Below are 109,842 nucleotides of genomic sequence, written 5' to 3' on the forward strand. Positions count from 1 at the left end.
GGAAAATCCAAGAGCTTAAATAACCTTTTAAAATGCAATGAGAAGTAGATTTGGCACATTCAGGAATCTAATTAGTAACTGACTTAAACAGAATGAAATCAGCGGAAGCATCATGAGGGGACTGAGTACTTTTGGGGATTGTACTCATGTATTTGGAGCACAATGCCCCTTTATTTGAAAAGGAAAATAGTTGATCAAGCCATGATGCAAATGGTGACGTATGGAAGGCAAGTGTGATTATGGAATGTGGAAAAAAAATGAGGCAGAAACCTGGAATTGTACAAAAAAGCAAGAGGTATGCTGGGAATAAACTGCAGACTAGAAAGCAAATGAACTAGAAGAAATGAACATGGATAAAAGGTGCTCACTGTCCCTTGCTAACAAATGCTTGGATTGTGCTGGACATTTTGTTCTTGTTTTTATACACAGCTATGAACATTTTTATTAATTTTTATACCATTTGAAATCTGTTACTGAGAGATTGAGAAAACTCTTCAGCCGTTTATGGAGTGAAGAAGGAGGTGTTATTGAGCATCTTTAGGTAGGAGAGGACATAGGTGTGTAGCCATGGCGATGAATAGGCCACTGCCCTATATGTTGAGCTCTGCTTTATAATGAACGCTAGCAGCTTTACAGCTAGTGTGTATTCCTAGAGAACATGCTTGGTTCCTTCTCTTTGAAGTAAACTGTAGAGTTCGTTGATAATAAAACAAACAGTGTGTTCCTAGCACATTGTCAGATAGCCAAAGAACAAAGTGGTACATATAAAAAACATAAGAATACTTTTTGAAATGCACTCCTTCACTGCTGAGGGAAGGGAAATGTTAAGTATCTCCAAAAAAAGTTTCTTATATTCTGTGGCATCTTTCTCCTTGTCTCCAGCAACTTGCCTTTGTTTTTAGTAAAATTTTCTGCTGGATAAATCAGCCGATTCCTGAGCAGAACCTTTAAATACACTGTAATAAAAAGCAATTGAGCTACCGAATTTGTGATGCTGTACATCCAGGCCAAGGTGAGAAGGCACACAATATAGTAACCTTGCTGAAACTAATCCGGTCTGGATCTGATCGGTGATTGGATATGAGATAGCTTCGGAACTCGGGAACTCCAAGTATGTCACTCCAGTCCCACGGTAAAAGAATGTAATATATATCTAATATATAAAATGTAGATGTGATCCTTCATGTTTTTTGGAAAATCTTGAATGTACTGCAGACTCTCCTGTTCATGGATATTCCTTTTTCCCTTTCCCTGTAGATGTCCCTTTCTGGATAAACTATACCAGGATTGTCTCCAAACCATAGTTTACAAACCTATTTGAAGGCAGTCTGGTTAGCTTGCACAATAGTTTCTCTGATGTGGACATCATGGCAAATTATGGTCAGGCAAACCATGAAAAAGATGGGAAAATTAGTAGGAACAGGAGGGAGGGGAATGGGGCACGACAACTTGTGGCACATTCCTAATTATAGTTCAGATGATTACTAGTGTGACTTCTGAACTGAGCCATTACTAGGATACATAAGTTGGCTGTCCCATTGAGCCATTTTATTTATTTAGACGAGGAGTGATATAAACAAAGCTCACACCACTTCTGAATATTTTCTGATGCTTTCCCCCCCTAACATTTCTGGCTGTTCCACTATTTACTGCTCAGATTCACATTTTACCTGAGAAGTACTTGATTTGGTCCAATTTTTCATTAATTCATAGAATTTCTAGACCGTCTTTCAACAAAAACACTCACACAGCAGTAAACAGGGAACAACTAGGTATTGGGCTAAACACATAGCCTGAAAAAAGCATGGTTGCTAATCATGGACAGGGTTTTATAGTATTCTTAAGGGGGAAGCTGACCTGAGTGTTCCATCTCAATTATCCATGGTCCTACAGTACTCTGCTCATTCATATCTTCCTCAGCCTACTGAGAGCCAAAGACGTCAGTTTAAAAACAGATGAGAGCGAAGTTAGCACAAAGACCAAGGGTAGTATTTAACGCTAGTCCTACTCACAGAGTACATCCCTTGAAGTTAATAGACATGACTAACTTAGGTTCATTAATTTCAATGGGTCTACGTTGAGTAGGACATAGTTGAATACAACCCTAAATCAACATTGTGGTAGCAAGAAAAAGGGTGTAAGACTTTCTCTAAGACTAGTTTTCTGTTCCTGGCCTGGGAAAGATCTAGCAATCCCATAGGAGGGATAACTTTCATATTGTTTAATAACAGTAATGGTAACCTTTGACCTTGATGAAAGACAGTGCTTCTGACCTTCCGCTTGTTAAATAATGCCAGCCACTTACTTTCAGAGTTTAGTAATTGAGGGTCAGGACAAAACTAGCAGAGAACACTTACCCACTGAGCTTTATCGAACATAGAAGAATTTGTCTTAAGCAACAGATTTCCTTTAAAAAAAAAAGGGGGGGGGAAAGCTCAGCCAAAATAGATGGGAAGTGGAGACTGAGTAGCTTATAAAATCAGTTATGGAATAATGAGCTTTCAAGTCTGACATCTGCTTTGAATCCTGCTTGTGCTCAACAGTGGAAGATTCATTAACACCTGATATTGATTAGTTGACCCTGCTCATATAGTGTCCTAGGCCAGTTCAAACTGAAGAGGTGTTCATGTAATAAAATTTGAAGTCACAATTTATTCTAATTGGCACCCTCAGGCTGACACACAAAAGGTTCTATGACAAGTCAGAGAGTACAGGGAAAGCAGTGTATGGCTGTGTTCTGCAGAGCCTTTTCCTGGGGTCAGTCTTTTGGAGACACTTCAGCATGAACCCTGTACCACTCATGACTCTCTGAGCACCTCCATTTCACTGATCCTCAAGTTCCCTTCCAGCTCTGTGACTCTGTGTCTGTTCTATGTGATTCTGTAGAACTTTGCTACACCGAAATGAAGGGCCACAAGCCTTTTCAATGAATTCAGAATAGTAAAGCTAATAAAAATATTAACAATCTCTTTAAAATAAAGGAAATCTGGCAGCCACATGTATGCATTTTTGGCAGTCTGTTGGAAATCAGAGCATGAAAGACTGGTGTATTCCATTCCAGCTGTCCCCATTTGGCTGGTGCCATAGGAAACCATGTCCTTTGTATTCATATATTAAAAATGGATTGATTTCCCTAAATAGGAGAAAACATTTGGTGCTGTTATCCACTTCCCTCTTAATATGGTGTGATATGTTCCAGAGGCAGCACTACCAGCTTTAATTTCCTTTAGTTGAGTCTCAGCACTAGACTCCTCCAGATGACCTGTTTATTCAGTATTCATACTGATTTGCTTGCACAAAGCTTACACAGTGGTTAGACTCATTTTGATCTGTTTGCGGGATGGTTATAAGACAATGAGCATTCATCCTGATTTGCTTGTGGGGGTGTTTCTTACACTTAGTCATTCCTTCATTCAACACTTTTCAATACATTTCCCAGTCACTTTCCAAATTGCTAAAAGTCCATTGTTTTTTGAAAGAGGATTTGTATGAGCTTAAATCCCTCCCACAAAATACTGAAGTCCGGAGGCACCCTTGGTATCTTTGTAATATTTGTGTTATATACAAATGCACAAGCAGAGCATAATGGAGACAATTATAATCCTAGAAAAATAAACGGAAAGCACAGGTGCTAAATCTGCATTAGATTCCCAGAGAGCTGCTCTGGTTGCCATCTCCAAAGCTCTTTGTCCATTCATACTCCAAAAATGCTGTTTCTTATACCCTCCATACCCTATGGAGTGCATCTGACCTCTACTGCTGCAGGTGAATTCCCCATGATTACAGAGTCCATCAAAGGAACAATAATATTCTTTTATCAGTGGCCCTGACTATTCATTCCATGATCAAGCCAGCCAAATCCACAGCATTACTAAATAAAGCTGTCTCCATACCCATACTATAATTGCACATTGCATGACATACTTTATATGGCTATGGCACCTATGACAAGAGGACAACTAGAATCTCCTAAAAACAGCCACGCAACATGGTTGTAAGTCAGAGAACCAAAAATTATTGGTAAAGACCAAAGACTATTAAGCAGAATTAAAGTTGTTTTTGGCAGAAATCTTTTTAAAACATAGTATATGGAAGCTTGTAAGGCTACACCAATATTGCCCTTGGAAAGGGTTAGCATGCTGGAACTATACAGTGAGTTTAAATTAAAGGGGAGACTGCTTTGATACACTGCCAAGGACTTTGTTTAAAGAAATCACTTGATCTTGGGTCAAAGATATGTGGGAACATAGATCTTGCTGCCTGTTAGGAATAGGGCTGGCAGAATCACCTGGCATCCTTGGGTACCTGCCAGGACCTCACCCTGGAATGGCTCATAGCTGATGCCAGCCCTACCCCCCCTTAATATTCTTGCCCTGGCCCAGCATACCAGATAGTGCCATTGGGCTGGATCTAACCTTTTAATTTTTCACAATGCTTCTGAACAAGTGTTGCTCTGGCATTATGGGGAATTAAAGGGATGGCTAGACTAGACCCACCTACCCAGTGCTGCTTCAAGTGCTGTCACCACAACCAGGTAAACCCACTAGGGTTAACTGACAGACCACTAGAGGACACTTTGACCAGGGTCCTCTCAACCCAAAATCCAGCCCTTTTATTAGATTTTAAATAATTTCAACAATAGGGTTCTCCCACATTTCTTACATCCACATTTCACATTCAGATTCAACACTAGTCAGTGGGTATTATACCTCTTAAATTAGGATACTCAAATATTTGGCAAAATCATGCCTGTTCTTGGATGGCAAACTTTTTGTTTTATTAACTCCAATGTTTATGTCTACAAATGAAAACAGATTTTACAAAACAAATGTGTTACTTTCAAGGGAATCTCTCTAAACCACTTCCATTAAATTATTAAACAGTTTTCTGCCTATCAGATTATTTTTGTTTAGAAACTACAAAACATCAATAATGAATTGCAGTCCATGCTTTCTCTAACTAGCTTCAGACTTCTTTCTCTGGCTCTATTTAAAACTACCCAAAACTTTTTTTTTCAAATCCCACCCCCCTGCCCAAATCCAGTAGGCTATACTGTGTGGCAACAAACCGTCAGTACTCATTTAAGTAAACATCTATCATTTTAAGACAACAAACATTTAGCAGTTAAACTAAACAAAAGCCTAAACAAAAGATTATCACATTTTGCAGTCAGACAGCATACAGTGCAGTCATACCACAATTTTTTCCTTTCAAATTCAGTATTTTGATTTTTTTTGTATTCAATAGGTGGATTGTCAGTGTTCCAAAAGTGAAACAATCCATTACTCATACATTAACCCCCCTCATGCACAACCTCATACTTTTCAATTGTTTCTCAAAGTGAAGAAACCTGATCTGTTTGTTCACACACACTGGAACCCTTGCCAAACTCCCACGTCTAAATATGGTCTGCTCAAATGCATATTTATTCAGAGGTTTCCTGTGTTCAACAGGGCTTCCTCTCAAGCAAGTGTGCATAGGCCTGTGTTTTTTCACACGTTATTCTTGGTGCCCTGGATAGTGTCGTGATCTTTAAGCAGACAATAACAGGGTAAAGCGTTTTGGCAGCACTGCATCGCCATGCCTAGGTCAGAAAATCTAAACCTATTTGTCAGCTGCGCTGCTGTTAAAGGGTAGAACGTTCAGCCAGGGAAAAGGGGAAGGGCAGCAACAACTCCAGCTGCAGATTTCATATCAAGCCCCGTTTCCATGGCAATGGATTTGTGGACTATTAAAGAGTTTTGGCCGACTGTGAGCGAGGGGAGCAGTGGAGGGGGAATTTCCGTTCACGAGAGATTGGAAACTGCGTTAGAATGCAGAGAAGGAACGAAGGTTGACCTTTGACTTCACGTCCATCGCGAGAAGGAAAAGCAACTCCGCACCTTGGAGACGGTCGCCTGGTAACGAGACGCTCCCGGCAGGGCCTATTCGTTCTGTGCTCCTAGCCCGGCTGCCATGGATGCCGAGACGCTGCCTTACGCATTGGACCTCGTGGCTAGCAGCGGCGTGTGCCTGAGCCCGGAGAGGCGAGCGGCTTTACGGACGTCGCTTCTGTTAGTGCGCCGGGACTACCGCTTCGAGCAAGTCCGCCTATGGGGCCGCATCCAAGGCATCCGTGGAGTCTACTACATTGCCGAGGGCGTGGGGCCGGACAGGGCTGGGTCCAGGAGCCGCCTCTACAGGTGGGCATCTGGATTTGTAAAAGATTTCTCCTTGTCTATGCTGAAATAGGGCAGATGATATAGCGAGGAGGGGGGAGATCTGGCACCCGCAGGTTATCCTGCTTTTTAAAAAAAAAAAACCCTTGCCAGGACTCCCGTGCCTTTAATAGCTGCCTGACAGATAGAAGTTACACAGGTGTACTGTTTATCATACTTATAATGAGAAGACAGGATTCACTAGAAAAGGCCATAATGCTGGGAAAAACAAAAGGGGATAAAAAAAGAGGAAGGCCAAACAAGAGATGGATTGATTCCATAACGGAAGCCACAGACCTGAACTTACAAGATCTGAATAGGGTGGTTCATGACAGATGCTGTTGGAGGTCGCTGATTCATAAGGTCACCATAAGTCATAATCGACTTGAAGGCACATAACAACTGTTTCCAGTAGCCACACTGAAAAAAAGAAAGAAAGAAAGAAGCCAGGCCTCTTTCAGCCAGGCAAGCCAGAGAAAGCTAGGGAATTTCAGGAAGTGCAGCTTTACCTGCTGACATTCCCTGTTCAAGGTGCTGTTCTCTTGCACCTGGCTACCATATTTCTAGCATGGTGATGAACTGGCGGGAAAAGGTTAACCTGTTGAATGTCTGACAGTGGAGCAGTACAGGAACTGTGTTAGAAAAGAAAAATCTGATACCCCTAGGTGAAAGAATCAGCAGTAACCAATGTAATTAGGAGCCCCAGATGTACCAAGGGGCTATGGGCAAATGGCAAAAGAAAAGGCTGTCATCCAACTAAAACAATCTGATATTATTAGTCAGTTAAATCTGGATGCATTTACATATGAGAGAAACAACAGATCTAAAGAAAATCAGCAATTTTTTTTTGATGATGCACATATGTTACACCAGAGGAGATTTTTCCCTTCTCCCTTACGCAGGAAGTTGTGCCACTTTTATGATGGTGCTTTCATCTGCAATATGTATAACTACTTGTATTAAAACAAATCCTAATTTAAAGCCTTGGTTAATCAGGGTCACTTTTTTTAGTCAGTCAAAATGTTTTTTAATCAGTTAATTCAATCTGAGTTAAAGTTAATGCAACAGTTCAAGTTGCAAGAAGAGGCAACAGTGGCCTCCAGACACAATATCCTCCTGATTCCTTATAAAAATGTGGGGGAGGGCCATAGCTCCAAGTGGTAGAGCTGCCTTGCATGCAGAAGGTCCCAAGTTCAGTCCCTGGCATCTCCAGGGAGGGGTGGGTGGAAGAAGCCTCTGGGAGAGCAACCTTGGAGAGCCATGGTCAGTCATTGTAGACAGTACTGAGCTAGATGGACCAATGGTCTGACTCAGTACAAAGCAGCTTCCTATGTCCTTATGTGTGCATGAGACAGTGAGATTGAGTTTAAAGAGCAACATGGGCAGAAAGGGTAAGCTAAACTCTAAATAAAACTTAACACTTGTCGGGCACTTTTGAGTGCTCAAAGCACTTCACAGGCATTACCCGGTTGTAAGATATGCCAGCATTATTCTTCCCCATATTGCAGATAGGGGGATGGAGGCTGCAAGCGTGGCTTGCCTAAGGCTATCTGGTGAGTTCATGGCATAGGCGAAATGTGAACCAGGGACTTCTTGATTCATAGCTCAGTCTGTTAACAGTACATCCCTATTCAGAAGCAAGTCTCACTGAGTTCAATGGGACTTGCTCCCAGGTAAATTGGTATGGGATTGCAGCCTTAGCTACTATGCTGTACCAGCTCTTCCTTGCTCATGCTTTTCTACATACAACTATTTTTGAAGCCATTTCTCTATTGGCAGGGGCTACATTTGGCCATGGAACCTCAACATGAGGAAGCTGTTGTTTTAAAAAAGTGCTCTTGGTGAGGGGCATGCGAAGGGAGAGACTCATCTTACCCTTCTTGCCTGTCCCTGCTTTAAATAGCATCCTAGCTTTGTAGGAATTCAAACCTGATTCTTCATGTGGGTCTGTACTTTCCCTTTAGTTTGGCTTTCAGATTTAGAAGGACACAGCAGATCCCATCCTCTCTTTAATCCAAGCCACATCAAATGCCCCCCCCTTCTACACGTTGTGGTGTCATGAGGGAGTAGTTGGTTTTCATATCTGCGTGTAACTTGTGGATTGTCTCTGTCAGATTGTCTCTGTCTTGCTTGTTTCCATGAGATCTTCAGTAGACCTCATAATGCCTGAATACATTATGTTTTTTCCTGAATAAAAATATGCTTTGGCCTTTAATTGCATTTGTGTGGATGGCAGCTTGAACTGTGTGGACTGGAGCCTTCTGCCACCTCCTAGTGAGGAAATCATTACAATGACCTCAGTACTAAAGGGACGTTTCCAAGGGGACCCATCCTATGAATATGAACACTTTGAGAAGAAAGACGAAGGTGAAAGGCCATATGAAGAGGAAGGTGGAGTAAGTACATTGTGGCACCCCTGAGATCTCGTCACCTAATGCTTGCAAGACATTTGTTCACAGTTTGCACTTGTGCTTTTTTGAAGTAAAACATTTGTTCTGATTTTCCTCTCTTTTTATTTTTTTCCTTCATGAATTCATTCACTTGTTATATGTGTATCTTGCCCTTCCTCCAAATTTCTCAGAGTACCGTATATGGGTTCCCAAGTAGTTTTCCAGACAGGTTTCGTTTGCCTCACAGACAAACTGCTTTGAATATCTTCTGTCCATTCTCTGTTTTTAGCTTGCTGTAGCTGAAAGTTTGTGATTTCTAAATGTGGGATAATGTCCACAAGTGTTTTCTGATTACTTATATTTGTAGATTTTATTCATATCGTTGTCCATATTTTTTGTTTGCTTCACTGTGATAATTCCATGAGCTGAAATCTGGGATTTCAGAGATTTTGATCTAATTGAGTGGGATGAAATTGCATACAAAGGCTGTTAGTACGCTTACAGAAATCATAAGAAGGGAATTGGTTCTGAGTTTTCTTCCATAGCTAATTATTTAAGTTTACTGAGTTTTCAGAAATGGGTGTTGGCTGTTGTTCAATAGAGTTGGGAAATTGTTACTTAGTGAGAAGAGTGTACTAGGTACTGGGCATACAAGAAGTGGTATGGTCTTTTCCTGTTGGGTTTATAATTTAAGTAACACGAAAGAACAGTATTGAAGACAGGAGGCAGGATTTGATAAATGAGGAGAAATGGGGGTTTGGAAAAGTAAGCACATAACATGGTAATTAAGGAAATACGATTAGGAAGACGTGGGTATACAGTTAGGGATCTAAGGGAGAAATGGGAATTGACTTCTTGAAGAGAGATAGGCTTTTCCTGGAATGAAGAGCAGTATAACATAATTATGGCAGAAGAATCTCTCTCCTCCACATTTGTGAAAAGTTTTGTTGCCATTTCGTTTTTCGCTATTGCATTATCTTAACATTTTTGTGTTGTTTTGTTATTTTTAATAGTGTAGGAATTTAATTTTAGGAACTTTTAAAAGAAATTTGATCTGGAAGCTCCTACAAACTTTTCTTATCAATTTAACTTCTCTGGTCCTTGGAGCCTTTTTCACCCACTGGACCTAACTTGGTGCAGTCAAAACACTAAGTTAAAAGGTTTAGCAAAATCTTTTTGACAGGGAATTATTGTTTATTGTTGCTTTTGTTATTATTCTTATTCTACAGTAACCCTAATAAAGATTACCACTAGAAACAACCAAAAAAGCTTTTTGGAAGACACACATACTGAGCTTCCCAGCCTTTGTCTTAATATTTGCATTTTTCTAAAGGTCTTGATCAAGGAAGAGCTCCGTCTTGTAGCTACAATCGATCAGATAGATAAAGCAGTGGGTATCGTTCCACGGGGTGCATATGTAAAGTCGCCACTTGGACCTGTGCATGAAAATAGGAACTTTGAAGGTAAGTCCATGTTAGTCATAGGGAATATCTGTGTCTTTAAACCAAAGAGTGATCATGCCTCTGCTGCTATCGGGAGCAGAGGGGAAAGAAGGGAAAATACAATTACAGCTGTTCTTTGTTTCATGTGGGGGCAACAAGAGCACTAAAGTAGGAAAAAACATCTTTCAGCACATTCCTCCCACTCATTCTCTTGCTTGAGTCTTGGTGGCTACGCTAGGAACTGCTACCATGCTTGTGTGGTTACAGTGCTGCACTGAGCAGCCTTTAATTTTCATATCTTTGTATCTACCTCTTGTACCATCTTGGACCTCATGTAGAGTACCTTAACTATGGTAGATGTAAGAGAAGTCTTGTACATCAGACAACGCAGACCTAGCTGGATATTCATATTTTCTGCACTTGCACAAACTTAGAAAAGGGATACATGTGTTTTACCACATGTGGCTGTTTTATAGGAATGGCTGTGATTATGGAGTTACTTTTGGACTCTTATCTCCTGATACTGCAGTGCTTTTGGTTATGGTGCTAGTTTGAAGAATGCTTCATTTGATTTCAGGGCTCAGTTAGATTGCAGCAGCTACCAAGATATTTCCCTTGACCAACTGCCAGTTCATATTGGGGTGCAGAAAGGTAATTGCATATGATTTCCCACAATACTGCAAGATCACCTGTTTCAGGAGGTCTCTGTCCACTTGTGTGAGCTCATTTAGTGTCATCAGTACATAGATTCCTCATAAATCTATTAGATAGTGAGCTTATAGTAAACTGAAAGGTGGCAATGTTTTTTTAAAAAAAGAGATTATCAGGCAGGGCTAGTATTTTTCACTCTTTATTCAACAGGTTTGTCTTTGACAGAGGCTAAAAAGTTAAGCTCCTATTTCCATTTCACTGAGCCTGTAAATTTGAAGAACAAAACTCTTCTGGAGAAAGCTGACTTGGACCCAGCAATTGACTTCCTGGATTCACTTGAACATGATATTCCTAAAGGTAGGGGAGGAAGTAGCATCCCAAATGCAAAATGGAAAGAGTGTTGTAGAGCAATTGTGCCCGCTTAAGAAGCACCATCTGTTTTTTACTGTGCAATAATAAAAATAAAAGTATTTTTACAGAACTTTTCCAGTGCTTAAAGAACTCTTGTATCAACACTTTTGAGGTAGGTCTGTTTTTTGTTGTTGTTATGTACCTTCAAGTTGACTACGACTTATGGCGACCCTATGAATCAGTGACCTCCAATAGCATCTGTCATGAACCACCCTGTTCAGATCTTGTAAGCTCAGGTCTGTGGCTTCCTTTATCAAATCAATCCATCTCTTGTTTGGCCTTCCTCTTTTTCTACTCCCTTCTGTTTTTCCCAGCATTATTGTCTTTTCTAGTGAATCCTGTCTTCTCATTATGTGTCCAAAGTATGATAACCTCAGTTTCATCATTTTAGCTTCTAGTGACAGTTCTGGTTTAATTTGTTCTGATACCCAATTATTTGTCTTTTTCTCAGTCCATGGTATGCACAAAGCTCTCCTCCAACACCACATTTCAAATAGGTCTGTATTATTAACCCCATATTGTAGACTGCGGGGAGAAGTCTGAGGATGATGGTGGTTTGCCTAAAGCCTCCTGGAATGTTCATGATTAAGCTGAACTTTTGAGAAGGGACTTTGCTCACAGTTCCCACTTTTCCATGTTTGTGTGTGTGCATTTTTTTTAAAAAAAGGATGTATGATAGTAGTTCTCAAAGTGGAGAACAATTAAAATACAACGTACAATAATAAAACAATGTTTAAAAAGCACAAACCCCTGCCAATCAGCAGCCAATAAAATGAATCCAATCAGATTAGGCACATCAATGGCATAGGCTACCCAAAAGCTAACATGCTACATCATTTTTTATAATAAAACTCTAAACATATAATTGTGTATGGTCTGGTTGTTCAGAAATACCAGACGTGGAAAAAATAATCCTTGACCAAAGACCAAATAAAGAAAAGCAAATAAAGTCAAGGTCTAATCAGACATGATATGATTCTAAAAAATATATAGAAATGAATAGTAGAAAAAATAGTCTTGGCGAATACCAGACAGAATACACAATAATGCCCAGTTTCAAATGCACATGCACTTTGGTACATGGTATGATATGAATTGTTAGCTCTATAGACAAATTGTGCCAAACATGCACTGGTTGTTGCTCAATCTTAGCAACATCTTTAATAACTTTATCTTGGAAAACCGTAATGCATGGATTGTTGGATGGAGGATTAAATTTATTTATTTTTATATTTTTTATTATTTAATTTATATCCCACCCTTCCTCCCAGCAGGAGCCCAGGGCGGCAAACAAAGCGCTAAAAACAAATCTTAAAATACATTAAAACACAACAGCGTTAAAAACGTTTTTTAAAAAAACTTTTAAAAAGGGTTAAAAACATTATTAAAAAACATATTAAGCAATTCTAATACAGATGCAGACTGGGATAGGTCTCAACCTAAAAGGCTTGTTGAAATGTGGACCTTGGCTTGAATTCAGCCTTCTCTAATGGTGAATCCAACCTATCCTTGAAGTGATCTGCTAACCTAACCTTCCAGAATAGCTGTCCGAAAGGAGTCATGTCTGGTAAATGATGTCAAATCATTTACCAATCCTAGAGACCAGAGGTTATTTCACATCAAAGATTTATTTATGTGCAATACTAAAGGGATTACATATATTGTGCAGTGTCCATGCCCACTTTTGTATGTGGGTATGACCACAAGGAAAATCAAAATATGCATTTGTGAACACAAAAGTTTTATTAGAACTAAGAAAGTACATGCCCCATTAGTAAAACACTTTCTGGAATTTAAACATGATGAGAAATCTCTTCTATTTTGGTGTGTAGAAAAAAAAAAAACTTCGGGTAAAGAATTGTGTAAACAGATATGAAAGAGGGAAATATTTCGGATATACAAGTTATACACTTTAGTGTCAAATGGGTTAAATGAAGAACTAGATTGGATGCCTATTATGTAGTATTTTTCTGTTCATAGATTTCTTTATTGGTTTTTCTTAGCTATTGTCTGTGAGACTTTTTGGCTTTGCTTAAATGATTCATGATTCTTTATACATTACATTACATGCCAAGGTCTGTAAATTTAGTTTGTTGTACTAAATATGTTAAGTACTGACAGAATGAAGCCCATTTACAGGGGTCTTAGTGTTGCATCAGCCCTGAACAACTCAACATTGCATCATCCTTATACTAGATGGTGAGTCATTATATAAAAAACATATTAACCAGCTTATTTTTGAGCTTAGACTTAGAACAGGAAGCATATGCATGCTGTATAAGAGTGAATATAAAAGTTAGAAGTTATTACAATTGGGTGAGTGTATTTTTCATGGATAATTGAGATAAATTCTGTTTTATATTCTTGCCTGAATTGGAATATAACCCTTAGTGGTTATGCTTACAGAGGCTTATATCATGCTGCTTTACCGAAGAATTGTAAAGTTATTTTCCTATCTGCAGCAGATATCTGCAGCAGCAACATAGATTATATGGTAAGCCTGATTTTTAATTTTTATTATATTTTTAGTATGAATTTGTACATTTTTAGGTTAATAAAAAGCATTTTCATATATCTTTTATATATATATTAAGCATTGATAACCTGAATCCATGCACAAAGAGAAGCTCTTCAAATAGATGCCACTGATGAAGACTTGAATCAAGTCAAAACGCTTTTGGCATATTTGGCATAGAATTTCAGATTTGTTGTGCATTTTACGTTTGCATTTTATATTTCTGTATTTGTACACCTCTGCCTTTTATTACCATGTTGCCATTGGGAGTGTATGTATATTTTGTCTATAGAGCTAACAATTCATATCACACCCTGTGTAATAAAGTGCATGTGCATTTGGAATTGGGCATTATTGTGTATTCTGTCGGCTATTAGCCAAGACTATTTTTTCTACTATTCATTTCTGTATATTTTTTAGAGTCATATCATGTCTGATTAGACCTTGAGTTTATTTGCTTTTCTTCAAAAATACCTGCCTTTCCAGTGGCAAGAGTTTTAAGATAAACAAAACCATACAGGAGCTGTCGCATCCTTTCACTGGATAGCTTTCTCTGTATCTTGTGTCAGCACCCTGCTCTGTTTGAACTCTCTGTGTTTTCTCTTCATCAGAAGGGGTTTGCAGCAGCCAGTGCCCTGGTGGGCGAGATAAGACTGCTAATGATAGAGGAATTTTTATGTGGTTTGAAGTATTTTGCATGTCCCTTTCTACCCAATATTCTCTCTTATCTAAATGGGGTCTTGTTAACTCTAACCTTATATCCTGGGCAGGTTAAGTTCAGACTTTTCTTTGATAAACTATTGTACTCAGCTAAATGGCTAGTAATCTGTTACCTTGGCAGAATAGAATGTAACAGTTTAGGGGATGGAGGAATAAATCCATCCACTTATTACGGAATGCAAAGATTTTAGTCCCTAAGTGAAAAAATGTTGCTCTTAATGTTTTCTAATTAATGCTGCTCTTATTTCTCCCTTCTTCAATACTTTTACATATATTTACTATGAAAACATAGTAAAACAAAACAATGAAATGGTGGAATATAATATGGATTGCTGTTCCGTACAAACACAACCCTTTAGATATATTTTGCAAATTGTACATGTCCTCCCTGCTGAAGTTTGCTAACCCTTCATCAGCACAAATGTGACTACTGCTCCCACTTTCACGCATTCAGATCTCATTTCCTTTGCATCCTATGTGCTGTTCTTGAGTTCTCATTCTCCTAATCTCTTCTCTAGAGTTTTTGAAAAAATGATGCCAAACCCAGGTTCAATCCAAACAGTATAATATATTGAATAAAACAATTCCATTTTATGTAAAGGTCCGTTGTCTTTTTCACCTCTAGCTACCTTTAGTGCCTGGTTAAATACTTTTGATAGACCTTGTGTATAAAAAAGATGCTATCAGGTTGGAATTGGGAGTCTGCGGAGCTCAGGTTAGGATTTAGATAGTAGCTTAGAATCTTTTTTAATAGCTGAATTTTTAAATCTTTCATGTACTCAGCAGCAAAGTTCCTCTTTGCTGAATGAAATTTGACAAGCTCATATCATTTCAGAGCCATGTAGAGCAATCTCTTCCATTCCCAATGATAACCTTTCCTGAGCTGAAATTGTAGTAGATCAGAGATAGGAACTTTAATGAACTTTTGTTACTTAAAGGAGTATTAGGGCCAAGGTTGATTGTGCAAACAGTAAGTAAAAAAAGAACAAAAATGACTTTAGTAAGTTCTTGTACTAATCTCCCCCGGCTTGTTGACTTTCTGGCCAGTGTTAGTAAACTTCTCACAGCCAACATGCTTTTCACAGTCACTAATCTGTTACCTTTACTTCATCAGCAGAGTAGCATGTGGCATTCCTCTTATCAATAACGTGCCTTCCTTCTGTTTGAAGGGCTATAGAGTACAAGTCCTGTTTAAAGATAAAGATCTATAAGAAGGGGCAGCAGTGTCCTTGAACTTGCTTATCCACAGTTAGCAGACTGAGCAGACACACAGGTCATAGAATCATAGAGTTGGAAGGGGCCTATAAAGCCACTGAGTCCAACCACCCCGTTCAATGCAGGAATCCAAATTAAAGCATCCCCAACAGGTGGCTGTCCATCTGCCTCTTGAATGCCTCCAGTGTTGGAGAGGCACCACCTCCCTAGGTAATAATAATAATAAACTTTAATTTATAGGCCGCCTGTCTGGACAATGGCCACTCTAGGTGGCGTACAATAAAGCACGATAAAATACATGGTAAAATATGATACAATAAAAACAATAATGGGTAATTGGTTCCATTGTCGTACAGCTCTAACAGTTAGGAAGTTTTTCTTGATATTCAGTTGAAATCTGACTTTCTGTAACTTGAGCCCATTTGTCTGTGTCCTGCACTCTGGGACGATCGAGAAGAGATCCTCCTGCCCTCCTTTGTGTGGCAACCTTTCAAGTACTTGGAGAGTGCTACCATATCTCCCCTCAATCTTCTCTTCTCAAGGCTAAACATGCCCAGTTCTTTCAGTCTCTCCTCAGAGGGCTTTGTTTCAAGTCCACTGATCATCCTTGTTGCCCTACTCTGAACCCATTCCAGTTTGTTTGAATCCTTCTTAAAGTATGGTGTCCAGAACTGGATGCAGTACTCAGGATGAAGCCTAACCAGTGCCGAATAGTGGGAACCAATATGCAATATCCAAATTATGCGATTTGGAAACTATACTTCTGTTAATGCAGCCTAAGATAGCATTTGCCTTTTTTGCAGCCACATCACACTGTTGGCTTATATTCAGCTTGTGATCAATGACAATTCCAAGATCCTTCTTGCATATAGTATTGCTGAGCCAAGTATCCCTCATTTTATAACTCTGCATTTGGTTTCTTTTTCTTAGGTGCAGAACTTTGCGCTTGATCCCTGTTATATTTCATTCTGTTGTTTTCAGCCCAATGCTCCTTTGAAAATTCCTTTGAATTTTGTTTCTGTCTTCCAAGATATTAGTTATCCCTCCCAATTCTGTATCATCTGCAAATTTGATAAGCATTCCTTGCACCTCCTCATCCCAGTCATTAATAAAAATGTTGAAGAGCACTGGGCCCAGGACGGAGCCCTGCAGTACCCTGCTTGTTACCTCCCCCCACTTTGAGAAGGAACCATTGATAAACACTCTTTGAGTACGATTCTGTAGCCAACAGTGGATCCACCTGATAGCTGTTCCATCCAGCCCACATTTAGCTAGCTTGCTAATCAGAATATCTTTTTTTTTTTTCAATAATTTTTATTCAGATTTTCATAAAACATACAAGACAAAATCATAAAACATTCAAAGACAAAAAACAAAATCAAAAATAGTTAAACAAAAAGAAAAAAAGAAAAGAAGAAAAAAAAAAAATAAAAAATAAAGAGTAAAATATTGACTTCCCATTTGTCAAAGATCAAATCAGTTATAAGTCTATAATATATAGCAATCCTGTCTCTTAAGTCATATTATAAAATCACTTTCCTCCTGTAGTTATCTTACTTAATCATCAAATCTCATAAACATTACTTTATTCTTTCCACAAAAAGTCAAAGAGAGGTTTCAATTCTTTAAGAAATATATCTATCAATTTTTTTTTTCCAGATAAGCATATCGATTAATCCATCTCATTACTAATTATGATAATCTTATTGTCATAACCATAGTCAAAATAAACCTTTCAATTAATCCATCACATCAGAATCTGTTAGGTTCAGTAATTTCAGTAGCCATTGTTCTATTATCTCTATTAGTTCCATTTTCCATCTTCCATCTTCAGTAGTCTTGTTAAGTCCAGTAATTTCAATATCCAATCTTCCATTATCAGTATTCCATAATAATCTTGCTGTCAAAGCCATAGTCATATAATAAGAGTCTGATGGGAATTACCTCTATCCCAAATATTTTCTTGCCATCCATTCTGAATAAGTTGCTGAAATACTGCTGTAAAATCATATCTCTGTTCTTTTTTTCAAAATACACTGGGTCATCTCTTAAAAGTTTTTCCATTGTCACATGGCTGCAGTTAATTCCATAGATTTTCTCTATATTGGGCTCCATCACATCATTCCAGTCCAGAAGATAATCCATGCCATTGATAACTTTATCTCTAGAATCTTCATTAATTTCTTCAGAGATAACATTGAGTTCCAAACAATAGATTTTATTTCTAAAGTCCATAGACTCCAAATCTTGTTCCTGTTCCACGTTTGTTCCAATCTCCGGGATCTCCTCTCTCACAGGGACCCCTATTCCAGTCTCCAGGGTCTCCTCTCTCACAGGGACCCCTATTCCAATCTCCGGGGTCTCCTCTCTCACAGGGACCCCTTCCAGGGTCACCTCTCTCACAGGGACCCTTATATCTTTAATCTCCTGCTTCATTTTACTCAATTCAATTTTCGTTATCTCAATCTCATTCATTATTCTCTGAAACATAGTTATTTCCAGATTCTCAGCCACTTTCTTAATTGCCATTTTAAAAGAAAAATATAGGAAAACCACTTCTTATTTCAGCAACAATTGGGTTAATACTCCAAACTTGGTGACATCACAGTATAAACAGAGCAGACAGCCTTATCTCTCCAATAGTTAAGTAAACAAAATGCAGTTCCCAGGATCGAAGCAATTAATGGCAATCGTCAAGAAACAGATTCGTCAAAATAAAATAGACCAAAAAGAGAGTAGTCTCAAAACAGTATAATATTTTTCAAAATAAAAATCTGGAATAGAAATCCCTCTTCTGTGTGTATCTTTAGAATGCAAATCCAGGACAGCTTTTTGCAACAAAAACAGAGATAAGCTATTAATTAGTGCGTAGCAGAGAGAAGTTACGGCTCCCCAGTGAGATGTCAAAAACCGATCAATCTGGCAAATCTCTTTTAAACAGCAACAATTTAAGTCAAGTAAAAGAAAAATATAGAAAGAAGGGTGCTTGCCTGTTAGTGCGTTCTCTCTTAGAAGATAAGATGAACGTTCGCTTTAACAGATAGAGCTTGCTGTTGAAAATCCGTCCCACCTTCGTCGGCTGGACCTCGTCCCATAAATTAATGAGATCTGGTCGTCCCAACAAAAATAGGCTTTGAGGTTAATCTCTTCGTTTCTCCCTACCCGGGAGAAATTTAATCAGTCAAAAAAAAAAGAAAAAACTGACTGATATATCTGAATAAGCTTCTTTTGAGGCAGGAGCCCGTCTCAAAAGCAGGCACAGGCTAAGTCACCCTTCCCGGAAGTCCGCTAATCAGAATATCATGGGCCACGTTGTCAAAAGCATTGCTGAAGTCAAGATATATTTTATCCACAGCATTCCCACAGTCTACCAGGGAGGTCACCCAATTAAACAATGAGATTAGTCTGGCAGGATTTGTTCTTGATAAATCCATGTTGGCTCCTAGTAATTACTGCATTGTTTTCAAGGTGCTTACAGACTGACCGCTTTGTAATTTGCTCCAGAATTTTCCCAGGGATCGATGTCAGGCTGACCTGTCTGTAGTTCCCAGGTTCCTCCTTTTTGCCCTTTTTGAAGATAGGGACAACATTAGTTGTCCTCCAGTCATCCAGCATTTCACCCATCCTCTACGATTTTACAAAGGTAATAAGACAGTGGTTCTGAGAATTCTTCAGCCAGTTCCTTTAATACTCTAAGATGCAGTTCATCGGGCCCTGGAGATTTGAACTCGTTCAAAGTGATTAGGTATTCCTTGACCTTCCGTCTATCAGTCTCAAGCTGCAATCCTGCCGCTTCAATTTCACGTTTCCCAGGAGAGTCACAGACCCTCTTTTGGGAGAAGACTGAGCCAGAATAAGAATTGAGCATTTCTGCCTTTTCTTTGTCATCTGTTATCATTTTTTGCCATCTTCATTGAGTAGCTGTACCACCACTTCTTTTCTCTCTTTTACTATGGATGTACCTCAGGAAAGCTTTTTTGTTGCTTTTGGCATCTCTTGCTAACCTCAGGTCTAAGCTGTTTTCAGGTCATCTCTAAGCTTTCTGTGAAGCCACATTGGTTTCTTCTGCTGTCTCCCCCCTTTTTCCCTGGAATGGTTTGCCATTAGAATTTCCTCTTTTAGAAACTCCCATCCATCTTGGACTCTTTTGCTCATTAGGGTCACTTGCGGCAGAACCTTACTTACCATTGTTCTGAGTTTATTAAAATCAGCTGTCCTGAAGTCCAGGGTACTCGTATGGCTACTCTCAGCTTTTGCTTCCTTTAAAATTAAGAACTCTAGTATAGCATGGTGACTTTCCCCCAGAGTTCCCGTAACTGCCACTTCATCTACCAAGTAATCTTTGTTGGTTCCTCTAGTTGCTTCCTCCACTTTCTGTAGGAGAAAGTTATCTCCAACACAAGGCAGGAATTTCTTGGAAGGGCTGTATTTGGCAGAATTTGTCTCTCAACAGATAATCAGGGCAATTGAAGTCCCCCATTACTACTACATCATGCCTCTTCAAGACACTGGCAATTTGCTTTGCAAAAGTTTCATTCTCGTTTTCTCCTTGATTGGTAGACTCCAACACCCATGTTCCTCTTATTTTTTGCCCTGTTTATTTTAATCCAGAAACTCTTGGTGGAGCTACCAAGCTCACCCTCCTGTATTTCTGTGCAGGGATATATATTTTTAACATATAGTGCGATTCTGCCTCCCTTTCTACTCCTTCTGTTCTTTTTGAATATGTTATATCCTTCAATCACTGTGTTCCAGTCATGGGAGTCATCCCACCAAGTGCCAGTTATACCTATCAAGTTGTATTCACTCTCCTGAAGAGATCACGTTTCTCCTGTTCGTTTCCCATACTCTGGGCATTAGTATACGGACATTGAAGACCATGTGATTTACAGCCTTGTTTCCTTCCTACATTTTTATGATTACTGGGCCCCATTAGAGCCGTTCCCTCAATTCCTCTCACTTACAAAACTTTGTTAGTCGTTACTGCCAAGTTTACTTCTTCCTCCCCCTTTGGATTCAGTTTCAAGCTCTTCTGATGAATTTCTCCATGTTGTGGCCAAACACATTCTTCCCAGTCCTTGTGAGGTGCAACTCATCACTTGCCAGCAGTCCATCTTCCAGGAAGCATAGCCCATGGTCCCAGAATCCAAATCTCTAACATTGGTATCACCTTTGTAGCCAGTCATTCACCCAGAGTATTTTTCTTTCCCTTTCCACCTCTCTTCTGAGTACCAAAAGGATGGACAATGAAACTATCTGGGCCCCAAAGTCTTTGGGTTTCCTTCCCAGAGCTTCAAAGTCTGACCTGATTTCTTTGTAGCTCCGCTTGGCAGTATCATTCGTTCCCACATGAATGAGAAGAAAGGGATATCTTTCAGTATACTTTATGAGTGATAGCAACCCTTCTGTCACATCTCTAATCTGTCCTTCAGGGAGGCAGCATACCTGACAAGGCCATGGATCTTCTTGGGATACTTGGGTTTCAATCCCACGTAGTAGGAAGTTTCCCACACTACTGCTCTTCTTGTTGTGGAGCGTGGTTTCATTGCCTCTGCTTGACTGAGCTTCAGCTGCTTGCTTGCTGTGGCGTGGGGTCTCCTGTAATTCTTTCCCTGCAGACTGCCCTCAAGTCTCATCCTCAAGTGCCTGGAAGCAGTTCTGTAGTTCCACCAGTGATGGGTGTCTTCTCACTCTTCTGCTCCTGGCATCCTTTTCCACGGAGTTCCCTCCACTTTGTTGTTGTTCCGCTTTAACATTCTGTTGTTCTTCCACCTCCTGTACTTCTCTTTGCTGCTGTTGTTCCAGTGTACTAAGAACTCTTCATCTTCTTTTATACTCTTCAGTGTGGCCACCCACTGTTCCAGGCCCCTCACGTTTTCTTCCAACAGTGCCACTAGCTTGCACTTGTTGCATATGTGCGCCATATTGTTCACAGGCAAGAAAATAAACATTGTACACACCTGGCAGGTCAGTACCACTGGACTGTCCTTCCTGTCCATAGTCTCTACTGCCTTTCCCCCCATCTCTGCTTGTATTAGAATCGCCTGTGCTTTGTCCTACCCTCATTCAGAGTAAATAGGAGAGTCCCACTGGTATGTGGGGAAAAACTTTTTTTAGGGACCTCCTCCACTGAACTCTTCTGCCAAACTCCTGTTAGCTCTCCCTGTTTGCTTGCTCTGTGCGCTCACTCTCTGAGAGCTGGATCGTTTGTATCCTGTCTGGACCAGCTGACACAACTCCCTCTGCTCTACTCAGTTAGGAGTTAAGAAACAGAATCAAGGTCACGGTCACAATGTTGTTCTCCACTATGATGAGATTTATAGTATTTCTATTTGAATTATTTCTAAATCTGCATCATCCTTAAAAAATAGCACAAGCAAATATGCAAATCTGTGTCCTCATTTTGGGGGGGAGTCATAAATGACCATCCTACATATCAAGCCCTATGGTTCTATGATTTGGGCCACCAACATGGAAGCTGCAGGAGAAGGACTTCTAGAAACTCAGAGATCAGGAATAGCAGCTTAAAGAACAAGGTTTGAGAATGGTGAAATGAGATTTCCAGTTTCAGTGCCAGAAAGTAGCAATAGCACTTGGAGCAGTTTGGCTTGTCACTGGATGCTATAAATTTGATATGGCTTCCAAGGGGGTTTCTAACACAAAGTGTTTGGGAATTGCTGTATTTGATGAGGAATTGTACAGACTGAGAGTGGAGAGCTGGAGTAAGAGAGAGTGAATATTTGTACTGTGATCTATGTGGCTGCATGCAGTTACTCATCCTGCTCTATGCAGACATTATTTATGAAGTTGTATCTTGCCTTTTTATAACACAACATAAGGTGACTCACGGTCAACATCCAAGTACATTAATACTATCATAAATGTTTAAATAAAATCCACATAAATGCAGAAATAATTCACAAAGCTAGTGAAAATACAAAAAATCTTGCTCCTGTTGACTTTGTAGAAGGGAGTAGAAAGTATAGGAAGGCCATTTGTTGTTATGTGCAAGTCGATTTCGACTTATGGTGGCCCTATGAATCAGGGACCTCCAATAGCATCCGTTATAAACCACCTTGTTCAGATCTTGTAAGTTCAGGTGTGTGGCTCCTGTTATGGAATCAGTCCATCTCTTGTTTGGTCCTCTTTTTCTACTCCCTTCTGTTTTTCCCAGCATTATTGTCTTTTCTAGTGAATCATGTCTTCTCATTATGTGTCCAAAGTATGATAACCTCAGTTTCATCATTTTAGCTTCTAGTGACAGTTCTGGTTTAATTTGTTCTAACACCCAATTATTTGTCTTTTTTGCAGTCCCTGGTATGCACAAAGCTCTCCTCCAACACCACATTTCAAATGAGTTGATTTTTCTCTTATCCACTTTTTTCACTGTCCAGCTTTCACATCCATACATAGAGATCGGGAATACCGATCTGAATGATCCTGACTTTAGTGTTCAGTGATACATCTTTGCATTTGACCTTTTCTAGTTCTCTCATAGCTGCCCTCCCCAGTTCTAGCCTTCTTCTAATTTTTTGACTATTGTCTCCATTTTGGTTAATGACTGTGCCAAGTTATTGATAATCCTTGACAAGTTCATTCCTCATTGTCAACTTTACAGTTACATAAATCTTCTGTTGTCATTACGTTAGTATTCTCGACATTCAGCTGTAGTCCTGCTTTTGTGCTTTCCTCTTTAATTTTCATCAGCATTTGTTTCAAACCATTACTGGTTTCTGCTAGTAGTATGATATCATCTGCATATCTTAAATTATTGATATTTCTCCAGTTTTCACACCTCCTTCATCTTGGTCCAGTCCCTCTTACCGTGTGATATGTTCTGCATAGACATTAAACAAATAGGGTGTGAGACAGGGGTGTATTTGATCACCCTTTCCAATTGGGAAACAGTCAGTTTCTCCACATTCTGTCCTTACAGTAGCCTCTTGTCCAGAGTATAGATTACACATCAGGACAATCAGATACTGTGGTATCCCCATTTCTTTTAAAGCATTCCATAGTGTTTCATGATCTACACAGTCAAAGGCTTTGCTGTAATCTATGAAGCACAGGGTGATTTCTTCTGAAATTCCTTGGTCCGTTCCATTATCCAATGTATGTTTGCCATATGACCTCTTGCACCGCTTTCCTTTCTAAGTCCAACTTGGGCATGTGGCATTTCTCACTCCGTATATTGTAAGAGCCTTTGTTGTAGAATCTTGAGCATTATTTTACTTGCAATAGTTCCCTGGGATCCCCTTTCTTTGGAATTGGGATGTATATTGAATGGCCATTGTTTTCTTTTCCATATTTGTTGACAAATTTTTGTCAAAATTTGGATAGATTCAGTCTCAGTAACTTGTAGCAACTTTGTTGTTATGCCATCTGTTCCTGGTGATTTGTTTCTTCCAAGTAGCTTTCACCTCACATTCTAAAATTTCTGGTTCTTCATCATACGGTTACTCCGTGAATGAATCTGTCATCCTTGCATCTCTTTTATAGAGTTCTTCAGTGTATTGCTTCCATCTTCCTTTTATTTTATCTCGGTCAGTCAGTGTGTTCCCCTGGTAATTATTCAACATCCCTACTCTTGGTTTAAATTTCCCTTTAATATCTCTAATCTTTTGGAATAGGGCTCTTGTTCTACCTTTTTTTTTGTCCTCTTCTATTTCTTTACAATAACTGTTCTCTTTGTCCCTACGTACTAGTCATTGTATTGTTGCATTTAGGGTTCTAACCTTGTTTCTGTCTCCTTTTGCTTTTGCTTTCCTTCTCTCTTTAACCATTTTGAGAGTTTCTTCAGTCATCCATTTAGGTTTTTTTCTCTTTTCAACTAGAGGTATTGTCTTTTTGCATTCTTCCCTGATCATGTCTCTGACTTCACTCCATAGTTCTTCTGGTTCTCTATCAACTAAGTTTAAAGCCTCAATCTGTTCCTTATTTGATCTTTATATTCTTCTAGGATGTTATTTAAATTGTATTTTGGCGTTACGATTGCTTTGTTGTTCTTCTTTACCTTTACTCTGATTTTCAATATTACAAGTTCATGATCTGTACCGTAGTTTGCTCCTGGTCTTGTTTCCACAGAAAGTATGGAACTTCTCCATCTTCTGCTACCAATTATATAATCAGTTTGATTCCTATATTGACCATTTGGTGAGGTCCACGTCTACAGTCATCTTTTTGGTTGCTCCAGAAATGTGTTTGCAAGAACACTGCAAGGCAGTTGAGTGTATGTATATAACTCTATGCTTACGGTCAAAATTGTTACATGGGTAATTTCTCATTACAAAGAATTGCTATTAAGATTAACTGGAGCTTTCAACTACAAAATAACTTCGAAGCTACACCTTGTAATAGGTATGTGAGTATTATGGTTGTTATAATTTTCCCACACCATGGCTATTGAACTGTATGATGAAAATTTACAAGAATGCATCATTGAATATATATTTGTATGTTTTAACTATTAGCCCCTGACAAAGGCCAACTTGACGTTGGCCGAAACGCGTTGGGCTCGTTTCCTTTCAATAAATGGATTTGGAATACTTTTACAAGCTGTATTTCTCGGCATCTTGGGGTTCCCCCCCCTTTTTTTCTTTCTGTGGTTATGTTGATAGTCTCCTTGATATACCTCGATCAGACCTTGCGTTATATGTCCTAATTGCTTTTGCTGCATCACTTCTTACTATTAAAGTAACCCCATTTCTTCTTAATTTATCATTTGCTGCGTAAAATATTTTGTAGTTGCCTGATTGTAGTTGTCCCATTCCCGTCCATTTTAATTCACTCAAGCCAAGTATTGTAATGTTGATGCGTTCCATTTCTTGCTTGACAATTTCTAACTTTCCCTGGTTCATGCTTCTCACATTCCATGTTCCTATTGTGTACATCATACAACTCCGGACTCTTCTTTCGCATCTGTGTGCATCAGCCTCTGAGCTTCCTTTTGACTTTGATCCAGCTGCGTCATTAGTCACAGTGCTACTCGTCCTTGTCTGTTGCTCTTCCCCAGTAGCTCGTTGAGTGCTATCTGGCCTGGGGGTCTCATCTTCCAGCACTGTCTCATGTTGCATTTTGAATACTCTGTTCATAGGGTTTTCATGGTAAGAGGTATTCAGAAGTGGTTTACCATTGCCTTCCTCTTAGTCTGGATGCATCTTAGTTTGGTTTCTCAGCTTTGACCATTCCGCCTTGCGTGACCCTCGTAGGAGTCTAGCCTCTTGGTCTAGACTCCTGATGGCATTGCTCTCAGCTTCTTTGACACTCTTAGACCCCCTCACCATGTTAAGGTGTGCATCCTAGTGGAGGAAGGCCATTAGAAGCTGTTAAAGAAAAAAGCGGTTAGAAGCAAGTGATGATGGGATAGTCACTCCTGTGTTGATGAAAATGAGTAAGGCATGCCTCACAATAGAACTCTGAAATACTAGGTTTTAATAAACAGGTTTGCTATAGATGTTACTATTTTTCGGATACAGCATATGCACGGATCACTTCACCTGAGCCTATGCATGTGCACCGGTTTTCTGTGGTACAAACTGCTGACATGCTGGTTTTGTCTGACTCTAGAACACACAGATCTGATTGTAATATTGCAGTGACTTGTGTGCCAGTAGTTTCAATCTTGCATTAATAGTAATTACTTTGAGTTGCTTGATTCTTGAATTTGTTATGCCTAATAATAATACCCAAATTGGCCCTCACACATTTATGGGTAGTTCAGATGAACAGATGTGTAAAACATATTTTGACTATAATATGCCACTTCTGCAAGATGTATATCATGAGACAGGGTCCAGCTTGTTTCAGCTCTTTTCCAAATGTGAGGGTGGTGCTCATTGTGTCTCATTTCCACAAGTTACTACTTGGTCTTATATTGGCTTCCCTTGTTGCTTCGGAGAATTATTTGTATGAGAACTGCCCAGCACTGAACTTTCTTTGTAGCGTCGAACTTTATTTGTATGTCATCTAATCGGGGCCTCTTTGTGTGAGTACTTGGAGAAAATCCACCAAGTCTTGTGGTAATGCTTTTATGGATGCTGCAAAAGCCCCAAGTGCTGGGAGGATTGAGGCTAAGAGACATGAACCTGCTTTATCTCCAAGCATTAGCACAGCTATTTTATTCCCTTTCACAGTACCCCTCACTGTGATTAATCCCCTATCAGGCTGTCTCCAGCTATTCAAGAAGCCTGACTCTGCGGGGGTATTTACAGCCCCTAGCCAGCAAGCAGACTGTAAGGCAGACTGTTATCAGTGTGGGGTGGAGGTGGTTTGAAGACAAATGGCTGTCTATCTCCCAAGTGGCCTTGCAAAACCCAACAAAGTGCTATGCTGTGCTGGCCACCTACTTTCACCCAGCCTCCCCTCTCTGCTAACGTTTCACAGATGTGACCTGAGCCCTCCTCTTTCATAGCTTAACACTAAGCAGCACCTCCACAGCCCTGTGAAAGCTGCGAGCCAGAGCACTTTACTTCTCCGCCTGCCAAGAGCCACATGGGGACCTTTCAAGCTGCTTTTCTGAAAACCAAACGAAAAAGCTTATAATGGATGAGGGGAAGTAATGGTGTTGGAGAGAAAATGATGCTATAAAGAATGGAGGGGGGCAGAGTCTGGTGGTGTTTCTCTAGTCTGTTCCTCAGTGGAGAAGGGCAGCCTTGAAAACTTGTGGGTTCAAAAGATGAAAATAGCGCAACTGCTAAAGCTTCAATCTGGTAGAACAATCCAGGAGGCAGTAATACAGTGAAATGGGTTGCTGAAGTATATTCATAACCTTTGGAGGACAAATGACTCCCCAGACTGTGTGGATAATTGATCTGGTCAAATGGCCAAGGTAGCAGATAATTGGACTCTGTTTTGCCTGTGCCTGACATCTTGCATTTAATACCATTTAACATTAGGCTGCTGTACCAAGCATCTTCCAGTAGGGGACACTGTGGGGTTAGCCTTAATCACACCACAGAAAAGACAGGAACCCTAATTAAGTAATATGAGAAAAGTTTGGACTCTTTAGTGAAGTGAGGACAGAGAAACCAGACTGTGTGTGGTATATACTGACCTCTTGAACTGTGGATATGGAGAGGAGACTGTCAGCCCTGCTAGAGTTCACACAACTTTCAGGAAATCATATTGCCCTTTCTTAGTACCATCATCCTATTGTGTGTTCAACTTAGGGTCTCCCATGATTTTCCTTATCAAAGGCCACACACTGGGTCTGTTCGTGCCAAGAATGTGTGTCTGTATTGACACTTTTGGAGTCTGATGTTGCTACTCCTACACTGATCGTAGGGTGTTCTCTCAAGGTGTGACCTTTTTATGAGACACAGTAACATGAACAGAGCCAGTTAGAATTACCTCTTTGATTTTCTGACCACCCACAATTTGCCCAAATTATTGGAGCAAAGCCTATATTTCTTGAGTTTTGCTTCTGTACATAATAAATTGTCATATTAATTCTTTTGGTTCTAACTGCCAAGCACTTTAGGGGTCCTCTTTATCAAGAGATCTTGGATATTCATTCTGAAGGAGACTCTTCATCGTTTCTGAGGTCGTGGAGTGTTTGATCCTCCCAGTTACTAACCAAAGCAAACAAGGACAAGGATGCTGAGTTATTGTAGTGTCATCTCAGGAAGTGTGTTTATAGGCTTTTCATTTCAATTTTATTTTTTTGAAGGGAGGAAGTATTTTTATCCCTTCAATATGCAACTTAGTTCCTGGTTCATATCTTTTCATTCAGTTTTGTTATAGACCTCTTGATTGATTTTGCATTAAATGAAGCTGAAGCTTCTGAGATGGAACCAGATTATATTTATTACATAAATCAGCTATGGTATAAATTTAAGAAATGACGAGCCTTAGTGTGGCAGTAAAATCCTACAGCAAGAGGCCATTTTGGGGAAACCAGAAGAAAATTTAGTACAGCCAGATTTTGTAAAGAACTATCTGCATCTGGTGGAGATTGCTGTGGGACAGGGATGGACCATGTGTCTGGGAGATGTATCCCAGCTTACCTCTGTAAATGGAGGGAAAAAGGTAAACTTATAGGTGTTCTGCAAAAACAAGCTTTATGAATGAACTGTATGCAAAATGAGCTGAAAAACATGACAGTGAAATGTTCTTGAAAACTGAGAAATAAGGATATCAAGATTTCACAGGGTTTTCATAGTTAATCCTTTTTAACGTTGGCATTTGGGATTCACAGTATCATTCCCAAACCATTCACTCACTAAACTAGGCACACTGGGACAGCTAGGAGATATTTCTCTGTAACCACTGAATGACTTCCAGAAAGTGATTTCTCTTTGGCAGTTCTTAATATTTGTGATAAAGAACTCTTATTGTTGAGTCGTAAGTGTTGAGATCTCATTGATGTTAGTCTTCCAAACTGCCAGTCCTCTTGTGTCCTCACGAACTGAACAAATTTGTTTAATCCTGGTGCAGAAAGTGTGGCAAAGTCTGACCCTTCACAATTTGTGTAAATGTTGAAGAATTCCCTACTGTCACTTGCAGAGCATTAAATTGTCCTCCCACTATGTGTTCCAGTGCAGTCGATTGTCAACAGAGGATATAGTACAGATCTTATCATGCTGCATTATTTGAAACTGCAGCAATGAAAACAAGTGCAGACTCTTGAATAATTTGTCAGTGGCTTGCAAAGGTAGTTCACTAATTTGAACTACTAAGGAAAAGAAAGTTTTGGAAGCTGTCATTGGGTTATTTTTGTCTTGCTTTATATGATCAACATGAATTGGTAACTTAATTTGTACATGTTGTTATATCTGTTTGTCATTTTCCTCTTATCTGTATTGTATGCAGTGACCTATGGCTACGAGTGCTCTTGTAGAGTGCTGTTGTGCTCAGGTCCTGCTTGTGGGCTTCCCATAGGCATCTGGCTGACCACTTTGAGAACACTTTGGCCTGAACCAGCAGGCTCTTCTTATGTTCTTACAATCAATTAACATTTATTGTATTGACAAAGCATGATCTCAGAAAGGAACGCATGTGCCTTATTCTTTGAGGTCAGCATGAGAATTCCAGTTTACATCTAGCATATTTGTAAGTTGTAAGCTACTTTTGTGGCAATTTATTATTTGTTATTGATACTTTTATGGCAGTAGTACCTGACATAGGTCACTGTTACTAGATTGGAAATCTGAGGTTTGAGAAGTACATGAAGAACTATAATGCAAAAGAGAGTTTCAGTGTGACTGCCTGGGTAATTTTTGAACATAGACATGGAAAACCTTCTTTCAAATTGCAGTTCAGCCATGGATTCCTTGGTTGGCCTTTCCACAAAGTAGGAAAAATAATCTACTTAGTAGGATGAGAATAAATGTGTTAGGAGAAAGTCATACTACAAACCTGGAATATGTTATAAAAATTGATCATGTACTCTTGCATGATGTAAAGGAAATAAGAGAAGCAGACATCTTATTTGCATAAGTCTATATTTTCTGGGAGGGGTTGCCATAACACCACTCTGCCTCTATTTTTATTCCTTATGGTGAGAAAGGAGAGGTTGGGGTCAAGTTTATGTACATGATACAACTGAATAAGCGGTAATGAAATTCCCATTAAATGGCCACCCACTTTGACCTAGGGCATCTCTTTTCCCTTGAGAAAAAAGGTTCTCAATCCACATCCTTCCTCTGCTGTGTATGTTGGATTATTAGTTGGAGGAATAATTGTCCTTGTGTAGGTTTGGCCCCTGCAGGTTTTTTGGAGTGTGGCCAATTAAGGTACTTCTGACCCATCACTCTTCTCATATTTCATCTCATTTCAGTTTTGATCCCTGTAGTTCTGGTACTAACCTTTGTTTGTTTCCCATATATGTGCCCTTACTCATCCGAGAATTGCCATTTTTTAAAAAATAATCTATTTCTTAATACATGCTGAATCTGTCCAATTCCATCCATACTCGCCCCAGTTACATTTAACATAGGCCTGATTCAGACAACAAGAAGCCAAGCCTCAGGCTGTGTGCTCCTTCCTCCTCTTACATGCCAGAAGAGGAGGAGGACAGAAGCTTCAACTTCTGATTTTAAACTAACCAGAGTTTTCTATAATGTCCAAACTTGGAGGACCTGTGATTTGTGTAAACCAGGGGTGGGGAACCTTTTTCAGCCTGGGGGCCACATTACCACATGTGAGTGGTTTCTGTAAATATTCCTACCTACCACCATCCTTTCCCAGGAAGCAAGATGCATTATCACTGTTCAAGGACAGGCACAAGCACTTGCAGAGAGATGGGGCTCGGAATGGGGCATGACCTAGGTAGGGAGAGTCCAGAAGGCTGAATAGATAGGCCTGGAGGGCCGCATTCAACCCATAGATGTGAGGAACGTAAGAAGCCATCTTAGACTGAGTCAGACCATTGATTCATCTTGCACAGCATTTTCTACACTGACTCATTGGCTCTCTAGCAGGAGATATTCCCAGCTCTGCCTGAGATGCCAGGGACTGAAACTGACTCCTTCTACATGCAAAGCATATGGTTTCCGACTGAGCTACAGCCCTTCCCCATCCATGGTTTTATCCTTGCTTGCTCTCACTAACTCAGTTCCATGAGTTTGGATGTCACGGAGAGCTCTGATTTGTTTAAAATCAGGGTCCCTCCAGATGACTGTTTATTTACCAGTCATCCTGATTTGCACACACAAAGCTTGCATTATAGCCTGTCTTTATTGAGCAGTTCTGATTTGTTTGCAGGCCAGTTATATTTATCCAGAGCATTTGTCCAGCATTCATCTTGGTTTGCTTGTGGGGTATTTATACATCTTACCATTAGTCATTTCTTCATCCCACACTTTGCAGTGCATTTCCCTGTCACTTTCCAAACTCCAAAGCCCCAGATTCTTTTTTAAAGTGGATCTATTGCACTAGGGCAACAGAGCCCTTTAATTCACTTTAACCATGCAAACCTAAAGTTCTGGTATGTGCTTGAATCCCTGCAAAAACAAAACCTATAAAAACCTGGTTGAGTAAATGTGTTTTCAGGAGGTACTGAAAACTCAACAAAGTTGGTGACTGCTCTATTTCTCTGTCTGTGGTGGGGTGGGAGGAGAGAAGTTCCACAGGTTAGGCGCATGAGCCCAGATTATTGCAGCTTGTTCATGTATTGGGGGATCATAGCAAGGTTTTTTGGTGAATGGGTGCAGTATTGCAAAATAATTGGGGGGAAAAACAAAAGGCTTCCAGTGAAGGAGAAGAGGTGGGGCAATAATTAGGAAGAGGAACAATGCGAGACTTGGATTCAGACCAATACTACAAAAGCTTACACCTCTTTAATTAGTTACAATATTTTGTACAAACCTAGGAAGTGGAGCATAGAAACTGGTTATGCAGCTGTGGTGTGGACAACTTCCTTTTCCCCTGTGAATGTTGGCAACAGATACAGTATTGGGGGCAGGGGAAGTGACTTACCACCTCATTCTACCATTAGTATCTTGCAGAGTGCTATGATAGTTCCCTTTGTTCAGCTACAGCGCTCCTTGTAGTTTTTGCTGCAAGAGCTGCTATTGTGAAAGTAAGACTGTCTAGAAACTGGAAGAGACCATAGCCAGGGAACAAAGCAGCCCACTGCTCTTTAAGACTAACATTTTGATAAATCTGAGTAGACGCTACGTGACTTCTAGCATGTTTCTAGCATGAAACTTATTTCCATAGTGACCAGCTGTGTGGTGGTGAAATGTGGTGTTGGAGGAGAGCTTTGCACATACCATGGACTGCAAAAAAGACAAATAATTGGGTGTTAGATCAAATTAAACCAGAACTCTCACTAGAAGCTAAAATGATGAAACTGAGGTTATCATACTTTGGACACATAATGAGAAGACAGGATTCACTAGAAAAGACCATAATGCTGGGAAAAACTGAAGGGAGTAGAAAAAGAGGAAGGCCAAACAAGAGATGGATTGATTCCATAAAGGAAGCTACAGACCTGAACTTACAAGATTTGAACAGGGTGGTCCACGACAGATGCTATTGGAGGTCCCTGATTCATAGGGTCGCCATAAGTCGTAGTCAGCTTGAAGGCACATAACAAACAAGACTTCTAGCATGTTTCCAGCATGAAAGTTATTTCCATAGTGACCAGCTGTGTGGTAGATATATTGTGTGTTTTAAGATCCTGGTGAAAACATAAACCCAAGAAGAAAGGTCCCATGTAACTCTAGGGCTTTTGAAACTTGCTACAAAGAATCCATGACGACTTGGGAGATCCTGGCATATCCTCCCCCTTCAGCCACAGCGTGTTCTAGCCCTCTTATTTTCTTGGCTGATTTTAAAAGTAAAGCCATTGGGTGTGAAAAGAATAACTAACACTGAGTTTTAATCTAGTTTATTAGTATGGGTTCCTCTAAGGAAGACTGAAAAAGGAGACAATTAAATCAGGCTGTTGAGGTGCTATGCAGGTATCAGGTTGCACCAAGGCCTGCTGAGAACAAGAAGCATAACAGTGGCCAAACCCCCATCTCTGGAAACTCAAGAATTGGCTGTTACCTGGTCTGTTTCCATCCATAGGCAAAACACACGGGCTCCTTGATCAGTTCAGTGATTGTTTGTCTTTAACAGGCGTTAGCAGTTTTCCCCATTCCATTTTAAGCCTGTGGCCAAATCCAGACTCCATGGCTTCGGTATCAGCCACCCTTCCTCCTTTGCCCCCTTTCCATTGTTCTGCATACCATCTAGCCTAATGAAGAGTTTTGGAGAACTCAAAAGAACGAACACTGTTTTGTGATATTTTGGTTGGCCTAATAAGGGTATTGCACTAATACGGGCTTTGGATTTTTTCTTGTGGGCCAGCACAGTTTCTTATTACTTTTATAATAACAGAATTACAATTCCCAGGGATCATTATGTGTAAGCCATGGCACTTAAAACAGTTTAGGTTTGTAGAACAGACATAATTAGATTTGACTTACTGGCTAGCAATTAACAAGATGAGATGGAGACACCACTCGGAACCAAACTTCAAAGTTGATAAGTTGAAGGAATGTGTGGGAAGAATACAAATGTATTGTTTGGGCTACAGACATGTTACCTGTAGAACATATCCAATATTTGTGACTTTAATGTTATATGCATTTTCACATATTTGCTCATGGGGTCTGAACTGGCAGTGACTGACCAGGAACAAGACCTTGGGGTTGTAGTGGATGGCTTGATGAAGATGTGGCCCCATTGTGCACCTTCCCAGATGCATAGTCCCTTACATTACATAGCCACGAGAGTGGCTGTATACTATAGCCAGCATGGATTTTTCATATTCTGCAATATTAAATTGAAAATACCCCCATGCCATTCTGATGCTTCTCATAAGCTCATTTCAAAACAAAACCTTACAAAACTTAGTCCTGAATTCAGAAATGCTTGCTTAACAACCCTCTCAATTTTCATGATACACAAAACAGTCAGAAAGAATCGAGAGGCCAAAGTCTAAAGAGAGAGAAAAAAACCCAGATGCCTTTTGGACTTCTTTCTCTCAGAGTTCTCATAATCTGTTGAAATTCATTAAAAATCAGCCACGTTCACAATTTGAGTGGGAGGACACGTGCCTGCAGTAAAATTAAAAGGTGGGGGAAAGGCTGAAAAACAATGATACTTTTTACAATGTTTTCCTTTTGGAAAGGAAAGGGGCTTCACCTCTGCCCAGTGCCCACCCACCCAATCTCCTCCCCTCCCCTCCCCTCCTTGCCCCTCCCCCAGGTCAGTGTTGGACTATGACCCGGGAGACCAGGGTTCGAATCCCCACACAGCCATGAAGCTCCCTGGGTGACCTTGGGTAGTAACTGCCTCTCAGCCTCAGAGGAAGACAATGGGAAAACCACCTCTTCATACCATTTACCATGAAAACCCTACTCATAGGGTCGGGATTGACTTGAAGGCAGTCCATTTCCATTTTCAAACATGATTGCACGGAAATAAATCCCACTGAACTCAAAAAGTATGCAATTGATCAAACCCACCTCCTCCCTCCTATCCCCTCCCTCTTGCCCCTTCCCTCCCTTCCCCCTCCAATTCCCTCCTTCCCTCTTCCCTTCCTCCTTCTCCTCCTCCCCATGGTCAGTTTTACCTATCTTAAGAATGATTGCACGGGAGTAAATACCATTGAACTCAATAAGCATGCAAATGGTCAAACCTCCCCCCTCCTGCCTCTACCTTTGTCCCTCCCGTCCAATCCCCTCCTTCCCCTCCCTCTCCTTTGCTCCCCTCTCCCCTCCCTTTCTCCTTCCCTCTCCTCTCCCCCCCCATGGTCAGTTTTACCTATCCTAACCATGATTACATAGGAGTAAATCCCATTGAACTCAATAAGCATGCAAATGATCAGACCTGCCTCTCCCCTCCTTCCCCTCTCCTCTCCCTTCCTCCTCCCCTCTCCTCTTCCTTCTTTCTCCTTCCCTGCCCACTCTAGCTGTCACTCCCTCCCCCTCCCCAGTCAGTTTTACCTATCCTAAGCATGATTGCAAGGGAGTAAATCCCATTGAACTCAAACATGCAATTGATCAAACCTGGCCTTCTCTTCCCCTCCCCCTCCTGCCAGCTCCCCTCCCCTTCCTCCCCCCATCCCCATCCCCTGTGCTCTATTTCACCTATCCTCAGCATGACTGCAGGGGAGAAAATCCCACTGAACTCAGTAAGCATGCAAATGACCAATCCATTCTCAGCAAGCTTGCACAGGATCCCATTTCTTACCTCCCGGATTAAGCAGCAGAGAAATCCACGAATAGGCAAAAAACCTTGTGGTTTAAGAACGTACCTATACCCCACAGATATTTCTATCAAACTTTTAAAAGCAGGGAGATTAGGCAGCTACAGTGAATGCACCAGGGGAGCAGGAGACCTGACCTCCTCTCTGAGATATTGTACTGCCCTACACATTTGTCAAAATGCAAACACAATTTGGGTTGGTCTTCCACAGTCCAATCCACTTTGTGTAGCTTGGAAGAATTTGGTAACGTGCCTCTGAGCATATGGTGAGTGGTGGCAATCCCTGCAATCAGCCCAAATAGTAGAAAGAAGACATGTGCTGTGCTGATCTTTTTTTAGCAGGGAGGAAGCAACATTATTAAGACAGTTGACATAGTTCAGATAGTCACTTTAAATATGTCTGATTTACTTTGCTATTTTAGTGAAGTTTCCTATAGGAAATCATTTTCTTTTGCTTCTATTTCTGTGAATATGTGAAGTGCAGCAATTTTTGCAAAATTTACACTAAAAAAAGTCCAAAAACAATTGTGGAATAATGGCACTGACTCTTCGGCAGAATAGTCTCCAGTGGATATGAGTAGTATCTCAGTTTGAACAAGATAAAACAGTGGGAGGTGAAATATATTCTAGCAAAATTCTACGTGTGCTCTATGCTTTTAATTGACCGTGCCCACCTTGCCTTAAATGAAGTGCTTTAAACATAGCAGGCTGAAAACATCTTGGGCAGGCTAAGTTTGTTTTTTCCAACAGCTAGAGTCATTGCTGAAGTAGCAACATTTTGTAATCAGTCTGATTTTACATCAAACTGCAGTTTCAGATTCAACTGTTAATGCACCCAAAATAGAAATAGAACATACTCTAATATGAAACACAAAAGGCTGTCTTCACCATCACATGACACTGACCAATAAAAAGGGTTTGGAATTAATAAAAATAAATTTGACACAGGTTTCTAGGATGAACAGTGAGGGAAATAAAATTTTCTAGATTAGATTCTCTGTAGAAACATTAGTAACACAGGGATGAAGCAAAGTAAGAAGAACCCCAACAAACGTACAAAAATGTAATTCTCCATCTTTGGCGATGGCAGGTATTACCACCACTCACCATATGCTCAGAGGCACATGTTACCAAATTCTTCCAAGTTACACAGGAAGTGGATTGGACTGTGAAAGACCAACCCAAATTGTGTTTGCATTTTGACAAATTTGTAGGGCAGTGCAATATCTCAGAGAGGAGGTCAGGTCTCCTGCTCCCCTGGTGCATTCACTATAGCTGCCCAATTTCCCTGCTTTTTAAAGTTTGATAGAAATATCTGTGGGCTATAGGTATGTTCTTAAACCACAAAGTTTTTTGCCTATTAGTGAATATATTGCAAAGGACTATGGTTAACCTCAAAGTTGGCAAGAACATGAAGGGAAGATGGGAGTAGTTAAAATCTCAGTGCAGCTGCACATATAGAAACTAGAGAAGTGGTTAATTCTGTTGCAATTGCTACAGCAGAATGAGAAGCGGAAAAAGGTATATGTGAACACAGCTACAGCTGTACATTGCACTGTGAATGCTACATAGTAAAATCCTGCAATTCACCTAGTTATAATACCTTATAATATAGGTGCCTTTGTATCCTAATGTGACCTTCTGGAAAAGGCAGCTTTTCCCAGACAGCATGTCACTTTGAAAGTTGCTTCCTCCCCTATCCCCCACCCCACTCAGCTTTGAAATACATCCAAAGCAGCAGTGTTATGGAAGACTAGATTTGAAGTGGATCAGCTTCTTTATTGTTTTAAGAGCCTCTCGTTTTACAGTTAGTAGTTCAAGCATCTCCACCGCCTGCATGTAGCAGAGTCCAGGCCAGAGCCCAGACAGACATGGGGGATGAGGCTGGATTTGGTGGCAGGCTAGAGAGAAAGCAGAAGCTGAGAGGGAGGTTAATGTTTCAAATGCAGCATTGGGGTCCCGGCAGTTGACAGAGGACCATCAAAGAGCCAGTGGTTGGTTGAGCAGTCGAGCATTCGGAGCAGCATCTTGTTTGGAAAATGTTTAAGCACCTCCTCAGCATTCTCACCCGTATTTGGCAGGGTGAAGGTTGCAGCCTGCTCCAGAGAGGGAATAGGAAGCTCCAGATCTTCATCCAAAGGATATTTTTCCCAGGCTCTTTCCTCCCACACAGCAGCTCCCTCCTTTCCCTCCTGGAGCCCTGACAGGCAATTTTTTTCAGTCCAGACAGCATTTGGCTTAGCTAGTTCTGGCGGGTGCAGCTTAAAAAGCAAATTATGGTGTTTTTTTAAAAAAGAATTGGAAAAAATTACAAGTAACTGCAAAGCCTTTCTCATGAACATGTTGTATACCAGATCGCTGATCCTTAGTGAATACTGTACCTGTAGCCACACCTCTTTGTTCCCTACCTCAACTTGTCTGGTGCTTGCTACTGTTTGCTGAGCTCTGCTCACTAAAGGGGATTCCAGGTCTACCCAGGTCTTGGGATAAAGACAACAGAGGCAAGGAAAGTACTCCAGTCATCCATAGATACAATAAGGTTGGACATGCTTATGTAAATAAAAGTTGTGGTTGCAGGGACTTAAGAAGGCGTTAACATTGGCCATAATCTAGCTAAGTTGTGACTAATTCTTCTTGAAAGTAATGGAAAATAAATGAGATGCAAGCAACTAACTTGTTCCTTTGGTTTCAGTACAATGTTAAGTTTACTTGGAAGCAAGTCCCATGTTCAGTGAGGCTTACTCAATTTAAAACTTCATTTTCTTATAGGATAATTTATATCCTGCATCTTCCACCCTAACAGGAGTCTTAGACCACAAGTAATCTCTTAAAACAACTTTGTTACCTAACCCCCAGAATTTACAATGCTGGTTTTTTTTAAAAAAAAATTGGCTGCTTTTTACTTATAAAATAAAAATAATTGCAGACTATCAGAAGCATGGCTGCTGCTGCACTTCCTTCCCTACTGCTTTCTCCTCTGCATCGCTCTGGTCCCTCCCCCCTTCCCCCCCCATTACTAGGCATCATCATGGGAAAGAGCTCCTTTTTTTCCCCACAGGAAAGGGCAGTCTAAGCCGGCTTCTCCCAGCTATTGGAGTGCCTCTGTGCCCCAAATGGCAGGCACAGCTAGAGTCAACTTAAGTGGCACTTGCACAGAAGCAGACTGAGCTGGCGAAGCAAGGACAAAGCACTCTGCTTCACCAGCCTGATCACCCACCTGGAGAGAATTCCTCACACTTGCCTGAGTGAGTGGAACCAGATGAGTGGTTTATAACACTGTATTAAAACCAGTAACCCCCCTCCCAACAAAATAACAAACAAAAACTCCAAACCGCTGTGTCTTCAAGAAGAAAAGACAACATTGTGGTTGAAGAGAGGGATTTAGTTTTCTTAGCACCCCAACTTTGTGTTTTGGTGTGTGATTATGATTGACTAGGCTTGGTTCTGAAGTGGTTCCTCATAGCCCTTTCTATGCTCAAGGTGACAGTCAACCAGAAGATCACTGTTAGGGGCTGAGTCCTAACAGGACAAGAACAAGGCAAGAGGCTCTGTGAACAATTTGTGCCTTAATTCACAGCCTGATCTCTTCATGAAAGAAGTTTTATAGTATTGCAGCTCTTTGCTTGGGCCCAAAATACAACTTAGCCCAAGTATGCCTAAATTTGGCCTCCTTTATGTGAAGCACTGTGTTGATTACAACTACAATGGAGAGTGTGCAGAGACAGTAGAGAAGTCTCCCTTGGGATAGGTAGGGCCTCAAGTCTGTTCCTTGGGAGAAATGGGACATTGTGATGGGTCTGAAGTTTGACGGACGGGTAATGGGGAAAAGCAGTGCTCTTTTATTCTGTCCTTGTTGGAAAGCAGGCAGCTGCTCTGTGCAACAGCTGCATTTTCTGAATGGCCTTTAATGGCAGTCCCAGAGAGGATGTCCCAAGGAGAGTGTGTCAGAGAAATCAGTCTAGAAAAATATGGAATGCTGGCTGGGGTTGTGTTGGAGAGGACAACAGCTCGGCCCTTAGAAAATAAAGGAGAGCATCATTGCCCATTGCTGCTTTGTTGAGTGTCTTAATTATCCTATAGCTCGGTTGGGATAATGCATGTAACTACACTCATCTTTCAAAATTCTGTCAGAGAATCTAGTTTGCTGAACATTTCTTTTGGTATGGACTGTTATGTTCATTACGCATTTGCCAAGAGCCTATCAGCTCTAATAAGCATTTCTGAATTAGCTGACTTCATGTGAGGATTTTCATCTGCGAATTTTTCCTTTCATTGCAGTATTTGATGGTGTTCATTTACTGTCTCCTCCAAACATCTCCTAGCCTCATAGAACCAAATTTACTTTAATATTCTTGCTTTCATCCCTCCCATGTTTCTCAGGCTGTCATTTTGGGAACAGAACTATTCAGCAAACCACTGAACGGCCCATTCTAGTAGAAAGCTCATTTTCACCCTTGTCTCAACCTTCTCAGCAGCACCAAGGCATAATTAATGTTGAAACTAATCCCTTTACTGCCCCTGTGCACACTTCCTCCAAAGGTGGAGCCAAATTAGATTCCAAGGAAAATTAGCTCTTCTATAAACTACTTTTGAGTTGGAAGCTCTAGTCATATCCCTTATCATTTTTCCTCTTGATGCCTTCTCCTTGGCTTGTATTTCCTTTATGATAAAGGCAATTGGCGAATGTGCGCCACAGTTGTATTTTAGCCTCAGAATAATAGTTCAAGTTCCAATTCAAAACAAAATGGGTAAGATCCAGTTAAGTCCACTGGTTTCAATGTACTTACTCCAAGTATGACTAATGATGGCTATTGCCATTAGTAGGATATCCAACCCGCATGTAGCCTTGCTTTAGGAGAACAGCATAGCTACCCCCCCCCCAAAAAAAACTTAGTTAAAACCTAGAATTAAAAACTGGAGCTTTAAAACATTAAAGTGAGGAGAATGGGTGTCAGCAGCTATTTTTCCAGTGGTGGGGTAGAGCACAGTATATACCACTAGCAAGGAACGTCCCACCAGGAGGCCAAATGCAGCCCTCAAAGACTCAAATGTTTTTTCCCTGGCTGGAATGGGTCCTTAAACTCTTGATAATCAGGCTGTCATGCCTTTTTTAAAACACCACCACCACACACACACTTAATACCCATCTTTTTGCACACATTCCACTTAAAATCCACTCAGGGGCAGGCATAGATATCCTCCAGAACTTTGGCCTTTACTCTCACCAGTTCTTAAAAGGCAACAAGTTTCTCTTGTTTTTTTAAAAAAAAACCATGCTTAGGAACTAAGGTTTATTATGAAAAGCAATGGTTTTAATATAGGGCTGGGATTCCTGTCATTAGTCTTCTTGCTAGTCAATGTACTGAGATGTACATAGTCAGTTGCCTTGATCCAGCAAGTAGAAGATGTGTTTTCCTAACTGCATGAAGAACTATACATGCAAACAGTTGCTGGATGCTTAGTTCTTGCCCCTAAAATGCCTCATGCAGTAGCTGGGCTCACATGTATACATATGCAGGGAGGAGCCGAGGGGAAATTAATCCAGATATTTGATCCTATTTCTCTCTGTTATTACCAATTTAAGTGGGACTACTCATACCTTTTAGTATCAAGACCTTTGCCTGCAGCAACTAGATCATGTGCATTCATGGTTTATACTTTTTCAATTCACTCTATGCAGCTGGTAAAGCTGTCACTTAAGGCTCGTGCAGTCGAAATCAAATAGGCTGTGAAGTGCAACACTTCTTGTCCTGTTGGGTTTCTTTTTGAAATACTTCTAGCTGAAATTACTCTACAGCTTCCTGATATTAAGAGAAGGACCTTTGCTCAATGAGGCTGCTTTGCATGCAGAAGGTCCTAGCTTCAACCCTTGGCATTCCTAGATAAAGCTAGGAAAGACTCTCCCCTGAAATTCTGGAGAGCCACTGCCAGTTAGTGTAGCTGATACTGAGCTAGCTAAGACGTGGTATAGGGTAGCTTCCTGTATTTTTTGTGATATAGTTCAGCTATCTTATGCAGGAGTAGTGTCATAGAGCTTTCTCTCCCCTTCTGTTACATGTTAGATTGGGGGAGGGGGAATCATGACAAATCTTGGAATAAAAAGGCAGATGATAAAATCCTAGAATTACAGAATAAGTTGTCTAGAGTGAGAGGCTACTTTACCTATGCTGATATAATGGAGAAGCTGAATGTTGCTCTTTACCAGATCTTGCCTATGTCCTGAGCCTCAGGGCTTAATGGCAAAAAGGTTATCCTATGACAACTGCTCCTTACTTCTGTGGTTTGCTAGTTATTTTGTAGATCTTGGCCTCTTCATGCTGGAGTTAACCCTCTCCAAATAAAAAGGTAGCAGCTACTTGTGGGGTAATACACAATTACCATTATGTTTGCTTGTTTACTTGTATGATTAACTGAGCCAAGAATAGAAAAATCTGTATACAGTTAACTCAAGCTTGTTTGGGTGTCAGTGGTCACTGAAAACATCTGATCCTAGTTTGTTGTATCGCAGAAAAGTTATCTTTGTCAATTGTGATGAAATCTAGTACTTTATTCTTGTGCAGGGTCCTGGAGCATCCAAGTGGAGAGGGGAGGCAGAGTGATAGTACTACGAAGCTTGCTATGGCCTGGACTCACATTCTACCATGTTCCCAATACTAAACAACATGGCTACATCTACTTTGGGCATGGAGAGAAGAACAAAGACCTGCCTTTCATGCTATGAACAACAATGTGAGGCTGAAAACTGAGGGAAATGTACTAATTTTGTACATGAAACTGTTTGCTTTAATAAATCAACATGTAATCAATCTAATGTGTTAGTGGGACCATATTTTAAAACTTTTTAAGTAGCCCAGTAAACACTTCTAGTTAAGTCATGTGTATTCGTTCCCTGCACGAAGTCATTGTCTCTTCATTACAGTCAGCCATTTTACAAATTAACTAGAAATAAGAGACCTCTTAGGATTAGAAAATCAGGTATCTTAGTTTAGTTCGTTCACTATCCAAGCACATGAGCTATGTAAACACAGAAAATGAGATCATGTTGTGGGGCCAGGTATTAAAGACGGTTATGCACAGTGCTCAAGGCTAATAGGGCACAGAGTTGTTTCTGGTTTGACTATTTGCCAAGGACTCTAACATGTTTTTTCTAATGTTATTTGTTATTTAGTTTAATTTGTAAATTGTATTGCTTTTATTGTTGTATTTTTATACTTGTGTTTATTTTTCTTTGTAAGCCACCTTGAGGGCCTTTGGCCAAAAGGCGGGGTATAAATAAATTTAATAATAATAATTTCCTTTAATTATGCTCACTTTCCAAGCACACATCACTTTTTTCCAATTTACTAAGATCAGCCAGTAGCACAATCATACTTGTATTCTTTGCTGTACAAGCTGGCACAAGGCAACTCAGCCCTGATATTGTATGGGGATTTATTTTTGCCTCACAGTATATATAATACAGGGCGGATTGCACAATTCCACAGATCCCATAGACTGGATATAGTTCTAAAAGATCACTGCGACAATAAAGATTAGAGTTCATAGGCCCTCTCCAGAGGGTTATACTTTATGGCCCTGTATAATATATACTATTAAGGCAAAATCTGAAACCCATCTGTACAGAAGCATCCTATTGCTAACAAAGTATCCCTGAAACTTGGGTAACTGCCATCCTACAATGCTGCATGAGGAAGAGCAACTGAGGAAACGATTATTCCTTCCACTTGCTGAACTCAAGTGCTTCAGATATGTTATGCTGAAAGCATTGTGATTAGGAAGGCAAACTCTTTTCAGAATGTTGTCATGCCTGCCCACTTTGGTTAATAGCTAAAGGGTCAGGTAGGGAGGGATTACAGTGTGCTGGTAGATCTAACACAGTCTACTGGCTACTGCCTCAAAACAGTGGCTGTATTAAAACTAAGTATTAGTGCATAGCAGCAAGTATCAGCAGAAAGAATTATGCAGGTTTTTAGGATCCAGTAACTTTTTCCAGTATGGAAATTCAGATAGACAACTGTAGCAGCTTGATACTAGTTTTCTTTTCTTCTCTCACTTCTGCCCTGGCTTTACCCTCAGCAACATCCTTTAAGTCTCCCTTCGCATGTTTCCCAGCAACTTGCCTAACAGCACTTTCTCAGTTTACCCATCACTAGGAAATATTCAAAATTTCACAAAAAGTATGCAGATCACTCCACAATGAAGCAAAGTTGTTTAATTTTGTCTATACTAGTTGCAGGCTGTACTCTTCCCAGAATCTCCTTCTGGTTCTACAAATGTTAATCTTTCATTTTTCACCAAAACCATAATTTTTTCTCTCAAGGCTAAAGTAGGCCTACATAACTGATCAAGGGATAGAAGCTAAACAGTGAGTGTTTTGATTACATCTGTGGGGATGTACTTTGTAGTAAACATTTTTTTCTATTTTCAGGCATGCACTTGTGTATTTTCCCTGGGCACTGGCAGTTTTATTCTGCTCAGTGCTCTCCTCCCATCAGCAAATACAGCAGCTACAGACACCAGCTATCACCGCTAATAAAGAACACCATTATGAAATAATATTCCACTTGAGCAGCGAGATACAAATTCTGTCTCTTGTAAGGTGCAAGAGGTACAGGCCACCCATAGAACTGAAACAGCACACAACACTAGGAGTAATCTCAAGGGTTTAATTAAAGGATACAGTTTTGTTATCCAGAAGCAACATCTCTTACATTCTCTTTCAGTTAAATGACAAGTGTACTTAACCATTAAGTTGTCCCTTCTCTGAAAGGTTCTGTATGTTTCCAGAGGAAAAAAGTTTGTTTGCCTCCTTCCAGACTATAGGGCATCAAAATATCTGTAACGGGTTGACAAATACTGAGGCAGGGCAGTTGCAATCTACTGAACACTAGCTTACTTTACCTTAGTGGTTAAAACGGTAAGGCTTTGTTCCGTAATTAACATTATCACGGAGTACAGGGTGTGAAATAGGCATGGGAACCTTGCACCACTTGTGTCCCTTGTTCCAGATGGGTCTCACAGATGTGATAGAATATCGGGTAAGGTACCTGCGAAGAGAAGCAGAAATGCAGGCCATGAGTGAAACTGGCAACTGAGAAAATGTTTGGGGGATACAACTGGCAGGACATCTGGGCTTCTCAGTTTGATTTGTATAGGAGTGAACACTGGGGCACTATGAGGCACAGTGCAACAATCTTAATTTTTTATTCTAATGGGCTTAGCAACCACCTGAAGCTGCACATGCCCAGTATTGCTTTGCTCATCTGCATACTGGCAAAGATCAGTGCAGCCTATGGCACGAGTATGGCTCCTGCTCCCCTTCCATATTTCCTACTAGGTGTTATGCAAGATAGGCTTGGGCCATGTGTAGTGTTTCTGAATCATGACCACTCACCCTCTTCTCCATTTCAATATTTAAAATAAATCAGACACAAACTTAAGCCTCTGGCATGTTCCAATTCTGACTGGCTACAGCTGGATGTCAGGTTACTTCTACTGCATAAAAGGCCAGCTCTAAATGTATTCCTCCTGTTTCATCATTTTGGGAAGACACCAAGCTCCACACTGAGTCCAAGCTGCAAGCACAAGACAACTACAGATGAGGCCAGATTCATTTGAGAGTCTCCAAAGGAATTAAGTCTATTTTCCTAAGAAACTAGGTTAAGTTTTCTTTCTGCTTGGGAATAAGAATTTGGCAGGAGCATTTATTTTCACACATGCCTAGAGACTGTAGAGATGTTCTTGTAGGATTCCGTTTGGATTTGCTGGTGTTGGAAACAGAATCCACAAAACAAAAGAGGTCCTGGTGGCTGGGGATTCATAAATGATGATCCAACAAAATCTTCAGTTGCTAAAAGAATTGTTACTCAAGCGTGACCATCTGTGTAATCATGGCTCAGGACCCTTGGAAATTCAAATTCACTTGACTATAAGGATGGAGTAGGTTAAACCTCTGCACTTTCATGCAACACAGAAGCATTTTAAATGCAGTGTGGTTCTGGCATTGGCAACATGATTCCTTCACATGATGAGAAGCATAGCGACACTAGATTTTGTGCTTGCCCATAGATTAAATAAATGGAGCAGAATAAGAGCTTAGTTGCAAAGAAAAGCTTGCTTTGAAAATTCTATCTAAATATAGAATTTGGTTTCCTAGATGTCGACTTTAGGATGATCTTTGAACAAAGACCTATATGGCTGAGGATGACATTTTCCTGCATGGCTGAACAGCGATGATAAGGGTGTACTTAAAGTTATCTAGGGCATCAGGGAAGGAAATAGAGGCCACGATGTAACCAAACTACTAGTGTCTAACCTTAAGATATTAGGAACATCTTCAGTCAGTTACTTATTTTCAAAATAAAACTGAGTCCATAAAGATCTAACCTACACAATGTATTTTGCAGAAAAAAAAACACTTAAAATCTTTTCTAACAAAGATTAAAAATTATCTTTTTCTATAAATGCTTTTCTATAAGCAACATAGGTTTATGTCTTTATGACATTTCTAATCTGCCCTTCGGCTATGGCTGTACTACCCTGAACACGCCCAATCTCGTCTGATCTCGGAAGCTAAACAGGGTCAGGCCTGGTTAGTACTTGGATGGGAGACCGCCTGGGAATACCGGGTCCCGTAGGCTTAGAGGAAGGCAATGGGAAACCACCTCGCCATAAGTAGTAATAGACTAGAAGGCATATAACAAAATAGAATTACCACAAAGCAAACAACTCTGCAATTTAAAACTAATTCTTACAATTCTCGCCTTGCCTCCCAAGGTCTGGGCAAAGTGGTGCATCTTAATCTTCTGATGGAATGTTAAGAAAATCACTGCCAGACACACCTCCCAATCCAGAAATGGGATGCCATCAGAAAGAACACCCTGTCGTGTGCCATTACTCCACAAACCTCACCTGGCAGTGGAATCACGAGCAGGACCTTCCCTACAGATCTTAATGGATGGGCAGGTTGGTATGCAAAGCAGCGTTCCTTCAGATATTTGGTCCCAAGATGTTCAGGGCTTTGCATGTCAACATAAGCACCATGAATAGGGCTAGGAAGCAGATTGGTAACTAGTGCAGCTTCTTTAGAACTGGTGTTACATGAGTCCAGTCAGCAGGATCAGTCAACATCCTGGCAGCAACATTCTGCACCAGTTTTAGCTTCCAAATCCTTTTTGAAGAACAGCCCCAGGTAGAGCTCTTTATTGCCTCTAGGCACTGGTCTGGCTCCTGTACTGCCTCAATGCAATCAAGTGGTATACAGAAATAGAGTTGGGCATCATCTGCATGTTGATGATACCTCACTCTAAATCCTGTGATGACATCTTCCAGCAGCTTCCTATAGATGTTAAAAAGCCAGAGGGAGGGACAAGATTGAACCCTTTGCAACCTACAAGAGAATTCCAGAGGAACAGAAGTCCCCCACAACTATTGGAAATGGCTCTGGAGGTAGGAGCAGAACTAATGTAACATGATGCCTCCAACTCCCATCCCAGAGTCATTCCAGGAGGTTGATGGCATCAAAAGCTGCTGAGGGGTCAAGGCGAATCAACAAGGTTGCACTCTCCCTGTGCCTTTCCCAACAAAGATAATCAATCAAGGCTTCCAAGGCAATCTTGGTACCAATCCCAAACCTGAAGCCAGATTGAAATGGGTGTAGATGAAGTTTTCTCCAAGCAAGCCTGAAGCTGAACTTCTCACATCAACTTCTCAAGTACCTTGCCCAAAAAGGGATTGTTATGACATTAATTTATATTCCGCCCCTCCTCCAAGGAGGCCAGAGATGCTGTGACTATATGCGATGTCCAACACTTATTTTTAAAAAATCAGAAGAAACTCTGTTTTTAAACTGTCTTTTATTGATGGTTTTAATGTTTGATTTTACTTTTTGGTAAACTGCTTTGAGGTTTTATTATAATATATCAGTATATAAATTTAATTAAATATATTGGAAACACTTCAGGGTCCAAGGAGGGCCCCTTAAGCAAGGGACGCACTACCACTTCTTTAAGGGAGGCTGACACTTCACCCTCCAACCCAGGAGCCATTTACTACTCCCTGAGCCCACCTTTTAGTCATAATTGGCAAGGGTCAAGGCTACTTGTAGAAAGCCAAAACCTTTCAAGCAGCTTGTCCTCATTCTTAGGCTGCAGATGAATGCAGCTGGTTGAGATCATTTTTATAAGCAACTAGTATTTTGGTTCTTGATCAATATAAATATAATTCATTAATTATTTGCAAAAGTTTCTATTCTGCCAACATTAAAAAAATCATGGAGATGAACATAAAATCAACAATAAAATTACATTGTTAAAACACAGAATACGTCCTAAATCAATAGATCAGATTAGCACATCAACAGAACTGGATCACTCTTTAAGGAAAAGGTAGTGATTGTATCTCTTAGCATGTTTGGGGGTGCACTAAGGCAAGTACTATTGCTTTGCAATGCAAGCAGATGGAGTGGGGGGAAGAATAGGGGATATGGGCCAGATTCCTGCATAGACTCTTGCAAGCACACCAAAGCTCTAAAAACAGGACCACAGTGTAATCTGCAAGATTATTCCTTGGCTCAATCCAAAGTTGGAACTGAGCGGCTTTTAAAAACACACACACAACAATGCTGAGTGCATGACTCTCTGGTGAGCAATAATATGGTCTTATGACCCCAGTATGCCCTTCCCATCCCTGTGGTTTGGTCACTCCTCCTTTGTGGCACCATGTGCAAATTTAGATGTTAAGTGCTCTGGGCAGTTCCTAGTGTAATTTATTTGGTTAGTGTAGTGCTGAGCATGCATTTGGGGCCTGTAAAATGGTAATGAAATCTCAACAGTACCAAGCGGTTATGGAACATATGAAGACCCCTCACATCAATCCAGCACTTTTCACAAGACAGGAACCCAAACAGTTTTTCAAATCAAATGAAAAAACAGATTGTATTCAATGCTGTCAGCTGCAGAAACAAAATCAGCCTCCCAAGTGAAGCTTGGCAGTAGCCCTTTATCCTAAGCACACTGCAGTAGTTAATATGGGAGGTCCATTTGTGCAGAAGGCCACTTCAGGTACAAATAAAAAAGATCAACTTCAAGGAATTTGCAGAAGTAGTATTCCATGCACAAGGAGCATCAATAAAGATTTATGAGCCCAACACATTAACATGAATGAATCTTTGTGGTTCATTCTGGGCAAGTAGAAAGCTGGGAGCCACTCAACTAGAAGGACAACTAGAATTAAAAACACTACTTCATTCTGGAAATGCTCTGTTGGGATTACATTGCACGAGGGCAAATCTGTTTTATCTGAAGGCCAAACATCAATTTATACATCAAATCCAATGGAGACACTGCCTGTTGACAGCAACAGTTATGGTTGAGGAGGACCCAACTGCTATGTATCGCAACATGCCAAACAACGTTTATAGGCATTGAATGGAGGGAAAGAGGCTCCTGTAATAACAAATGACCTCACTGGAAGAGGAAAGCAGGAGGTGAACAAGCAACGAGAGGTAGCTGCTTAGAAGGCAGTGGCTTAAGACATCCCTCCATTTTCAATTGGGGCCTTGGGAGGCATACACTCCAATTCTGCGAAGGAAAAGGGATTTAGCAAACGCCAAGTTTTAAAGCTTTTATTATTTGTCTTAAGCAGGTTAATCCAACTCTCTGCTCAAGCCCTGTGGCTTCTTTTGTGAACAGCAAGCAGGCTAGGGGCTTTTCGCTATTAGCTGAAACAGAAAGTTGGACATATGCCCTTCCTGGAGCATACTTTACTTTTACTACTTCAAACATGCTTTGTCCAAAACTAAAAAATGTTCCTGTTTATTTATTGTCTTTTAATGTTGATGATTTGGCATGGGAGAAAAATAAGCCTTGCCCTCAGGTCAACAGCAGTCCCTCTTATGCCAACCCCCCCCCCCCAATCTCACTTTGGAGAAACTAATTTTCTGTGGAGGACTGGATTTCCACATGCCCCTTATTTCCAAAGATAGTTTCAGAGATAGTAATCAGAGGCACACTATTGATCATGATAAAGAAACACAATACAGTTCCTTTATGTCTTCGTTTCTAAAATTTAAATCAAGCAACAACAGGAAAGAATCAATTTGATACTTGGGGAGTATTTAGGACAAAGTTAGGATAAGGCTTCCCTGCATCGGGAAGGGATACTAGCAGTAGTAGTGAAGATTGTTGATCCTCCACTTGACATACAAAATGGATGCTGCAAATACTTCCTACTGCTTCAGAGAGGCACAGCACAAAATGCAAATACATTTTTCATACACTCACTAATACAAGGTTGGTCTCCAAAGCAATGACGAACATAACTTCTTGCAAGTAACATAGGTAGCAAATGTGGTTAGAATGTTGCACTAAGACCTGGGAGACCAGGGTTCAAATCGCTACTTGGCCATGAAGCTCACAGGGCATTCTTGAATCACTTACCATGTCTCAGCCTAGTGTGTCTCACAAGGTTGTTGAGGATAAAATGGGGAAAAGGGGAGATTAATGAACACCAGCGTGAGCTCCTTGGAGAAAGGGCAGGATATAAATGCATTAAATAAATAGCTGCAGTAGCAGCTAGCTATTCTAGACATAAGTTATAAACCCACCACAATACTAATACGGCTGATTAGATAGTATATCCAAACTTAAAATCATTTATATGCGAAAGTTTGCTAAGGCTTGCCAAATTTATTCTGGTACAACACTGGGAAGGGGAAAATGAGACCCCTCCTTTGTGAATGGCTCAACAAAGTTTGAAACATTATAATGAAGTTAACACAATAGATTATCTGAAACAAGGTAGAGCACAAGAAGAGCAACTGCAATGGCTTAGATGTTTATATAAATAATTGGAATGTAGACTTGTACATATTAACATTTGTTTTCAGAGACTGTAGAAGTTCTCTCTCTATATAAATTACATTTAAGTAAAAGGACACAAAACAAACTCTTAGGTTTGTTATTAACCATACCCATCTTCATGCCAGGACAATGGGAGGAGAAAGGCCGTGGGTTGCGCACCACAACATGCCACAGGCCTGAGAGACTGCACCTTAAGGTCATAAGAAGAGCCCTGCTGGATCAGACCAAAGGTCCAACTAGTCCAGCATTTTGTTCCCATAGGCATCTGGTTGTCCACTGTGAGAAGTTCACAGGCATGACATGAGCACAACAGCACTCTCACCACTTGTGTACTCTAGCAACTGGTATTCAGAGGCATACCATCTCCAATACTGGAGGTAGTATACAATCATCATGACTAGTGGCCATTGACAGCCTTATCCTCCATGAACTTGTCTAATCCCCCTTTAAAGCTGTTCAAGTTGGTAGTCATCACTCTATCTTGTGGTATCAAACTTCATATTTAACTATGTACTGTGTGAAGAACTTCCTTCTGTCTGTCCTGAATCTCCCAACACTTCAGCTTCATCCATTTTTGCCACCAGAACACCAGCAAGAGATGATGGGAAGCACTTGTCCTTCTTGGAGGGAACCACACACTTCTGCCTCCCATCTCCAGCACCAAGCTGAAGGCAAAGACATATTGACTTGCTCCACCTCTGTCCTTGATATGGCAGGTGGCAGTGTGTGAGCTCATAGTGCCCATCAAATGCAAAGACTAGCTGATGCACCTTCCCCTCTCCCCTCCAGCTTGGAGCTGAAGATGATAGGATGAAGCTTGTTGCTTTTGCTGTGTACTTGTGCTTGCCAAGTGCAGAGCCAAAACAAATCTCAGGCTTCTGCCAAACTTGGGAGCTGGGGAGAGGGAGGAATTCATCATCCTTGACTGGAGGAAACCTTGGACTCATCTCACTCTCCAGAGCCTGGCTATAAGTGATGAGTGAGATTGTCAAGCCCTGTGAAAATAAGAAGTAGAGATGCGTGCTGACAAAATGGGGAAGAGGGAGAAGCATATATGCCACCTTGAGCTTCTTGGAGGAAGGTGGGATATAAATGTAACAAGGAATAAATAAGACAAACTTCTGATACCTCACTCCAGAACTTTAAATGACCTCAGAGGTTTCACGTATATGTTAATTCCCTGCAAGCATCTGGTTGATAGATAAGTGTGGCACAGTAAGTTCTGTTTTAGGAGGCTGGTGCTTGAATGATCTTGTGTCATAAATATAGGTTGAACTTATGATCTTTTGGTCCCCTCCACTTCAAAATCACTTTTCTTTTTTTTTTTTCAAGTAGATGATTTACCCCTTTGCTAATACTGTAGAAGCCCAGCTCACCACACAGCTCTTGGTTGGTTGGTGCCATCTGATATCAGCCAGCTTCTTTCCTCTCTCCCACAACAGAGACTTCTAAATCTCTGTACAGTCAGGGCACCAGGCCAGAAAATGACAGCTCAATGGGTTACTTATCTCATTGCTTAGGGGAACAATGAATGGAATTTTGAGGGGGAATGGACATGGAAAGTGGCCTTCAGGTTAAGGCAAGGTTTTAACAGTTACACGTAAAGCAGAATTTCTCATGAAGTCACACATTCTGTATGCCTGACTTTTCATTCTGTGAGAATTATAAAGAGGAAAAAACCCTCTTCCTATCCTATTATGAGGGGGCAAGATTCAAAATTCTGAAGGCTTGTGTGATTGAGGGGAGAGAGTTGAGACACACAAACTCTGGTGGAGAAAAATCTCTCAGTTCTGACATTTTCCAGGTAGCACTGCAAGCCGCTATCACAAAATCTGTACATATTCAATATATATTCTATGCTTTTTTTAGACAACCATTTTTCATAAAGTCTTATTTCAGATTAGTAAGCTTTGGGTGACTTCTGCTCCCACTACAAATGAAGAAAAGGGAGCAGGAATACATCTTCTGGCTAAACGTTTGTTCATATCCTGAACATTTTCCTAGGCACCTCTGTCCGCTAGAGACAAAGACTTTTTTTTGTTTTTATTTTTTTAAGGAAACAGCTTTCTGGGTTATTTTATTTTAATGCATGGGGGCATCATAGTGAGGACTTGAAAGGAATTATTAGGTGAGGGGAGCACACAAATCATGGATGTGTTTACCCCACCCCACTTTTCAACTTTAATTAACTTTATATTCCTGTATAGTAAAAGCATGTTAGTGGCACAACCATAAGACTACTCTTTTCAAAAAGTATCCAGTGCAGTTTTATTGTGTTGCATGAAGGCAGTCTAACCAGCTGGACTCTAACCAGTGGGGCCTTATCAGTCAAGCCAGTTGCTTCACTGCATTGCAAAGCTTTTCTGCCACTTTTTCAATTCTTCCTTTGAGAAACACTCAGATGCCTGAACTGTATGATGGCATTTCAGATGAAAGACCTGCTTGCTAACTCATGCAAGCACGTGGAGTCTGCTGTACTTTCAAGGAGCTACTTTTACCACCATGGACACAACAGCCTCACTATGTGAGGCAAAGCCATCTGCGGCAGGAGGGAACAGCAGAAAGTAGCATACCTGTTAATCAAGAGTCTGCTAAGATGCATCCACCTTTTGCTTCCTTTACCTCTTGGTTGAAGATGGGAAGCGAAGTGAAAAGTCTGAAGAAGCTGTACTAAAAATTACAATAGCCTTCTACCTACCAGCAAAATAAGGAGCCTGGAGCTACTAGTTTCATAAAGAAATCTGGCACCTTCTGAGAAATTATTTCTCCTGTTCTTAAGGCCTTCAATGGTCTTCCCTAGCCCCCAATTGCTAGAAGATGGCAACTTAAGACTTCAAAACCCAAAAGCAGAAATGGTAGATGAACAAGGAGGAGAGAAATTCTGAAATTAATGTAATACATAATAGGCTCCAAATGTTGATCTTGATTTACTGAATGAAAAACCCCCTATCCATTGCACACCAAGGACCCAGTCACTCAGCAATCTTTCCCTTTCTAAGCATTTGGATTTTATGATATAGCAAATGAGCTAACTATCCCACAGGTGAGAGTGAGAAGCACCAAAGGTGGTAGTACTTAAACAATACTGTGGCAGAGCTGAAAATAGGAACTTGAGGCCTGTACTTTCAACACAATTGCCTCTCTTGATGCTGCTCTAAAGAAAATGGGACATGGCAGTTTGGACCGTGTCATGACCTAACCCCCTAGATCTGCAGAAAGGAAGTGGTTAAAAAGTATCCTGTCCTCTGCATCACTGGCAGTTCCAGAGATCAACGTGGGAGGCACAGGTGGGGGTAGGCACAGAGCCAAAACCCTCAATAGTGCCGTAGCAGTTGAGACCTGGCAAGACCCCAAAAATGCAGAATTTTCTACCTCCAGCCGATAGAGAAAATACCTTGATGAACTGGGGTAGCATTCCTAAAAAGCAGAACTTCAACCCCTTCCACCGATATTAGTATCTACTTACCTTTCCTAAACTATCCCATTCTATTAACCCCTCTTCCACATTCAAGCATCAGTCCTTGTTCCTCCCTGACTAGCTGGCCCTGTCGCCAGATCCATTTCTAGCTTTCTCACTGATCAGCCTCCCACAACCTTTCACAGATTTCCTCTGGATGGGAAAAGCAAAGGAAAGCATGGACATGGGATGAAGTAGGGATACCAAAATAAATGGTGTTGTAGATGTGATGCCAGACACAGTGACTACTATTTTTGCTTGTTTAGGTACCATAAAATAGTTTGCTAAAATGTCTGGTTTAAAAAACCTATTCTGTTTTGGAGGGGTGGGGCTGGAATTCACCACTTCCTGCTTTCATCTAGTAGGCATTGTTTCACAGCTACTGAGTCAACTCAGAGTTAAAAAACAATGTGTGAAACTCACAAGACAGATTTGATCTTCAGAAAGCAAAGCTGTGAAGTGATAGGAATCTTTAAGTTGTCGTCAAATATGTGTCACATTTAGACACAGATCCTGATTTCTGCACAGAACATGATCGTCAGAGAGAACCACTGAACTATGGCAACAACCTAGAGAACTGGACTACCAAGGGCCAGACCCACACTACAAGAGGAATCTTATGCTGAAACCCTATAGCCTCTGATTTCACAAGCTACAGGTCTGTGGCCTTTAGTAACCCCACAGCTTGCTAATATGAACTTCATAAACTGCATGACATCTCCATGGAAACAGAAGGCAAGGTCATAAATAGGGGATTAGCACCTCTTAACACACAGCAAAGCAAAAAAGGCAACAGGGTTTAAGTTCCCCCATTAAGGGGCAAGGGGCTGCTCAGCAATGGGGGAGGGCAAGATGGAAAAGGAAGAGTGCAACAGAGGAAGGGCAAACTATGGGTGATCTAAAAACTGTAGACAAAAGAGGAACAGGCATAGGACAAAGAGGGCAACAAATCTAATGAGCTCCTCCTTCCTGTCCCGTTCACCACCCACTGCCAATATCTAGACAGTCTGTCTGTTTCAAAGCTCACATCAGCACAGAAGACTGCAGTGACTGTTTTGCCCTGCACCATTTTTCTTAAAATGACAGGGGGTAGGAAAATTAAGGGGGGGGGGAGTGAAGAAAAAGTACTCTCTCTCTCTCTCTCTCTCTCTCTCTCTTTCTCTCTCTCTCTCACGCACACACACACACACATTTTACAAGGCCAATATAATCAGGATAATTTGTATGAAACAAATGAAGAATGGAGATACTAACTTTTCTGCACTATTTCTCAAACATATCTCCTACCCAGATCTTAAGCTCCCTCCTCCTCCCTACTTCCTCGATGCCTCCTTTCCCTGCCCCAGGTCTCCTGAAGCACTTGGCAACCAGGCCTGCTGCACCAGTCAGCAACTGGCAATCCCACTCCTTCCTTCCAACAAATCCAGTGGTGTTATGACCAATACTAAGCACTGATTACATACAGGAAGATTACCAAGACATACAGACTTCTTGCACCTTCTCCTTCCTATGTCTGAGGCCTAGAAAGGCCTGCCCCCCATTTTGAGAAATGCTACATTATAAGGTCTGGCTTCTAGGTAAGTGTGTTGCTTTCGGTCCAATCATACTAATTCTGAAAAAAACCAACAACCTTTTTTGCACTAAGACAGGGGGACAACTGACCTGTTGAGCTTTGGTTTCATGTTTTTTGGAACAAAACCTTCAGGAAGTTTAGGCCTATGATTTGGCAGCAAACCTGAAAAGGGGAGTAACAGAGATTGAGACATCAACGTAAGTGGAAAATGAATGGAGAATCCAAAGTATACAGAAGATTGCAGCCCAAGTACTTCACTAGCATTCTGAACCCAAAACAACAACAGCAGCAACAGCAATATAGCACAGTGGGATGCCATATGCTACGCTAGGTGACATACGAACCCCAGTTAGTGGAAGCCTCACTCAAATTCCATATATTTTCCAAAACTTGAACAGAAAATGACCATAATTTTTAAAAGTTTCTCTCTGAAGCCATGAGGGTTAGAAACAGTCCAAAACTAAAAGCCTCAAGATCTCACTGTAGTAATGAGTGGTCTGTTTCACATACTGAAAAATTATTGTTAACCTAAAAGATTTTTATACTTTCCATAGGTACCAAAACATTGCTGATGATTCATTAGAAAGACATGTTGCTGGGCTATTCTCTAATATAGAAAACTAGAGTGTTTCCTCAGTGGCCTGAGGAATAAAAATGGTTTATTTCACACACAGCATAAGGAGGCATACTTAGCATTAAGACCAAAGAACATCAGGAGAAGAAGGCAGGGGAGAAACTCCTCTCTGCGCTGCCACTGATTTGCTGTGTTATACCTGGGGTGCTAACAGGATCTGAAATCCAAATATTCCATGGGCTCTACAATCTTTATTTATTTATTTAATTTGAATCTCACCCTTCCTCCCAGCAAGAGCCCAGGGCGGCAAACAAGGCATTAAAACACGTTAAAACATCATAAAAACAAATCTTAAAATACATTAAAACAAAACAGCATTAAAAACATTAAAAAAAACTTTTAAAAAAGGGTTAAAAACATTATTAAAAAACATATTAAACAATTCCAACAGAGACGCAGACTGGGATAGGTCTCAACTTAAAAGGCTTGTTGAAAGAAGAAAGTCTTCAGTAGGCGCCGAAAAGATAACAGAGATGGCGCCTGTTTAATATTTAAGGGGAGGGAATTCCACAGGGTAGGTGCCGCCACACTAAAGGTCTGTTTCTTATGTTGTGCGGAATGGACCTCCTGATAAGATGGTATCTGCAGGAGGCCCTCACCTGCAGAGCGCAGTGATCGGCTGGGTATATATAAGGCATAAGACGGTCTTTCCTGGTCCCAAGCTGTATAAGGCTTTGTACACCAAAACGAGAACCTGGAACTTGGCCCGGTAGCAAATGGGCAGCTACTGCAATTCTTTCAGCAGCAGGGTGACATGTTGGCGATATCCTGCCCCAGTGAGCAGTTTCGCTGCTACATTTTGCACCAGCTGCAGCTTCCGGTCCAACCTCAAGGGCAGCCCCACATAGAGCGCATTACAGTAATCCAGCCTAGAGGTTACCAGTGCGTGGACAACAGTGGTCAGGCTATCCCGGTCCAGAAACGGCCGCAGCTGTCTCACCAGCCAAAGCTGGTAAAAGGCACTCCTAGCCACTGAGGTCACCTGGGCCTCTAGCGACAAAGATGGATCCAGGAACACCCCCAGGCTACAGACCTGCTCTTTCAGAGGGAGCACAACCCCATCCAACGCAGGCAACTGACCAATTATCCGAACTCGGGAGCCACCAACCCACAGCACCTCCGTCTTGCTAGGATTCAGACTCAGTTTATTGGCCCTCTTCCAGCCCACCACCGAGTCCAGGCAGCAGTCCAGGGCTTGCACGGCCTCTCCCGATTCAGATGTTATGGAGAAATAAAGCTGGGTATCATCAGCATACTGCTGACACCTCACCCCAAAGCTCCTGATGACTGCTCCCAAGGGCTTCATATAGATATTCAACAGCACTGGGGACAAGATGGTACCCTGAGGCACCCCACAGCACAGCTGCCAGGGGGCCGAAAGACAGTCATCCAATGCTATTCTCTGAGAGCGACCCTGGAGATAGGATCAGAACCACTGTAAAACAGTGCCTCCAATACCCAGCTCACCAAGTCGGCCCAGAAGGATACCATGGTGAATGGTATCAAAAGCCGCTGAGGGATCAAGTAAGAACAACAGGGTCGCACTCCCCCTGTCCTTCTCCCGATGAAGGTCATCCATCAGGGCGACCAAGGCCGATTCAGTCCCATAACCAGGCCTGAACCCAGACTGGGATGGGTCAAGATAATCTGTTTCATCCAAGAGTACTTGCAGTTGCTGCGCCACAACCCTCTCAATCACCTTCCCTAAGAAGGGGGTATTTGCAACTGGTCAGTAGTTGTCACAAACCAATGGGTCCAGGGTGGGCTTTTTCAGGAGTGGTCAAATCACCCCCTCTTTCAAGGCGGCTGGAACCACTCCCTCTCGCAATGATGCACTGACCACACCCTGGATCCATTCGGTCAGACTCCCTCAGCAAGCTTTAATAACCCAAGAAGGGCAAGGGTCGAGAGGACACGTTGCTGGCCACATCATTGCAAGCACCTTGTCCACGTCATCAGGCCGCATCAACTGAAACCGTTCCCAAGAAGTTGCACCACTGTTATGCCACTGCCTAGTCTAACTCATTGTGGATCGTTGGATGCATCACAAAATGGGTTTAATTAACCAGTAACAGGTAGCCATTAATTAGTCAGAAAGTCATACTTGGACTAAAACTCTGTAGTAATGCAGAATAGTAGTCTGGAAGGGATACTTCAGAAGCAGGGGTTGTAGCCAGTGGTAATCATGCTTAGAGTAGAGCCACTGAAATTAAAGGACTTGACTAACTCAGGTCCTTTAATTTTAACAGGTCTACTCAGAGTAGAACTTAGTTGGATACAACTCAGGGACACCAGGACAGGCAAATCCTTCTGATCATGAAATTATGAGTCCCAGTTATTTTTTGCGCCCAGTTGTTGTATATAATATATTCCAGCCCAAGGAAGCCACACATAATTGAAAAATTAGCTTACAAACAGAGCTAGTTACCTGCTCGATGAGCCATTTTCACACACTCAACAACCTTCCTGTGCTCTTCCAAACAAAGGCCTGTGATTCTCCGGGATAGCATCCCTCCATCAGAGCGTATGAATTGACTGAGCAATAAGACATCCTTTAGAAGCAAAAAGAAGGATAGCCCAAATCAGCACCAGAGCTTGAACAACACAGTACCCGTTAACTAATCTTGCAAGGGATGTTTGTGCCAAAGCTTCCAAAAAGCAGAAGTTAGCAATCTTGGATGTTTCTGCATAAAGAGCTTCAGCACTATCAGGTGATACCAAGGTGCTTTGCCCCATCTACTGGGCTTAAAGCCCCTCTCTTTAACCTCCCTCTGCCTAGGAATGCAGTGGATAGAAAAAAGGGACAGTCACAAGAGAAGGCAAAGGTGGCAGTTTCTTGCTAAGGAGACCTTCATCCTTCTCTGTATTATTTCAGTAGTGCAAGAAACAAGGCAAAAAATAATTATAAAATAAATTGACCCTCAGCATGCCCATATCAGTTATTAATTGGTTTCTATCCTGAAGCATGACGTTTTTGATTCCTTATTTATAAAGTTTAAACCCATCTGCTTATTGTTATTTGTGCCCTTGATAAAATGGAGAATCCAAAACATGGCTTCCAGAATTAAAGGGTTTTTTTGCACCTTCTTTGGAAAGAAATCCAAAGAGCAATATTGCAACCCCATCTAAGAGGGAATTCCAGAGCTTTCAACCTTGTGGCAAAATAAATTACATACAGCATTTTCCTAGTGTAACTAGAATATTAGATAGTCACAAGTTTTGCTAAGTGCAACATTTTAAAAGTTATGTTGAGCTGAGACTAAAGAGTAGAATTTAAGTAAAGGCTAACTTGCACATAGCTACAGCAACATGGGAGCTGTTTATTTATTGTTATTTAGATAGCTCATATACCATCCTTTGCACAAGCCACTGGAAAGTCTACAACAGCAAATAGATAAAAAATCCATAAAACAAAATCCTTAAAAACACATAACAAATAACAAAAAAGTTAAACAAATAACTAAAAAAAATAGTGGAATCAGAGATCAGGTCTCTCCTCCTACTAACAGGCAACTTTTAACAGCTGCCTAAAATTATACAGAGATGGGGCCAGACGCACCTCAGTAGGGAAGGAGCTCCACATATAAGGAACAGGCACTTAAAAATCCCTTTCCCCAGCTCCCATACCGTGTACCTCATACTGAAGAGGGACCACAAGGAGGGCCTCATCTGCTGATCTCAGACCATGGGCAGGTCAATATGGAAGAAGGCAAATGTGAATGATGAACATGGCAGGTGCATGTTTTCAAATGCATATACCCTGCAGCAACATGGGGGAGGGCCTTGTCAGTGGTGGTGCCTCAACTGTGGAACCCCCTCTCATCCAAGACACAGCTGGTGCGGGACCACAATACTTGTCGGAACGCCTCTCCCGATATGAACCTGCCCGTACACTACGCTCTACATCGAAGGCCCTCCTCCAAGTTCCGTCTCATAGGGAGGCTTGGAGGGTGGTGACAAGATCTAGGGCCTTCTCAGTGGTGGCCCCCGAATTGTGGAACAGTCTCCCTGAAGAGGTGCGTATGGTGCCGACATTGTTGTCCTTTCGGCGCCAGGTTAAGACCTTCCTCTTTGCTATGGCGTTTTAATATGTAACTTGTTTTAGTTTTAAATTTTGTTGTAATTGTTTCTGATTTCTTGTTTTTACATATGTTTATGCTGTATTTTATTATGAGATTTTGAGATGTTTTTGTATTTTTATATTTTGTTGTACACCGCCCAGAGAGCTAATGCTAGTCGGGCGGTATAAAAATCTAATAAAATAAATAAATAAATAAATTTTCTGTTTGGTTAGGTTTTTGCACTAGACTTTGATGGATTTAGTATTGTATTGTGTTTTCTCCTGGTTATTAAGATGTAGTAACTATTTATCACTACTGTGTTTCTATTTAAGTTGCTGGTTTAATTTTAATGTACCCTGCACCAGAATTGACTCAGCAATAAAAAGTGGGAAACAATTTTTTAAAAATAAGTTTACTTTACAGGAAACTGGGACTGCAATGAAAGCTTCTTTAGGAGTTAACTTAGCTCCAACAATATGCGCACCATGCACACAAACACTTACTTTGCCCACGTTTAACATCATTGGATCGATTCTTTGTTACAAAGTTTTGCACAGCCCCAGGACTCCTCAAATGAAATGGCATTTGGTGACCAGGACTAAGCTTCAAAAATCTAGGGTTATAGCACACATTTTCACAAGTTTTATTTTTGAATTATATTAGCTTTTGCTGTGAATCTCAAACCTTGTGTGTTTTGTCAAATGATAACTAAACTGATTAATCCCCCCACCCCAATTGTCTTATTAATTGTCTGTTTTACAAAAATCATCTGAACTGGAGATAGAGAACTACCTAACAGCAGTAATATATTCTGGGCTATGCAAATGTATATTGTTTTAAAGATCTGAAAACTGATGTATTCATTTGCACCTAACTAATGTATTCATCCAACTGAGTAAGCTATTCCTTGCTAAAAATTGCTTTTTTAAAAAAGTTGAAAAAATAAAGGATGATGTCTAAAAAGTAGTTCTTAGCATGAGGACTTCTGGCTGCACAAAGGAACTTCCCATCCTTCTCGTCTCCCTGTGCACCCCCTAAATCTATTCTGGTTGCCCCTGCAAACCCTTGGGAGCAGATTTAGGGAGGGTGCAGGGAGAGAAGGAAGGTTCTGTTGCGCAAATGGAAATCCTTGTGCTAAACAAATATTGCATATTTTTCCATTTCCCCCCAAAATTCTATCCCTCCACCCCGCAAAAAATCATAGAAACGTCAACATTTCCAGAAATTTTACATCTCTATGTGACAGGTACTTCCTTTGAATTTAGGAATTTGATTTCTATTTCCACATTTGGCATAAGCAGCCGTGCATCATTCATCAGTGGTAGGTCACTTCTCTCATTTCCAGTTCTTTCTCCAGCCATAGAAGTGTGCATCGCCTCCTATGATCCACTTGGCAACACCTGATGTTTTACTCCAAGTCTGGTGTAGGACAAAGGATAAAAGGCAAAAGGAAGGCCAACATAGGTCTTTTAAAAAAATGAGTATGAAGCAGGAACTGGGTGCCAGGTAGTCATGGGAACACAATGGGGTACAGTCATGCTGCTGCTCTCCCCCGTATGCCCTCTGGCAGATCACCACCTGCACACTTAAAAAGGAAAGCCAAGATCCACAGCTGGATTGCATGCATATTTGGCACTGTGATAGGTATATCAACATACAGAATAAGAACTTGTTCAGAAATAAAGTAACACTTGCTCAATAATTTGCTTTCAATAATATTATTTGTTATCTAATTTTGAGAATTATTTAATTTTGAGAATTGTATTATTTTATTGATATATTATGTTCTATTGATGTATTGTTATGTTCGTTTTCTTTTGTAAGCCGCCTTGAGGGTCTTTTGGCCATAAGGCGGGGTATAAATTTAATTAATAATAAATAAATAAATAAGATAAAATAAGTGCAAGCTAGCTCTCTTTAAAAATACATTAACAGACCACTAGCAGACTTGTCAAAATGAGTTTTGTAGCACTGCTGTCAGAATATCCAGAGAACCTATAACTGTGGTGTAGTGGTTAGACTAGAACCTGGAAGACTAGGATTCAAATCCCCACTCAGCCATGAAGCTCACTGGGTGACAGGCCCGGCTCCAGGGCTAGCCCAGGTGGGGCACTGGCTGAGGGCCCAGGAGCTCAAAGGAGCTCCTCACTGCCCCAAACCTGCCAGCAAATCAAGCTATAAATCACAATTCCTGGCTTATTTATTTATTTATTTATTCAATTTATATACCGCCCCATAGCCGAAGCTCTCTGGGCGCTGAGAGCCTGAGCTGCAGATTGGTAGGGCATCCGAAGGAAAGGAAGAAGAGGTCACACTTGAGAGTGCCTTTGCTCCAGCACTGGGGAGGAGGAAGGCGGGATGTCGCTGTGGGAGCTGATCGTCTGGCCATTAGTTTCTTGTGAGGGCTCAGGCCTGCCCACATCAGCTTGTGGGCTATTTAAGGGAGCCTGCCTCCTCTCTCCACAGCCATTCCAGGGAGGATTTCAAGGACTGAGACAGAAGAGCAAAGAGCAGCAGGAGACAGCCAAATTTGGGCCCAACCCACTCAAAGAGGAGCTGGAGAAGGGAAGAGGTGTGAGGAGCCAAGAGTTGTGCTGGCAGTGAGGCTTACGCAGCTATCACCAGCAGACAAATCTCAGAGGGGGGTTGCGATTGTGGTTGCGCCTAGGCATTAAATAAAGTTATTTTTCTCTCTTCGCAGCAGCAGGCCCTCAGAAGTCTGGAGCCGCCCCTGCAAGGTCCCATCAATGAATGTATCAAAAGAGGTCAACTTAACTAGTGACTGTATAGTTACTAATTTATTTGGAGAAGTGTTGACAATTTTACTTCACAACTACTGCATGCAAAATGAACTCATTTCCATGAAGGAAACTGAAAGAAAAATTCAGATCGAGTACCTCAGGGGCAAATGCTTCAGAACAGTTATACAAGTTGTTTGCGAATAGTAGAAGTCAGTGGCAAATTTCAGGCTGCTCAAAGCAACAAGCACTGATTTATATGAAATATGAGAAGATCTGACAAAGTCCTATACCTATTATATTCAATTCCTTAATGTACCTATCCCTTTCTAAAGCGCAACAGAGCTGTCATTTTAAAGAGAGGGAGCCGAAGGATGCAGTTTCTTTATCTCCATTATCATCAACAGAAAGGGCTCATTTCCAGATTCTATTTGACCAAACGTAGGCAGCAACCAATCTACTTCTCACTTGTAAAATGTCATTTCAAAACAAACTAATTAGATCCTACCCATTTCTAGCCCTGCAAATCATACTCTAAACCATTTGACTTAAGAGGGCCAATGGTTAGCAAAAGGTTACAGCAACTCCAGAAAGATTCAAAGAGCAACAGGCTAGAGACTCTCGTTATCCTCACACAGATTATCTAAACCACAGGGACAATGCAGAAAGATACAGCCAGGTTTGAGGGTGCAAGAGAAACAAACAAGAATGTACAGTAAAAGGGTTAAAGGCAAGAAGGAATATTCTGGCAGATTTACACACTGCCGTCATGTTCCATGAAATCAACATTGTGTGCTAGCGGGCAGCCAAGACTGCAACCACAGATTTGCTTTAATCACTGGACAGCTCCTGGGAGAGGCTGAACCCAGATTCCCACCCCTGTAATCTGTAGGATCTGATGAAAACAACTTGGATTGAATTAATTCAAGGCTAATAAGCAGAGACTGCAGTTCTGTCTCCACTCTGTGAGGCCAAAATGAGATAACATTTATTGCATCGTCATACTAATCATGTTCCACGCATGAAAAGAGGAAACATGTTCTGCCTTCACCTCCACAGGGTGATTTCTTCCACTGGAAGAAAAAAACTCCAGTGTGAACAACAGATTATGTGGAATCAGAGGTTAGCTAAAATCGTGGACAGAACCAATACCTGAGGCCACCTGGAGAGCTGACAAGTGTTAACATTCTGACTGAAAACGATCTGACTGAAAATCATCAGAGTTTGAGCCAGGGTCTGTTTATACTATCCAATACATTCTTAAAATGAATAATATTCCATCCCTTTGGGTTGTACAAGATCTGCTGCTTCTCCTCTGTGCATTCCTCTGATATTTCAAGCTATCAGGTTAAGGCATTCTTTATGTCTAAGGTTTCCACATTCTAACCCAAAATTCCCAGTGAAAAAAACAGTTTTTGATTGCAGTCAATTAACTGTGAAATCAAATAAACTAAAAAGAACAAAACAAATAGCACCAATATAGACCTTCAGAGCCTATTTATGTTATTGCAATTCTTACAATCACCCTGTAAAGTTGGTTAGTATTATTAGCCAGCTGAAGCCAAAAGAGCAGCTTCCTTAAGGCCACCCAGTTAATTTAAGGCAGAGGGGAGATATAAACAGAGATCACCAGTGGATTGTCAAACCAGTTACCCTTGGACTTAAGTGTTTGGAGAAAGGGAGAAAAGTAGAACCCTCCTCTTAAAAAAGACATCCATTCTTATCAAAGCTGAGGATACAAGTACAGGACAATTGATGCAATTGCCTCTCCCCCGCCCCCATTTTAGTCTGAAATTTCAAGTCATTGCATTCACATATTTACAGCACTCAGCTACATATGCTGTCCAAGTCATATCAAACAGACAATATAAAGAATTGCTAAGAGGTTAATTGTAACTTCCATTACACAATCCAATTTTAATTAATTTTAATTGGATTATTTTAGTTTCCCTGTTGTGCCTTTCCAGCCTCACATGCACTAGATTTTCAAATTTTACAACATAATACACTACTGATGTTATCAACTCTTATCAGGAATGTTTACATGATGCAGCAGAGTTGCTGAGCTAATAAGGACTATGGCACATGACCAGTATATTACTGGTTATAAAAACATGTTAGCAGGGCTTTATTACTAATAAGGTAATAGTATTATTACTATTAGTGTAACCCTGCCCCACATGTTATGTATTGGGAGACAAGTCTGGCAGTGTGCTTAAGAGTGATAGCTGGTGAATTCTAAGGGAGGTACTGGTCTAGAAACTCGCACCTTTGCACACCTGTGTGCCAGTATGGCTTTGAGGACTAGCTGCCCATCAACAACAGGAGACAAGTTTGCAACTCCTTGGGAGCACATTACTGCAGGAGGTTTGTCCTTGTTCAGCTCAGGGAAGCAAAGCAGGGAACTTTTCCCACCAAAGAGTTTCTGGATGGACCATCAACCTTGATGTGGTTGGCTGATTTATTAAAAGGGTATAATTCAAAGAGACTCCTCAGTGGGAGGAATAACAGCTTTGATTTAAAAAAAACCATTTAATTGAATCATTAGACATGCCTGCAAAAGCAGCGAGTCCCATTCCATAGCCCAGAAAATACAGCTCAAATGGTATAGGCGATACTATACATTGCCCTGAAAAACATGCCCCAAATATAGTCTAGCCCTTGAATGGGCTCTATAATGATGGATGCAAATCCTAAAACTCATTATAATCAGTTAGGCATTTAGTATTCCACTACAAGTGTTAGCCTCCGTTGTCCTGCCGTGCTGGCCTTGTTCGTTTTGCCTCTCATCGCCTTTGCTTTTGGCTTCTCGGGGAGAACTTTCCTGTTGGTCGCGTCTTCGTGGGGCCTGTTTGTGCCGCCTCTTGCTGTTTGCTACGCTGGATGCTGGATGCTGAGAGTGAGAGGAGATGTCGCTTTCGGTTTCGCAAATGACGCACCTTGTGGACTATACGGGCCAGAAGCTTTGTTGAACTTTGCTGTGGTGACCTTTACCTGTTGTTTTAGTTTTATTGCTGTTTTGATGTTGTGATACTTATATATTATGACTTTGTACATCGCTCAGAGTGGCTCGGTTTCCAGCCAGATGGGCGATAAATAAATCGCAGAAATAAAATAAATAAATAAATAATGTTTAAATTCACCATCCCTGAGAAATCAGCAGCATTACTTAATGTGGGAAAGGGCTGGTATTCTACCCTAAGACGAAGCTGTTTCTCATTACATACAAGCACTGCTGAGAAACTGGCTTTGGGCTGGTAACAATAGAATGAACACAAATATCTACTGAAAATTGAACTATAAGAGATCCTACACTAAGCCTCCAAACAAGTGTCAGCTTAAGTGCTGCCTTCAGCAATGCAAATAAGGTTCTATTGTTCAAGGCTATATGAAAGACAAGATCCTCATCTTCCCTAACGTTCTTTTTCCATGTAAGGAATGCCAATGTGATAAAACAGACAGAAGTTATGGGTCTGGACATGAAACCACAAAGCTCACCAGACAATTTCGGCCAAATCACTATCTTAGCCTAAGCTTGCCTCACAGGATTGTTGTAAGGATGAGTTAAGAACTGTATACTCAAGGGGCGTTTTAGAAATAATAGCTGATGCCAACAATGAAATGATGGCTCTATGGCTATGGGTGGAAAGCAGGCTTGCCAGATGTCTCTTGTTTTAAGGGAATGGCTTGTATTACCAGAGCACACAACTTATTAAAAAATAATGGCTTCCCTCAGGACAGACACTTCTTCCCTATTTTTGTCTTACTAACCTGTCAACTGTAGTGGGAGGCAAAGAATTTCTCTTGAACTAAGTGTAGCCTACAGTATCAAATCAGCTACATTTGCAGTAATGTTTGTGTACTTAGCTTTGCAACTGTTTTGAATTATCCGTTCATTTAACATTATGTTCTCCAAGATAATAAAATATATTAAAATACCACGGTCCCAACAAAAAATGCATCTCAAAAGCAAATAGCAGATTCAGGGAAGCTAGAGGATAAACTCACCCACCTGCAATGGTCCCAATCCTGACATACCATGTCCCCACAGTCACTATTTGCAGTTTAGACTAAGATACATGTGGTATTAAGTCATGTGTTTACCATCATGTGTTGTCTGGCTATAACACTTGTGTGGCAAATGTCATGATCACTTCCAAAACATATGATACTGGCCTGCCATTTTCCATTATTTTCACACATGTTTCTTCAGTCCAAGTGTTTCTTAAAAACAATTTATTGGAGCAGTATCTTAGCAACTCCCCTTGGGATGCATGCAATCCAGACCTACAAATTAATTCCATGTCCCTACTGTTTCCTTACCTGCTTTGACTTGAAAGTTCATTCACAAGATCGTCACTGCTAAATTATTTAAAGCTCTTTTTCAACTCCTTATTTGTCTTGTTCTTTTCCTTATTATTAGTGAGTCTGCCATCTCACAAGCTATTTTTCTTCCAGATGCATTTCTATCTCTAGCCTATTAATCCCATTGACATTAACTATTTTGCAGCTTTGGTTTCCTTATCTTTAATGGTGTGTCCTTGTCTGGTTCTCTTCCTTTCCATTTCCAGCATGGTATTTTTTTTTACCCCTTCTATCCAAGACTTTGAATAACCTTTGTGAAAACAACATTTGAGAGGTAAATTCTTATTGTTCATATTAAACAACTGATGAACTGCTGACTTCAGGCCTTTTCTTACGATACTTTAAGGGTTCAGCACACTGCATTTTTTCTTCTAAATTTCCTTTTTCACCTTTCTCTGCAATGCTTTCTTGAAAGCCAGTTCACACATTGACCAGAAAGCAGAAAGAAATGGTACTTTGGTCATTCAGATGCTTCCAGATCCATTCAAAGCTTGGAGAGGATGTAAGGTGCATCCACTGGCCTGAAAAATATTAACCACCATTTGCTGCTTTCTCTCTCCCAGAATTGTATCTCACTTTATGTATCAGTTGGTACCTTCATTTCCTTATGTTCCTCTTCTTTTGTACTGTGTCTATTATACTGTAAGCCATTATTTTCAATAGTAAACGACGGTTAATGCATTGGCAGAAAGCTGAAGTGTAAACATAGTAATGACAGCTGCCAAAATGTGCACAGCTACAGATTGGGGGGAAAGTGCCCCATTGGTATGTGAATGGCATGGAAGGATGTGCAGTATCAATTGTATCTATATTCTAGAAGACCAATAACGATCAGTGGTATCAAAAGCCATTGAGAGATCAAGTAGAACAAAGCAAGGTTGCACTTCCCTTGTCCCTCTCCTGTTAAAGGTCATCAGGATGACCAAGGCTAATTCAGTCCTGAAACCAAATTGAAATGGGTCTAGATACTTAGTTTCATCCAGGAGTGCCAGCAGCTGCTCTGCCATGATCTTCTCAATCACCTTCCCAAGCAAAGGTCTATTAGCAACTGACCAGTAGCTATCATAGAAGAGTGGGTTCAGGGTGGGGCTTTTTTAGGAGCAAGTGCATCACCGCCTCTTTCAAAGCAGCGGACATTACCATCACATAGCAACACATTCATCACATCCTGGACTCACCCTTCCAGCTAGATTTTATTAACCACAATGGACAGAGAAAGAGCACACCGTTGGATGCATGGCTGTCAGCATCCTCAGGCTGCATCGACTGAAATTGATCCCATAAAACCTGGCTAGATGTGGTGTTGGACACTTCACCTGATTTTGCACTAACTATGGTATCAAGATAGTTACGGACCCAAACAACTTTTCCCTCAAAGTGTCTCAAGCAGCTTATCAGAGTGGGCCTCCAAAGTGTCCAGGGAAACTCCCTTATGGGCCAGTAACTTCCAAATAACTCTGCCAGGGGTTAAACCAGTGGTTCTCAAACTTTTTTGGTTCGCGGCGCACTGTAAAACATATAAACATTTTCTGGCGCACTTCGTGTACAAAATTAAAAATATATTAATATATTTTAAACTATGAATAAAAATAACTTGAAGTTTACAAATGGGTTTCTTCTCATTTTTAAAATATACTTTCATAATATTCGCGGCACACCTAGTCACCTCTTGCGGCGCACCAATGTGCCGCGGCACACTGTTTGAGAATCACTGGGTTAAACAGTAGTAACATCTAGTAGCTACATGCTGTTTTCAGGTTTTGAAAATGCAGTACAACTCCTGAGGCTGTACTCAGCACACACACTCACCTCATAAGTATACTTGTGCTTCAGGTTCCAGCGACAGATAGGGCACTGGCCAGAAGGATTTGGAGGAGTTGGAGCCTCCACATCTTCTAGAACTTTACCTTCAATCTAGGAAACAGGTGACAGGCAGAAGAAGAAGTGAAAGATATAGATTTCAGACTTGCAAATATACATCAGACTACTGCTTAATTTCTAACTAAAAAAAAATTAAGGAAAAGGATAACTGGCAATGTACTACACAAAGGCAACAAGAGAGTGCTATTTAGGCGAGAAAAGATTTCAGCACTTGCCATTTTGCAATAGTCACCAATTTCAAGAATTAGTCAACTGCTTGTAAGGAGGATTCCATTTTATTATGGAGCAACACATTTACAGAAAATCTGTCTAATGAGCATAGCTCGCTCTAAAAGGCACACAAATAGCAGCGCTTCATGGCCAAAATAGCTAGCTGTGTGTAACAAGACATTCTTTTGAAATTACCACTTTCAGGACATTAGCAAACATGGCTTCATATGTTGCAGAAGCCTGGAGTCGGCTCTTTTTATTAACAGCTGTGGGAAAGAGAAGCTTCTCCCATTTATCAGAACTATATGAGTATTTATAATGACCAGGATGGCTCCCTGCAGCATACTTTTCCTAAAGTGTAGTCAAAATTTAGCTTTAGATAGGCCAAACTGATAGCATTTCCCTTGTGGAAGTACAGGTGGGCCCCACTTATACGGCAGGTTCCATTCCGGACTGCCGTCATAAAGCGGAAATAGCCGTAAAGTGGAACTCATTGACGATAATGGGGCGCATTGCGCGAAAATGACGTCAAAATGGCGCGCGATGGAAAAAAACCGCTGTAAAAGTGGAACAAGCGCCTTAATGCGGGGACTTTCCTTAATTGAAAGCAGCTGCATTAGTGAATCGCTGTAAAGCGGGTCCCTACTGTACATAACATCTTGGTCTATCTGACAAGAAGCATTTCCTGTCAATCAGCTTGTATATCCCCCTTTTTAAAAGCAGGAGCAAACAAGTTTTTAAAAGCAAACCATAGCCCTCTCTCATGTGATACAGCCAGAATCAGAGAGTTCTTATAAAATAGTCAACTCATTGATTTAAAACCATTCTATAAAAAACCAGTCAGATGCAGCAGGCCTGACAGCCACAAACTAGGGAGGATATACATATTCCAGATGACTAATTTTGTAAATGTTAGACTGTACTACTGATGTTTACATGATGATCTAGCAACATTGCAAGAATATTAAAAGACCTGCAGTCTAGGTTACTTCAGCAGGCCTGGTGCCAGCAGGCAGTCAGGTTGGGCCCTGGCCAAGGGCCCCTGCAGGCCAGAGATGCCCTTCCTCAGGGTGGGAGGGTGGCGCTCCCACTCTGTGATCTGGGGCAGCATCGGGTAACATGACCGGATGCTGCTGCAGATCACAGAGTGGGGGGCTCCCAGGAGCATGCATGCACACACACCCCATTACAGCAGCATGAGCTTCAATAAGACCACTTCTCCCACGTGTCGTGTTAGCGTCTCATTGTGCATGCCCCATGCACACATGCTGATAATCACTAAAGATAGAGGCAGAGGCATCCCTAAAGGGTTGATGGCCTTGCTGCCATCTTGATTGTTGGCTGCACTGGCTCTGGTCTTCGGGTTTCCTGAGATCATACAGCAGGAGAGGAGAACCTTTTTCAGACTGAGGGCCACGTTACCTCTGGGTGATATTCTGAGGGTCAGAGGCAAAAGCAGGTGGAGCAATGAATGTTAACTTTACCTTTGCACAGCAGGCTAGTTGTACACATACACACACCTCTTTATCTTCTATCCAGGCAAAGCAGAGTTCAAGGACACATTCCAGCCAGGCAAAACATTCAAGGAGGGTGCAAAGTAGAGCTGGTGAGGGATGTAGCTAAGGAGGTGTCCCGAAGGCTACATTTGGCCCCTAGGCTTATGGGATTGGTCTACAAACTTAGCTTCAGCAGGTACAATCTACACAGGTGAAAGGCTCATAACATAGGTAGCCTCACACTATAATTATCCTCTTCTACAAATGCTTTACAAAATCCTTCCCTCCAACAACGTGGGTAGATATTCTTAGCACAGTTCCTGTATTTTCCTTGCTGCAATGTTCTCCTAGTAAATCTCAAGTACTTATTAGTTGATAAAGGTAAAGGTGTCCCCGCTCTTGTAGTGTGAGTCGTTTCCAACTCTTAGGGTGACATCTTGCGACGTTTACTAGGCAGACCGTACGTATGGGGTGGGATTGCCAGTTCCTTCCCCGGCCTTCCTTTACCCCCCAGCATATGCCGGGTACTCATTTTACCGACCATCGATGGATGGAATGCTGAGTGGACCTCGACCCCTTTTACTGGAGATTCAACTTCCTCCTTCCGTTGGAATCGAACTCCGGCTGTGAGCAGAGCTATGGCTGCGTTACCGCCGCTTACCATTGGCAACCATCCTTTCTAGCTTCACTTAATTCTGCACAGGCAATCCTTATGGCTTAAGGATCTTTTTAACTCTAAGGTATGTGGGCAAACCTTCTATTCCAATGATATACTGGGTACAAGGAACTGAGGGGAAGAAGGCAGATCCACAGAGATGGCTGGAGCTGAGGGAGTCAATAAAACTCAAGAGTTGCAGCTGCATCAGAGGAAAGGGAGAGTTTAGGTAGAGACAGGACTGCATACAAGAAGGTGATGGATGGTGTACATACTTGTGGAGTTCAGATCAAACCATCTGTGAAGGACTACATGCCATAAAAAGAAGGTAATGGGCTGTACTAATGGACTGTCAGGAGAATCATATAGCCCAATTGTTAGTTTTGACCCCTCATTTCTTGCCTACTAGTTATTTATCCAATATAATTTTCGTAGTACTTACGTGGTACTTCAGGTCAAGGGGCGAGTTAGTAGGATTGTGAAAAACTTGGAAGATCCTATAGCTGTCAATAGTGGGAACCGAACCACATAGACAGCTGGTCTAATGATAAAATCAGTTATTCATTTCCACAATTTATGGTGGTATTCTCAACCAGTAAACTAATTAAATGGTACGTACTATCTTCTCCGTGCATGTTTCACGTAGGTGTGACTTTTGGGGGAGGGGGAGGAGCAGAAGAGAAGTCCCTACTTTACTCTGGGGAGGAATACAACTAACTAGCAGCTTTTCCTGTAGACTCATTTATCTTGCAACAAAAAATTCTGACCTAGATTTGAAGGACAGCATGCACATTATGTGTAGCAATCCAGAGAGCTGCATCAATCCATGGCAAAATCAGCATCTGAAGATACTTTAGAAGCCTGTTTTTTAGAAAATGGTCTCACAGTTGAGCCTTACAGTTATTTTTCAAGGGTGCCTTTTACAACTTTTTCCAGAGAGAGAGAGAGAGAGAGAGAGAGAAAGAAAGAGACAGAGAGAGAGAGAGAGAGAGACAGAGAGAGAACAAACAACTATTCCCATGCTTTCTGTCTCTTGAATGAGAACTGTAAAGCTCAAAACATTTCAGACCATTTTCTAAAAACAGAACTAGTCTTCTAGAGCACCTTTTGGATAGCTTCCTCTTGTTTTTGCCATTTTCTATAATGATAAATATGAAGTTGTTTTACCTCTATATTTAAAGAAAAAAAGTAATAGTTGTGGGATCAACAGTGTTCAAACAAATTCAGTCTTATGTAGAAGGGTGACCATCTTGAAATGATTTATTCAAAAAGGTGAAGGAACAGAAGAACTCTCTGTTTTAAAGATGTGAAAACCTGTATCCTTTTACTGTAGCCTATTATTTTGAAATTAATATAGCTGGGTCACAAGTACACCAAATTGATTTAACATGGTTATTAGTACACAAGAACCCTATTAAAGATGTATATTAACGTCACCTGGCTCAAAAACAGCATAACAATTTAGATAGCAAAATGTTTTATTACACTACTCAAAATGTAACATGAGTTACTCTGGAAAGGCCCAACAGATCAAAGCTAATGTCCATGCCTCCACCACGAGTATCTTCACGGAGCTTCGCTAAGTGCTGGATGGAGGCACATGCACCTTTCTCACAAGATTTTGGCTTTATTTATTTTCCCAACCAGACATTTATGATGCGAAAGAGAAAAGCAAACTGTTCCGGAAAACATATTCAGATTACACTTATAAAATAAAGAGAAAAATAAAATCAAAAGAGTGACCTCACTTTCAGAGCATATTTAATTTCATCTGTGCTAAATCCGTAACATCACAGAGTATTCTTTTTTCCATGAGTACATTCACCCACCATCAAAGCACAGATGGGAATTTTCAGTGAACTATCCCACACTGTTCTTGAGGATGCAGTGAAAACCTTCACCATTTAGTACTGAACAGCAACAATCAACTAATACTACATAGTTTTGCGAATTTCACTCAAAATCTACTGAAAAGCCGTCCAATCATCTCCATATCTGAAGTACTGTCTTCCTAAAACAACCTCTGAGCACAGAGGACCTTGCATTTTTAAGCCAAAATCCAACCCGACAGCACTGCAAGATGTATTTTTATTCTGAAGTGCTGTGAGGTCTCTTTTTCTTCCCAGAGAAGGTATCTCTGTTAGAAAACCTCCGTCCAATCCAAGCATGATGTCAGCATTTGAAGCAATATTATAATAATCATAAATATTTTAAATTGTGTTTTTCCCCAAGTGCAATTCATTACTTCTACTAACGGAGAAAGAATGTAGGGAAAGATCTTAAAGCTTTTTAAAAAAATGTTTTTAAAGTTGTTTTGTTTTAATGTATTTTAAGGTCTGTTTTTATGATGTTTTATAGTGTTTTTAGTGCTTTTGTTTGCCGCCTTGGGCTCCTGCTGGGAGGAAGGGCAGGATATAATTCAAATAAATAAATAAATAAAACGGTCCCCCACCTACAACCTCAGAGTGTACATGATACTTAAGGCTGTCTAATTTCTGCTTGTAACTTACAATGATATTCTAGAAAGCTCATGATTAGGTTTTTCTTGGCTGTATTATCACAGGCACAGTTTTATAAGTTATTCCTCCCACTTTCACTTATTTCCTCATGGGCTAGGATTAACCTAAAATTTCCAAGTACAACTAACATTCTTCCACCAATGTATTTATTTAGCAATGCGTATACTGCTCTTCATCAAAAAAGATTCCATGGTGATTTACATTAAACAAAATAAGTAACAACATAATACAAATCAGCATTAAAAAAATCAAAACACTAATAAAAACAGCAGACTGAGAGTTAAATATATCTAAGCACTTGGGACAATAAAAGGGGAGCTACCTTATGGCTAAAGAACTCTCAAGGTTGTAGCATGCTTATGCTATAAGACTGTATTTACCTATTAATATTTTCATGTTTAATAATAAAAGGGCCAATTCATGATACATTAGTTGTGACTAGGCCCTTTGTAAACAGTGGAACAGGACTTTGCCAAACTGAGTCCCATTCTGTTGCTTTCTTGGGGCTGAACATGATGAAAATTTGCTGAATCATTCAAATACCAACTAGTTAATAAATATGGGTGAAGGAGTAAAAACAATCTACAGAAACACATACTTTGACAATATAATCACAGAAGGGATAACTTGGAACTTAGCATCTGGAAGAAGAGCTGGGGTGAGAGCAGATGAAGAACTGGAATATACGAGACGACTGGGAAGTGAGATCAGAGAACTAGTATGTTAGTTGTTTTGTGAGCTTTGGCACAGTTATGTGAAGTGGCATACAAATCAATAATCTACTACATGTTTTTGAAAGCTGTCTGTTCGCTATGCATCTGGACACCTCTTAAGATATCACAACGAAATTTTGCAGGACGGTTCCTGAGATCATGGAGCAGATTTTTGTCTGTGTTTGGATACAACTGGACATAAGTTTGAATCAAAATGGCACACTTTTTGCATTGATTTTAACTACTGATTTCAAAACTGCACTGATTATTTGGTTTCTTTGAATTTATGAGCAATGCTGGGCACAAGGCTGCTAATAATATCAACAATAACAGTAACTATGATAGGCCTTCCAACATGCTTGTTCACTCTACCAATGTGTTTGTAAGAAATAAGATTCAACCTAATATTAATACCATATTTATAGTCTCATGTGGTGTTGATCATGAGAATTAAACATTATATGCCATTATGCTTATTAAGCTAAACACCTACTTGTTTTTGCTTTTTTTTGTAACACTGTTACATTTGGCTGACATTCAAGTCAGATGCTACTTGTTTCCTTTAAAAAAAATGGAAGTAAAATAAGGACACTGCATGTTTCGCTCCCATTCAGAATAAAAATAAAGTTTCCAAAATAACAGTGAATGGAAAGATTCCAAAAGCCCTTTTTGATGTTACTTCACGGTGTGGGTGCCATTGTGGTATGATTCCTTCCTGCACCATGAAGTCAAAAGCCGAAGCAGCAGCTTCCACACTATTATGGTAACTTTTAGAAGTGTCTCGTTCGAGAACACATAAATCTTCCAGAATTGTAGGCATCTCTAATCTCTGCAGGTTTTTCTGCAGCTCACACATTTCCTCCACTGAGGGAGTGGTCACTACATAATTTTGGATGGGGTTTAGAAGGAGATGCAAAGGTTATCTGTTCACTCTCTTCAGAAGAATCACTGTATCCCAGCAAAAGAGGCCTAAACTTTATATTAGTTACTCACTGGGAATTATTCACTTGCATTTACCTGTACAAGCAATATTGCTACTTTACAAACACAAGGATCTGAGACTTAGAAGACAGACATTGTACTTACAATACTGGTGTTTCCGTCAGTAATTTCTACAACTGCAGATATAAAGAAAAACATAGAATGTGAGATATATTCATATCCAATCATATGTATTCTTGTTCAGTAACGAAATTGTGCCTATTAAATACTGGAAGGAGTGATGTTAAAAAACTGCTGTAACATTGACAACAAGTAAGCATTTCACCACAATGGTATTTGTATTTTTACTGTGGGTATATATAGAGACAGGCAATATGAAGCCCAGAACAAACATAAGAGCCTGCTGGATCAGGCCAGTGGCCCATCTAGTCTAGCATGCTCTTCACACAGTGGCCAACCAGATACCCATGGGAAGCCCAAACGCAGGACCTGAGCCTAAGAGAACTCCCCACCGTGGTTTCCAGGAACTGATATTCAGAAACATACTGCCTCTGACCATGGAAGCAGAGTATAACCGTCATGGCTAGCAGGGTTGATAAAAATCAATTATTTGTAATTAAAATCCATTTTTAAAAATTTAAATTGGATTTTCCTAAAATTTTCCTTAAACAATTAGTAAAAAAAGCCTAGGTCAAAGCTATCATCATGAATACTAATTATACAACTTCTAATTATATTCTATGAATATGTTAACAGCACTATGGAGATGGGAGATAACCTGAATCAGTCCTATTCTGCAGGTGGTATACATGAAGAACACTCTCTCTGTCTCTCAAGGCCTTGCCTCTTTCTAAGTGCAAAGATAAAGTCAATGAATAAAGACTTTGGAGAGATGAAGTAGATCTGAACAAGGAGGAGACTACTGAAGTGAGAATCCAGTTCTTAACAGCAGTAGCCTCTTCTGAAGTAATAGATTTTTTTTCTTCCTTTGGACTAATCCATTCTAAATTGAGAAATAAGTTGGGAACTGAAAAGCATGAAAGCTTGTATCTCTTTTCAAGACAATGAATAAGAAAGGCAAAGGTGAAGAAGACTGAATTAACCGTATCACCAATATTTTAAGTTTCTCATGTTGACTTGGTAGGAATTGCCTAAATTTTATTTTTTAAAGAACTTTACATTTATCTAAAAACCGGAATAGTTAACCATTAAAAAAACTATATGTGTGATTTGTTATTGTTGTTGTTTGTTGAAGCAGAAAACTAACCAGAAGAATAAATAATTTTATGGGTACAATTTAAAAGCCTGTTTGGTGGTGGTGATTCTGGCACATTATAACAAAAATATCATCACTAATTGGACAGTTGCAGCTGGTTCATCTCATGAATGACTTCACAAGATCATTCTGTTTTAGTACTAAAATGATCAAATTACTGTTCCATTTTTGATGAAAATTAATCTGAAAACAATTCAAAATAATTGTTAAGTGTGTAAAAGGTAAAGGTAAAGGTGTCCCCGCACTTATAGTGCGAGTCGTTTCCGACTCTTAGGGTGACATCTTGCGACATTTACTAGGCAGACCATATATATGGGGTGGGATTGCCAGTTCCTTCCCCGGCCTTTCTTTACCCCCCCCCCCAGCGTATGCCGGGTACTCATTTTACCGACCACGGATGGATGGAAGGCTGAGTGGACCTTGACCCCTTTTACCGGAGATTCGACTTTCTCCTTCCATTGGAATCGAACTCCGTTCGTGAGCAGAGCTTCGGCTGCGTTACCGCCACTTACCACTCTGTGCCACGGAGGGTCATGTTAAGTGTGTATCTACCTTCTAATAAAACCTACATCTCTGAACATATATTAAGGTCATATTAAACAATAATGTACTTCAGTGTGGTGTAGTGGTTAAGGTGTTGGACTCCGACCTGGAAGACCAGGGTTCGAATCCCCATATAGCCATGAAGCTCACTGGGTGACCTTGGGCCAGTCACTGCCTCTCAGCTTCCTGAAAACCCTATTCATAGGGTCGCCGTAAGTCGGAATCGACTTGAAGGCAGTACATACATACATACATACATACATACGAAAAATGATGATTAAATAGAATCTTCCTCACTAGTGATTTAAAATGTGATTTAAATCATTAAAATTGAGTCCTTCAGGTAAATGATTCAAATCATGATTTAAATCAATTTGACTTAAATCAAATCAACTCTGACGGCTAATACCTTTGATACCGTTATCCTCCATGAATTTGTCCAATCCTCTTTTAAAGCTATCCAAGTTGGTGGCCATCACTGCCTCTTGTGGGAACAGTGTGAAGAAGTACTTTCTTTTATCTGTCTGGAATCTTCCACCATTTAGCTTCCTTGGATGTCTATGTGTTCTAGTGTTATGAGAGAGGGAGAAAAACATCCCTCTATCCACTTTGTCCATGCCATGTATAATTCATGTCACCTCTTACTCGCCTTTTCTCTAAAAAGCCTCAAATGCGGCAATCTTTCCTCACAGGGGAGATGCTGAACCCTTGATCATCTTGGTTGCCCCTTTTCTAAACCTTTCCCAACTCTACAATATCCTTTTTGAGGTGACGTAACCGTGGCGCAGAGTGGTAAGCGCTCAGCCTTCCATCCATCCGTGGTTGGTAAAATGAGTACCAGGCATATGCTGGGGGGTAAAGAAAGGCCGGGGACAGAACTGGCAATCCCACCCCATATTATGGTCTGCCTAGTAAACGTTGCAAGATGTCACCCTAAGAGTCGGAAACGACTCGCACTACAAGTGCGGGGACACCTTTACCTTTAACCAGAATTGTATACAGTATTCCAAATGCAATTAATTGCACCATAGATTTGTACAACAGCATTATATTAGCAGTTTTATTTTCAACACCTTTCCGAATAACTGGTCACTGTTTTCCTTATGTCTGTCCTTGTAACATTCTCTCTCTAAAATTGCTCCCCAAAACTACAGAAAATCACATTAACCCTTGGACATGGGGTAATTAAAAATAAATCTACATACGCATTATACCTTTTCACTAGCAACCATCTCAGAACTACTAAAGGCAAAAATCAACCTGAACCTGTTATTGCTCTGGATCCCTTTGGGTCTCAGGGGTGGCATTAGCACCCATGTACTCTTGAATATCAAGAGACTATACCTCTTCCTTTCAGGAGACCTTCTCCAAGCCTCCTTAAATACCCCTTGACAAAAACGCTAAAAGCAACCTAATGCTAAGACTAGAGCTTTTTTCATGATAGGACTCCGCTTTTGATAGCTGCATGACAGCCAGAAATTGTAGCTTTTCCCAATTTTTTACTTTAACTCCCTTGTCATGGTTGGACCACTTCTTGCTAAGGATTCACATCAGCTTTTCCCCTTTCAAGGGGTGGGGGACAAATTAGATAATCCACCCCAGGAGGCTAATGAACCCGTTGAGGGACGGTCACCAACGCCGCGAAGCTTTTTTTCCTTTTCCTCCCCGTCGGGGGCTGCCAGAAACCGAATTGGTTCCGCGCACCTAGAAGGAGGGTCGGGAATGAGGCTCTCATGCCGTTTTCCTACTTCAGCCTATACGAAGATGGTCGGCTACTCTTCCTCTGTTCTCAACGCTTCAGCTTTAGGCTGTGTTGGTTTTGGGAGAGAGACGCACACAGAGAGAGCGAGAGAGAGCAGGAGCTGTTGACGCTCACCTTGCCGGAGTCCACGAGACGGGATCCGAGCACAGCCGCCCCACAAGAAACCAGATATTAGACGCCTCCAGCCCGAGAGGAGCGACATGGAAGCCGCCATCTTACCACCCTCCGACTCTTCCGCTTCCAGGTTTCACTGGGTGGCCTTGAGCCGCTCGCTCGCCCGCCCCTCTCTAGCGGCGGGAAAAAGCCGAAGGCGTTTGTTGCCTTCAAGTCGATTACGACTTACGGCGACCCTATGAATTAACGACCTCCAGTAGCATCTGTTATAAACCACCCTGTTCAGATCTTGTAGGTTCAGGTCTGTGGCTTCCTTTTTGGTCTCTTGTATGGTCTTCCTCTTTTACTACTCCCTTCTGTTTTTCCCAGTATTATTGTCTTTTCTAGGGAATCATATCTTCTCATGAAGTGTCCAAAGTATGATAACCTCAGTTTCATCGTTTTAGCTTCTACTGATAGTTATAGTTTAATTTGTTCTAACACCCAATTATTTGTCTTTTTCACAGTTCATGGTATGTGCAAAGCTCTTCTATAACACCATATTTCGAATGAGTTGATTTTTCTCTTATCCGCTTTTTTCACTGTCCAACTTTCACATCCATACATAGAGATCGGGAATACCATGGTCTGAATGATCCTGACTTTAGTGTTCAGTGATACATCTTTGCATTTGTGGACCTTCTCTTCATCTCTCACAGCTGCCCTCCCCAGTTGTAGCCTTCTTCTGATTTCTTAACTATTGTCTCCGTTTTGGTAAATGACTGTGCCAAGGGATTGATAATTCTTGACAAGTTCAATTGTCCTCGTCAACTTTAAAGTTACATAAATCTTCTGTTGTCATTACTTTAGTCTTCTTGACGTTCAGCTGTAGTCCTGCTTTTGTGCTCTGTTTAACTTTTATCAGCATTTGTTTCAAATCATTACTGGTTTCTGCTAGTAGTATGGTATCATCTGCATATCTTAAATTATTGATATTTCTCTCTCCAATTTTCACACTTCATCTTTGCCCAATCCCGCTTTCCATATGATATGTTCTGCATATAGATTAAACAAATAGGGTGATAAAATACACCCGTCTCACACCCTTTCCGATGGGGAACCAATCGGTTTCTCCATATTCTGTCCTTACAAAGGCGTTTAAATGCCGCCATTTTGGTATCAAGAGGCAGCTGAAATGATGGTGGTTTCCATTTGTTTGAATCATGTCTGGTAGACCATTTTCTGTTTTAGTAACTTTGTACCCCTCCTCCATTTTGTAGTAATAAATATATAGTGATGCTTCTATGTGTGTGTGTTAAAAAAACTGTCAATCACTGTAATTAGGTTATTCTTCAAATTAACACTTTTCTGCCCATCATTTCATGCCCCCACGTATCGGGATGAGCTAAAGTCGTCTTTTCTCTGGTTCTTTCTCTTCACTCTCACATTTTGGTTTTATATAAGCTGAATATTGCCATTGTATTATGCTGCCCATTGGTCTCTCTGGCTCAGTATTGTCTACACTGACTGGCAATTGCCAAGGTTTCAGATAGGACCTTCTCCCAATTCTACCGGGCGATGCTGGGGGGACTGAATCTAGTGCCTTCTGCATCCAAAGCAGATGCTCTACAACTGAGCAGGATCCTTCCCTAAAGAAAGAATTGTGCTGGCTGCCAATCAGGTACTGGGCTAAGCTCAAGGTGCTGGTACTAGGGTAGAAAGGCCTATATAGCTCAGGACCAGGATGCTGAAAAAATTGTCTCAGCCTTTATATACCCAGTCTACTACCATGGCCTTCTGCAGATACATTCACATCAAGAGGTCCCTTCTGTACATGGTAGGAATCAGAACTTTAGGAACTCCCTCCCTTCATATATCGGACAGGCACTGTCTCTGTTATCTTTTTGGCACCTATTGAAGATCTTCCTCTTCCAACAAGCCTGTAAATGAAGATTTTTATCTCAGCCTTTTCCTTATTGTGTCCGTGTATGTTTTTATTGTTGATGTTTTTGTTAATTATTTTGGGATGTTTTATGGAAAGCCCTTTGAAATTGTTAACCTTGTAGAAAGCTATTTCTTGGGCAAAGTTATTTACATTGTTATTTGTTAATGAAGCATCAAAAGTCATCTTGTTGGTTTGCATCATAGTAATTTAACATCACAACAATCTTGTGGCATTCACCCTTTTAGGCTGAGTCCTATGTACATTTATCTGGGAGTGTAATGTCCCTTAGGTGCAGGGAGTAATTCCCATTTTGAACTCATACATAGTCCATTGAATGATGAAACTGAGGTTATCATACTTTGGACACATCATGAGAAGACATGATTCACTAGAAAAAACAATAATGCTGGGAAAAACAGAAGGGAAAAAGAGGAAGGCCAAACAAGAGATGGATTGATTCCATAAAGGAAGCCACAGACCTGAACTTACAAGATCTGAACAGGGTGGTTCATGACAGATGCTGTTGGAGATTGCTGATTCATAGAGTCGCCATAAATCGCAGTCGACATGAAGGCACTTAACAACAACAAATAGTCCATTGAACTGTCATACATACTACACAGGACTGAACTGTCAACCACTAAGTTTTTATGGGCTATCACTTGGAACTCATGTGTTGAAAGAGCAGCATCTCTCCAACATTTCGCATCTGAAAACGGGGATATTTATGTGCTTGTAACACCCGTATTGTCACATTAAAAGATAATTGCTATAGACTTTCCACTGTGACACATTGGTGAAAGCTCTTCTTTACCTGCACTTCATTTACTCTACAGTAGCTAATCTTAGCTTTTAAAATTAGGGTGTATGAGTAAAATGACTAAAACAGTTTGCTTAAGCATACAATATTTTTGTTTGTTTAAAATATGTTTATCCTGTATTTGGCCCAAAGACCCTCAAGCTGGCTCACAAACATAGGTTAAAACAATCTAGATTGTTTAACTTCACAGTGGACTTTGTCACACTTAGTTATAGAATAATTGCAACTAAATAAACATATTTAGCAAGGCTTTTAATTTATATAGGTGGTTTTGAGGAGATGCAAGGAAAGGAGTGCGCTGACATTTTGGTTGTAAACGGATAGTTGTTGAAAGACAGATGACTTTTTCAGGTATGTACACTTACCCTACATTTCCTTTTCATAAACTGGATTTTGCATTGTTTCAAAACCTGTTTGTCCAGAGCCAGGACTGGGACAAAACATATGTGTGCACACATGGAACCCAAAGCCGTTCTCAAACAGACTTCATCTATGTTAAAAACTACTTTGTATCTCAGCCTTTACATCCGTGCCAGTGCATTGAAGTCAAGATGCATTTGCCTTCCACTCAAGAGATTCTGAGGTGGAGGCTAGAACCTGAGGAATATGAGTTCTAGTAATTCACACAAAGATATTCCCAAAGACAAAATCGAGACAATGATCTGCTAGGTCCCAGCTCTATCTGCCAGCAGAAACATAGGTGTTAGAAGTGTTATTGGGTGTCCAGTGCTTATCCCCTATGAGCTGAAGTGAAGTGAAGAGGTTCATTTTCAGGACCAGTGCCATACAGAGTGGGTGGGGAAGAAGGAAGGCATGGCATGGCATGGTACGGATGGACTGTGGGGTGGGTTGTGCAGCTGTGCTGTGGTCAAATGCTTTCTCATGCCCCCCTCCCCCCAGCTGCCATGACATATACACCTGCATGCTTCTCCAGCTCTGCAGTGGGGGGGGGTGCCACCGCAGTGGACAAGCAGACTTGTCTGTGGCATCCTCACTACAGCTGTGAGCAGCATCAGCAAGGCTGCTTCTCTTCAGGTTCCTTTCCCAGCTGGGGGAGCAGCAGTGGAAGAACTGAAGCACTGGAGTGCAACATGAGTGTGCTGAAGAGAGCTGGACCCACTATTCTGTGTCAGGGTGTGAGTTTATTTATTTGCAAAAATGTCTATATTGCCAACATTAAGGGAAAAAAACGTTAACAGCATAAAATGAACAATAAAATTACATTCATAAAGTACGAAATAAACATATGCAAGAGTAGAGCACTCACTTGGATTTGTTTCCTATTTGTGGGGCAGGGGTTGGATGGTTCCTGATGACCCTGGAGTGTCCTGCAAACCTTTGGGTTGAGTTTGGCAGGAGCAGAGATCTGTGCCCCACCAACCAGTCTTTGCCAGTGCCTCACATCAGGTCTCCAGGTAGCTGGTTGCCAGCTTGCCTTTCCAGCTTTAAGTTCCTACGTTTCTGTTATTCCTCTGGGCCCACGAAGCTGAAAGCCTCCCATTGCTGTGTTTCCCCCCTTCCTGATGTGTGTCCGTTTCTTCTTCTCACATATGCTTTCAGAGTCCTTGGCTGTGGGTAGAGGTGTGTGCCTTTCAGTAGTAAGCATGTTCTGGATGGCATGCTTGTCCAGCCCATTGCAAGTTTTACCACTGCCCCCCTTTCTCTAGGATCTGTGGCATGGAGGAGGGAGACCCAGGGAAGGGGAGGATGCTTTTCCTCATGCCAGGCTACACCTTCTAGTGCAACTTGGCTTGCATGGGAGAAAGTACTCTTCCCTCCCTTGGGGACCGCGCTGGGAGAGGAGACATTTGCCTGCACATAGAGTTTGGGAGAGAAGCTTGTGTTGCTTACCAAATGGGGGAGAGGCCCTGACTGCATTCTACCCACTGAAGGAACTATACGGATGACCATGGCCTGTGAGCTTGCTTGAGTTAGCTAACTTGCCTGATGGCCCATTGGCTATCTTGTACTCCCTCTCTTAATCTCATGATAGGGCTCTGGGAGGGCAACAGAGATACATACTGGCTCTGATGGCCTCCTGTCTTCCTTGCTTCCGCAGGCAGGAGTACATTCTCAAGCTGAGCAGAGAGATGTGTGTGGTGTTTTGGTGGATGTGGAACCTCTTCAGGGAGGTCTAGTGGCACCTTGCCGATATTGTCAGCCATCTGACAGATCTGCACTGCCAGGGGCCGAGCACCTTCAAAGAACTCTGGGTTAGGGGCAGCCAGACCAATGGGAATGCTGCACCATTGTGGGACTCACCCTTTCAGGAAGAAGTGTCACCCAACATTTGCCCTGCCTCACAATATCTGCCCTGCCACACTCACCAAGCCAGGGCACGGGAGCACATCAACAAGCAAGCCATTGCCCCAAGCAAGGGACCACAGACACAAAACCTGGAAGAAAAAGAGAAAACTTCCTCCTCCATATCAATAACTGGGGGTAGAGGGAAGGGGAGCGCGGATGTAGGGGTGGTCAGTGGAACTAGGAATATATACGATATTGGAGGAGCACGGTGGGAAGGGGGCTGGGCTGGCTTGGCCCTCTGCACATGGAATAGGCAGCTGAGCTGCCTCCAGCATCTCCTGGTAGCATAAGATAAGGTCCAGCTGCTCTTTCCCAGGTGTCACCATTGACCGGGGCACAGTCGAGGTCTTGGGAAGTATATGATCCAGTGTTAGTGTGCTCCTCCCTATGCTGCTCCCATCCTGTCCATAACTCTATCCTTTTTAGAAAAATAAATATTTATTATAATTTCACATGTCAAATATTAAATACATAATTCACTCATTAAAAAAGTAACATAAAATCTCTGTATATATGTATATACAGGGCTTTTTTGTGACAGTACTCACTGGTACTGAGTACTGACACCTTTTTTTTTGCTGCCCGTTGCAGTCCTTTTGAACATAAGAACATAAGAAGAGCCTGCTGGATCAGGCCAGTGGCCCATCTAGTCCAGCATCCTGTTCTCACAGTGGCCAACCAGGTGCCTGGGGGAAGCCCGCAAGCAGGACCCGAGTGCAAGAACACTCTCCCCTCCTGAGGCTTCCGGCAACTGGTTTTCAGAAGCATGCAGCCTCTGACTAGGGTGGCAGAGCACAGCCATCACGGCTAGTAGCCATTGATAGCCCTGTCCTCCATGAATTTGTCTAATCTTCTTTTAAAGCCATCCAAGCTGGTGGCCATTACTGCATCTTGTGGGAGCAAATTCCATAGTTTAACTATGCGCTGAGTAAAGAAGTACTTTCTTTTGTCTGTCCTGAATCTTCCAACATTCAGCTTCTTTGAATGTCCACGAGTTCTAGTATTATGAGGGAAGGAGAAAAACTTTTCTCTATCCACTTTCTCAATGCCATGCATAATTTTATACACTTCTATCATGTCTCCTCTGACCCGCCTTTTCTCTAAACTGAAAAGCCCCAAATGCTGCAACCTTTCCTCATAAGGGAGTCGCTCCATCCCCTTGATCATTCCGGTTGCCCTCTTCTGAACCTTTTCCAACTCTATAATATCCTTTTTTAGATGAGGCGACCAGAACTGTACACAGTATTCCAAATGCGGCCACACCATAGATTTATACAACGGCATTATGATATCAGCTGTTTTATTTTCAATACCTTTCCTAATTATCCCTAGCATGGAATTTGCCTTTTTCACAGCTGCCACACACTGGGTCGACATTTTCATCCTGCTGTCCACTACAACCCCGAGGTCTCTCTCCTGGTTGGTCACTGCCAGTTCAGACCCCATGAGCGTATATGTGAAATTCAGATTTTTTGCTCCAATATGCATAATTTTACACTTGTTTATATTGAATTGCATTTGCCATTTTTCCGCCCATTTACTCAGTTTGGAGATGTCTTTTTGGAGCTCTTCACAATTCCTTTCTGTTTTAACAACCCTGAACAATTTAGTATCATCAGCAAACTTGGCCACTTCACTGCTCACTCCTAATTCTAGGTCATTAATGAACAAGTTGAAAAGTACAGGTCCCAATACCGATCCTTGAGGGACTCCACTTTCTACAGCCCTCCATTGGGAGAACTGTCCGTTTATTCCTACTCTCTGCTTTCTGCTTCTTAACCAATTCCTTATCCACAAGAGGACCTCTCCTCTTCTTCCATGACTGCTAAGCTTCCTCAGAAGTCTTTGGTGAGGTACCTTGTCAAACGCTTTTTGAAAGTCTAAGGACACTATGTCCACTGGATCACCTCTATCTATATGCTTGTTGACGCTCTCAAATAATTCTAATAGATTACTGAGACAGGACTTTCCCTTGCAGAAGCCATGCTGGCTCTGCTTCAGCAAGGCTTGATCTTCTATGTGCTTAGTTAATCTAGCTTTAATAATACTTTCTACCAGTTTTCCAGGGACAGAAAAGCTAACTGGCCTGTAATTTCCGGGATCCCCCTTGGATCCCTTTTTGAAGATTGGCGTTACATTTGCCACTTTCCAGTCCTCAGGCACGGAGGAGGACCTGAGGGACAAGTTACATATTTTAGTTAGCAGATCAGCAATTTCACATTTGAGTTCTTTGAGAACTCTCGGGTGGATGCCATCTGGGCCCGGTGATTTGTCAGTTTTTATATTGTCTATTAAGCCAAGAACTTCCTCTCTCATTACCACTATTTGTCTCAGTTCCTCAGAATCCCTTCCTGCAAATGTTAGTTCAGGTTCAGGGATCTGCCCTATATCTTCCACTGTGAAGACAGATGCAAAGAATTCATTTAGCTTCTCTGCAATCTCCTTATCGTTCTTTAGTACACCTTTGACTCCCCTATCATGCAAGGGTCCAATCGCCTGATGGTCTCCTGCTTTGAATGTATTTATAGATATTTTTTGTTGTTGGTTTTTATGTTTTTAGCAATGTGCTCCTCAAATTCTTTTTTGGCATCCCTTATTGTCTTCTTGCATTTCTTTTGCCAGAGTTTGTGTTCCTTTTTATTTTCTTCATTCGGACAAGACTTCCATTTTCTGAAGGAAGACTTTTTGCCTCTAAGAGCTTTCTTGACTTTGCTTGTTAACCATGCTGGCATCTTCTTGGCCCTGGTGGTACCTTTTCTGATCTGCGGTATGCACTCCAGTTGAGCTTCTAATATAATGTTTTTAAACAACTTCCAAGCATTTTTGAGTGATGTGACCCTCTGGACTTTGTTTTTCAGCTTTCTTTTTACCAATCCCCTCATTTTTGTGAAGCTTCCTCTTTTGAAGTCAAATGCGACCGTGTTGGATTTTCTTGGCAATTGGCCATTTACATGTATGTTTAATTTAATAGCACTATGGTCACTGCTCCCAATCGGTTCGACAACACTTACATCTCGCACCAGGTCCCAGTCCCCACTGAGGATTAAGTCCAGGGTTGCCGTCCCTCTGGTTGGTTCCATGACCAACTGGTCTAGGGCATAGTAATTTAGAATATCTAGAAATTTTGCTTCTTTGTCGTGACTGGAACACATATGCTGCCAGTCTATGTCCGAGTAGTTTAAGTCACCCATTACTACCACATTTCCTAGTTTGGATGCTTCCTTAATTTCATATCTCATCTCCAGGTCTCCCTGAGCATTTTGATCAGGGGGACGATAGATTGTTCCTAGTATTAAATCACTCCTGGGGCTTGGTATCAGCACCCACAACGATTCTGTGGAGGAGTCCACCTCTTTTGGGGTTTCGAGCTTGCTGGATTCAATGCCTTCTTTCACATATAGAGTGACACCACCACCAATACGTCCTTCCCTGTCCTTCCGATATAGTTTATATCCAGGGATAACCGTATCCCACTGGTTTTCTCCATTCCACCAGGTCTCCGTTATGCTCACTATATCAATGCTCTCCTCTAAGACCAAGCACTCCAGTTCTCCCATCTTGGTTCGGAGGCTCCTAGCATTAACGTACAGACACTTGTAAGCAGTGTCTCTCTTCAAGCGTTTTTTGGCACTTTTGGTTTGGCCTGTGGTAATTTTGCCCTAAAGACCCTCCGTGGCACAGAGTAGTAAGTGGCAGTAACGCAGCTGAAGCTCTGCTCACGGCCGGAGTTCGATTCCAATGGAAGAAGTTGAATCTCCGGTAAAAGTGGTCGAGGTCCACTCAGCCTTCCATCCATCCGTGGTCGGTAAAATGAGTACCTGGCATATGCTGGGGGGTAAAGAAAGACTGGGGAAGGAACTGGCAAAACCACCCCATATATACGGTCTGTCTAGTAAATGTCGCAAGACATCACCCTAAGAGTCGGAAACGACTCACACTGTAAGTGCGGGACACCTTTACCTTTACCTTTAATTTTGCCCTTCTGAATTGATATCCTGTGCCCCTGCTCTCACAATGCCTACTTCTAGGCCTACCCCTTTTAAAATTCCATCATTTCTTTGGTCTTTATCCCAGGGGGGAGGTTTATTCCAAACCAGACCTTCCTCAGCTCCTGTCGGGTTGCTGGCACCCACAACACTTATACACACACACACACACACACACACACACACACACACACACACACACACACACACACTTGGGCTACTAATATATGGGCAGAAACTATTAAATTCTATACCAATTCTAAATAACTCAGCAAAGATTAAAAAGATATAATATAAAGGGGTATTAGTGTTTTTCATCTAATCACTTCTTCCCAATATTTCCTTGTTAATAGACAAGACCACCAAATATACCATATCTACATTTGAGGATCTGCAGCTCCAACATTTATCTTCACAGCTGGTATATATTTTACTCAATCTATAAGGTATGAGATACAAGATTTACAATGTCCACTACTAACAACTTCTATAGAAGGGATGACAAGCTAGTGGGTGCCAACAAGTCTTGGTACCTAGTAGGAAGTAATGAGTCTATTGTCCTAGATAAATGTATTGACCATTAACTCTTTAAGAGACAACTATTGCACAGTTCAATGGAAAGAAATGTTATTTTTTATTGTTAATACTTATGTGGATTGTTTTCCCTGATTTTGGCATGGAAACAACCTTGGGCTACTGTGAGATGATCTTTTCCAAGAGAAAGATAGGGAGGGCATGAACCTGTTGATTCTCCTGGCTCTCTCAATGGCTCTTAATACCATAGACTATGACATTGTTCTGGAGAGGCTGTCCAACTTAGGTATTGAGGGAACCACTTTTTGATGGTTTCACTTCTGTCTTGATGGTTGATTCCAGAAGGTGGTGCTGGGGGATTTCTGCTTGTCTCCTTAGCATTTATGTTTTGGGGTCCTGTCTGGTTATACTTTATCCCCCCTGCTTTTGAACACCTTTGCTGTGTAAGCTATCATCATCATGGCGGCGGTAACAGCAGCTGCCTCCACCTGCTCCATCCTCCACAGAAGGCACTACCGACGTGTCGGCACGAAAATGGGTCAGGAGAGACCAGAGGACAACGGAGTTTGGTCTCTTACCCCACTGAGTGGTTCTCTATCTTGGCGGAGCAGTTGCCTTTTGCTTGTCACCAAGGCCACTGAGGCGGTCTCACCCCGTGAGGGAAGCCAGCAGAGGGGCGCCTGAGGGCCAACTTATCCTTGGCTGCTGCGGCCGTGACTCCGCTCTTTGGGGAGCTTCTTCCTTACAGAAAGGGGGGAAGCCTGGGAGACTGGTCTGCAGGTATGCCATCTCCAGCGTGTGGGGGGAGATGGTGGCGGCAGCAGCGGCTGCTCTCAGCCTGTTCCCCATGTTCATCTTTGTTGCCTACTACCCCAGCACGACCGAGGAGCCTTCCTTGCTCAGCGGACTCGCGAGCAGGACTCTCCCGGAGGCACCCCAGTGCTGTTGGTCACTCGGAGCCAAGGCTTGAGATCGGGCCGCCAGGGAAGAGCTACAGCAGGTGGTTGGCGGAGACTGGTGGAGTTTAAAAGGACTTTTTGAATGAAACCGTGAATACCATCATGGGTGGGGTGGTTCTAGTAGCTAAGTTGAAGGTGAAATTGTGTTACTTCTACTTTTGCCATATTGACTAGTTGTGTAATAAGATTGTGACAATGTGTTATGTTGTATTTATAGTGTTGGTATGGTTTTTGTGTTGCTGTTATATCTGCCATTTGTTTTTTTCTCTATTATTGTTGTATTATTTCACTTGAAATTGTTTTTGCCATTGTTTGACTTGCTGTAAACTATTTCATATGCAGTGTGTTTTTGTTTTCCTTTTTGTACGTCACTTTGAGTCCTATTTTTGGAAAAAAGCGACTAACAAATGCTATTAATAAATAAATAAATAAAAAAATAATATATATCTAGTTATCTAATTGTTTACCTATGTATCTACTTCTCCTCTAAACCCAAGCTCATCACTATAAACAAAATATGAAAGTAGAGATATTTTACGTTAACACATTTTCAAAGCAATCCATACATCAAAAACTTTCTAGTCAAGAATTCCTTTAATTGGCAATTGTCTTTTCTGTTCTTCTTCCTAATATACCATGGGTATATCGCTGGTGGACTTTTTACACAGCTTTGCTTTAATACCTATTTGTTAGAGACATTCAGTCACTGCACAATTGCTTTTAATCATGTTGCTCTGCTTTGGCCATTTGGTCATGTAAGCCAGTGGAACAGTCACACTTGTGGAGTGTTCTACCAGAATATCAAGGGCATTTTGCTGGCATATCTTTTTACAGCAACAGTGTATTTTGTGTTCTGCCAGCACAGCAAGGCTTCTGCCAAATTCTATGGCCCCTCAGCCACCATAACTTGAATATAGGATTGCTATATGAAGGGAGGGGATTGAACTGTTGTTATTCCCTAACCCATGACTCACTAAACGTCTAACAAAATCTTTTCAGTAGTGTAAAAGTACTCTTGTTCTACACAAAATTGATGGAATAAATAAACAATGTTGAATAATTTAGATATTAATTTTCAGCAAAAGTCAGGAATTTCCATGCGCACATAAAAGATACTCAAATGTCTGGATCTTCCTAGATACACAATTTTGTGCATTATGGTGTTATTTCTTCCTGTCTCACCTTTTCTTATTGCCCACAGACAGCTTTTACATTTGCTTTAAAGTAGATTTTAAATTCCCTGGAAAAACAACCATGTTTTTAATTATGAATCCTTTTGCATTTTAAAGCTCTTGCCTGAAACCATGAGGGCTTGGAACTTATTAAAATGATTGTTATTACACAAAGAGCTTGCATGTGGTGTGTGGAAATCTGCATGTGTCCCCCACCTCATGGTCATATATCGTTGAGCAGTGTCATGCTTCCTCTGAGGTGTTCTGTGCTGGGCACTTTGGATAGAGGACCTGCAGTCTAATCCAAAAAACAGCACTTATCTTTTTGATTTAACAGCTTCTGGCAGCCATTCATACTTGCCAGAGGGGACCAGGCAAGTGCCTAGTTGTGGGTCTATGCAGCAATGTAATAATTTCTTCATTCATATATAAAATATGAATTAATTGATCCATATCCCACAACTCATGTAATGCCACGTAATTTAATGCAAATTAACTGTTCTCATTGTAAATTGGAACCAGAGGGCAGCATGAACATTTGTTTCTCATGTTTTCTTTCCTTATCTGATCAGAGAGCATTTTCTATCGTGATTGTTAAGAGTAGATAATTCAGTCCCAAGGCTGAATTATGTTTGCCAGCTTGGGCAGAAGTCCTCCATATTTGTTGCTAACATCATAGTTTTGATCTCCCCTACACACATTCTATATTTGGAAATATTAAAATATTTAGTCTCAAAGCTTTTTTGTTTAGGGAGAAAGGAGAGAGAGATAATCCTAGATAATTCTGCTGAGTTGCAAGAAGAGGAAAAAAACTCTCTTTCTAGCAGGGGTGGCTAACCTGTGTTCTGTGGGCCGTATTAATCTCGCCAAATTTGTAATTTGAGAAAATAATTCATTAAAAAACTATATTTTTTACTGCTCTATGGGAGCCTTTGGTGCCATGATGTCAAAAGGTTTTTTGTGAACTTCTAGGATCCTCCCAATTCTAAAACAATGTTTATTTTTTTTTCTTAGTACTCCCATTGTTCCCCTGCCATGATACTTTGATGTCAAACATTTTTGAACCCCTCAATTCCCCCCTTTGGCCATTTTTTAATTCAGGTTTTTTGCTGACTCCTCCTTTGGTGCCCTGTGCTGTGATTCCGTGATGCTAGTAGCAGGGGCTGCCAGGTTCTTGGCCTGAGACTGTTCCTGTATCTTTAGGAGAAGAGAAAGTCAGCCAAGTGCAGGTGTTCTTGCAACACTGTAATGGGAAAAACCATAAGGTGGAATTTTCCCTTCTCCCTGCACAACTTTTAAAGATACAAAAGACCTCTTGGTTGCCAGGCCCAGCCTGAAAAAGAACTTGAAAATAACATGTTTATATTGCCAAGGTTTCCTAATTTTCCCAGTGGACATGGTTTATTTTTCATAGTAAAACAATCAAGTCATAATTTTATTAGATTTTCTTCAGACTAAGTGTAAACAAGTCAAATCCAGTGGGGAAATTAATTGAAATGTATTTTGCAAAAACACTCTTAGTTTTAAATGATTTGTTCTACTACAGTGCGTATTCAATAAAGAAAAAGTAAGTGCAGACTTAAAGAATAAGATTAAGAAAGCAAACACTTAAAATAAAAGAAATCCAACATTTAAACAGTTCCTTCCGTTGGAGCTTAGGATATGACCCTTACCTTTAGATTGTGGCAGACGTGTTAAAAGGAACAGAAACTTAAACCAAAAATAACTGGACACTTTAAATAAAGTTCACAAATGTTAAACAAAAGACATTTACATTATTTCATTTTTTTGCATTTGTTTCCCACAATGTATTAATTTATAGTTTATTAATATATTAGGCATACCTACCTTATTTTCACTTTTCTGTATTTCTGATATTATTAAACCAGTGCTTATTTCAATGTGGTATTGATTCCTTTTGTTACCTAATTTGCTAGCGTAGATTTAAGGTTATTGTGCTGGCTGCTGCGGGGGGGGGGGGATAAATGATTCCGTTTTCTGTTCTTTTGCTTTTTGGCATTTCACTTTGCAATTAAGTTTTTTGGCATTACAATTCTTTGTGTATTTGGTATGCCAGATAGTTAACAAGAGTATCCTGAAGTTAAATATATCTAGTGATATTTGCTCCTAAAAATGCTGTAGTATTTCTTGATATTATTTCGAAACATTCCTTAACCTCCCACCACTTCCCCTCCATAATTTTCCATCTTACTACAATTTTCATTTCCTTTTCGCTATGCAGCAGGAACATTTTTCTCAGGACATACCTCTCTGCCTACATTCATAACCATGCACAGAGTGACAGCATTTGCAGCCTCTCAATAAAAAGTACCCCTCCCCCCAAAAAAGAGATTTGGCTCCTTAACCTCTCTTCCTCTATGAAAATAGAATATTTGAGTGTTTGGCAGTAGGGAGAAAGGAAAAGCAACTTAATCTTCAGATTAAGATAGCTACTATCCATTGTGAAATATTCTTATGGGATTGATGGTGGGGGGGGCAGCAGGAGAGAAATTATGGTTGTGAAACCTGAGGGACAGATCTGACCCATCACATCTTTTGCTAAGAAAATAGAGCTGATATGTTACCATGGGAACTAATTGTTAGACCAAAGTTGGAGGCAGTTCTGGAAGGGGAAAGCCTTCTTCTCTCCCTTGGCTGGAGATGATGTCATCAAGCTATCTATGTGTGACAAGAAGACTACAGGTTGAAGCAGACTGAGAACAGAACACAGGGAGCTGAGGTTTGGACTCTGGAAGCATTTTAAGTGCTAGCTGTCCCCCTAGAGATCTGATGTGGGATCAGTAGATGTTGCCAATCTATTTTTAACCTCCACTTCCATCTATGCTCAAACTCTTTATTTTTAAATAAACTCAATTATTACAAAACATCAATCAGCCTTTAGTGATCTCCTTCAAAGGGAACCAAACCTGGATAAACACTACATCCCTGGAACTACTCATTGCTCAGAGAAATGCTATGTGTGTAACAATAATATCTAAGGGCTCTTCCAGACAACCTGTTTATTGAACATTCATCCTAATTTGTTTGCACAGAGTTTATGTGGAGGTTAGACTAGGTCTGGCCTTATTAAGTGTTCCTTCTGATTTGTTTGTGGAGAGGTTATATGACAATAAGCATTTATCCTGATTTGTCTGTGTGGTGTTTATATGTCGTCCCATTAATCCTTTGTTTATCCTGTACTTTTCAATGCATTTCCCCATCACTTTCCTAACTGTAAAAAAGTATTTTTTTAAAGTGGATTTGTTGGGCTAGATGACAGAGCTCTTTAATTCATCTTAATTGCGCAAACCCAAATTTCCCACATGAGCTTGAATCCTTCCCACAAAATACAGTGTGGAGGTGACTAAACAAAACTATTAATTGCATTCATTGAATTTTTTTTTTGGAAAATATCTCTATGGAGGTTTACAAATGAAAATGTGTACCTGGTCATCCACATGGATTTTTCAGGGAAGATCCTGTGAGCAGGTTGTTAGATCTCCTTCTCACAGAATCCATGTGGATGACCAGCTGCATTTGGGCAACCCTGGGGTATCAGCTTTTCCAAATACATAGCTCTAGGAAAAACAGGAACAATGTAACACTCCTGTCTTTTGGAGTGTGTTACCATATGGCAGCTCTTGCAGGGGCACCCCTGTCCCTTTTGCCTAGATCACATGGGCCTGGAGGGTTTAGTGGGTTTGAGGGGAGTTAGTGCAAAGGCAAAGAGACTAGGATAGCAGCTGGTGACCCAGTTCTCTGGGGCAAGTCTGTTCAGAAAGTCATCTTTCCACAAATAGGGGCTGGATAGTAGACTTGTAGTTTCAAGCACTGGCAAGAAATACTGTTTCCTTAAAGAGCTGGGATAAGGAGGTCAATCTTCTGCCAGTCGTGGCTCATGAAGGAGATCTATGCAAGCTCTGCAGCTTTTCTGGCCAGCATCCTTCCTGGACCAGAATTGCTGAAGGCTTTTGTATGTGGCTTCTTCTCATCCTAGATTGCCCTGTTGTAGCTTAGGAGACAAACCCGACTCTTTCCTGTTTTTGTCCTACACTTCTCAGTGAGTACTCCCATGACAATCTTCTGTAGGGCCTTCTTATGACTGCTCCAGCTGGATGGCTTTAACTGTCTGTCCATTTCTTTGTGTTTTGTATGTGGTCTACATACAATAACATACAATACATACAACCCCGATAACATCCATGTTCCTTCTCTTCACCTTTGGTCACCTTGCCCTGCTAATGAACTGTCACTGTCTTCTTCTTTCAAGCCTGAAGGAAGGAACAGTATTTTATCTATTAGTTACTTTGAAAAAAATTGTATCCCTATACATTATGTGAGTAGTGGGGCTGGCACTTCTCAGGCAAGTATGCAGGTATAATAACAAGAAGGGGCCAATTGGATCTATTCCCAGATCTTCCCGTTTCCTGAAATCACTGTACAATTTTAGCTTCACTATTATTTGATGTCTTCCCTGATTGCACATCTTTTTGCTGATGTTTTCTCCAAGTCTTTCCTTGATGAGTTTTAAACAGTTTGGTTCAAGTTTTCAGGCAGTTACTGATAGTTGCCAGCTTGGAAAGGATCTGATATTCATTCCCCAGTGTTATTCTGATCCTTCTAAATTGGCCAGAGCAGGTGACTTTTTGGTGACCCCTGGAAGGCTAAAGCACTGAGTAAAGAGAAAATTGGAAAGAAATATTGATGTTTTTGATCTTATAAAATCTTAATGGGTGGATGTGAGGTTTAAACAAAGATTCAAGTTGGTTGGATTAGAATGTTTAGGTGAAGGTTCATGTTGACAGTTATGTCATCCAAGCCAGTTTACTTCATTTCTAATCAATGTGTGTACCCTTTGCTCCCCCATTACACATTACCCAATGAATGTTTGTTGATATTGAGATGAAGACATCGCCATTACTCAGAGACCTTGTGGCCTGTGAGAGGTGGAAACTGCTGTGAAAGATAGCACTCTTTGGTTCTTCTCCACTTGTGGAATCATATGCCTTTTGGTCAGGTGGGCTTATTCTCCAGGAAAGTTTCATGAGAAAATGTTTGATATATTGTTGGTGCAACTAGAGAGGGATAGTAACCTCTTACCTCAAATCTGAAAGGCCTGCAGCAAATTTGTTGTTGGCTGTCAGCCTCAGGGAACTGACTGTTCCAACACACTATTTCACTTTTTCACCCTCCTAACTCTTCTCATTTCCACTCTTCCTGCTTCCTCTGGTGTTGGATATCTGGTTCATGTATAAAAGTTCTGAATTGGTGTCTGAGGGCAGTAATAGACTGGATGGATGATAATACACTGAAATTTAATCCAGGCAAGACAAAGGGCTCTTCCAGACTGTTACTATTTTAGAGTGGGATTTATAGCACAGTGGGGAGGAGAGCCTGGCTGGGAGTCCAGAGTCTATGAGTTCAAATCCCCACTCATGTCTCCTGGGTATAAAGGGCCAGCTAAAGATCACCCCCACAATGACTGGCTCAGGGGTTACGTGCCCTGCCACCTGTGCAGCCGTGGGCAAGCTGCATAGTCCCAAGGAGCCCAGTTGCCCCCCAGCTGGAAGTTGAGGACAAAGTAGGGGCTGGCTTGTGCAGCTGTGGCAAGCTGAGCAGGCCCTAGCCAGCTGGGGAGGACTAGCCTCAGAGGGAGGCAATGGTAAACCCCCTCTGAATACTGCTTATCATGAAAACCCTATTCATAGGGTAACCATAAGTTGGGATTGACTTGAAGGCAGTCCATTTCCAGTTTTAATCATATACAGGCAAATTCAGGTTGCACAATTATAGAGAGGTCTTGGGTAACAAACCCGCTTCCCTAAAATATCGGATGTATTCTGATAAGGAAAATGATGGGAAAATGCACTGAAAAGTGTGGGATAACATTTGCTTGATGCAATGTTGTCTAACCTCCCCCAAAGCAAACAAGAATGAATGCTTAATAAATAAATCAATCATCTGTAAGTGCCCAATGACAGAGCTGTTGGTGTGGAAAGAGGAAAGCAACCTACCTTGGAGGGGGTAGCAGCACTCCTTTTGCGGATTCAGATTAGCAGGGTAGAAACACACTCACTGTTCTGCCGGTTCCAGTGCACCTCCACCTCTCTCTTTTAAAAACAGGGGCACATGGCACTAGTCAAATCCCACCCTTTTTTACTGTAACACCTGGTGGTACCAGCTTGAGTGCAATTTTTTTTAAATTCAGCTTCAAAGAAATTTTGCAACAGATTGACAGATTAACCCATTCCCCCTCTAGGTGTGGCTAATGGAAACTCTTTGATCTGCCGACTAGTGTGTTCACAGCTGCAGTCTGGGGGTACTCCTGGATCCAGTCTTGCTTCTGGATGCTCAGGTGGTGACTGTAGTTAGGAGGAGGCATATTCTGCCCTATATTTGTTGTATGCAACACTGCTTCTGTTCTGGTGCAGTTTGTCTTCTGCTCAAAATGATGTTATTCGCCTTCCTGTCTACTGTGGCGAAATGACGTAACTTATTAAGCTATGTTGTCATTATTTTATTCCACCCCATTCATTTCAGTGCAAAGGAATAACAGTTCAAATGGGAAAACATGTAATCAATTATGTATCATTTGTGGACAGAAAGCAACAACAGCGAATACTGATCATATTCGCTGGATTGATTTCTATTCCAGAAATGGGACGAATAACCAAACATCAGCAATATCCCCTCCTGTTTCTGTTTTGACATCTCTAGCTTTGCCTTTGCCCAGCTTAGGCTGGTGCACCAATGTGTCCATTCCTGGAGAAGTCAAATCTGGCCATGGTTACACATGTCTTGATGTAACTAAAACTGGATTACTGCAAAGTGCTCTATGTGTAGTTACCTCTGAAGAGTGTCTGGAAACTTCAGCTGGTCCCAAATGTAGCAGTCAAGAGTGCTGATAGGAACTAGTCCATGGGAGCATGTGACTTATTAAAAGAGCCACAAGGGCTTCTGGTCCATTTCTAGGCACAGTGCAATGTGCTGGTTATTACATTTTAAGAACTCTAAATGTTTTGGATCAGGGCTGTCTTCTCCCATGTGGATCTGTCCACTCACTAAAATGTACTGGCGAGGGTTTTATTTTTTTAATCAATTACTTTTTAAAAATATGACATTTGTTTAGGCTGACTTTCTGGGTAAAAACCCTCACAAAGTGGCTTACAATACATCAAATACAAAACTATAATAAAAAATTAGAACAGAAAGACACAGTGCTGGTGCTGCCAAAAGGGCTCGACGTTGTCAATACCTGCAACCCCCTCACCAACTTCAGTGTCCCGGCTGCTGCCGTCATCACAGGTACGCCATGGCTCGCCCTCATCCAGTGGGGCGGCGGGTGCACCTTCTCCAAGAAGATCTATGTGGCTGCGAAGCGGAGAGCCGCCGCCACTGCCGCCGCCGCCACCACCACCACCATTTACAACTACGGCAGTGGGATGGGGAATGACATCCAGGCCATGACCCACCCTGCTTCTGCTGGACTGGCTGGTGCTGGGGAAAGCTTACTCGTATTTTGCCATCAGAGAAGCTGATCAGAATTTCACCTGAAGGTGTCGGATTTGCAAGCATAGAAGGAAAGAGAGAGAACCCACTCACAGCTTTGTTGGGGGCAACCTGAGATGTTTCTGCCACTCCAGGCGCCTGCACCACCCTGTATTTTCACTGGAAGTTGTAATTACTGTTTTTTAATAATGTTATTTGTTATTTAATTTTTGTAAATTGTATTGTTTTATTGATGTATTTCTATATTTGTGTTTTTCTTGTAAGCCGCCTTGAGGGCCTTTTGGCCATAAGGTGGGGTATAAAACTATAATAAATAATAATAATACAATTTAAAATACCAAAAATTTACCATGGCAACCCTATGAATCAGTGACCTCCAATAGCATCTATCGTGAGTGAACCAACCTGTTCAGATCTTGTAAGTTCAGGTCCGTGGCCTCCTTTATGGAATCAATCCATCTCTTGTTTGGCCTTCCTCTTTTTCTACTCCCTTCTGTTTTCCCCAGCATTATCGTCTTTTCTAGTGAGTTTAAAATACCACAAATTGACAGCCAAACAAAACTTATTATAACCTAGCTAAAATATTATTTTAAATCCTCATCTTGTCAGTAGCTGACAGGGATATGGGAGAGAACCTTTACTGTGGCTGTGTCTAGATTATGAACACCCTCTTAGGGTCAACTGTTCTTAGAGGTCAACTGTTCTTCCTGCCAAAGAAGTCTAGGGCTGTGTACAGTGTAGACACCATACATTTAAAGCACATTGGTTTCCCAAAGAATTGTGGGAATTGTAGTTTGTTAAGGGTGCTGGGAATTTTAGCTCTGTGAGGGGTAAACTACAGTTCCTAAGATTCTTTGGGGGAAGCCTTGTGATTTAAATGTGCTTTAATGTATGGTGTGTAGTGTACGCAGCCTAGGTCTGCCAAAGTTCCTTATTCTGTTTGAATTTGTGACTTGACTTTATTAAAATACATTCATCTCTTAATAAGGGGGGAAGGGTTGTGTCTAAGGATAGTCCGCTCTCAGTCTGATTGATGGATCAGTTTTAATGAATGAAACTGAATAATTTAGGTAAATCTGCAGTGTTTGTAACTTTAATGCATTCTGATAACTGGCCTTTAGCATATTGTCAGTAAGGCTGAATGCTGTTTTAAGTTTCTCTTCTATATTCCTATTTTATGGTATGTTTTCATGAAGAAACTTAACTTGTGTTTTAATAGTTCTTTGTTTTGCTCTAAGTTATTCACAGTTCTTGTCAAACCACAAAGCCTTGGTCTTTGCTTGAAGCCTTTTGTCCCAATACAATATAGATGAAAAGTAAATGGTAAAGGAGAGCGCATAGGGCAATGCCTGACTGTGGTTCTGCCTGTCTAGGCTTTAAAAAGGGGTGGCATGTTTACAGCTATGCGAGTTAAGTCCAATCAGACTTCACATTGAAACTTAGCCCATGAGTGAGTGTTTAAAAAATTAATGTGAAGTGATTATAAGAGTGGCAATTATATGGAGTCACCAGCCTCTGGATCCAGGAGACTCCCAAACTAGCATATTGTACATATCAAAACAAATTGTGCTCATGATGACATGGTCATCCCAATGATTTAGCACAAGCAGAAGGAGCACTGTGAGCAACCTTAATCAATTTCTCAGGCACCCGAATAATTGTGGGAATAAGCCCATAGAGAGGAACTTGTGAGAACCTGGTTTTTGTGAGGTCTGTGCTAGCTGCACAAGTTGTCACTCTTTCTCATACATATACTGATATTATAAATAAGCATAAAAATTATTTTCATCGAAAGGAAGCCAACTTTGGAAAGACCCCTGAATATTTTAATAAATGGAGAAGTGGGAGTAAGGCCAAGTTACTTGAGACAATAAATGTGACTGGTCATATGATATGATGTTATTTGAGTCTTCTGTGCATATCTAAGAACATAAGAAAAGGCTTCTGGATCAGGCCAGTGGTCCATCTAGTCCAGTATCCTGTGCTCACAGTGGCCAACCAGTTGTCCATGGGAAGTCTGCAAGTATGACCTGAGTGCAAGAGCACTCCCCCGCCTGCAGTTTCCAGCAACTGGTATTCAAAAGCATACTGACTCTGGGCTGATTCACACAGGAGCTAAACTTCGTATTAAAGATGAAGCTTTTCCCATCGCGATAGATTTTTAACGTTCACACACTCTTCCAATCCACTGTTTTCCACTACCTTCCCATCTGATGTTTTCTATTCACATTTTAGTATCGCTGTTTCCTTGTGGCCCCGCCTCCAAATGTACATGTTTGCTCCCTCCGGAGTATTGCTAATGGAGAAGGGGAGGGGGTTTGCTGAAGCCGGGAGAGCGTGGGGGGTGCATTTACGAGAAAAACTTTATTCTGTCACTTTCATTTCCTCCTGACATTTATAGCAAAACTCCTTTTTTATTAAGTACTTATGAAATGCAATTTTTAGTGGAAGTGTGTGTGTGCGCGCGCATGCACACACGCCTTCTGTCACATAGGTAATTGGGCGTATGGAACTCAGAATGGAGAGGGGGCCAGGAGAGCACCTCAGCGTGAAATTGACATGACACTGGCTAGACCCCTTTTCCTATTCCTAGTAAAACCCTTTCTTCCTTTTTCTTTTTTAAAATTAGGTAGTCCAAGACAGGTTTTGTGTGTATGTGAGTGTGAGTGTGAGAAACAATGCTGCAATGAAAAGTAGCTGCCGCCGCCGCCACCCTCACTGTCCGGGAAAGGTGCGGGGGTAGTTCAGCTTCGCTTTTACAAAGCCCAAGGGAGTTTGGGTGGAAAGAGTTTGAAAGAACAGGAGTGTAGGAAGGCAGTTTACTGGGTGAGTAAGGGGCAAAAGAAAGGAGGGCTGCACAACTCAATATGGAGATTTGATTCTTCCCTTGTTACTGATCGATCAGTCACTAACACACTACAAGAAAAATTAAAAGAATATTTTGAATTCAACACTACCCCTGACATTACGAAGAACATTTTATGGGACGCAATGAAAGCAACAATGAGAGGTCACTGTATAAATGAAATGGCCAAAAAGAAACGTCACACCGACCCAATTAAAACCCAATTATTAAAAGAAGTGGACAAACTAGAATCTCAATATAAACAAAATAATTCAGACACCACATTAGGAGAACTACAACAGAAAAAAAAAAAAGAATTAGAAGCTATAGATTCTACGAAAATAGCTAAATCACTCTGGTATACTAAACAAAAATACTATGAATGGGGAAACAAACATTCCAGATTACTAGCTCATGCTCTAAAATCACAATATACAGCCACTACAATTACAACAATTTCACATCAAGAGAACATGACCTCTGATATTAAAGAAATCAATAAATGCTTCATGGATTTTTATAATAAACTATATAATGCCGCACCTATCAAAACAGAGGAACTTTACAATTTTCTCCTTGATTTTTCCCCACCCACTCCTTCAGATGCTCAAAAAACACTTCTAAACCAAGATATAACAATAGAAGAGGTTTCTACTGCAATCAAACACCTCAAACACAATAAGGCACCTGGACCAGATGGCTTTAATAGCACATTTTATAAAATCTTCAAAGACAAATTAACCCCACACCTCACACAATTATTTAATTATATCTGGTCAGGTGGAATTATCCCAGAAACCTGGAAAACATCCCGTATAATAGTTATACCTAAACCAAATAAAGATAAATCAAAAGTGGAATCCTATCGCCCAGTAAATCTTCTTAACCAAGATCAAAAATTATTTACTTCTATATTAGCAAACAGAATCAATTCAATGATAACTGATCTTGTTCATGTAGATCAAACAGGATTCATTAAAGGAAGACATATATCTGATCCCATTAGAAGACTGCTTAACGTCATATATCACGCCAAAACAAACAAAAAACCATTAGGTATTTTATCCTTAGATATATACAAAGCCTTTGATTGTTTAAACTGGAACTACTTAATTAAAGTACTAGATAAATATAAATTAGGAAATAGGATACTAAAAATGATTAACCGATTATATGACATCACTACTGCAGTAATTCGCACTAATAATTTGGATTCTGACCCCATAATAATACAAAGAGGAACGAAACAAGGATGTTCTCTCTCACCATTACTATTTGCTCTGGCTCTGGAACCTCTAGCCATGAAATTACGCTCACATGCTCAAATACAGGGTTATAAAATTAATAAAACTGACGAAGAACATCTATTAAATTTATATGCAGATGACATGACATTAATGTTAGGAAACCCATCACAATCAGCCTCAACACTTAAACTGATGCTTGAAACATTTAGGGGTGGTAGTCATCCAGGGACTTAGGGGGTCTTAGACCCCTTACTTGTTCTGGGAGCAGGGTCACAGCATCCTATGAGCCAATCAGCAAATTTGGCCACCTGCTCACCCCTAACTCTAGATCATTTATGAACATGTTAAAAAGCAGAGGTCCCAGCACTGATCTTTGCTGGATTTCACTTTCTACAACCCTCCATTGGGAGAACTGTCCATTTATTCCTGCTCTCTGCGTTTCCTAGCCAGTTCCTGAATCACAAGAGGACCTCTCCTCTTATTCCATGACTGCTAAACTTACCCAGGAGTCTTTGATGAGGTACCCTGTCAAAACCTTTTTGAAAGTCCAAGTACACTATGTCCACTAGATTAACTCTATCTATATGCTTGCTTGTTGACACTCACAAAGAACTCTTAACAGGTTAGTGAGACAGGAATTACTCTTTCAGAAGCCATGATGGTTATGCTTCAGCAAAGCTTGCTGTTCTATATGCTTGGTTATTTTATCTTTAACAATACTTTCTACCAGTTTTCCCAGGACAGACATTAAGCTATCCGGCCTGTAATTTCTGGGTCTCCCCCCCTCCCCTGAATCCCTTTTTAAAGATTGGTCTTACATTGGCCAGTCGTCAGGTATGGAGGTGGATCTGAGGGACAAATTGCATATTTTTGTTAGAAGATCCACTCTCGGGTAGATGCCATCTGGACCCAGGAATTTGTCAGTGTTTATTTTGTCTATTAAGCCTAGAACTTCATCTCCATTGTCACCACTATTTGCCTCAGTTCCTGGATAAGATTTTTGTGCAATTATGTTTTATTGATTTTCAAAGAAGTACATAAAAAGAACAAGCAACCAAGCATCTCAATTTCTTCAGGGGGTCTGGACCCCACATTAAGATTGTGGGCATCGCTGCAGCCTTGGAGGTTGCAGCGACCAGTGTCAATTCTGATATATGACCATGCTGGGTGTAGACAGTGTCACCATCGCCATCATGTTTCAGTGCTTCTGTCTGTAGTTGTTTAGGCCTCCCCAGGCTCTGATGCCATGGGTTTAGGACCTGAAGTCCACACCTAATGACATTACTCCCCATCTCACATCATTGGTGGGAACATGCTCAGGTCTCGCTCAAACTGGCAGTGCTCTGGAAATGGGGGACAGGGAGATAAATGGTGCTTTATCATATTATATTGCACATTGTTTGAGTTAGACATTACAAAGCAGAGAGAGAAGGGAATGACATGGAGCGGCTATAAATCTATGCTAGTACCATTGGGCCCCTCCAGACTGGTGTGTGTGTGTGTTTTGGCAGGTGTATTCTGCAGCATATCATTGACGCAATAATACAGCATTAGTGTACTGGACTGTCCACACATCATTCCACATTATTAGTTGTTCTGTGATGCTTCTCCAGTGTTACTGCATTTGTAATATGAAAAGCTACCGGAGTTTAGTAGGAACCTACAGGACATGCACCTACTGGAAGTGAAGCAGTATGACCTGTCCAAAACTTTTGTAGGTGCAAATGGTATTGTAAGTGTGATTGTGTATAACTGTCCTGATAACATCATGAACACAAATCATGATGAACACTAAATAAAAAGTACATCTGGAGGGGCCCTTAAATGCAACAGTCTGAAAACTGCCTTTTTGTTCTGCTTTTTCCCAAGTTAACTAACCATACTAGAGAGGAACAAGCTTGGGAAAGTTTTCTTAAAAGAGGACAGGTTAGAAAAACAACTTCTGTGTGTATCTATCAGCATGATGCTGATGCTTACGTAGGTGGAGAGATATACAGCCGTCATAGTTTATTATTATTATTATTATTATTATTATGAGCTTGGTCTGGGTTTGTGTGTGGTTTGTGAAACGGGGGCATGAACATATGTCGAAAGGTTAGGTGCTTGTCGACCGTTCCATTTTTTTTGGTTCATGTTTCTGAGATTCTGAAAAAAGCTAGAAGTGAAGTGGTTGTAAGAAAATGCCTGGAGAGTTTGAAAGGAGTGCTTTTGCAGTGGCTTACCTTCAAAGTACAGAGCACTCCTGAGTTTCCTTCTAGTGTCTGTATTATTAACAATAGAGATGAAACTTCCTTGGTAAGGGAAAGAGCCCCTTTGGAAAGCTTTTTCTGTCCTCAGGCATTCCTAGCACCAAAGCGTATTGGAGAGTCAGCCTAGGACCGGCAGGAAGCTGCAGAAAATATATGCAAGATGGCAAAGAAGCTGTAGAAACAAACACCAAAAAAGTCTGTCTAATCTGTCAGCACTTAATTGTGTTCCCAAGAATCACTTTCTCTCAGCCTTAGTTCGCTATACCTAAGATGGCATGGTAACCCATCTTACAGGTTATACAGGTGATGAATGGCCTACAGTTTGTAAAGCACTTACTTAACTTATTAAAAAGTGCTACTTTCATTCTTGATATTTTTGTTATTGACACCTCGTAAGTATTTGTCCCTGATGACTTGGACCATCAATTTATATATCCATTAATTTATTAAAGTTTATGAGCTAATGACTATTATTTGAGATTTTATGGGCATCTATCAAGTTTCATCCACAAACAAGAATCAGCCTACTCTAGATTTTCTGAAGTGGTATACCTTCACATTGTTGTTGTTATATGCCTTCAAGTCGATTATGATTTATGGCGACCCTATGAATCAGAGACCTCCAATAACATCTGTCGTGAACCACCCTGTTCAGATCTTGTAAGCTGAGGACTGTGGCTTCCTTTATGGAATCAATCTATCTCTTGTTTGGTCTTACTTTTTTTCTACTCCCTTCTGGGTTTCCCAGCGTTATCGTCTTTTCTGGTGAAGGTTGGCCTTGAGCTGCTTGGTCGCCCGCCCCTCTCTAGTGGCTGAAAAAGCTGAAGGCGTTTGTTGTTGTTATGTGCCTTCAAGTCGATTATGACTTATGGCGGCGACCCTATGAATTAGTGACCTCCAATAGCATCTGTTATAAACCACCCTGTTCAAATCTTGTAAGTACAGGTCTGTGGCTTCCTTTTTGGTCTCTTGTTTGGCTTTCCTCTTTTTCTACTCCCTTCTGTTTTCCCCAGCATTATTGTCTTTTCTAGTGAATCATGTCTTCTCATTATTGTTTGATAACCTCAGTTTCCACTTTCATTTTAGCTGCTAGTGACAGCTCTGGTTTAATTTGTTCTAACATCCAATTATTTGTCTTTTTTGCAGTCCATGGTATGTGCAAAGCTCTCCTCCAGCACCACATTTCAAATGAGCTGATTTTTCTCTTATCCGCTTTTTTCACTGTCCAACTTTCACATCCATACATAGAGATCGGGAATACCATTGTCTGAATGATCCTGACTTTAGTGTTCAGTGATACATCTTTGCATTTGAGGACCTTCTCTTCATCTCTCACAGCTGCCCTCCCCAGTCCTAGCCTTCTTCTGATTTCTTGACTATTGTCTCCATTTTGGTTAATGACTGTGCCAAGGTATAATCCTTGACAAGTTCAATGTCCTCGTTGTCAACTTTAAAGTTACATAAATCTTCTGTTGTCATTACTTTAGTTTTTTTGACGTTCAGCTGTAGCCCTGCTTTTGTGCTTTCCTCTTTAACTTTTATCAGCATTCATTTCAAATCATTACTGGTTTCTGTAAGTAGTATGGTATCATCTGCATATCTTAAATTATTTATATTTCTCCCTCCAATTTTCACACCTCCTTCATCTTGGTCCAATCCCGCTTTCCATATGATATGTTCTGCATTACTCTTGTTACTTTTTGTTGTATATATGAAGCAACTTTGGAGACCACATGTCAGATTTTTAAAAAAAGATCAAAATCTTATTCTAGCTTGGTTTCTAGAACATACTTGACCTGAACAGTAAAAGCACTGCTCTTCTTGGTACTAGATTTTTAAAAGGCGGGAATGGAAGGAGATAAATGTTTGAAATCTCTTCTTTGTTTCTAGTGTTACTTGAGATTGTTGGAAGGAAGTTACAACCCTCTTCCATAGAATCTAAACTATTCAGTACATATACTCAAATCATTATACTGTGTTGACACTGAATTTGAACATCCTGAAGGAGGTTGTGTCCACACTCGGGCGTTAATGTGTACATGTGCATGTTTCAATTTTATGTCTCTGAAATCTATCTCAATATTTCCCATCCACATTAGTGGCAGATGTTTGATGGGTTGTATTTGCACTGGGTGTTGTCCCCTCCCCTCAGTTAGTAGTTCCCCGCCCACCATAATTTCCAGAAACCTGAGGTCCATTGTGGGAAAGCACATAGTATTTGTTTATCTGTGTGCACACACCTTTAACTTTTTTTGTTTTGAAATGCAAGCTTTCCATATATCAGATTTGCACAAAAAAGCAAGTCAGAAAGAAAAAAGGAGAAGTGTGTGTCACTGCAAGCCAGGTAACCTAAGATCCATTGTGGGCATGTGTGCAGGTTTTTGGAGTCGCTCACATGAAAAGCTGCTGCTTCCTTTCCTCCCCTTTTCCTTTTCCATCTCTTGTATCTGCAAGGGCAAATTTTATTTTAAATATAGCTGTTTTGTGCAAGAGCAGCTCTGCACAAAATAGCTGTTTTAAAAATATTTAAAGCATTTAAAGTAGGGGTGGGGAACCTCAAGTGCACGGACTGAACACATCCCTCCAGGCCTCTCTATCTGGATATCCCTAGGCCATGCTCCACACCTCCTTGAGTGTTTTTACCTGGCTAGAATGTGACCAGTGTGAACAGTGATATTGTGTGTGTGTGTGTTTCACATTTCCACTCCCTCTTGTTACCTGGCAACTGAGCATGCTCAGTTTGTTCTACCAGTGCGTTTCATTTAAAGAAACAACAACCCAGAAGTGCAATTATTTGTATTTTCACTGGTACAATGCAGCTGAAATACAAATCTTTGCTTGAGCAGTGTTATGCTTTTGTGCACAAGTTAGGGAGAAAAAGAAAATAAAGGCACTGTTTGTAGCAACATAAAAAAGTCTTGCAGAATGGGATAAAGCAGTGGAAGTGTCTCTTCAGCCCACATGAAATGAAATGAAGGGAGGAGGAAGGAGTGGGCATGGAGAGGGGAACGATTGGCACGCCCACCTAAAAGCATTGGAGCAAAGCATCTACAAGCCCTAGGGATACGCAGTGAAGATGTTTTTTCCTTCCATTTTCAGATTATCAGAGGATTGGGTTAGTATGGATTTACAGAGGGAAAAAGGTGTTATAGCTTCTATTTGCCAGTAACGTCATGTGAACCATGCGAGTTAAAAGGAGATTCAAGTAGCACCAGACACACAGTAAAACCCTGTGTAAATGAGCCCTAGGTTACTGCTGTGGCATGTAGTTTTTTGGCCCTAGGGTTGTCCCAAGGCATTTTGCTGTCTGAGGACAGGGACAAGACGGTGCCCTTCTTTCTATGTACAGAATCCAACTGGATCGGCAGTTTAATATTATGTCATCATTGGCAATGGCATGACATACTTCACTGTACCTGTCCTGAGGACAGCTTGCTAATGTAGAAAGTGCAGAGCAGGCTAGCCTAGGGAACTCAGGAGGAACGGTGGGAAACTGTTGCTATCCCCTGGCATCTGCCACCCTGAGGCAGCTGCTTCACTCTCCTTAATGGTAGAGCTGGCCCTGTTTGACCCCCACAATGTGAAGTATGTTTGCTAGGGATAGTACAGCCCTGTCATTAATAAAATCTGACAACACATTTAGAAGATTTTTAATGAAGTCAGCTTCAGTCCCCAACACAGTTCATTGGTCACAAGTTAATAGTAGTTCTGCACTCCTTTTGCTACCTGTTAACATTAAAATGTCTTAGAACAGATGGAAGGCAAGAGCAGCAGTGACCAGGAACAGGTCCAAATCAGGCAGGAGAGCAAGGCTATGATCACTCAGACTGAGAAGATTGATTTGCTAAGAACTAATGGCCAAAACGAAGTCTGACAGGTCCACACATGTAGGCTACTCTCCCAGTAGGGAGTTTACAAGGTCTTGTCTTATGTAGCTACTTCCACTTACTAATGGAAATGAAAGCCAGAGATATCCTTTCCAGCAGCAGTCTCACCACCCCCAGAGCTTTGCATAACTCTTGCTCCTCTGTCCCTCTCTAGGGGAGCCCTATAAAATAAACATTCATTTTACATGCGGATTTCCTCTCCCTCTCCTCTGGTTAAACAAAGAGCCTATTAGAAACAGAAAAACACACGTGCACAATGTGATTATACATATATACGTGCTTACACAGCACAATAAGGAACATGCATAGACAGTGGCGTCACTAGGGTTGGTGTCACCCGGTGTGGCCTGCAGAGCCTTCTCTCTGAGACTGTGAGCGATTGCAGGCACACAGCGCGCACACGGCCTCTAGGAGCGCACGGCCGAATGACAGGGCCTGGGAGCGCGCCGCCGCCTTGCTGCCGCCTCTTCCACCTTCTAACAGCCAAGGAAGGCAGCCGGCGCGCCACACGAAGGCTCTCATTGGTGCCTAGGAGGTGCCTGGGGGGGCGGCTCTGGGTGTCACCCCCGTCTGGTGGTGTCACCCGGTGCGGCCTGCACCTGCCGCACCGCCCTAATGACGCCCCTGTGCATAGACAACAGAAACATACACAGCATCAAAATATTCACAACTTTCACTCTACTTCTCTGTATAATAGTTTTGCAAATATTTAGGTTTATAGTTGCATGCACATTTGGTAAAAATAAACTGTTGATTATTCCTTTAAGAAGATTCAGGTTGCTTCACTTTATTCCAAGTGTTTCTGTTCATACTATCTAGGGCCAAACAACACACTGCTCTTTCTCCATAACATCTGAATCAGGAGAGGACCAATACCTGAATGCAGTGGTGGGTTGGATGAGAGAAAATAAACTGATCTAGAACCCTGACATGACAGAGACTCTGTGGGTGAGTGGTTCCCCAAGAAATCTGCCCATTTCAACCCCTAGATGGGGGTGCACTCCCTTTGAAGGAGCTGATACGCAGTCAGGGGAGTCTCCTGGATCCAGCTTTCTCACTGCAGGCCCAGGTGGCACTTGTGGCTAGGAACACCTTTTAACAGCTTTGGCTGGTATGACAGGTGTAGCCATTCCTGGAACGGGATAGCTTGATCCCAGTAGCCCCGGCATTGGTAACTTCAGTATTGGATTACTGTGATGCATTCTGTGAAGCTTTCCTTGTGATTGGTCTGGAAGGTGCAGCTAGTGCCACCTTATTGCAGAATGTTGCAGCAGGTTAATGACAAGAAATAAATCCTACTAGCATATTACACCTCTGCTAAAAGATTTGCACTGGCTTCCCGTTTGTTACCGGACCAAGTT

General features: G+C 41.1%; 2 protein-coding genes and 1 pseudogene across 4 annotated transcripts; 2 read left to right on the plus strand and 1 right to left on the minus strand.

The window, feature by feature from the left end:
- The first annotated feature begins 5,559 nt into the window (after window positions 1–5,559).
- Window positions 5,560–42,113, plus strand: RSPH9 (radial spoke head component 9). Of its 3 annotated transcripts, none has more exons than XM_061626415.1 (5): window positions 5,561–6,182; window positions 8,434–8,593; window positions 9,921–10,050; window positions 10,906–11,037; window positions 41,803–42,113. In XM_061626415.1, exons 1-5 carry the CDS (start codon window positions 5,956–5,958, stop codon window positions 41,961–41,963), a joined length of 810 nt encoding a protein of 269 aa, XP_061482399.1. In that variant the 5' UTR covers window positions 5,561–5,955; the 3' UTR covers window positions 41,964–42,113. The 3 variants fall into 3 exon arrangements, with proteins under 3 accessions (XP_061482400.1, XP_061482399.1, XP_061482398.1); XM_061626414.1 differs by having other exon boundaries at window positions 5,565–6,182; window positions 10,891–11,037; XM_061626416.1 differs by lacking the exon at window positions 10,906–11,037 and having other exon boundaries at window positions 5,560–6,182.
- A 1,781-nt stretch (window positions 42,114–43,894) lies between these two features.
- MRPS18A (mitochondrial ribosomal protein S18A) lies at window positions 43,895–79,216 on the minus strand. The gene is made up of 6 exons (XM_061624809.1): window positions 79,043–79,216; window positions 75,492–75,523; window positions 68,741–68,845; window positions 58,196–58,319; window positions 55,223–55,295; window positions 43,895–44,289 (listed from the first exon to the last, which is right to left on the minus strand). The coding sequence occupies exons 1-6, from the start codon at window positions 79,140–79,142 to the stop codon at window positions 44,145–44,147; spliced, it is 579 nt and encodes a 192-aa protein (XP_061480793.1). The 5' UTR covers window positions 79,143–79,216; the 3' UTR covers window positions 43,895–44,144.
- On the plus strand, window positions 45,764–45,882 carry LOC133384590 (5S ribosomal RNA; annotated as a pseudogene).
- Window positions 79,217–109,842: the final 30,626 nt, after the last annotated feature.

Source organism: Rhineura floridana, chromosome 4 (assembly GCF_030035675.1).
Source record: "Rhineura floridana isolate rRhiFlo1 chromosome 4, rRhiFlo1.hap2, whole genome shotgun sequence".
Taxonomy (NCBI): Eukaryota; Metazoa; Chordata; class Lepidosauria; order Squamata; family Rhineuridae; genus Rhineura; species Rhineura floridana.

Coding starts and splice junctions, on each gene's coding strand:
- RSPH9 (XM_061626414.1), top strand. CDS start 5,956: ATGGATGCCGAGACGCTGCCTTACGCATTGGACCTCGTGGCTAGCAGC. Junction 6,183..8,433: donor TCCAGGAGCCGCCTCTACAG/GTGGGCATCTGG, acceptor TGTGGATGGCAG/CTTGAACTGTGTGGACTGGA. Junction 10,051..10,890: donor TGAAAATAGGAACTTTGAAG/GTAAGTCCATGT, acceptor TTTATTCAACAG/GTTTGTCTTTGACAGAGGCT.
- MRPS18A (XM_061624809.1), bottom strand. CDS start 79,142: ATGGCGGCTTCCATGTCGCTCCTCTCGGGCTGGAGGCGTCTAATATCT. Junction 68,846..75,491: donor CTGACGGAAACACCAGTATT/GTAAGTACAATG, acceptor CCTGTTTCCTAG/ATTGAAGGTAAAGTTCTAGA. Junction 44,290..55,222: donor ATGAAACCAAAGCTCAACAG/GTCAGTTGTCCC, acceptor TTCTCTTCGCAG/GTACCTTACCCGATATTCTA.